This window comes from Acipenser ruthenus, chromosome 33 (assembly GCF_902713425.1).
Source record: "Acipenser ruthenus chromosome 33, fAciRut3.2 maternal haplotype, whole genome shotgun sequence".
In the NCBI taxonomy this organism is placed as follows: Eukaryota; Metazoa; Chordata; class Actinopteri; order Acipenseriformes; family Acipenseridae; genus Acipenser; species Acipenser ruthenus.
The window spans coordinates 6,493,485-6,637,663 of record NC_081221.1 but is presented as its reverse complement, the minus strand read 5'-3'; the positions used below and the strand labels follow the sequence as shown (position 1 = coordinate 6,637,663).

At 39.4% G+C, this 144,179-nt stretch overlaps 2 protein-coding genes across 2 annotated transcripts; both read right to left on the bottom strand.

Annotated features, from left to right (window-relative positions):
* Positions 1-45,985: 45,985 nt before the first annotated feature.
* LOC117433405 (sodium channel protein type 1 subunit alpha-like) lies at positions 45,986-96,134 on the bottom strand (the record flags this gene model as incomplete). The annotated part of the gene is made up of 23 exons (XM_034055636.3): positions 45,986-48,323; positions 49,013-49,283; positions 50,252-50,356; positions 50,676-50,813; positions 51,032-51,085; positions 52,943-53,227; positions 53,666-53,788; positions 53,966-54,139; positions 54,434-54,588; positions 59,088-59,208; positions 59,948-60,388; positions 68,348-68,704; positions 69,045-69,218; positions 69,583-69,821; positions 70,774-70,897; positions 86,752-86,946; positions 87,664-87,864; positions 88,297-88,438; positions 90,702-90,765; positions 91,274-91,561; positions 92,534-92,625; positions 94,509-94,637; positions 96,049-96,134. Coding segments are annotated over 23 exons (5,151 nt in total), but the record flags the coding sequence as incomplete, so codon positions are not given.
* Positions 96,135-96,765: 631 nt separating this feature from the next.
* On the bottom strand, positions 96,766-124,939 carry LOC131704946 (sodium channel protein type 4 subunit alpha B-like). Its single transcript, XM_059006584.1, has 4 exons — positions 124,855-124,939; positions 115,090-115,143; positions 97,630-97,946; positions 96,766-96,897 (listed from the first exon to the last, which is right to left on the bottom strand). Exons 3-4 carry the CDS (start codon positions 97,891-97,893, stop codon positions 96,766-96,768), a joined length of 396 nt encoding a protein of 131 aa, XP_058862567.1. The 5' UTR covers positions 97,894-97,946; positions 115,090-115,143; positions 124,855-124,939.
* Between the last annotated feature and the right edge of the window lie 19,240 nt (positions 124,940-144,179).

Sequence of the window (144,179 nt, the reverse complement as noted above, 5' to 3'; positions counted from 1 at the left end):
TGGTAGAGGGCGGTCTCTTTTAAAAGCCGGATTACAAATAATCATATAATGCGCATCATACTGAATGTTTCAGCCAATACACACACAAATGGCTGTACAGCGACCTTACCACCCATATGAAAAAAATCTATAGGAAGTACCATAGCATTTACTATAGTATGTACCTTTGGTATTTTTGTGGAATTTATAGAATTCTATAGAATTTATTACCTAAAAAATGTAGTATGTACTTGTGGCAATGTGCTCCGCCCCTGTGTGCATTTCTGTGTTATATGTTGCGTGTGGTGTGTTTATGTTGGTGTATAGATATGGCTGCACGGGATATAAATGGGTGTGTGCAGCACGAGTTATTTAAAATATATAATTGTATTTAGGCACAGGGATTGCACTTCATTTCACGTGCATTTAAAGTATTTAATATGTGAGCACAGGGTTGAACAGAATTAGTTCACGTGCTGGGATTCAAGTGAATAATTAATTAGTAATTGAATCCCGGCACAACAGTATATATAGATGCACATTTTACTCACTCAGGGTTGTGTGTTCAGTGAGTGGAGAACGGGTGTGGAGAGAAGGTAAAAGAAACTAAAATAAGTGTTTAGACTCACCGTGTTTGTTTAGTGTTAATGCGTTTTGTTTGTCCATTTATTTTGGCCTCAAGTGCCGTGTCCTGTTTTCTGTTTAAACCTTTTATTTCAGTAGTTCGGGACAAAACACCAATCACACAAATTTATTTGATTTAAACTATTTATTTAAAAGAAATGCGATGTATGCGATGGCTGTAAACAAAAACATTTCCGTAGAAAACATTAATTTGGCATCAAACCTAACTTGGATTGAGGACTCATGCCTGGCCGTGAGGACGAGGCAGAGACCCCAAAAGAACAAGCCGGTCTCAATGCCACAAGTAGGAGTATTAGCTCACTAAAGGACAAGCCCTAAAACAGGGTTACTGGTACTAAGCGCATATCTTAGAAAAAACATTTTTAAGATCTGCAATGTTTGTCTTAATGTAACCTTGATAAGCCCCAGAAGACCAGCGACCTAGCTGCTTAATAATGCAGTCTGGAACTCCGTGACGAGAAGCTGAAGAAGCTGCCCCGATCCTGAATGAATGACCAGAGAACTGTTTGGCTGAGAATCTGGCTCTGGAAAGGATCTGGTGAAGGTGGAAAATGAACCAATGCAGAGTAACAACAGCTCCGTTTTCATTAATGAACAAAGGGTCGGAAGCTGTGGCACCCTGAGAAAGGCGGAGTTGAAAAAAAAAGAGAAGGGATTCATAGGGGCTTACATGGGATTTTAATTTAAACAGATAAATTAGGGATCCCTTTCCTTCCTGATCGGTTTTACTTCTTTTGAGCAAAAAAGTAAGTGCATCGGAGGAGAGTATGGACAAGTCAGAAATGCACGGGTGGATCTGAGGGTTAAATTTATAAGAGTTTGCTGTAAACTCTGAGCACCACAGAAACCGCAAAAAAGCTAGGAGGAACAGAGCTTCAAGAGTTTTGTCTAAAAACTGAGATGAGTAACCGGAACGAATAAAGCTGATGCACTGGGAAAGTATGTCAAAAGTGACAGGTAGGCGGGTTTGGGGGGAAGGTGACTCTGACTTTTGAAGCCCTTTCAAAATTAATGAAATCTGAGAGTTACCAAGTGTCGAACTAGGGAAACCAAACATGAGTTTGTGAAAAAACTGAATACCAGCAATTGATACTTTGATAGAAGATAATCTTATAGCTCTGCTTTGAAGGGAAATAATGAAGGATGAAACTACCTGGATTGAAAAACAAGGAAAAGGAATATTAAATATAGAATGGAAATGTTTAAAACAATTCCAAGCTGACCAGTACATCTGCAGGGTGCGGGGAGCAATACCGAGAAGAGCCGTCTCTTGAGCTTGAAGGACCAGATGATAGAGAGGATGGTTCACGGGAATATCAGGTCTGAATAGGGAGAAACTGGAGTTGGCAGCAGGTCGGCTTCTGGAGCAAGCGATCTGAATTTCTGAAATTGTAAACGAGAAAGAGAGTCAGCAATTAGGTTTAGGTGGCCCGGAACATGTTGGGCTCTAAGAATGAACTGGTGGCAGACAGATAACCAGGTAATTCTTCTGAATATTTTCATTAAAGGGGAAGAAGAGGAGCGACCTTTATTTATGATTTGGACTGTAGCTAAATTATCTGAGTGTATGAGGATAGACTTTTTAGCCCAAGTGGACCCCCAAAGAAATACGGCTACGGCCACCGGATAGATTTCGTACAATGACGAGGACTGTTCAGACAAGGGAATGATGCTGAATTCTTTGGGCCATGTAGCCGAAAACCATTTCCCCTTGTAGTATCCTCCAAAGCCGAGGGAAGGAGCTGCATCTGTAAAGAGTTGAATGTCTTCGGGGAGCAGGAGACAGTCATCATAGAAAAAAGTAATTCCATTCCATTCTTTTAGCAAGAGTTCCCAAAGGCGGAGATCCTCGCGACAGAAAGAGTCTAGACATATAACATCATGGAGAGAATTGACAGATGGGATTAATTGGAGAAGATAGGAGATGAAAGCTCTTCCTTGAGGAATTATCCGCATGGCATAATTCAGATGGCCTAGTAGGGACAGAAGATCACGTTTGGTAGGAGGAGGACCTACACGGAAAGTAGAAATGATAGATATGATGCGATCTATTTTTTCCTGAGGTAGTGAAGCTGAAAAATATTGCGAGTCCAGAGTGATGCCTAAAAACTCGATGGAAGTGAGAGGACCCAAAGTTTTTTCTGATGCTAGGGGGACACCTAGATTAGAAAACACAGATCTGAGAATGGTGATGTTCTGGGCAGGAGGAGCGTGAGGAAAATCAATGAGGAGAAAGTCCAGGAGTCCAGGAGATGCAGCAGGAAGGGAATGTGGTAGTTGTTTAGAAGAATCCAGGACAGGGCTTCTGACAGAGTGTTAAAAATCTTGGGGCTGCTCCTACAGCCGAAAGTCAGACGAACCGAAAAAAAGAAATTGGAACGCCACTGTACTCCAAAGAGGTGCCATAGAGCCGGATCTATGGGCATGATTTTAAATGCATTTGAGATGTCGGCCTTGGACAACCATGCATTTCTCCCGGCAACTTTAATTAATGAAATTGCATGGTCAATTGTTGCATATTGTAGTGAAAAATCTTCATGGGGAATTAAACTGTTGATGCTTGGAGTAGAGGAGTTATGAGGAGCAGAAAGGTCAATTATCAGTCTCTTTTTGCCAGAATATTTTCTTATTGCAATGCCAAGGGGGTTGATGCGAAATACGGGAAAAGGAGGAGATTCAAAGGGCCCTATCATGAATTGATTTTCCAACTCTTTCTTTAGTAGAATGTCGACAGTGTCAGCGTCAGAAATGGCAGATTGGAGATTATTGCAATAGATGGAAGAGGTGGGAAAGGAAAAGAGACCAGTGGAAAACCCTTTAGTGAGACCGTTAATAAGATAGGAGACAAAAGATGGGTCAGGGTGCTTGATTAACTCTGTGGCCAGGGCTTGAGTGTTGACAGGTGTAGAAAGAAATTTTAGCAGTCATTTTGGAACATTGGCAAAGGAAGGTTTGGTTTTTAAAGAGGGGGCCAAGTATTTGGGTTTGCGGGGACAGACAGATCGTGAGTGTGCTTCCCCACAGTGGCTGCAGATGTGGAGGAAATTGCAGGAAGAAAAGGAGCAGGCTTCTTCATTGAAATTATTGCAAATCTGACGGCCGCCAGAAAAAGTAATACTACGGCCGCGTCCGTCCCTAGACCTGGAAGGAATGAACGAAACTGGGGAGCTCTACCTGCTGAGGGAGTGAAAGAGGAGGGTGCAGTTATGGGGGCCTGCTGGATGCCCATAACTGAGGGGAAAGAAGAGGAAAAAAGTGCTGGGCTGGCTGAGATGGAAGTGAGGAGCCTGCTGTGTGGGTTTGCTGGGAACTGGGCATAGAAAGAAGAAAAGGAGGGGCCTGTTGCAAGCCTGTGGAGGAGAAAGGGCATGCTGGGATAGAGGAAAGATTGGACAGAAAGGCGGGGGCCTGCTGGACGCCCGCAAAAGGTAAGGAAGGGGCTGTGGGGGCTTGCTGGACACCCAAAGTTGGAAAGGCAGAAGACAAGTATGTAGGGGCTTGCTGAACGCCTGCATTGGACAGAGAAGGAACCACTGTGGGGGCCTGCTGGACGCTCACAGTGGCCAGAGTGGCTGCAGGGGCCTGCTGGACACCTGACTTAGACGAGAAAGGGGCCACTGTGAGGGCCTGCTGGACACTCACAGCGGCCAGAGTGGCTGCAGGGGCCTGCTGGACACCTGAATTAGACAAAAAAGGGGCCACTGAGGGGGCCTGCTGGACATCTGAATTGGTCCTAGAAGTGACTGTCGGGGCTTGCTGGACGTCTGGACTGAGGAGAATAACCTGGGAGGTTATAGTTGAAGGCAAGGCAGGGGCCTGTAGAACACCCGCAGCAGACACTGAAAACCCGGGACGGATCGCGGGAGCAGCTGCTTCTGACTTGTAAATAGGTCTCAGTACTCACTTGCCCAGGTGCTGCTGTGTGAGACTTTGATGGACGGCTGCTGCGGTAGCTCCGCCCACTGGGTCTTCGGGAAGTGGAGGCGGTGCTTTGGGAGGCTGATTCAGAGGGAGCGGCGGAGGGAACTGGAAAGCGACTATCCGATGTTTCGTCATAACGACTGCGACGAGGGGAAACCTGAAGAGTAGATAAATACAAGTTCAATAATTGTTCCTTACGTGCTGTCGATTTGAAAGGAATATTTTTATTGCGGAGAAACTGTTGAAGCTTTGGGATTGTCCAGTTTTTTATGTCTGAAGTGGAGCCACTCTGGTATATAGGCGGGAGCTACGGCGAACAGTATATTGATCAGAATGATGTGCTGATCTAGCGCTGCGGCGGCAAACAGGTGAAGGATTCGATGAAAGAGATGCAGAAGCAGACATCTGGGCTGAAAATGCTGGTGTTGAAACAACTGCGGATCGCAGCTGCCTTTGGGTGGATACTCCTGACACGGGAGGAGCTGGTTGAACCGAAGGAAGGGATTTCTGCTCCGGGGAATAAGCAAACAATTCGTCGTCTGACGAAACGCAGTAATCCAAAATGTTGTCCGTGACTGAATGATTACAAATGAATCAAAACGCATACAATGGGTAAGTGGAAAGGGGATTTATAATGCTAGCAGGAGTTAATTGCCGACGTGTAAATTGAATGATTCAATTTGGTGATGCGGAGATTGGTGCATGCCCCTCCTCCCGAACTTTAATTATAAATTTAATTTTGTTTAATAAACGTACTGAGCACAGCCATTGCAGTTCAGTTTCAACCCCAGTACTGTCTGTCTGTGTGATTCTTTCTGGTCTGACGTCATCACTGCAGCTAGCCTGTCACAGTACTATATAGTATAAATTACAGAAAAACCTATACTGTGGTATTCTTTCAAAATCTATAGAATTCTATAGAATATTTTAGTATCTAAAAACTATAGTATATACTATAGTAAAAACTATACTATGGTATACTTTCAAAATCTATATAATTCATTGGTAACTACACTGGTATTCTTTTGGAACATATAGAATTCTGTAGTAACTAATGCAGCACCAAGAATTATGCATACTGCAGTACTATTGTGCACTGCAGTGTACATTGTGTATGCATGTGTATTGCTAATCTCATACTGTTGTATATTCTATAGTACAGTATAGTACTACAAGTACTGTATATACTATAGTACAGATTAGTGCTTTACTACAAGCAAACATAGAACAGTGTTAGTTTGTGCTGCAAGTACCAATGTATTTCATTATGTTGGGATATACTGTAACTAACAAAGGCATTTAGGAAAATATTTTAATTCAATCTCTAGATGCCAGCATTACATTTCACAATGGTTATAATTTGTCATTACCAAAACTGTAATGGCTATAAGCTGTTGTTCATGGTCAAACTGGACAATTTATGATTTTGACAGTATATAGCTCCTTACACACTGCAGATAGAGTCATGTTTACTATAGAATCTGTATAGGAAACCATGTATGCCATGTCCAAAAATGACCTTGACTTTTGACCTGTCGTGTTTTACAATGCAGACAACGTTTCTCCAGAAACTTCCATTCTAGTTATTCTTGTTTCTGACACCTTTTTCTCAACGCATCTCCTCCTACAGCTTTCAACTGATCAACTCGGCACAGCTATTGCACTATGGCTGGGACCAAATCAAAACTTTGATAACTCGCTAATTGCACTTAACAAAACTGTATTTTATAGCGTTTTCTTTTTACAAGTAGACGAAATAAGATACGTTTTTTTTTTTTTTAATCAGAGACAAGTCTCTGTTACAAACTCCTTTCTGCTATAACTAAGGCCCTGTGAAAATTATGGAGCTTTTTCTTAAATTCACGGCAGGGTCACAGGTAAAGTATCTTATTTCGCGGAATGTGCACAGAACTATTTTATAAATTATGGGTACAGATCTTGTGAAACGGTGTTGCAATTAACAGTCTGTAGGTAAAGTGGATCTGCTAGGACAACTTTCAGTTCCACGTCAGATGCATGTTCACAATTTAGGCCTTGCAAAACAAATACGTTTAACCCATACTGATCTTGGATATCAGTCGACCTGTCAGTGACCACTGACAAGCATCCAGACTGTTTTACCAATTCCATAATCTCCTGTTTGTGATATGGCTATTAGGTAAGCATTCATGTCTCAGCTGGGCTTACAAAGGAATCGCTCCACAATTTGAAGAATTTACATAACAAATCCGGAGCTGTCGCCAGGGGCCAGCACAAAGCCGGTGTTCTGAAAAACTGAGCATCCCCTCCAAATGGACTACTGCACATGCGCATTTCCATTTTTTGACATCTTATGGTGTCATATGACACACCTCCAGAATTTGAGCTACCATCAGAATTCAAGCTGCCATAGCAAGGTACAATCATTTAATTTAATTTGTGTTTTAAGCTATGTATTACAATTTAGTACCATCATTTGCAATCGGTATTGTGTACATTATATTACTTCACTTAAGAATTAAAAAAAAAAAAAAAAAAAACGCAAATGTGAACTAAACCGAGTGTCTTTGATCAGAGGTTCATTTTTTTTCATAACGTGAATAACAGACCTCTTTTCAAACTCATTTATTATAATTATCACGGACGCCCAACTGATAAACTCATTTACGAAAGTGGCTATATGTGGGGGTTCTGTTTTTTGGGTCATTTCTTATTCTTTTTTTTTAAATCGGGAAGAATTGTTTAATGGAAAAACAAAAAATCGAGCAACAATGTCTAGCTAAATATAATCAGAGTAGATTCTGAACTGTATGCAGAAAAAAACCCTGTAATTTATAGCTTTAAAATGACAAGTTACAGTGTCAACTGGGATACTTTAAATACCACTATAACACAATTTTTGTTCCTGGGTAGTAAGTGTTATTTCCTAATTGCTTATGCCTCAAAAGTATAGAAAATGGCTAATATTCCCCACAAACTTTGCTTTTGTGACCAGCACAGTGATATTTTAAAATTTACCTATTTCCAATGAGAAAACGGGTGAATTTGTGTCTTTTCGTTCACATAGTCAGAAAAAAACAACATATGAATCAAAATTAACATGTATTTATACTAAAGTAATACAAAAATGACTACAATAGATTTAGAAGTGAGTAGTTTTTCGAGATTTACAATTATACTGTAAATCACTTTCACGAATCAGCCCCCAAATGTAGTCTCCCATCATGTTCTCATTATACTGTCCTTGGTAGCGGCGTTCAAAGTCCAGTATATCCTGGTGGAAGCACTCGCCTTGCTCATCCGAGTACGCTCCCATGTTCTCCTTGAATTTATCAAGATGAGCATCAAGGATATGGACTTTGAGGGACATCCTACAGCCCATTGTGCCGTAGTTCTTCACCAGAGTCTCAACCAGCTCCACATAGTTTTCGGCCTTGTGATTGCCCAGGAAGCCCCGAACCACTGCGACAAAGCTGTTCCAAGCCACTTTCTCCTTACTAGTGAGCTTCTTGGGGAATTCATTGCACTCCAGGATCTTCTTTATCTGTGGTCCGACGAAGACACCGGCTTTGACCTTTGCCTCAGACAGCTTAGGGAAGAAGTCTTGAAGGTACTTGAAGGCTGCTGACTCCTTATCTAGAGCTCTAACAAATTGTTTCATAAGGCCCAATTTGATGTGCAGTGGTGGCATCAGCACCTTCCAGGGGTCCACCAGTGGCTCCCACTTGACGTTGTTCCTCCCCACAGAGAACTCGGTCCGCTGTGGCCAGTCCCGCCTGTGTAGTGCGCCTTGGTGTCCCTGCTGTACCAAAGGCAAAGATAGCAGGGAAACTTGGTAAAACTGCCTTGGAGACCCATCAGGAATGCCACCATTTTGAAGTCTCCTATGACCTCCCAGCCATACTCATCATACTTCAAGGCGTCCAGCAAGGTCTTGATGCTGTTGTAATCGTCTTTGAGGTGCACCGAGTGAGCCGGGGAAGAGACGGGTACTTGTTACCATTATGGAGCAGCACGGCTTTGAGGCTCCTGGATGAGCTGTCAATGAAGAGGCGCCACTCATTCTGGTTACAGGCGATTCCGATTGCCTCGACCAGACTGGTCACATTGTGGCAGAAGCAGAGCCCATCTTGACGGGTGAAGAAGCTGGAAAAAGGTTGGTGACGCTTCCTCTGATCTGCGACTTGCACACTTTCATTCAACAAGTTCCACTGCTTGAGCCTAGACGTCAAAAGCTCGGCATTGGACTTGGTGAGACCAAGATCTCTAATCAAGCCTTGAGGTCTTTTTGGTTGGGGTAGTATGGGTTTCTCTCCTCAGCTCCACCTCTGAAATTGTCATCTGGATCTATAACGTCTTCCTCGCTCTCTGACTTGCTGCTCTCTTCTAAAGACGGCTGCTCTCTCTCCGGAGGAGTGGGTAAGGGGAGCTCATGGCAGTGTGGCACTGGGGCGATGGATGAAGGAAGGTCCGGATACGTGATAGCAGGTGCATTCTTGCCAGTCTGACGTTTGGAAGGGTCCACCATGCAGAAGTAACAGTTGCTTGAGTGGTGAGTGGGTTCCCGCCAAATTCTTGGGATAGCAAACTTCATGGCTCTTTTTCCACTCTGTACCATCCTACAAAAATACATTTATTTCACCCAGCACTGAATCTATCTGGAATGTTCTGGAAAATAGGTAAATTTCAAAATATCACTGTCCTGGTCACAAAAGCAAAGTTTGTGGGGAATAATAGCCATTTTCTATACTTTTGAGGCATAAGCAATTAGGAAATAACACTTACTACCCAGGAACAAAAAAAAAAAAAAAAAAAAAAATTGTTACACAGTGTACTTAAAGAAAAATGTATTCGCTCCAATTTATTTTCAACTTTGGTGCCTTTACCAGCCCAGAGGGAGCCCGCGGACAAGGACCAGCACGGAGACCAGTGGACGAAATTGTGTTTGCATAATTCAGGCAAGTTACTGCCCTTCGAATGTAGGTTATTTAATTCTGTGTAATCAAGTAGATGTTAAGGACACTAGACTCCTGGAGTATTTCCACATCCATGGAAATATCATGGAATGCCCATGATTACCATTACAGTTTATTCTATAAAGACGTGCCTGTTGAGAAATAAATAGAGCGAGCACAGCAGCTAGCCACGATTGCGAGATGCTTTCATGTGCACAGTGTTTAAAACATTTTTACACCTCGTGAAATGTCCACCGCTATGTCCACCACTGATCTATTCAGGGGCGTAGCTTGGTTTTTATTATTAGTCGTAGTAGTATTGACGTATCTCCTTGTATTGTAATGAAGTGATTGTATTTTGTATCTTGCTCTTAATTGAACTCTAATTCTTGATGCATCTCTTTTGTACAGACTGTAGGTCGCCCTGGATAAGGGCATCTGCTAAGAAATAAATAAATAAATAAATAAATAAATAATACTATTATTTATTTATTTATTTACTTATTTATTTATTTATTACCAGACGCCCTTACCCAGGGCGACTTACATTTGTCACAAAATATACATATTTCAAAAAACAAAACAAAAAAGAATACATGCAATATACAATAGCTTCAGTCCTAATAAGAGCAAGTTTAACTGCTAACAAGTGCAAAAAATGGGCCAATTTAGATTATCACAAAGGCTCTTGACTCCTCTGGCTCTTTTGTTCACAGGCTCTTCCGTTCAGAGGTGCTTGGTGCTGTCGTATCAAGCAGCTGCTGAGGATTTCATAGTTGGCTAGGTTCTGCACCTGGGCATGATTGGCTAATTAGCGCAGTAGTAATTAGCACTATTTCAAAGCTGAGATACACTTGGAACTGGTTTAAGGAATTTAGCTTGGTTCCAAACAGTGCTTGCAATTGTAGTTAAAATTAAATTAAATAAAACCACCAGCTAGAACTAGTATAGTTAAAACATGCCACTAATAGTAATAGTGCTAAAGTAAGTTACAATAAGTTAGATTAATTCAATAATAAAAACAAGGCTATACTTAACTTACTTGATGCAGGAGGGTTTTTCTGGTATTCAGTTCAGCTGGGAACCTCGTAAAGTAGTTGGAATGGGCCCTGGTGCAGAATTCTTAGAGGGGCACCCCTTCTTTTCCCGCACACACCTAAAAATTGGTTTCTTATTCTGGTGCAGCTTGAACCACCTGCACATATGAAAGCTACGCCCATGGATTAAAGCACAGATAGCCATGGATGATCAAATGCGTGAAGTGTACAACTACCTTTCTGATAACAATTATCCACCATCCTACTCCAAGCTACAGAAGCACTTTCAGGAGATATGCTTCAAAATTTTCCATTCAAAGTAAGTACATTAAATAGTGGACTCTTACATTCAATGCTAGGTATTATACAATAAGGCACATTTTTCAGTTTCAATAACCCTTACATATTTGATTAAATGTCACTGAAATATGTGGACCCTGCAATGTGATTTAGAATACCTTAAACTCATGCTTTTCTAAATAAAGTTTCCTGGAATTTCTTGGGACAAATTGCTGATATGACCTATCCTCCAACTAAACCACTGAAATAAACATTTGTTCCACTGATTTAGATGGAGAGCTGTATTCTGCAAAGGGAACAGCAAGAAAGGTGGTGATGACATGGGAGCATGGCAGGGAACTGTTCCAAGAATTCCACTGCTCTCCCATGGGGGGGGCATAGTGGAGTTTTCAAAACAAGAAATGCCTTGTCATCCAGCTTTTACTGGCCAGGAATGATGGTTGATATTTTGAAATGGGTAAGGATATTTCTGACTATCACAGAGATCATGTTTAGTGTGAGTGCTTTGAGAAAAAGTGATTTAAAGCTTAATCTCAAATCATGTTTTTATTTTTTTATTTTAGCTAGCTGAGTGTGACAGATGTCAAAAGATTGGTAAACCACTTGTGGTCGATTCAACACTGCAGAGTATTCAGGTAACTTTTTATAGTATAAACTATAATTGTGTTCCTCAAGAAGACTAGACTTTCAGTACGATTTCAAATTCGGAATCCCGGAAATGAGTACTATATTTACTACCATTGAGCTTTCTTATTAGTATGGGTATTGGTGGGGATTGATTTAACTGGGCCATTGCCGCAGACTGCTGATGGATACCAATATATATTAACTGCTACACAAAATGGGTCGAAGCATTTCCACTAAAAACAAAGACTGCGAAGGAAGTTGCAAAGTGTCTGTGCACTATAGTATATCGACATGGCTGTATTCATTTATGGTAATTAAATGGATTATATCACTTGCTAGTGTGTGTAATGGTCTTAGCATTAGGTACTGGCTCCATGGAACAGGTTACTGCTGACAGGAGTTACTTCTCCCAATGGAACCCCCCATAATGGAACACATAAAATGTAACAAAAGTAAAATTCACATCTGTCTATTACTATAAAATGAATTTAATAACACTACTTTATTTGAAAAATAATCATTTTAAATGTTTAGGCAATTTCTTATTTGTTCTCTGCAATATTAATCACATCCTTGGATTTAACATTCTGCATCTTGCATACTGTTTAATATTCTCAGTAGTGCAACTGTGGTCTCAAAAGGCTGTTGGACAAGAAGCTGTTGTCGGTCCTTACAAGCTGTATGACACTTCATCTGAAACTCTGAAAGAATCCGCCTGGTTGTCAGATGAGGTGAGGAAATATCTAATTCAAATCATTTGAACAGCCCTTTTTCATGACATAATAATACTGATAAAATACCTTCTGCTTATACCTTTTGTGTGTGTGTGTAACATTAGGTGATTGATTCTTACCTCCATGTATTAACAAACTCACTAAAGGTAAGTATATGTTATTTACTTAAATGAATCTGAGCTTGCTTAAATTCTCAATATTTATCATAATTAGTCAGTTTTAATTTTGACATTACAATGGAATACAGATCTGCACAAATTAATTACCCATTTGTGTGAACTAAAGTATCCATACCTTTCATTGTGTATCTGCATTTATTACAAATGTTTATTCATGCTTGGCAATTTGTTCAGGTAACTTTATATTACATTAGGAGTAAAACATGTTTTCTTTGACCAGAAAAAGGTCTACTGCATGACTGCAGTTATCGCCACATCAATATTAAATGGACAATTCAGATCTGTCAGAAATGTGAGTACTAATCATGTAATATATAAGCTATTCTCAGAGAAATTAGTAAAATGTAAACGTAACATCAGGACTTACATTTTCATACATTTAACAGATCAGAATACAAGTCACTGGATTCTTGTGGTATGTTATTATATAACAGTAACAAAATTCAACAGACACATTTTCATCGTTATCTACATTTTCTGTTTTGCTTAAATTGTGTTTTGGTTACAACTAATATTTCCAAAATGTTATGTCTAGGTATTACTAAATTACTTTATCTTTTATATATTAAGTGAAGATTCAAGATAATTGTAAATAAACAATATTAAAAGAATCTACTAACTTAACAGATTTAAATTATTCTCACTCACACGGCCACAACTGCTGCTGCTACCATTATAAGATACGGTATTTTGCAGTTCGTGAAAATACTGTGGTCCTGATTGATCCACTGGGCGAGGAGGACAAGTATAGCAGATGAATTTTAAGAAACTGGAGGTTGGTATACGTGTTATACGAGTATTATATATTTTATATTTTTAAATGTATCTTAAGCAGAATAAAAATGGATTCAGTTTACTATTGTGAATTATCTCAAATGCACAGTTTACAGAAATTTGAAAAAATAACTAGTGGCTATGGTTACGATTGAACTATAACTCCTGTCAAACACTTGATTACAGCTATACATTGAATTGAATACAGGCTGTAGACCTGAGTTAGGAGTGCAAGTACACTCCGTAGAGTTGGCATTACAATGAGAATTCTAAAAAACTGTCTGTTTCCAGGAGTTTCGTGAGAGCTAATGTGGACACAGGAAACAAGACAGTTTGGAAATTGCAGACTTTCAAACACCAACTTCAGATGGATGGCAGCAGTTGTGGTGTTCTAATATTAAATGTAAAAAGCTAACAATCTTAAATCCTATCGTTTTGGTGTTTTTAATTTTTACATTACATCTGTGCTTTGTTTTTCAGTTTGCAGAACAGTACCTTGCAAGTGGATCAATTAATCAGGTGGAAACCAGCCCAGCATCTCTAAGAGCAGAAAGACTGGAGATTGCTGGCCTCCTTATGGAAAATCAGGGTAACGCATTACTGTGTGCAGGTTTAAAACAACTGGAAGACTACCATGTAATTTGAACACTTATGAATATATAGCAGATTGAATGAGCAACATGAAAGGAAAGGACACAACAGTCCAGGACTGAACAACACAGCTAAGAGAATCTATTGAGCCGTTCTGCCTCATGCTTTTTGTAAAATGTTTATTATATTTGCAATAATGAAGGGCTGATATACAATACTGTGTTGAAAGCCACAATCCATGGCATTGCGTAGAACTCATCTCTCTGTGATACCTAATATAAATACAATCCCTCATTGCCCTTGTTTGATACTGGATAGTGTGTGTTTTTTTTTTTATTAAGGACTACATCAAGAAACACTTCTTGTTCACAATATTATTCCTAAATGTAATTTCCATAGATGCTACATGTACATGTTGAACTATACTGCTTTAAAATGTGACAACTTTATATTTGAAAATATTGATCAAAATAATTAGGGTTTTAAAATACTTGTTTTAGTTTGTCTAATTTGTTTGCTTTATCACAGGTAACATAGATGAATACTGCATAATATGCAGCATGATGGACCTGCAATCCGCCAACACCACAATTAACATGGTAAATATACCTGTATTATTACACAACGTGTGTATTACTAATTATTTATTTATTCTGGTAATTATATATAGTATTTAGTTGTTTCAAAGTAAGTGTACATTTGATAAATTTAACTTGTGTTTACTGAACCAGAACAACTAATTACATCAAGACAAATAATGAATGTGATCTTCCTTGGTATTTTCTGATAATATTGTGAGTAGGTGTTGTGTGTTTTGGAATGATTGCGCTATTTCTATATAACTGGTGTCAGGGCATAATTTGCTGACACTAGATATCCCCTGGAAGATCACAGTATTCTTTATTTTTTATTGTATATCTGCCACAGAATAGACACAGTTATACATTTTAAGTGTAATAAACTATTACATAATGACGTGGTGTCATCTATAGCTGGGTAATATGTTTAGCAATCATCAAGTGGAAAATATGGATTTATTTTACTTTTTTCAGGTGTAATGTGATCACTGCAACAGACGGGCACACACTGAATGCACACTGTACTCTGCTGAAGAGTTATCGCATGATTTTTAATTTATGTGCAAATAATGTAAAGTCAATGGGTAGAAGAATGTCTTTTGCTCTGTTCTTTTTTAGTTGTTTAGTTAGGCTTTCACAGCATAGCTGGAGAAGCCGATTGTTATTGCTGGGATTTCTGTTCTTTTTTTGCCACAAAAACAGTAATTAGCTAAATAAATAATAACTTCCTCAAGATGTTGTCTATGATCTATTGTGGCAAAGTGGTAATGACGTGCAGGTGAGTGCAGTGCAGAAGAATCACACAGACAGACGTTGGTACAGGTGCAAGGGTGTTTATTTATTTTTGTAAATGTCCAGAGCCTCAAGGCAAAACCTGTAAATGATAATAGTGCTGGAAGTGATACAGCGGCGTGTATCACTTCTAATTTATAATCCCGCGGGTTTGACCCGCAACCCCAAAGTCCCGTTCCGACACCCACACTAAACACGAACACAAAAGACAGTGCGTGATTCAAGTGCTAAAAGGTGCAAACACAAAGACAGTTGGTAGTGAAAGGTGAGTGGTGAAGTCCGGGTTTTTCGCTGGCCTGCGGCTGCAGCTCCGGATCGTGCTCAGTAATCCTCTGTGACAAATAACACACAAGACACACAGTGTTAATACACAGACACAGAACACTCACGGTTTCCTCACAGTACGGGCTCCTTCTCGGTTATTTAACTTAACCATATGCAAAGGAACAGATCACTCAAGCCATGCCCCCTATTTATACCCTCGCCCATGACCCCGAGGTTAACGAGCGCATCCGCTCCTCCAGTCCTCGGATGCCACGCCGCTTACCGTCTGGGTCACTGAGCTCGGGTGCCATGGCTCCGCCCCCTTCCGAACTGACCGACTTCCATCTACCCTACGGAATAAATTGTCGTGCCATTTCATTAAGGGTACTCTGTTCCTCGTATACCGTGCTCTCACAGGTCGAGAGGGAGATCTAACACTAAGACTCATTCGATCTCTGTCACATCTATCTACCCTGCAATCTAAAGCTGCACACAGAGCCTTGTTTTCTGTCTTAGACACATCTACATTGCACTTCCAAATGCACATCACCATTATCAGTTTCATTGTGCTGCCCCTCCAAATGAGCTACCCAGGATTTAGAGGGTTAAAACCTCTACATTTCAATTCAAACACAGGGTAGCCCATTTGGTTCTCCAAATGAGCTTCCTCGCATTGTTCGCTTTAGGTAGCTCATTTGGAGGGGGATGCGCAAAAGATCAGACTAGTCTGATAATCTGTGCTATGGGATGCTCATTTGGAGGGGAATGCTCAGATGGTCAGAACACCGGATCACCACAGCACTTGTTTTCACCAATAGCACATAATATATTGTACTTCACCACAAGCACTGAGAGCACTCACTTTGGACCTGTGATCGTGTGTGTCTAATTGTGTGTGTTTTGTACCGTGTTTATTGTTTGCGGGACTGCAACCCTTTTTCATTACTGTGCAAAACACATTGCTGTGAATTGCCAGCTCATTATTGTTTTCTGGCTGGTCATCAGACAGTTGGATTTCAAAATCATTAAAACCCTCATTTCACCCAAACTTTGTCTGTTTGTTATTTGGAATTACTGCATCCGCACTGCACCTGCTATACACCTGCTACTAATTACACTAATTACAATACCCCTAGAGTCTGCGAGAGCGGGGGCGGAAGATGACTCAACGTTGGACAACACGGTTAACGACTTAGGAACGGAAACGGATATGAGTATGGAGAGTACTTCACAAAAGACTAGTTCAAGATCTGCAGTTAACAAAGACATGGAACTCCAGGTTTGTGTCTGCGGCTGGAGCAAGGCGACAACGGTCAGGGGTTTGAAGATTCATCAAGGGAGAATGAAATGCTTGAGGGAGAAGGGACAAGGGCCTCGCATTGATCAGTACTTCTTACGAAGTCAGTCAAGTCAGTCGAATGAAATCCAGCGACAGGAAGCAAACCACAGTTCGCAGGATATCAGCACCCCTGTCATAGATGTGAGGAGGACTTGCATGGACACAGTTAGTGATGAACCTAATGATCCTTGTGAACCCGGTCAGACAAACCAGCATAAGAGAGAAAAGAACCTCAACGGGCACAAGCCTGGAGTTAAATGGCCAAGAGCTTGTGAGAAAACTGCATGGGACACAGTAAACACAGATCTCTGCGTTGCATTGGAAAGATTAAGTGGAACAGTTGAAAAGAAGCTGGATAAATTTGGGGACATCATCTACGCATATGGAAGTGAGAGGTTTGGAGTTGAAAAAAGGAAGGAAAAAGTACAAACTATTCCTGGAAAGTCTAGACGGCAGCAGGAGATTGAACGCTTAGTTAGAGAAAGGAGACAGCTGAGGAACCAATGGAGAAGAGCAGAACAAAGTCAGAAGGAGGGACTCAATCTCTTACAAAAGGTCATAAAAGATAAGCTTGCAACATTGCGCAGAGCTGAGCGCCTACGGAAACGCTACAAAAAGAAGGAGCGTGCGAGAGCTAACTTTTATAAAGACCCATTCAAATTTGTAAAGAAGTTATTCACCAGTGAGAAGAATGGCACACTAAAAGCATCTAAGGTTGAGCTGGAGAGATATTTGGAGGAAACACATACAGATTCAAAAAGGCAGGAGCCTATGTCAATTCCGTCAGACATCCCACCTATCAATCCACCAGAATACCAAATGGAGGACTGTGCACCTAAGTGGAAAGAAATAGAGCAAGCTGTGAAAAAAGCAAGGGCTTCATCATCTCCAGGGCCTAATGGAGTTCCGTACAGAGTGTACAAGAGTGCTTCAGGAGTTCTACGAATTCTGTGGAAATTGATGAAAGTGGCATGGGAAAAACAGGTTGTACCAAGAGCATGGCGCCGAGCAGGTGGAGTCTTTATACCTAAAGAAAAAGAGTCTACAAGCATCAGTCAGTTTCGTCCCATTTCCCTATTAAACGTAGAAGGCAAGATTTTCTTCAGCATTATTGCTCAGAGATTGTCAGCTTACCTATTAAAGAACTGCTTCATTGACACTTCAATACAAAAAGCGGGCATTCCAGGTTTCCCAGGTTGCTTAGAACACATCAATGTGATCTGGCAACAAATTCAATCAGCTAAAAAGGAGAGGAAGGAGCTCCATGTGACATTCCTGGATTTGGCTAATGCATATGGTTCAGTGCCACATGAACTACTTTGGGCAGCATTTGATTTTTTCAGTGTACCGATGACAATAACAAATTTAGTGAAAGCCTATTTTGGAGATTTGCAATTCAGTTTTTCAACTTCAGAATTCAGCACTACATGGCAATGCCTAGAGGTTGGAATAATGGCAGGATGCACCATTTCTCCACTGGCTTTTACCATGGCAATGGAAGTAATCATTAGGGCATCAAAATGGGTAGTAGGAGGAGAGCGCTTGGCTTCTGGAATGCGACTACCACCAATTCGAGCATATATGGATGACATGACAACCATGACTACAACAGTAGCCTGCACTAATCGATTATTGGGCAAATTAACCAATAACATTGAATGGGCACGAATGCAATTCAAGCCCACTAAATCAAGGAGCATCTCTATAATTAAAGGCAAAGTAGTAGATAAAACATTCTTCATTAATGGTGAGGCAATACCAACAGTGTCTGAGAAGCCAGTGAAGAGTCTTGGGAGATGGTACGACGGGGATCTAAAGGACACAGTTCGTGTGGGAGAAGTTAGACAACAAGCAGTGGAAGGGTTGAAGAGCATAGACAGCTGCGCTCTACCAGGTAAACTAAAACTCTGGTGCTTTCAGTTTGGTCTACTGCCGAGGTTGCTGTGGCCACTGACTGTGTACGAGGTTTCTTTGACAACAGTAGAGAAGCTGGAAGCTTTAATCAGTTCATACATCAGGAAGTGGTTGGGAGTTCCACGCTGCCTCAGCAGAGTGGGACTTTATGGTAAAGGAATACTGCAGCTACCAGTCTCTGCTCTAACCGAGGAGTTTAAGTGCGCCAAGGTCAGACTGGAAATGACATTAGTAGAGTCACGCGATAAATGCGTAAGGGAGGCAGCACCTGTGTTGAAAACTGGAAGAAAGTGGGCGGCAAAGAAAGCTGTGGAAGATGCAAAGGCTGCCCTTCGAATTGGTGATATCATGGGGCAAGTTCAGCATGGAAGAGGGGGTCTTGGTTTCAGTTCAACTCCTCCTACATGGCACAAGGCGGCCCCAGCTCAAAGGAGGAAGCTGGTAGTCAACGAGGTGCAAAAGCAGGAGGAGAGGATGAGGTGTATAAAGGCCATTTCCCAGGCCAAACAGGGAGAATGGATGAGATGGGAGAGTGTGGAACAACGCAAGATTGGCTGGCAAGACCTATGGTCAATGGAACAGAGCAGGATCAGTTTCCTCATCAGGTCAACATATGATGTTCTCCCATCACCACAGAACCTAAACCTCTGGGTAGGAGAGGATCCCTCATGTCCTTTGTGTTCATCACCTGCAACATTAAGGCACATTTTGACAGGATGTAAGGTGGCTCTTAGCCAAGGACGGTTTACTTGGCGCCATGACCAGGTGCTGCGATGTTTGGCCTTAGCATTGGAAGACAAGCGTAACAAGACCAATAAGTTGCCACCTGTTCCATCAAAACATTACACACAAAAGACAACATTCCTCCGCCCAGGAGAGCAACCACCAAGAAAAGGTGTTAAAACCAATCCTCGCCCAGGACAACTGGAAGCTGCTAGAGACTGGAATATGCTGGCAGATGTTGGTCAACGGCTTATTTTTCCACCTGAGATTGCCACCACTAACCTTCGACCAGATATTGTCTTGTGGTCTGGATCAGCACGCCTTGTTCACCTGGTAGAGTTAACAGTGCCATGGGAGGATGCTGTAGATGAGGCGTATGAGAGGAAGAAACTGCGGTATGCTCAACTAGCCACTGAAGCGGAACAGCGAGGATGGAGAGTTCGGGTTTACCCAGTGGAAGTGGGTTGTCGAGGATTTGTGGCACACTCTACAACCCGGTTTCTCAGAGACGTCGGATTCAGTGGCCAAGAGTTGCGTCGCACAGTGAAGAACTTATCTGAAGCAGCAGAGAGGAGCAGCAACTGGCTGTGGTTGAGACGGAAAGATTCTGGCTGGGGACAGGTAAGTAAGCTGGGCTGAGTTGAGTGGGGGACGGAGGGGGGTGATGCTGGGACGCCAGAATCACCGTCGAGCCCTCTTGAGGTGTCGTGGGCTAGTCGACGAAACACTGAGGATGGAAGGTGCCCACTTGAAAACCCCAGAGATGTACCCTACTTAGCTCAATCCAGACGGTTGTCATGCTGATGCGCTGGGGAGGCCGCACTTTGGTTGATCCCCGGAGCCAGCATCGCAGCCGTTGTGTGTGCTGATGCGCCAGGGAGGCAAAATAAGCTGATCCCTGGAGCCAGCATTACACTTCAGCCATTAACACCAGACAGAAGGATATCTACATCATCATATGGAAGGAAACGTAAATGGATGGAGACACATATGGATCACATTAGTTTACTGTAAAGCTACGTCTTAGTTGGTGCTTATCTTGGCGAGAGCCGAGTTCAAATCAGCATGAAGTTTTAACATCTACTCTCGTGTAATGGAAATCATGTAACACAATTTTTGTTCCTGGGTAGTAAGTGTTATTTCCTAATTGCTTATGCCTCAAAAGTATAGAAAATGGCTATTATTCCCCACAAACTTTGCTTTTGTGACCAGGACAGTGATATTTTGAAATTTACCTATTTCCAATGAGAAAACGGGCGAATTTGTGTCTTTTCGTTCACATAAAGTCAGAAAAAAACAACATATGAATCCAAATTAACATGTATTTATACTAAAGTAATACAAGAATGACTACAAAAGATTAAGAAGTGCGGAGTTTTTCGAGATTTATGATTATACTGTAAATCACTTTCACGAATCAGCCCCCAAATGTAGTCTCCCATCATGTTCTCGTTATACTGTCCTTGGTAGCGGCGTTCAAAGTCCAGTATATCCTGGTGGAAGCGCTCGTCTTGCTCCTCCGAGTACACTCCCATGTTCTCCTTGAATTTATCAAGATGAGCATCAAGGATATGGACTATGAGGGACATCCTACAGCCCATTGTGCCGTAGTTCTTCACCAGAGTCTCAACCAGCTCCACATAATTTTCGGCCTTGTGATTGCCCAGGAAGCCCCGAACCACTGCGACAAAGCTGTTCCAAGCCGCTTTCTCCTTACTAGTTAGCTTCTTGGGGAATTCATTGCACTCCAGGATCTTCTTTATCTGTGGTCCGACGAAGACACCGGCTTTGACCTTTGCCTCAGACAGCTTAGGGAAGATGTCTCTCTCCGTCCCCTCCTACCCACAAAGCTGGCCGTCAACTGGACCTCACCTTCTCCAGGGCCTGCTGCCCCTCCACCCTCTCTGTCACCCCCCTGGACCTCTCTGATCACTATTTCATCTCTTTTTCTCTGTCTCTCCCCCCTCTCCCTGCTCCTCCTACCCCCAACTGTCACCTCTCGCCGTAACCTCCGCTCTCTCTCCCCCTCTGTCCTTGCCTCCACTGCTCTCTCTCACCTCCCTCCTATCGACTCCTTTTCACAACTCTCCGTAGACTCTGTTACCTCCACCCTCTTCTCCTCACTCACCTCCTCCCTCGACTCCCTCTGTCCCCTCACCTCCCGACCTGCTCGCCCCTCCCCTCCCCTCTGTGCTCCGCTCGGCAAGAATCACACTGCGATCTGCTGAAAAGAAATGGAAGAGAACCAAACTCCCTGCTGCCCTAGACCTTTACCGCACTCTCCTCTCCTCCTTCTCCTCTACTCTCTCCTCTGCTAAATGTGCTTATTTCCAATCTGTAATCCAAGCCTCCACTAACAACCCACGTAAACTATTCTCTACCTTCTCCTCCCTCCTAAACCCTCCCCCCCTCCTCCTCCCTCCTCTATCTCCCCTGATGACTTTGCCTCCTTCTTCTCTTCTAAAATCTCAGATATCCGCAAACTCTTTAACACCTCTCCCTCCCCCGCACCCCCTCCTGCTCCAACCCCTACACCCACTACATCCCCTACTTACTCGCCCTCCTTCTCCACCTTCTTGCCCCTCTCAGACTCTGACCTCTCCTCCCTGCTCCAGGGTCACAAACCTACGACGTGTGCCTTGGACCCCCTCCCCACTCACCTCTTTCAAGCTGCTGCTCCTGCTCTACTCCCCTTCATCTCCTCCCTCCTCAACACCTCTCTACTTTCTGGTATCTTTCCCTCTGCCTTCAAAAAAGCCTCTATCACTCCCCTCCTCAAAAAACCTACCCTCGACCCCATCTCCCTCCAGAGCTACCGTCCTGTCTCCCTCCTACCCTTCCTCTCCAAAACCCTCGAGCGGACTGTACACCGCCAGCTCTCTGCTTTCCTGTCCAACCACTCTCTGCTTGACCCTCTCCAATCTGGCTTCCGCTCTACTCACTCCACTGAAACCGCCCTCCTGTCTGTCACCAACTCACTTAAGTGTGCCCGAGCTGCCTCTCTCTCCTCTGTCCTAATCCTCCTCGACCTCTCTGCTGCCTTTGACACTGTTGATCACTCTATTCTACTATCATCTCTTGCTGACCTGGGGATCTCTGGCACTGCTCTGGCCTGGTTCTCCTCCTACCTCTCCAACCGCACTTACCAGGTAACCTGGCGTGGAGCAACCTCCACACCTCGCCCTCTCTTAACTGGAGTCCCCCAAGGGTCAGTCTTGGGTCCTCTCCTGTTCTCTCTCTACACCCGCTCCCTGGGCCCCCTCATCGCATCCTATGGTTTCTCATACCATTTCTATGCTGATGATGCCCAGATTTTCCTCTCCTTCCCCACCTCTGACTCCACCATCTCCTCCCGTATCTCTACCTGTCTGTCTGCAATTTCCCCCTGGATGCACTCGCATCACCTCAAACTCAACCTCTCTAAATCTGACCTCCTTTTCTTTCCCTCCTCCTCCCCCTCCTCTGATCTCTCTATCTCTGTTCCTCTGGAATCTACCACACTCTCTCCCTCTTCCTCAGCTAAGAACCTTGGAGTCACCCTGGACCCCTGCCTCTCTTATTCCCAGCACATCTCCACTCTGGCACGCACTTGCCGATTCTTCCGGAGCAACATCCGAAGAATCCGACCCTTCCTCACCAACTATGCTACCCAGCTCCTGGTCCAGGCCCTGGTACTCTCCCGCCTAGACTACTGCAACTCCCTCCTGGCTGGCCTCCCTGCGTCCGCCACCCGTCCGCTCCAGCTCATCCAGAACTCTGCTGCCCGCCTGGTGTTCTCTCTGCCTCGCTTCGCCCACGCTACTCCACTACTCCGCTCGCTCCACTGGCTCCCGATCACCACTCGCATCCAGTTCAAGACTCTTGTACTAGCCTACAGATGCCTTGACCAGACTGCACCCAGCTACCTCCAGACCCTCATCTCTCCCTACACCCCTACTCGACCTCTCCGCTCCACCTGCACTAGAAGACTAGCTCTACCTCCTCTACGCTCCCCTGCCTCCAGAGCCCGCTCCTTCTCCACCCTTGCTCCGCAGTGGTGGAATGACCTTCCTACAGATGTCAGGACTGCCCAGTCCCTGACCACATTCTGGCGCCTCCTTAAGACTCACCTCTTCAAACAGCACCTGTAGAACTCCTCTGTTTGTATCCTGGGACACTATCACCCTTCATGTAAATGTGCTTTATTTTGCTCTTATCTGCCCCCTATTTTACTGCATTTAATCCTGTACTTCAGAATACTGTAATCTGCCAAGTGTTTAACCTGTAGTACTTTGTATTTAATCACATCCTGATGTCACTATCACTATTTAATCATATCCTGATGTAACCATCACTATTATCTGCTGTATTATTGAATTGTGGTTTGTCACTCTTGTACTTTGCTTGAACAAAAGTTATTGTATTTCTTGCTCTTATTGTATTACTTGTATTGTAACACTTGAAATGTATTTGCTTATGATTGTAAGTCGCCCTGGATAAGGGCGTCTGCTAAGAAATAAATAATAATAATAATAATAATAATAATAATACTTGAAGGCTGCCGACTCCTTATCTAGAGCTCTGACAAATTGTTTCATAAGGCCCAATTTGATGTGCAGTGTTGGCATCAGCACCTTCCAGGGGTACACCAGTGGCTCCAACTTGACGTTGTTCCTCCCCACAGAGAACTCGGTCCGCTGTGGCCAGTCCCGCCTGTGGTAGTGCGCCTAGGTGTCCCTGCTGTCCCAAAGGCAAAGATAGCAGGGAAACTTGGTAAAACTGCCTTGGAGACCCATCAGGAATGCCACCATTTTGAAGTCTCCTATGACCTTGATGCCATCTCAGAAAAATGCAGATATGTATCCACTTAGGCAGCTGGAACTAAACTGAACTGGTGGGCTTAAGGCCCCTGTATTTATACTACTATTTATATTACTGGAAAGTTCTAGAAAGTTCTAGAAGTTACTCCAAGTTTACGCAGCACTGAATCTATCTGGAATGTTCTGGAAAATAGGTAAATTTCAAAATATCACTGTCCTGGTCACAAAAGCAGTCTGTAGGGAATAATAGCCATTTTCTATACTTTTGAGGCATAAGCAATTAGGAAATAACACTTACTACCCAGGAACCAAAAAAAAAAAAATTTGTTACACGGTGTTACCACTTTGCCACAGCATGCCAAAAAACGAGTGTCTTCAAAAACGTAGTGTGCATCTTTTAAAATGCATTCCAAGAAAAATGTGTGCCGCAAATAAGACTTTTAAAATGGACGTGACACAGTCTCTTCAACCAAAATCGTGTCATGGTCAAAAACAAGTTGTCAGTAGCAAATTCAGGTTTAAGTTTGATGGAGCATTTTATTTTGAAAATTAGTACTTTCAGTTAAACCCAGCACCTTAATAGTCCTTCTAAAAGCGCGTAGCTGTGCTTTGTTCCATACATGTTTTGACAAGAATACCATGGGGGAAAAAACACACTACGTTTTTTTGGACACACACTACTTTTAGAAAAATGCACACAACTTTTAGAAGATACTTTTTTTGGCATACTTTCTTTTTGTTTTTGTTTTGCACTTAACGGCCACCGTAGATTGCACGTGACATTATTATTTATTTCTTAGGAGACGCCCTTATCCAAGGCGACTTACAATTGTTACAAGATATCATTATTTTTACTTACAATTATATTATTTTTTACATACAATTATCTATACAGTTGGGTTTTTACTGGAGCAATCTAGGTAAAGTACCTTGCTCAAGGATACAGCAGCAGTGTTCCCCACCTGGGATTGAACCCACGACCCTCTGGTCAAGTCCAGAGCCCTAACCACTACTCCACACTGCTGCTCCACACTCACTGCACGGCGAATAATACACGCAGGCACACAGCAGAGTTGTACAGTTTCATTAATGTGATTTTTTTGTATGAAATACAAATAATAATTATGAAATAATTATTATTAAATAAGAATATTGAAAAAATCACGAATTCCCAGCAGACCGTGAAATTAATAATAACAATAATAATAAAGACAGAGCTTTAGCTATAACCACACACAATGCAGTACTAGCAATGGCAGATGACGTATTCTGATCCCTGGTATTAATTGAACTCAAACCCTCCCGCCCTCTGCTGAAGTACTGCTTTACTGATACACTTAGGGCCGTGTTAAGCCAATGGGCTACATGGGCTGAAGCCCAGGGCACCGCCTCCTAGGGGGGCCCCGTCGTCCCTGTAAAGTCAAACTGATAACGGTTGGCTAATAAAAAAGCATGGACTAAACTAAACAATTTGCCCTTTTTTAAAAACATTTTGTGTCCTTTTGGCATGCCGTAGTTATTTGACGCAATACAAAAATCTTATGCTAGCTCTACCCACTGGCATTCAACTAAAATAAGCTAAGCTGAGTAGCTAGCGGCAAACATGTCACGGAAATACGAGAGCGGTGTGAAAAAAAGAAAAATCACTAAACTCAAACTAGCTAAAGCCGAGGAGGTTATAAATAGTACCCCAAAACTAACTACATTCTTTAAAAGTCAGTGTCAGAAGAATGAAAGTGAGGAAGAGGAGCAAGCAGAGAGCGGTGAGTCGGTTAGCGCTGAGTGCACTGCCACTACAGCAGAGGAGAAAAATGAGAGCGAGCCATTGAACTGCGAACTTAAGGCGGGAGAAACTTACGAAACAGATAATGCTGTTGCTAGCTCCGATACGGCATGTTGGGGTCCGATAACTGAGGAGGTGAGATCACACTGGGTGAGCAAGGGCCCCCTTATTTGCCAGAATAAAGACAGTAATCTTTCCGCCTCAGAGAGAATTTACAAAACTCAACGCAGATGCCTCTCAAAAACTTTATTCACATGAACCCTCAAAAACGGGGAGTGCGTGCCACGAGAGTGGCTCCTTTACTCACCATCCACCGGCAATGTGTATTGTTTCATTTATCGTCTATTTCAAGAGGGGACATGTTCATCAGCATTTATCGATTCGGGGTTCAGTGACTGGAAACATGCAAACGCTCGTGTAGAGGAGCATGAGGCTAGTAGCTCCCACCGAAATGCAATGCTAACGTGGATTGCAAGTACTCTGATCAATGGTATAGATGCTGCGCTTAAAACACAGTGTGAAGAGGAACAGGCATACTGGAGTGAGGTACTCAGGCGGGTTGTTTCTGCGATCAAGTTTCTGGCAGAGTGCGTCCTCGCCTTTAGAGGAGACAATGAACTCTTCGGTTACCCCAATAATGGTAATTATCTTGGAATTCTGGAATTACTTAGTCAGTTCGATCCTTTTCTCGCTGAACACATGAGGAAGTATGGGAATAAGGGAAGGGGGACTCCCTCATATTTGTCATCCACTATCTATGAGGAATTCGTTGCTTTAATGGGACAAAGGGTACTAGCTAAAATAATACTTCAGGTGAAAAAGGCGAAGTATTTTTCTATCGTAGTTGATTCTACTCCCGACGTTTCACACATTGACCAGTTGATGTTTGTTATTCGCTACGTGTCACAGGAGGGCCAGATTTACGAATGTTTCCTGAAATTTCTACCAATCCTTAGCCACATGGGTGAATCACTTTTTCAGTCAGTCACAAATGTTTTAGAGAGCATGAACATTGATCTTCAGAACTGTAGAGACAGTGTTTTGACAATGCCAGTAACATGTCCGGAACGTATAAGGGATTGAGATCGCACATACAAGAGGTGAATCCTCTAGCAGACTGGGTTCCCTGTGCAGCTCACTTTCTTAATTTAGTTGGAATGAGCAGCGTGGATTGCTGCACGGAGGCAAACAATTTTTTCTGCGTTATTCAGTCACTCTTCAACTTCTGCTCTGCGTCACCCCGCCGCTGGAAATTGATCAAAGATGGACTTGACCCAAACGAAAACAAGCGTGTGGAGACACTTAAAGACCTGTCTGACACACAATGGTCAGCTCATGCACAGGCCACCAAAGCCCTTTTCCTGAATTATGCAAATATTCAGGAGTCCTTGAAAAACCTTTCAGAGGATACAACACAGAATTCTAGCACACGCGCTGATTCGCAGTCCCTTTTCAATAAAATGACAAAGCTAGAAATGGCCTTTCTATGCATATTTTGGAATACAGTACTTCAGCGCTTTCAGTCCACTAGCGTTGCCCTCCAAGCTGTAGATCTAGACCCAGTAACAGCAGTGAACTTAGTAAGCTCCCTCATTGATTTTGTTGAGGACCTGCGTATGCAGTTTGACACATTTGAGGAAAAAGCAAAGGACATGTCAGATAACATGTCACAAGAGTTCAAGGGCGAGAAGAGTCGACATATAAAGAGAAAACGTCAATCAGATGAGTCAGTGGAGCCAGACCACATTTTGTCAGGATGAGACAAATTTCGTGTTGAGGTGTTTATTGCAATGATTGACAAATTGAACACCAAGTTAAAACACAGGCACGACGCATACAAAGAAACATGCGCCCACTTCAGTTTTTTGACAAATCTAATGTCTCTGTCTAACGATGAACTAGGCTCGGCTGCCCGCAAATTACAAGTGAGGTATCACAATGATCTACAGGAGGACTTTGTTGATGAATTGATACAGTTCATTCATTTCTCAAAGGACACAAGTGACACATCTCCTAGGAACTTGCTCCAAATGCTGCGGAAGAAACAGCTGCAATTTGTATTTCCAAATGTGGATATTGCACTGAGGATTTTCCTCACCTTACCGGTCACAAGCGCGGGGGGTGAGCGGTCGTTTTCAAAGTTGGCACTGATTAAGCACCGGCTTAGGTCCACTACGGGGCAACAGAGACTCAATCATTTAAGTCTCATGTCGATTGAACATGACCTGCTTCGCCAACTGGACTTCACAGACATTATTAAGGAATTCTTAAGTTTGATGGCAAGAAAGCATAAAATCTAGCAATGGTAAGTCAAATGTGTCTTTATACTTTGTAATGTTAGACTTGAGAGTAGCGCCAACTACTTGCCTACTGTAGGCCACACGATTAGTGTAGCGTCGACTACACTATGTTTTTGTCTAATGTCACATCATGCTGCGCTGCCTGATAACATGGTCCCACCGACTACAACTAGCCTTGATTTAATTCGAAACGATGCGGTCGGTAATGAGAGCTAGTGGTAGTGCCGTCTAACATACTATTTTGCATGCCATAGCTACTGTGATGTGAGTGGTAATGCTGTCCACTGCCTATTCGAATGACATGATTGATGATTGTGTTGGTATTGTATGAGATTGTGCATGAGTGCAGAGCATGGAAAATCAGCTGATTGTACAGTATTATGGGAGGGGGGGGGTCTCCAAGGGGGCCCCTGAAATGTCAGTAGCCCTAGGCCTCCAAATACCTTAATACGGGCCTGGATAAACTGAAAGTAGGTTTTGAACAGAAAAAAAAAGAAATCCATCATAATGGTAGGAAAATTAAAAAAAACATCTGGGACGGTAGACAACAGTAAACTGCGTCACTGCTCAATAGCGTGGAAAATCCATTGACTGTTTAGTCCCATTAAACCAAAGTTAAATGTGAAGGCTACGTTGACATTCCATGACCTATTAATTTCCATGACCATTTTACCCATCAAGGGACATATTTCACATGACTTAAACAGGGTTGAGTGACAAGATTTGGCCAGGATCATCGTGCTTCATGTATTTAGGCAACGCAGCGTTTAATTGTTCTAGGCATATTCAAAATAAAATATGTTGCGAGAAAAAAATAATAAAAAAAAAAACAGTAAATAAAATGTTACCTTAGATCAATGTATTGCCATCCTTGCTTTAATAGACATGCAGTTGTCCTCATTTCTAAATAAAACACTGGAACAATTATTGCAACAAGCTACCGTCTCCCTTTCGTTTCTCATATTTTCTTCCTGTTCTTCGTGACTTGTGTCACCTTGCGTCATTTTTATTCTCTTAATTAGCGTCATCAGACATCCACTGCAGCTATAATTTACTGCTTTCTTAATTATCCTTCAAAAGCTTGTTTACAAACGAATGTCAAGACCGGAAAAAAGAAAAAAAAGACTGCAGGCTCTAAAACAGGGCAACTACTTCTCAGGCTTGTTTGTTATCATAGCACCTGCAAACTGGCACCTGTTACAAAACATCTAAAGCAAATTTATTTTATTGTACCACGACAAAAATAAAGCTACACTGACACATTTTCTGAAGTTACTATCTACACTATTTAAACTTAACCCTATAAGAGGCTGTGTGGTCCAGTGGTTAAAGAAAAGGGCTTGTAACCAGGAGGTCCCCGGTTCAAATCCCACCTCAGCCACTGACTCATTGTGTGACCCTGAGCAAGTCACTTAACCTCCTTGTGCTCCGTCTTTCGGGTGAGACATAGTTGTAAGTGACTCTGCAGCTGATGCATAGTTCACACACCCTAGTCTCTGTAAGTCGCGTTTGGATAAAGGCATCTGCTAAAAAATATAAATAATAATAATAATAATAATAATAATAATAATAATAATAATAATAATAATAATAATAATAATATAGGGCAGCAGTGTGGAGTAGTGGTTAGGGCTCTGGACTCTTGACTGGAGGAGGGTTGTTTGTTCAATCCCAGGTGGGGGACACTGCTGCTGTACCCTTGAGCAAGGTACTTTACCTAGATTGCTCCAGTAAAAACCCAACTGTATAAATGGGTAACTGTATGTAAAAATAATGTGATATCTTGTAACAATTGTAAGTTGTAAGGGCGTCTGCTACGAAATAAATAATAATAATAAATAATACATATACACACACACAGTCGCAGACAAAAGTATTTTGAAAGTAAAAAAAGAGAAAAACCACAAAGAAAGTGATTTCTATAATTTCTAATTGTTCTAATGCAAGATATAAATTAAAGTAGAGATTCAGCTTTATAATAAAACAACAAATTATTACACAACATGCATAAAATTAAAAATAACATGCAAAAACTAATTTCATACTTTGACAAAAGTATTTGGGCAATCAGCATATTTCTTATGAAACCATTTGTTGCTAATTATTGACAATTATCATGATTGACAACCAACACCTAATGATAATTATAGAATAAATAAATACTTAATCATCAAGTGCTGAAAAATAAATTTGAAATTTGTGATTAAAAAACGCAACAAAAATGAGTACAGCAACAATCTGAAAATGGCAGTGATACAACTAAACAAAAAAGGAGAAACTACCAGAAAAATAGCAGAAAGACTTGGTTTACCCAAAAAGCACTGTGTGGGCTATTATTGACAAACACAGATAAACAGGAACTACTGCAACTAGCTCCAGGTGTGGAAGACTGTGACAGAGAGCGAATGAATCTGAATGAACAATCTCCCTCTCGACCTGTGAGAGCACTGTACAGCAGGAATTGCGTGCCCCATACTGAATGTTTCTGCAGTTCATTCCGGGGGCAGTCGGAAGCCGGCCCTTCAGTAAAGGGATGGCGTCACGGTACCAGGAGTCATCGCCCTAGTACGGTAAGCAAAGTTTTATTCAAGAATTGGAGGAGACGTAATTGAACTAGCTATCGGAGGGGGCGGGGCTGAGGGTACTTTAGGGGGACGTGACACCGTAATCGGTTCCTTTGTTGTGGTTGATGGGAGGAAAAGAGGACTTTTCGGAGCGAGAGTTGAGTGGTTTGGTTTGTTTTGCAACCGTGTGTGTTTTGTCATTGCCAGACTAATTAAGCACGGATCTGAGAGCTGCAGCCTGAGACCAGCAATTCACCCGGACTTCACCGCACCTGCACTTAACCAGCATCACTGTTTCCAGCACCGCACCTGCACTAAGAGCAAGCACTATCTGGAGACGTGTCTGTGTTTGTGTTGTGTCTGTGGTTTTGTAATTATTATTTCTGCAATCCCTTGTTTTGGCACTGGCAATACCCATTGCTGGGTAGAGCCAGCTTTATTATTTAAACTTGGTCAAGGAAAATAAAGAACTTGAACCGTGAACTCTGTGTTTGTCCTTGTGTGGAGCACCTGCATCACCCTTTCACTACACACTGCAATGCACACGTTCACAAAGACCAAGAAAGATTTCTGCAAAATCTAGAAGAATACTGCAAAAGATTTTACACAGGAATTGAGAGAAGATGGTCAAGAAATTTACGAGCGAACAATTCAATTATACCTTAACAAGAAGAATGTCCATGGGCGAAAACCAAGATTCAAACCTTTGTTAAAAACAATACACAAACAAAAGAGATGGGAGTTTTCCATTGAATACTTGAAGAAGCCTGATGATTTCTTCAGCCAAATTTTATACTGCAACTCCCTCCTGGTTGGCCTCCCTGCGTCCGCCACCCGTCCGCTCCAGCTCATCCAGAACTCCGCTGCCCGCCTGGTGTTCTCTCTGCCTCGCTTCTCCCACGCAACTCCACTACTCCGCTCACTCCACTGGCTCCCGATCACCGCTCGCATCCAGTTCAAGACTCTTGTACTAGCCTACAGATGCCTTGACCAGACTGCACCCAGCTACCTCCAGACCCTCATCTCTCCTTACACCCCCACTCGACCTCTCCGCTCTGCCTGCACTAGAAGACTGGCTCTACCTCCTCTACGCTCCCCTGCCTCCAGAGCCCGGTCCTTCTCCACCCTCGCTCCGCAGTGGTGGAATGACCTTCCTACAGATGTCAGGACTGCCAAGTCCCTGACCACATTCCGGCGCCTCCTTAAGACTCACCTCTTCAGACAGCACCTGTAGAACTCCTCTGTTTTTCCCCTGGGACACTTATCACCCTTCCTTAAATGTGCTTTACTTGCTCTTATCTGCCCCCTATTTTACTGCATTTAATCCTGTACTTCAGAGTACTGTAATCTGCCTAGTGTTTAATCTGTAGTATTTTGCATTTAATCATATCCTGATGTATCTATCACTGACACTGTTATCTGCTGTATTACTGAATTGTATTTTGTCACACTTGTACTTGCTTGAACCAAAGTCATTGTATTTATCTTGCTCTTAATTGTATTATTACTTGTACTGTGATACTTGAAATGTATTTGCTTACGATTGTAAGTCGTCCTGGATAAGGGCATCTGCTAAGAAATAAATAATAATAATAATAATAATAATAATAATAATAATAATAATAATATGGCCAAACTAATCTAAAATATAACTTTTATCACCAAGAAAGCAACACTATGTTTGGAGGAATGTAAACATTTTACACTCTCATTTATTACCCAGTGCTAGAAGGCTTATTGGACAGAAGTTTGTATTCCAGCAGGATAATAACCCTAAGCATTCTGCAAACTACAAAGGAATTTCTGAAAAAAGGAAGATTACAGGTATAGATTGGCCATTTCAGTCCCCAGACTTGAATACCATTGAGAAGGCTGCTGTAGCAAAAAAGAAACCAAAGATGATTGCAGAACTCAAAGCTATGTGTTGAAGAATGGGCAAAAATATCTCTGGAAAGATGCCAGGAACTGGTTTCAAAATACAAAAAAAGACTGCAAGCTGTAAAGGAAGAAAAGGGTGGGCACAGAAAATACTTTTATCAAAGTATGAAATTAGTTTTTGCGTGTTATTTTTCATTTTATGCATGATATGTAATAATTATAGAACATTATATTAATAATGTTCTATTAATTTCTCATAGAACAATCAGAAATTATAGAAATCACTTTATTTGTGGTTTTTCTCATTTTTTTAACTGCCCAAATACTTTTGTCTGTGACTATATGATATTATAATGCTACATATATTATTATGTAACATTATAATATAATAGTGTTCAATAAAACAAAAACGTATTGTCTAAAATGCAACAAAAAATGTCATTTTAACCTAAACCTTAGATTCAACATTCTTACTGTAACAGCAGTTCTGGCTCCTCAGAGGAGGCAAGGCTCCATTATAAATGCCTACCTGCTATTAACCACAGTACTAGCAGTAGCAGATCATGTGATCTGACCACAGGTTTTAATTGGAGGGGTTCAGAGAGTTCTAGCAATGACAGATGACGTAGTCTGATCTCTGGTTTTAAGTGGAGGAGCAACTCAAACACTCCCGGCCCCCGCTGAAGCACTGCTTTACTGTGTATGCATGATTATGAGTGAAGTGGAAGGAGTTTGACCAGAAAAAAAAGAAATCCATCATAACGGTAGGAAAATTAAAAAAACACCTGGGACGGTAGACAAGAAATAAACTGTCGCCAAAGTCACTTACCGATCAATCCTTAGTTGAGGGGACGGCCTCTGAGGCAGCCCTCAACACCCTTGATCCAAACACAGGACATACTGGATCCACGATGTTCATCCTGTAGAACCTCGTGAACGTGTGTAGGGTCACCCACACCGCTGCATTGCATATGTCCATGACAGATGCACCCTGGAACATCGCCCAAGAAGTGGCCTGCCCTCAAGTGGAATGGCCAGTGATCTTCTCCGGCGGGGGCAACTTCGCAAGTTGATACGCCATCTTCACAGTCTCCGTTAGCCACCTAGACAGGCGCTGTTTAGACAGAGCCTGGCCTTAGGACTGAGAACCGTAACAACTCCGACTGGCGCCAACCTTTTGTCCTCTCCACATAGTACGCCAGCGCTCTGAGAGGGCATAGCGTGTGGAGCATTCTGTCTCTGTCAGACTGGAAAGGAGGAGGGTGAAAAGTCTTCAACTCCACCGACTGATTGATATGGAAAGCCGAAATATTCTTCTGCAAAAACGCAGGGTTGGTCCTGAGTGTCACTTGTGACCGCCCCTTCGCAAAATATAAACAGGCTTTGGCGACAGTTTACTCGCTTAGCAGAAGTGACTGCCAACAAAAAAGCTGTCTTAAAAGACAAAACCTTTAGCTCTGCAGAATGCATGGGCTCAAAAGGTGGTTTCGTCAGTGCATTCAGCACGACATTCAACCGCCAGTGAGTCTCTTAGCTCCCTTCAAAAACTGTCCCGCCAGGAAATGTGCTCCTGGGGAGACTGAATCTATCTTCACATGGCAAGCTGAAATAGCTGCCAGGTAGACTTTCAGAGTAGAAGGAGTCTTCCCATCATCCAGCACGTCTTGCAAAAACTGGAAGATCACTGCCATCGGGCATGTTGTGGAATCCTCTCCCTTCGACAGACACCATGTCTGAAAAACGCCCCACTTGTAGCCATACCAGGAACGAGTGGAGGCAGCCCTAGCGTTCTGTAAGGTGTCAATCACCCTATTAGACAAACCAGGCCGGCTCAAATGGAGCCGCTCAGGGGCCAAACCCAGAGCTGTAGGCATGATGGGTCGTGATGCCACAGACCGCCCTGCTCCTGGCTGAGCAGGTCGTGGCGACTGGGCAACTGTCAAGGCTGTCCACACAGGAGCTGTATCAGTGAGGCAAACCAGGCTCTCTTGGGCCAGTGAGGTGCTACTAGTATGACTGTGGCCCTGTCCTGTCTAATCTTCTCCAGACACAGAGGTAGCAAGGCTACCGGCAGAAATGCATATAGTGGACGCTTTGGCCACTGGTGAGCCAATGCGTCGACCCCTAGACACCCTTTGTCTTATGGAGAACCACAGGGTGCAATGTGTCGACTCCCGGGAGGCAAAGAGGTCGATCTCTGCTCTCCCAAACCGTTCCCATATGAGGCTCACAACCTCGGGATGGAGTCTCCAATCTGAGCCGTCCAGAACCTGCCTCGAGAGGAGGTCCGCGGCAATGTTCACCAGTCCGGGTAGGTGTACCGCTCGGAGTGAGAGATGCTGGGTGTGAGCCCAGATCAGAAGCCTGGTGACCACCCTGTTCAGACTGGGTGATCTTGAACCACCCTGGTGGTTGATGTAAGCCACCACTGTCGTGTTGTCCGTCCTGACAAGCACGTGTCTCTGCCTGATCTCCTCTAGAAAGAACTGAAGGGTGAGAAACACTGCTTGCAGTTCTAGAAGATTTATGTGTTGGCCCCGCCATGGAGGCCACCAAACCCCTTGTGCACCTCGACCGTTCCACACTCCGCCCCAACCGTGGTTGGAGGCGTCGGTGGTAACGACTTCTCTTCTCGTGACCGCTCCCAGTCTGACGCCTAGGGAGTCCGGAGACAATATCTGGACACTGTCACCAAACGGTTGTGATTCAGCATTGGGTGAGGGACCATCCCGTTGAACCAGACCTGGAGGGGCCGCATATGCAGGAGGCCCAGGGGAAGGGATTGAGAGGCTGCTGCCATCAGACCCAGAAGCTTGTGGAATGTCACCACTGGTAAAGCTCTGCCTAACTGGAATAGGTCTAGGCAGGCTGATATGCTTGACACCCTGTCGTCCGACAGTGCTGCTGTCATGGACTGGGAGTCCAGACACAGACCCAAGTAGAGCTGACGTCAGTTGACTTTTCGCATGAATCACCTTCAGACCTAGTCTGGATAGGTGATCGGTGACAAGTTCCGTGTGTTGCAGCGCCTGACCTGGCGACTCTGCACAAACGAGCCAGTCGTCCAGGTAGTTCAGAACTCTGATACCCTTCAGTTTCAGAGTAGCCAGGATAGCGTCCATGCATTTCGTGAAAACATGTGGCGCTAGGGATAGGCCGAATGGCAGTACACGGAACTCATAGCCCTTCCTTTGAAAGGCGAACCGAAGATGCTTCGGTTTAGGCGCCTACGGTTTCTTATCAGGCACATTGCGCTGGAACCACCTTTGCCTACCGCGCCCTCGGCCCGACCTACCAAGGTCACTGAACGCCTTTGTTGCCTCCCTTGCCGCTTTGGACCGAAGCAACAAGTTGTCCACTGCAGGGCCGAATGTATGCCCTGGTGTGATGGGCGCATCCAGCACAACAGCTTTGTTACTCTCCGTCAGCCTGGCTTGAGAAAGCCACAGCTGACGGTGCGCAGGCACCAATGCTGCCATACTCCACCCTGTTGTTTGGCTCAGAAGCTTAGCTACCCGTAGCAACATTCGGGAGATCAGCCGCAGCTCCTCTGTCTGATCGAGGGTAAGTCCCCCCTCAGCAGCGGAGCTCCAACTGTAGCTCTGGTAAGCCACCAAACATGTATTGTAGTTGCCCAACCGGGCAACGAAGGCATCAGCGGAGTAAGCCTTCTTCAGAAGGACTTCCGTAACATGACATTGCTTGTTCGGACAAGCAGCATCTTTGGACAGCAGCACAAGGTTCGCTGGCTGTGCCAAGGCTGGAATAGTTGACCCAACAGAGGGAAACTGGACCAAACCTATTTTATCCCCCTCGTGAACCCTATAGGTCATACCCGACCAAGGGACTGCAGGGGCTGTGGCCGGGTGTTGCCACGATGAGGTCAGTTCCTGCCAAAAATCCGGGTAGATGAGCGGGCCTCAGAGGGTATCTCCTTACGTTCGTCATAAACAGAGCACCTTTCAAATGTCGCGCTCGGCCATGGCATCCTAAGTGCGTCATTGGCTCGGCGTATCAGGGGTATGAGCTCCCTAGGCAAGGGAATCAGAGGCAGCGAGTCCAACGCTGGATCCTCTGAGAAAAACTCCTCGTGCTCCTCAGCTCCTGAAGCGAGGACAGAGAGCATCCTCCATTCCCCCCCCCCCCCCCCCAACTCAACCTCTGCCAGTTCTGGCGGCAGAGGGGGGAGAGAGAAGCCACTCGTGAAGGTAAAGCAGCAGGTGTTCGCATCACAACAGGTGCTTGCACCACAGCAGGTGCCTGCTGAAGGAGAAGAAGCAGGAGAGGAAGAGGATGAGGAGGAAGGAGAAGGACTCCTCCTCCTGTGCTTCCTGGAGGCGGACTCTTTGGAGCCACGTGCCCTGACACCGCACTCAGCTGAGCGAGGTCTCTGGCTAAGCTCCCTAGAATGACTGGAATGGCGCTCCCTGGAGCAGCACTCTCCAGAACTGCTCTCCCTAGATCGCCCCCTACTGCTACCAGCTGCCTCCATAGGAGGTAACTGTGCCGGGGTGATCGCTTGCTGAAAACAGCGCACTGTGCACAAAAGGCAGGGTCCGCCAGAGCTCGCTCTGCATGTTCCTGACCTAAGCAGCGCACACATCTTTCATGGCCATCAGCTGCTGGCAGCTTGGCGCCACAGTCAATGCAACTGTGAAACATATTATTGTAGGTACCGAGATGTTGGTATCAACAGACTAGTAAAAACTAGTCTGGGTACCCAATGTAAAGTATTACCTACAGTTAGCTTGGTACTGAACCTGGTACGTCAACTCTGGTACCAAGGTACAAAGAAGAAAAAATACAAACCTTGCGCGAATGCGCAACAGCAGCAGCCAGCAATCCCACAAAAAGCAGGAGATCTCACGAAGAGATGCACGCCGACTAACTGTGTAACAGTACTACACTTTCAAAGGTTGCGTCAGCTCTGGTACCGATGTAAAAGAAAAAAAAACGCTAACCTTGTGCTAATGCAAAACAGCAGCCAGCAATCCCACAAAAAAGAAGGAGATCTCATGAAGAGATGCACGCTAGCTAGCTGTACAGCCAAGAAGACTGTGTAACTGTGGAATGAGCAGCACGAATACTACACTCAGTAGATCCACAGTTACAGGTTATCCTCAAGTCTAAAGATAACCTCTGTACTACAGCCGTAATACAGTGTCCTGTGAGCCCACAGAACTCGATCCCATTTTCTTTAAGATAAAGAAAAACAAGGGAAAGGGTATACAGTAATGTAAAACAACACTGAATACACAAAAAATAATATACAACAACAAAACTATCTCAACAGGGGTAGAACATTTTGTTTTTTTTGTTTTTTTACTGGAACAGAGCCCTGTCCAGAGGAGAGTTATCTGCCATAATGGTGAACTAGACCCGGGGGAGGGCAAACGCAAGTCGCAGGCTCCTGCTGGCTCACTGCCAGTTTGGGCTGACTAGATCAAAAACTCTGCAATAAATAATAATTATTTTAAACAATGGGCAATACTACTAAGTAATACTTAGCTCAGATGCTTTCACTCTTAGTGAAAAAGGAAAAAGAGAATTTGCAAATGGCTGCAATGTGCTTTTGTCGGGGCATCTCACATTGCGTCATGCACTCTCGCGAAAGTTTGTTGGCATAATGCTTTTCAGTTCTTTGGTTCTTAAAGGGGAATAACCCATTAGTGATGCTTAATATTTCGTACTTGAAAGAGAACAATTACATCCCAAAAGTAGACAAATCTAAATCTAAAACAAAATGGCCAAAATGGTTAAATAGATCAATTAAAAATAATATTCAGCGAAAAAAGGCACTTTACAGAGCATTTAAAAGGGACCAAAAACAAAGTACAGAGAAAGAGTACTAGGAACTGAAAACACAAGTCAAAAAGGAAGTTAGAAAAGCCAAGAGAGAGATAGAAATCAATATTGCTAAGGGGGCTAAAACCAATTCCAAAATGTTTTTCCAATATTGTAACAGCAAATATATAGCAAATAGCAAATATATTAAATGATTACTTTTCACAGGTTTTTACAAAGGAGGACACGGACAACATGTCCCACATGTCGACCTGTTCCTATCCAGTTTTAAATAACTTTAGCATAACAGAGGCAGAAGTGTTAAAGGGACTAGGAGCTCTTAAAATAAACAAATCCCCAGGGGCCGGATGAGATCCTCCCAATAGTACTCAAAGAAATGAAAGAAGTTATTTACAAACCGCTAACCAAGATCATGCAACAGTCTCTTGACACAGGGGTTGTACCGACAGACTGGAAAATTACAAACGTAATACCGATCCACAAAAAGGGAGACAAAACCGAACCAGCTAACTACAGACCAATAAGCCTGACTTCTATTATATGTAAACTTATGTAAACTATAATAAAATCAAAAATGGAAAATTACCTATATGGTAACAATATCCTGAGAGACAGTCAGCATGGTTTTAGGAAAGGGAGATCGTGTCTAACTAACCTGCTTGATTTTTTTGAGGATGCAACATCGACAATGGATAATTGCAAAGCATACATAAGAACATTAGAAAGTTTACAAACGAGGGGCCATTCAGCCCATCTTGCTCGTTTGGTTGTTAGTAGCTTATTGATCCCAGCTTATTAAGCAGCTTCTTGAATGATCCCAGGGTGTCGGCTTCAACAACATTACTGGGGAGTTGGTTCCAGACCCTCACAATTCTCTGTGTAAAAAAGTGCCTCCTATTTTCTGTTCTGAATGCCCCTTCATCTAATCTCCATTTGTGACCCCTGGTCCTTGTTTCTTTTTTCAGGTCAAAAAAAGTCCTCCTCTCGTTTGTAAACTGTCGTATGTTCTTATGTTCTTAACTGTGGTCTAACCAAAGCATTTGTTTTCTGATGGTACTAAAGCTAACCTTCCATCAGTTGCTGTGGCATTCATTAAGCATACAATATAAATAGTAATTTAAAAAAAAAATGAGTATGATAGATAACAAGATAGAGCTCTACGTTAGGGCTATATTTGAAAAGAAAAGAAAAAAAAAACAAAGTGATCATGTTCTATAACACTGTTCAGCAGTTTAACTATTTCCTATGGTAATGGCAATACCAGCATGCCTTTTTATCCCATACAATAATTAATGATGCACTTTGGCCATTGAACACACACATATTCTAAATGCACTCTATGAGTAACAGGTGGATATTAAATGCTTCCAGCCCCCACCAATACTAGTGTTATACAAAGCCCCTCCTAGTTATTTATCTAAGTTGATGGGAATCTGGGTCCTCTGAGTTAGATGGGAAGTAGATGTATAGTCTCTTTTAGACATGTCTGCTCGGCTATTTTGGACTCCTATCATATCACCTATTAACATTTGAAACTGTCACTTCCTGCTCTTGCTGGAATTTTCATAGGATCCTTTACCTAACATCTGAATATATAATGTGCAGTGCATGGGCGTTAACCCATTAGGGAGATTAGTTGTAATTAAAACCCAGGATCAGAGTTTCTCTCTGACGTGCATGTATGCATGATCTGTATCCTATATTAACACATGCTCCCCTGAGAAAGGGACAAAAAAGAAGGCTCTTTAGAAGAGACATGTATTACTAGAATTATTATTATTATTATTATTATTATTATTATTATTATTATTATTATTATACTTTTGTTTGCTTCTTCAACATAAAATAATATATTTATTAATAAAAAAAATCATGTACATCTACATAAAAAAAGCAGACAATACATTCATGGAGTCCAATGTGTTTAAATGTTTTCTGTGAAAAAATCTTAAACAATTAATTTCAAAATTCAACCTTTCAAATTTAAAGTTACAGTATAATTTATAGCTCCATATTGTTACAAAGCTCCTACACCAGGTGCACACCGCTGTTCCTTGCAACAACAGTTTTTCCTAGTACATGTACATAAAAATGCTGCAAACGTAGCACTAGGGTAGTAATAAGTCATAAGTAATAAGTAATAAGTCATAATATTTTTTAATTGATTCGTTTTTTTCCTGGTATAATAAACCCCCTAATACCTTATGTTTTTATGTTCTTATCATAAAGTGTCAGAAATCAGCCATGCTAACAATGCATTAGCTAGAGTTGTACTGTATTAGAAACACCATTCCTGATGGTAGGGGACACATAATTGGAAATAATTCTAACACTAAGTGTTTATATACATTATGTAATAATGTAAAACATTCTAATAACATGATGTAGCAAAAACTGATTTCAAAAGTACATTTGCTTTCAGTGTTATTATTTAAAATACTAACTGTGATAGCATTATTAATAACATGGTCTGTGTTAACTGATCGCTAATGACCCAAATCCAAGGTAAAAGGGTTAATGATAGAGTACATTATTTTGTGACATTGGCCAGATCAAGACCTTGTGGCCCTGGGACACCGGAACAAACCCTTGTGACAGGGCTTGGCCTCTGAGTGCAGTCGATCTGGGACGGGTGCAGACTTCAGTATGACCTAAAACCCTATGTCCTCCCTCCTGTCTCTCGCCAATCAAAACAGTTGTGCCCTCTCATGTTGCTACCCATAAGCAGCTGCTGTGGAGCAGGCTGTGCTGACGAATCACTGCCAGCATTTCTCACTACTGATGAAAGCAGTTTAGTCTGCTGGTTTAGCCTGTGACTCCAAAACAGCTTATTTAATAAACATTAGTAGGATCTGGATTTCAAACCACGTTGAAGCATTACTGAGCAAAACATTGCATCTTAAGCACATTTATTTTTTACCATTGAGTTACCGACGCTGCATTTTAAAAGCAAGGGTTTTTCATACCTTTGCACTCGCTTAAAATAGGGCTGTTATTATATTTCATTGTAAAGTGCTAAGATTCTTAACTTACTGCAACTTATTATCTGGGCTTAAAGAAAGCTTGCTAACTTTAATGTCTGGGTTAAAAATAGAATGTGTGATCTGGAAAGAATGTGGAGCTGGTGGAGGGTGCTGTTCCTGAGATTAGCCAGCAGAGGGAGCCCTGGTTTTGAGAAAGCACCTGTATGGGTCAGTGTCCTGGTCTGGAGCTTACATTCAGCTCTGGTGATCGCTGCATCTCAGTCTCGGGTTACCTTTTAGCTGGGGGAAAACCAAACATTTGGACTTATTATGATTCGATAGCATGCTATTGATAGCAGGGATGAGGAAATCAGCCTGCCCTACTCTCAACACTACCTTTGTTAAAATGTGCTACAGAAATCTGAGCAATCAGACCTTGCTAAAGTTGCTGTAAACAGATCTGACTCATTGCCTGAATTATCCAGCCAAAATTATCTGTGTCTTACCATTCCTGATGGTAGGAGGACACATCTATTCCAGAGGTAAAAGGGTGATACATAATTATGTGACCTAAAAACATTCAATGATAGCCTGGAGGTTTGTAATACCTTACCTGCTGGAAGACTACCCAATTGTATTGTTAATTATCTCAAATATAATTTTATGAGATATAAACATCATTGTAAGCGCCTTCTCAAAGAAGTGCTAGCCCAGGGTTTAAAATCATATTAGCAGCACTACCGATATTATTGCAGGTCCAGGCTTTTCTTCTGTTCATGGGCTTCTTGTTCTCATAGTTTTATATTTCAGTTTAGAATATGTGGAGGATAGGGGTTGGTCTTTCTTATTCCTTGCAATGACTTTTTTTACCAGATCCGAACATAGACAATGTTTCGTTCAGTGGTTTGTACTCACATTGCCAGCTGTAACCACCTCAGCAGAGGCTGTCCTGTACTGTACGCAAGGCATGCTCATGTGACCACACTATAAAACCTGATAGCCTGTGTAACAGCACTCTGGCTTCGATGTGCCTTTTGGTATGAGGCACAAAAAATAGCCCTGGATAGAGCGACCACTGCACAAAGAGTTAAGGTTAATTCATTTTTCAAACATATTTTAAAGTACATTTGATCATACATTTGACCTTTGAAATCTGTAAAGCACATGAATGTATCGCTTTTATTTGATCATTTACAGTGGTTTATTCTAACAATTGTACAAAGTAAAACACTTTATATAGATAATACAAAGGAATAAGTCTTAAAAAGCACTTCCAGAACTGAGCAAAAAGTATGTACAGGCAACAGTGATAGTAGGCAACCAGCTCCTGGCATTGGAACTTACTTTCCATACATGTAAACAATAATATATAAATTTCCAGTCGCCACAAGTAGCAAATTGGCAAAAGCATTCTTCGTATTAATATTAAAGCAATATAATATTATTTAAAATAACTAAAATCATGTTTTTTTTTTCTTTTGCTTGACAAACTGCAAACGGTCATTACAGGAAGCATGAAAAAATCAGCAGATTCCTCAAAAATGTTTTAATATGATACAAACAAAGTTTAGACAAAATGCTGTGCGCCAATGTTCGTTATTTTTTTCTATCGACTTGTGTAACTTGATATGTTAAGGGGGAGTGACATCAGCAGTGAGTACAGTGCTTTTTATTAATTTTTTTATTTTATGTTCACAGATTCACTGCAGTAATGGCTTCAATAACAAGAGTTCATGGAGACGCAGGTTGGCTGTAAACGCTGCATAGGACAGTGTAAACGCTGCAGTTTTTGATAAATTCACACAGGATGCTGTAAGAGTTGATGTATTTAACCTAAGCCATAGCTAGATTTTTTTTTGTTTTACAGCAGAGAGGAATCGGCATCAACCACCTATCCTGGTTGTCATCGGACCACCACTAACAATAAGTGGTCAGTTTAGTCCAGGTGGATTCCTTGGTACTGTACATGCAGCTGTGACACATCCTTGTGTAGTATAGGTTGATCAAATCAATTCTTTATTTTAAGGTCCATTAATACTTACATACTGTAAAATAAATATAACTTTTTAAAAATACATACCAATCAATAATACATTAATATTAGCGACCCTATGTCTGTTTATGGTAATGAATAAGTGTGGAAGGGACCGTTACTAATGTTTACTTTACTGAGTTACTGGAGTCTACTCACAAAGCTTAAACTCATGAGTCATTAAAAGGAATACTTTTTACCCTCTAAATGACCTTAATATTTAAATTGCTTATTGTGGCAGAGCGAAAGCCTTAAATGTTAAATGTGTGTGGGTGTGGGTTTGGCAGGGATGGGGTTAATTTGTATCTCTGCCAGCAATCACAGGTGTGGCCATTCTCCAGTTACTGCTACATGTGCTAATTGGGGAGTGGCCACCTGTATAAAAAAGCAACCAGAAATCCTTTGTCTGGAGGAGGAAGTAGGTGGGTGTGGGTGTGGGTGTGGGTGTGGGTGTGGGTGTGGGTGTGGGTGTGGGTGTGGGTGTGGGTGTGGGTGTTGGGGTCGGGGTCGGGGTGGGTCTGTCTGTCTGTCTGTCTGTGCTTGTGCTTGTGTTTGTTTTACAAAGTTCAGTGAAGGTGCTGCCCAGCCTCGACAGTTTTTGTTGTGTTTTGTTTGAACTTTTTTTTTTGGCCCTTGTGTCTATTTTGTTATTTGTGTTTGTTATTAAAAGTGCACAATAGCGCTAAACTGCAGCTCCAAGGCTCTGAGTCTCATTACTGATGCTACCCTGCTACATGTATCTCTTATTGTCTCATGCTAGAAGTTATTAATCATGTATTACGGATTCTAGCATATTCTACCTGGGGTAAACTTTACCTTCTGCACTGGCTTACTTGCACAATGTCTAGCCTTGTTGTGCCTGCTGGGACTTTGTTAGACCTGGAAAAGGAGTGCACAAACAGTAATAAATAATGAATAAGAACACATCTGGGGTTAATAAATACATATTATGCCAATTTAGAATGTTTTGCATCTATGAAATAGACAAAGTTTGATATTTGTGAAACTATAATTGACTGTTGCTTTCAGTAATGCATACAGAATTTTATAAAACTGAATCAATACAGACTGAAAAAAAAGAATAAATAACTTGTTGTGAAGTGGGTACTATCATGTTATGAATGAAACTCAAAATAAAGAACTAGCTAATTGTTGATCACTGATGGCAATGGAGTCTATTCAGTTGATCTAATCTTTGTCAGATCTTAATACAGCCAGCTTTTCACAAAGGAAAATATTACCTTCCCTGGCGTTTTTACATGTTTACACCCTAAAGCACATGTACTGTTAGACATGTTATTTTTCATAACCCTGGTACACAAAGGGCCCTTGAAGTGTGGCAGTATTTAGATAACTTAGTAGACCCCAGTGCCAATGTCAATATAACCACACTCCCCATACCATTACTGACTGAATCGGAAACAGCAAATGATGGAAGAGATCTGTAGCATCAACAATGCCACCAGATGCAAGGTTGCACAACGTTACAGCACAAAGCGATGTGAAAATATTCAGCAACAGGGCAGTGATCTTTTCATTTTCAAAGTTTGAGCAGTGAGCACATAAAAATGTAACCTCAAATGCAAAACATTATGTTGTATATAGTATTACATTTTGTTTAAGGGGGAAAAAAAAAACACAACCTAATTAATTCCTGGAGTATCAATCGACAAGTTGCATGCAGGAAGAATGGTTTATTATTATTATTATTATAGTTATTTTTAACATTAAAAAGTGCCTGCATAAATTTATTTTTTTAAATTAAGACTGTTGTTTTAAGACTGAATATGTTTGGAGAATTAACAAATTCTTTAAAACTCTGAAGGAGAACTGAATTCCCTTTAGTACCTCTGCATAACAAATTGTCTTAAAGTGTCTTCATTCACAGGAATCTTTGACGCTGTAGCTCTGAGGCGGCTGCACGGTGAGTTTGCAGTGTGTAAAGAAGCGGGCGGCTGACGGCACACGCTTCGGAGGACAGCGTGTGTTGAGTGAGCTGAGCATAATAAAAAATAATTGGGCATTTCAAATTGGGGAGAAAATAATAAAAACTAATTGGCAACGACTAAAAATGTATTAAAAAAAAAAAGAATTAATAAACAACATTGATACAGGGAAAATGTTGGATCATAAATTGTACTTTGACATTATAGAAATCTAAGCTTAAATAAGTTAAATAGTTGCAGTTAGTGCCACAGTCACAATTTCAGCATCTCACTATGTCTCAATATTCTCATGATGTAAACTTTAGAATTTGTTTGCTATTAACCTATAAAACATGTTTGCACATTTTTTTCATAATCAACACAGAATGAGTCCCTTAAACTATATACTGACTTTCTAATAAGACACAAAACTGCTGGATAATAAACAATTATTTGTATACAAAAACATCCTACTTGCACACCACATGTCACCCCCTTTAAAAATGGCAATAGAAAAAAATGGCATTCAATAATTGAATACACTTAGTAACAAGATCTTTCATTCCAACCCCTACCCCCTACCCCCAACCCCCTACCCCCTCTACTGCATTTACATTTACCACACAAAACATTCAGGGCTACATTCGCAAAGCTATTTACTCCAAATTCACCCTTAGCATTAATTACAATTCTAAGATGACTCACAAGCCCCAGCCTCACATGTCTGAGTTGCTTATTTCTGGTTTGGTAACTTCATTGGGTGTGTTATTACTCTGCAAAATTAGCATGCAAAATTACAATTAGGAGTAAATAGCTTGGATACTCTAGCTCTCTGTTTTGCTTTTATGGGAAGTTTTGATAAAGCATTGTATGTTTGATTAAGGCATATTTAGTGCATATTTCTATCAAACTACCCATATTCCTGTTCGTTGCATTGTTAATGTGAATTGTGTATTGTCAGTGGCACATCACACATATTTGGATGTGCAAAAAACAACAAGAATTTATTATTTTCTGTATATGTTTTCACTAAGATCTTCCCTAAACTTTAACCAAGGAATCATTATTCCAGCTTGGTTTCCGGAAACAGTGAACAATGGTTCTTTGATGAATACATTAATTTTGCACAAAGTGCATCCCATTAATGTTATAACTGCAACAATGACCCTGAAATCCAAATGTTATGCACATCCCTGCTCTTTACACAGAAACATTTATTTAAATGCATTGCTTTGCTTACACAGACAAATATAGCTATTACTAGATACTAGTTTTTTAAATGTATTTACTGTAAAATAATTTCTATATAATACTACTTTCACTTTTTAGTAGACCTCCCTCTTTTGGATATCTTCCACAACTAGGGGAGCTCTACTGTTTTAGAAACAGTAAGACAGCATTTTACGACCACACAATCCTGATGGTGTCTGGTGAATTGGAGTGGGGAATCCATAATAACGTGGTACTCTTATGCCCTCTAATGGATAGTAAAAACATTACATACTTACAGCTTCAAATTAAGCATCTCAACATTCTACTCTTTGCCCCAAAAGATTTTGTTCTATGTGCAACATGCCCTACCCAAGTTCAATTTTTTTTTTTTTTAAAGTGGCGAGCTCCTGGGTTTCTTCCAGACTAATTTACTAGCACTGCAGGCACAAAGTTCTCCGCTGTGAGGAACCAGCAGTTTTAGCAGGATGGCATTCTACACAGATACTACATGAAGATGAAGGTGTTTCTGCTCTGTACATTATACAATAGATTCCTTTATGTTTCCTCCTGAAGTAGTGGGGGAAGCAGTGGTCTGTGGGTCACGAAGTGGAACGACTTCATCTGTGACCTCAACTACCACCTTCGGAACACTGGCCTCTGCTTTCTCACAATTTTCACACATCTGCTCTGCAATCAAACCCCCCTTTTCTGGAGCCTCCCTCTCCTCCTCCTTTTTGTCATCCTTGCTGTTTTGCCGATGTATGTAAGGCACTTGCTTCACAGAACGCTTTAGCATGTGCCTCCTGTAGGCTCGCTGTATGACAATTGCGGCAATTTCCTCATGCTTTCTCTTAAGGGTTGTGGTGATAGGCTCATAGGAGACCTTGGATGGGTTGGCAGCCATGAATTTCTCCTCCATGGATTCCTTCAGAGCATCCATGTCTCCTGAGTCTCCGAGCACCTCTTTAGTTAGAGCAAACAGGATATCCAGGCAGTGAATTTTGTCCCCAGTTACCATGGGTAGGTCCATGGAAATGAGTTTGATTTTGTTTGGCTGTGGTATCTTGAGCGGATCTAGCAGCGTGTCGCAGAAGTCTGAGAGCCTGCTATATTCGATGAACTGGGTGGCGTCGGGGTCGAATTTCTCCCACGTCTCATAAAACATCTCAAAGTCGTCCTCACATAGAGGCTCACCGCTTTCCTCTGTGGCCACGTTGAAGTTTTCCAGGATGATGGCAATGTACATGTTGACAACAACCAAGAAGGTAACGATGATATAGCTGGTGAAGAACATCATGCCCATGCCTGGATTGCCACAGTTCCCCTTTACATCGGACCCAGGGTGGTCAATAGTGGGATCACAGTCTGGAGGGCCGCTGTTTAAGATAGGGTTGAGGAGACCGTCCCAGCCGGCTGAAGTAGTGATTTGGAACAAACAAATTATACTGTTTCCAAATGTCTCAAAGTTAAATATGTCATCGATGCCCGACTCATGTTTTACGTAAGCGAAGTTTGACATTGCGAATATAGAATATATGAACATAACCAGGAAGAGAAGCAGCCCAATATTGAACAAAGCAGGAAGTGACATCATCAAGGCAAACAGCAGCGTTCGGATTCCCTTGGCCCCCCGAATGAGACGCAAAACGCGACCAATTCTTGCCAGTCTGATAACTCTGAAAAGAGTTGGTGAGACAAAGTACTTTTCTATTATGTCTGCCAGCATAATACCTGGAAGATAAAATAACATCTATTAAAACCTTTTCTGTTCAGTTTAGTAAAGGCAAAGGGTTATATTTAAAACGCACACACAAAGCTTGCGGAGAGGTTTAGGAAGGTGTTGAAGACGGTGCTGAAGACGGGGACAGATAACTGCTAATAACTGCTTGGTTTGATTTCAAATGCTTAGTTTTCTGTATATCTTTATAGTTTGCTTCAAACCAATAGAAACATTAAGAAAATAAAAAAATCTAACCCACATCAAACAATATTAATGTGATAACGTGTAATGTGATACTTTGTACTGTGATATTTTGTAAAAATTGTAAGTCGCCCTGGATAAGGGTGTGTGCTAAGAAATTAATAATAATAATAATAATAATAATAATAATAATAATAATAATAATAATAATTATCTTGGTTTGATTTTTGTTATTTTTTTTTTAATTTAATAAAATAATATTTAAGAACACAGGGAAATGACACAACATACAATTGGCACATTTGTCACTGGCCAAATAGAAGACTAAACTGCTTCTAAAAGTGTGGATGTTCAAATTCAGAAGGCTACTTATGCTATTCATGATCTATAGTCAACAAGATTACTTCTTCAGTCTCCAGCACTGCCAATCCAGCACCAAAGTTTATGAAATTAACTCTATGTAATTATTACACTTGCATTGTCTACTTGTCGAACTTACCAACAACAGAAAGAATGACCACAACAAAATCAAAGATATTCCATCCCATAGTGAAAAAGTAATGCCTGAGTGCAAACATTTTGAGGACACACTCTGTAGTGAAAACCACAATGAAGACCAGGTTGATATAATAGAGGATTTCTTCTTTCTCTGTACTCTGGTCATCCGTTTCAACCATCATGGTCACCATGTTGAGGCAAATAAGGACCATGATGAAGATGTCAAATGCTTGTCTGGAGATGAAATCAAACACCAATCCTTGGACTTTATTCTGTGTTTGTTTTGAGTAGGCCGGACATACACAAAAAAACACAAAACAAAAAGAGGGATTATTCAATGTAATGTTCAGTTACAATTTATATAAAGTAACTAAGAAACGGTGTGCAAAGGTATCTGGTGAATAAAATACTCAGTTGGAGATGTTGAGTTAACTATGACAATTGAACTCGCCACATCAAGAAGTGAAGCATAAGAACATGCATGTAACCCCTTTAATCAACTCAGAACTTCACACAATCGCTGAGTAATAAACCACTGATTATTGAAGCAAAATGTTGTAAAATACTAGCTTTGCATTCTTAGATCATTGGATCAAAATTGAAATCAGTGCAAATTATTAATAAAATACCATGATCTGTAATCTGTGTTTCATTATTATTATTATTATTATTATTATTATTATTATTATTATTATTATTATTATTATTATTATTATGCCATTTTCAATGACACAGCAACACTCTAGCCAAGCTGTGGTGTAATAAACATGCTGTCTGGAGATACTTTAAAACAATAGATTCCAATTCATTTAAAATTCTGAAGCTCCATCTCAGATCGGAGATGCTAAACTTTAGCATGGGGCTCACCAGTTTTCACCTCCAGTCCATGCTCTCTATACAAATTGCTATCCTGTGTCTGTGGGTCTCCCCATTGATCAGCACTGCTCAGAGCACACTGTTGTGGGGGTGGCAGCTCCCAGAAGGAAGTGCAATCTCGTTTGTACCTTTTTTGCTGTTGCAAACTATTAGTCATGTTAATAATTTATGAAAAAATTTTTTCATGGTAACTACGCTGTATTTCATGTTGGAAATGTTGATGTTACAATTTTGGAATCGATATCTGACAATTATTCATATGGAATATCGATAATCGGAATCGTCCCAAAAAATAACCGGTGCATCTCTAATTCTTAGTCAAATCCGCCCCTAGCTGTGATACAGTAGGCTGTATTGTCCGTACCTGTGGTCTTGGAATAGGCTTTTGTGGTTTTTTCGAGCCAAGCTTTTTCATGGCATTGTAGTACTTCTTCTGCTCTTCTGTCATGAAGATGTCCTTCCCTCCAAAGTATAGTAAAACAAAACACAAATTATTATGACTGCATACATTATAATGTGATGCAGAAACCTGCTAATAAAGACCAATACATTGACAAGCTAGCCTGTATCTATTGGTGATTAAACCTGAGAACTATATATGGATCAACAGGTTACATTTCATTGAACTACTGTATACAAGCACGGATATTATAATAATCAATTATATTCCTACACGGATATAAAATGGGGCCAATAAGCATGAGTTTTGAGACCTGTTTGTATTTTCAAAACTTTTATCTACTTTGAAATACCAGCAGCAGTTCATTGTGAGTTGTGCTGATACTTATCTTTTTCTTTTGCTGATTGAAGTTGTCAATGATGACACCAATAAAGAGGTTGAGAGTAAAGAAGGCTCCAAAAATGATGAAAATAACAAAGTAGATGTACATGTAGAGGTTAATTTCATACGATGGTTGTTCCTCAATCTAGAGAGAAAAAAAGACGGTATATGCTTTTCCACATTGTAACAATTCTATATTAGCATTGCCATGTCTTCTGTAAATTGCCACAAACTATCTCTTAATTTGCTGCGTGCAGCTATGCGTAGCACATAAATAATTTCAACATTACACTCTATATATATCAAGGAGTCCCTTGATATATTTCAATAAATAATCCCTGTAAAAGGTTTTCTCTCATTTACCCTCCGGGAGTCGACTGCAGCATACATGATGTCCATCCAGCCCTTGAAGGTTGCCTAAAAAAAAATTAGAAGAGGTGATATGAGCGCTAGTGGTCTACATTGCAGTGGGGGGTTGATGCATTAGAAGACAGTGGCCTAATTATAGGGCTTCTGGTTTTCCGGTTTGTATTTATACGATTACCCGATAAATCAGCAGTTCTCAATCTGTTGTCCGCCTCAGTGGCGTAACTATTGAACTACGTGGGACAATAATCTATATCCGTCATGTGCAAAAATCTCGATCCATCACCAGATACAGCCTCCGTGCTGGTCTCAATCACTCTGTAAACAGAGCTGACATAACCCGCAATGTTAGCCTTGTTAGTGACCAAGCATTTAAAAATGCCAATCGGGTATTTTTGTTGATAATTAAAAGATATAGAAAAGGAGGCAAGGACAGATTTCACTATCCACGCATTACTACCACTGACCTGGAGAAGGTAATACAAAATACATTATTGGCATCATTGCGGTTTATATCAGCACTGTTTACGGAGCGATTTAGACAAGCACGGAGGCTAACATAACAAAGCTCAGGGTTTTCCTCAGGTCTTTTCAGTCGGGCGGGATGCCTGGCTAATTGCCTGTTGGCACCTAGCTGAAAAATCCCAAGCAGCCTGTCTTGCAGGTGCCTTTAACAATAAGGATTGATTGCGCTACTAGCAGACTAGATCACTTGCACGCGCTGGGAGAAAAAAAATCTTGAACCACATGACAGCTGTGTTGCTGTTACGTCTTGACACTATATTTAACCAATTAGAGAGATAAAGGGGAGTGTTTCCTGTTTTAAGTACTTCAAGAGGCTGAAACGTTAAAATGACTGCTAAAAAAATAACTGATTATTTTCAAAGAAAAGATAGTGGCAATGAATGTGGAAATTACCAAACTGAAATGGATGAAAATGAAAATGTAGCAAATGAACAAGAGTAACCCGATACAATCAACTTAGAGCAACTTGTAGAAAGTGAATTGGAAGAACAGCAAGAGGGGCAGTGATACTGGGTATGATGTTATGTGAGAAAAAAACATCATTACCATTTATTTATGTTTCATCCAATCAATAAAAACACCAGCTGCCGAAGCATTTTTGTTTTCTTCAGTTTCATTAAGTTGTTGACTTGTTAGATCTTTGTGTCTCTTGCTTTTTTTTCAACGGAGGTTTTGCTTCTTGTAATTTTAGCCACTTGTCTACTGTCATGCCTCCAAAAAGATCAAATGTGACGAAAGGAATGTAACTCATTTTTAAAAACATTAAAATAACTCTCACAACAATATGTATATTTATTGCGAGTTTAATATGTTGTGTATTGATAATTTATTAATCGAACTGTGCTTCGGCAAAAATAGGTTCCACAGTACATTGTACTATTTAACTGCACTGTAAAAATTCTCAACAGCCAATCAGCGTGCAACATCCAAACATTCTGTTTTATAAATAAAGGTTATAGCTGGAGATTTGTAGCCCCGACTGTGCTGGGACCTCGGGATGTAACTTCACAGATTACAAATTCACACAAATCAATTTCTGCTGTAATTATCAATTTAAAAATAAAACTTTTTTTTTTACCTCTTGGTAAATTTGTGTTAATGAGAAGTAAACTAGAACCGTTCTTAAAAACTCCAATCTTAAAATAACTTTGCTCACAAATACAGGCCCACCCATCGCATTAAAACAAAGAAAGGTAAGTCTACGGTTATTCTTAATATTATAATGATTTGTATGTGCTTATTTTTCAGTAAACTATATTGTTTATTGTGTGGTCCGCTGAGAAAAAAAAATAAAAATCAGGTGGTCCCCGAACAAATACACAATCAACAAAAACAAAAAACACACTAATTTTTTTAAACCAGCTATCATTCCTCATTACTTACCACTTGCAGTAATGAAAGGTATCCCATCCCCACATTGTCAAAGTTAACCTTCACATTCATCCAGCGAACTTCAGTGAAATTTTGTTCTATTAACTCCAGACACTGAGTCTTGTTGTTGATAACTGAAGTATCGAACATTTCTCCCGAGGTGACATTAACGCATTTGAAGAACTTCCCCGCAAACATGTTGACTCCCATGATACTGAAGATGAGCCAGAAGATGAGACAAACCAGCAGGACGTTCATGATTGATGGGATGGCACCAAGCAGGGCGTTCACCACAACCTGCACGCAGTTAGAAGATTCAGTAAATCAGGAATCAAAATAATATCATTTTTGTTTAAGAACCTGAAGGGTTCAGTTCCATTAATTTAATGGAAACAAGAGAGACAAAACACAGTATCGATTTCAAAATCTTAATTATAAATACCACGCTTCCAGTGTTACAGCTATCAGCAAGAAACAATTAAGGTGCATGTCGGAGTACTTAAATATACTTCTTAATATGGGAACCTTTGTAATAGCAATGCATAGTTAGTGGTTGGATGAATATGCAATTTTTCTGTTGACAGCGATTTAATTCCCAAACTCTTTGTAAAATGGCAAGAGAGACTGGCATAGTGAATATTATAGAATAACTGGCAAATCAAGCATTATGCAATACTCATGACCACCACTGTTTGTTACTACTGTATATTTCAGTTAATTGATGGTGTTATTTACCCTCATCCCCTCAAACCGTGACAATGCTCTCAAGGGTCTCAAAGCTCTCAGTGTCCGTAGGGATTTAATGGGTCCCAGTTCAGAATATCCCAGTAAGTTCGCTGCTAAACTGATCAAAGAAACCTGTAAGGAAGAGTGATGCTGGTATTACATTCATACACAAAATGAGCAACATTTTGGAGTAAGAAATGTCAGCTTTACAATATTTTAAATTAATGCTGGTTTTATTGGCATCTCTGGTTTAGGTTTGCGATTAAAAGTCTGCCACACTTTAATTGTAAGCAAGTTAAAAATACTTACATCCACAATGAGAAAATCGAGCCAGCACCAAGCGTTCGTGAAGTATGTCTTGTAACCATAGGCAGTCCACTTTAAAAGCATTTCAATAACAAATACATAGGTGAACACTTTATCTGCAAATTCCAACAGGGTTTTTATCACTTTTCGTTGTTCAATATATACATCTTCAAATGCCTGGTAATGAAAAAGAGGAAGCGGAAATGTACAAGGAATGGACAACATTTTTAAAACATGCAATATTTAGCACACCCTTTTAATCATATGGGTTGTCCCTCAGATCACTGATTAATACATATTCATGTATTCTATAAAAGCTAAATGTGTATTTCGGTCTTGATGGTAAGACAGCAGATATAAAATGAATTGAAAAAATAATGTTGACATATTTAACAGTGGGACACATGAGCTTTAAATGTGTGTGTGACCAGTATGTCAGATTGATGACCCTTAGAGACAAATAAATCATACCAGCGCACCGCTACTCAGCAAAATCATAAAGACGATGAAGGTTTCAAACCAGTCGTGCTCCACAATTGCAAAGCAGGCCCTTCTTAATGTCCACCAAGTCTTTCCTTTGCCTTGTGTGATGTCAACCGTCAGACACGGCCATCGCCGGATGCAGCCTACACAATGGAAACACAGAACCTTCGTTATTATAAACATTTCTAAGGACCATAATAGTCCACAGCATGTGCAGAAATGCAAACCTGATTACTGGTGGATTCCTAGCAAAAACACTGCACTTAAAGAGTGAGTAGCGGGGTTCTGAAAAAATATAGCATTACACATCCCCACGTGTTGCTACAGCTGTTTAAGTAGTGTACCTGTAATTTTTATTTTCATTGTTAACATCCAGACAACTTCTTACACATATAATTTTAAAGTCTGTTTCAATAGTTCCGCTTTAGTGCACTGGGGTTTGAGATCTGTCCTCTAAATCAGTGATTCTCAAACTGGAGGGTGCGGACTGTATCCTGGGGGGCTGTTAGAAGGTTCAGGATTTTTTTTAATTTTAATTACAGCACACATCTTAACCTATACTATATAACGGACAGAGAATGTATTTTGGCTTTATTGGCAGTTTTGATTGGATCATTCCGCTGTGTTATATTGTGAACTATAACTAAGTTTTAAAACTGAGAGATACCAAATACTTATCATAAATGTTTACCGGTACCTTAAAATTGAGGGCCATATAAGAACGATAAATACTGTATCAGATTTTTAGAAGGCCTTCTTTGTTGTTCTCCAAGTTGCTGCAGTGATATTTTAGGTGCTATAACGAGTTACTGTAAATGAGATACTGTTTTAGCAGACATATTTAATTAAGTAAACATTTATTTGAATGTTTTTGGAATAAAAATATAAATGCAAAACTGTGTGGCATTTTTCTTTGTGAACATGCTAAATGTTAACTTTAAAGTGGGGTTCAGGGGTGGGAGCTGGAGCTGCTCTCCTCCTATTTTTCTCCTGCCTATCAAAGTTCCTTCTCTTGCATTTGCTTTTTTGCATACGTTGCAGGAAACCTCCCTGCCAGATTCTCCTCAAAATATCTCATTCATTTCTCCAATGGACCGTCTACTTCTAATGCAAACCTCTACCCAGCAACCAGACCTGCTGCCCCGACACTATGGAGATGAAAACGCCCCGCCAGCAGGCTCAACCTCCGGAGCAGCTATATTATAAGGATCGGCCACTCGCCGATAACCTTGCACGACAACAATATCAACATCCTGGCTGGAAGCGAGCTAATGGCGTTGCTCCAAAATAATTATACCTTTATATCTGCTACATCCACCTTGCCTCCTTCTCACGAGCACGCTTCTGCAAACTCAGAGTGCTCTCAGCAGCGCAGCAACCAGGAGACGCACCCGAACTCATCCTACAGCTTCATAACAACGTTTTCGAGGACATGAAGTCCCTTATTCACCCCTTCGCCATCTCAATTGCCTCAATTAATACACGATATGGACAAGCGGGTTGTTCCTCCATTACTTGTGTATTTGTGCAACATTGAAGTCTAGATTCTCAAAGCTATTTTCCAAGCTCATTTCATTTTATTTTCTGAAAGGGAACATTTCAAGTACAGTTCTAATTTAGACTGTTTGCAAATACTAAGAAATGGCTGAGTTGTTGTTTCTGTCAAGTTTAATTTTGGAAACAGGCTTCACACTACTATTTTACTGGACTTTCCCACCGTGTACACTTCCAGTTTTCACTGCTACTGAACTAAAGATATTTTCATAATTTCAATTTTATCCCGGCAAAGCTGAATTTTTCACTCGTGCCCGCCCCAGCCTCTCATGTGCCAATCTCTGCCCCTCTTTCATTACATCTTCTGTTTCAGCAGCTCTATTGCTCACCCCAGCCCAGGCAGCTCTGACCCCGCCCCAATCTATCAGCGTTCCAGAGTACAACCTGGTTAAAGCGTCTGCTTCAGCAGCCACCATCCGACGTCACGCCCTCTCCCCGTTGATCCAAAGGCAAGTAATAGAAGAAAGACACACATACGCTCAGCATCACCCCGAGGTCACAGATACACACATACGCTCTGCACCGCCCCGCAGTCACAGATACACACATACGCTCTGCACCGCCCCGCAGTGACATTCATATGCAAAAATCTTCGCTCTGCTTCCACCAAACCCAGAATCACTGAGTCTCTAATCCAAGTCGAGATGGACAAACAATTCATTGCCGGCTCCTTCCCAGCTCAGAATCTCACCTTTTCGCTCTCGCCTCAACTGCAAAAACCTGGATTCTCACATAAAAATATCTTTCAAAAGCATGAACCCCTCCTCCAGAGCTTCTAACACTCCAGCTTTCCTCCAATACTTGGATCCTGGCAGCCATTTCCGCAGTCAAGGCTAATGCTAATCCCCACCTAATATTTCCACTCATTCTCTCAAATACTACAAACATTAATACATGGTAAGAGATGTGGTATGAGACTGGAGATGTGGAGACTGTCTTGATAATGAGTTAAGGAGGTCCACTATTAGGAGAATAACTGGAGTTGTGAAACCCAAATCTCTGAATGTGAGTTCATCTTTTCCATTCCAAGCAGACATGATAGTAGCAAACCGCTGATCACTCCTGTATTAACTAGCACATAAGATGGTCGGCATCTCATCTCTCTAGACATCAAAAGGTTCCCCAGTTCCACCATCTCATATTCAATGAAACCAATCACTCTCCAATCTACTCTCATCTTCATGAGAATACATGTCATCAGCCCTCTCTCCATCTGCCAGGTCCTCCTACTCTACAGGTTGGTCGCCATTCTCTTCATTCTGTGCCCAGAACTGAATATCCCCTACCCCATTAATGGAAATTGGATTGTAGCATTCATCATCCATGCTCGAGGCATTCTTCATCTTTCGCCAGCGTCTATAAAATCCTTCATCTCAGGTATCCAATTTCATTATCGTAGCTTATCTATCCCCTCGCCAACACTTCTTTCCATCCCCTTTCCATCTCCATCTAGACTACCCATATCTACAGACGTCCTTTCCCAATTAATTTCAATTTTGAGCTCAGGATGTTTCAACCCATTTGACGATGGAAGCTACGTGCTTGTCAGCTTTCTTCTGATTTCTAGAAGGGCAGAATTCACAGTACCATCACTATCCATTTCCCTAGATCCCCTGTTTATTGATTGTTCCCATAATGTCATTACAAGACTGGTTCACAACTCACCTTTCTTCTCTTATCTCCAGAGCAGGTCTATCTCCCCAGTTCTATACCCCGCACTCATTCAGGATCGGCGCAGCCTCATCAGCAGCAAAAGCCAATGTTAGTCATTACCTTATAAAAACTATGGGTCACTGGTCATCAGCAGCAGTCCACTCCTACATTTGTTCTCTTCCTACAGACATCTCAGTAGCTCACCAATCAATTGCTAGTATGCCCAGAGTGGGGGCACCCTTCCTGCCAGAGGTTTCTTCCTAACAGAGGGTTTTTTTCCTCTCCACCGAGTGGAGGGGTTGCACATAGCCTGTCTTACTAACCATCTCTCTCTTAGTCCTTGTTTGTCCTTCTTCCCTGTTTTTTGTTGCGCATTGGCACGCAGTATTTTATTTGTCTTCACAGGTACAGTCCTTGCGGGGAGCCGATGGTCCATCCTTTTGGAGGGTTAGTGAGTTTCACTTCCCCGGCCTCGAGTCAGCCGCAGCTACTCATGCCTTCGTTAAAAAGGGGGGTCCTCGCCGCAGCGAGTCAGAGGGGACTACTGGCCACATTCATTGTTCTTTCACAGCTCATGCGCTATTTCTTGTCTTACCCAGAGACTATTGTTTCTCTCTCACTGTACCAGTAGGAGTGGTGGTCTTCTACAGTTCTTAAATACTAAAACCAAATACTAACAAAACTCTATCTTTCAGATACCCCTGTAGGCGCACTCCAGTGCCTGGCCTTGGAGGACTTGCCTCACCTTTCTGAGGGTGGCTCCTGGAGACAGGGATTCTCTTTCCTTCCTTTCCAGGTTATAAACCTTTCCGTCCTCTGGGGCATCCACAGAGTCAGAGGATTTCTATATTTTCAGGGGGTCCCGGGGGCCCATGGGGCCGACCTCCGCAGTACGAGGTTCTTGCGGTATAAAGTCCGGACCCCAGCCTTTGTCCTGGCCCGCAGGCCACTAACAGTTCAAAAGAATCAAACAATTTGCAGTGTTGTTTGCTCTTATTACGATGGATTGGTGGCTGGTTCGTGCAGAAGAAAAATAAAAACACAACAGCAGTGACATACAGAGAAGCCAGAGGCATGTTGGTTTTTTTTTTTTACCGGTATAAGTACACGTGTGTGTGTGTGTGTGTGTGTGTGTGTGTGTGTGTGTGTGGAGGGGGGGAGGGGGGGCGTCAAGTAACACAGACAAGAGTAAGGGGACGAGGTTCAAAAAAATCACTACTATAAATCACTGCAGGAAGCTTTAAAAAAAAAAAATACAACAAGTGATCTTGCTTTTCTCTTTCATACCACATCATGGATCATTATTGCTGTGTTACCTGTTTGACAATGTGGGCTATACACTATCAGTGCACGAGAGCAGACATTTTGAAAAGAGCTTTGAAACAGACTTTAGTGCCTGTTGCAGCAGGGTCCATCTCTGAAGATGGCACCGTACCTTCTGTGAAACATGCTTCTGGTTGATCAGCCTCAGGGGTGTCCTCCATAACTACCTTCTCTTCAGCGTCAAAAGGTTTGTAATCCAATGTACTGCAGGAGTCTGCAGCCCCGCTCTTCTGCTGTAAGGGAACAGCATTTCATATGATGAATTTTGGAAGGCATCACCCTAAAAACCAGCATTCAGCAGTAATGTCATCTTTCATCCATAAGAGCACCATTATTCTATATATACTGTACAGCCCTAAAACTAAAAAAAATCATGATTAGAGCTAACAGTATCATGAAAAAGTACCTGAAATAAAATATATGTGACATATATAAATCCAGACGGATGGGAGCATCCATATATCCCCAGATTGCTTTTGTCCTTGCCCAGGTTTCATCACAATTAGATCACAAATTCCTGGGATATATTTAGTTTATTGTTAGTGCTTATAATAGGTGAGAGAGAATGGCTCAGATGCTGTTTTCTCTTCTGCATTACATATTGAATTATGGATTTAGACACACATACACATGATTTCTCAGGATGGTTTGTGGTTCATTTGATACCGACAGCTTTCATTTGAATTTGATTCTAACAGCTCAACTCAAAGTAGTATTCTATTTGGGATATATTCAACGGCCAGATGTTCCACCTTAAGATGGGGTGGGGATTGGACTGGCAATCCCGGGGTTGAAAAAATAAAAGTATTGTATTGTATATAAAAGTCCCTTATAATAATTTGTCATTTTATCGTTTTCTTTAATTTTTAATAAAATTATATAATACTACTTACAGACTTCACTCAAAAAGTCTGGCATTCATAAGGGTCTTTAAGTCACAGGGATTGTAAATAATATTAGGAATATTCTTACTTGTTTTGTTTCTTCAATCTCATAGTCTGAGTTAACATCGTCTTCATCTTGATTTTCAAAATCAGATTCTCCAAGAGCGATTGGGACACTAATGGTCAAGTCAGGATTAACCAGAAATCCTGTGTGGTCTACTTCTTCCACTACCTGCGTGTCATTCCCGGACACGGCATCCACACACTTCAAATCTGACTTGGGGTCTTCTTCCGAGTCCATGTGGTTGAGCACAAAGTTTTCCTTCTTCAGATCGTCCTCTTTCTCCTTTGGTTTCTTGCCCAGCACTCCCTGAATGAGCCCTAGAGCTGTGCTTTTCACAAAGTCGATACCCCTGGTAATCCTGCCAATGGCAATCTGCAGGTTATTCATTTCACCATCATCGTCGCTGCTGGCGAGGTTGTCGCCACTGAACGAGCTAAGCAGCAAGGCTAAAAAGAGGTTCAGCACCTGCAAACAAGATCATACAGGTATGTTTTACAAAGCAATGCAACTTATGAACCTCCATTTCTGTAACAAAAGCTTTTAAATAGTTTACAAAAAAACTACAGTATTTTCTACAAACACTGGGAAAACACTGGGTGTGCTTTGTAAGAATTCTACTTTTTTAATAGTGATTGCTGGAAAATGTGGGACAATAATACTCAAAGGGACATTGTTTTACATATATCATCAATATCACACGAATGGCCAGCCCAAGATTTTCGTGGTGATTGATCAATCCCAGTAGATAATAGAAGTTAATCCTTTATTTGTTATTAATAACTTATTGAATGGAACAAACATTATGCAATGGCCCATTTACACACATTACAAAGCTGTGTTTGTCATAGACCCTTATTACAAAAACATGTATTGTTAATTGAAAATCCCAATACATCTTGTCACATTGAAGCCAACATTGTAGTATTTTTGCTTAAGTTGCTACAGGATAACTCATAGCAAATAATGCAATGCAAACAATACATATCCTCATACTGTAGTTGCATTGCAGTTGACTTACTCTTTGTATTGCATGGTTCTAAATCAAAGTCAAATATTCCTATCTCATGTGATGCAATACAGGGGTGCTGGTACAGGAGATGAGGCAGAGGACATTGAAATAAACTGTAGACAAGGCAGGGGGTTCAATTTAAAATAGTACATAAGATAATGTATGACTAGTCAACACATTTCTTCTCAAGCAGTTTACCATAAAATGCATGAGTGTGGGACTTCGTAGAGAAGACCATGATGTGTGGATGAGCTTAGCTAAATATGATTATACTTGATAAATGTTGCTCATTAAACTTACATGATACATATTGATTACTGCCGTCTGTGTGGAGACAGCTATCTTCAGCTTAAAACTATATTAATATTAGTTTACTGTTTCCTATTTCCCACATTTAGACAGGGATCATGGTTACAGGTTCCGAGTATGCTGACTTTTTTCATTCCAAGTCGGGTGTTATGATTCAGCGGAGGCCCTAAATAAGGGTCTGCAAAGCCGCAGAAAAAGCTTGTCTGTGAGATCTCACACTCAGAAAGTCAATGACAAATAATTCTAAAGCTGAGGGACCACAAAGCTACTTTTTCAGGAACAGTGGCTTAAAACCTAGTTCCCAGAGACTGGGAGACCTAGTTTAAGGCAACTTTGCGGTATCAAACCCCAAGTCTCTCCTGGTGTGCCATGCAGTGCCCTGAAACCTAGTCTCCTGAAACCAAGTTCCAAGCCACAAAGTAGCTTTGTGTGCCCTCGGCTTAAATGTTTAAACCATAACAGAATCTACATAAGCAGATTAAGTATGTTTATATCAGCCTTATGTTTGCTTTTTATTTAGATTTAATAACTTATGTTTATAACAGTTCAGTAGCTACGTCTAATCAATTTGCACTCGTTATATGGTACACCTGCCGCTTCGCTCACAGAACTGACACAGAGTTCACGAGAAATACTCTCAGCTCTTGGCTTGATTAGAGGTAGCCACTAAACACTTTGAAACATACAGTGGGCCTCATTTATGAAACAGCACTACATTTGGAGTTAGCGCACGCGTAAAGTAGTGAGCCTATAAATCTAAATGTTCTGCCCCATTTACTAACATAGAACGCATTAATTTACATGCAGAGTATTTGGCTAATTTACATACCATACTGTGCATGCTACATGTATTGTGAACAATAATTTAATGTGCACAATAATGTCAGCGACTTACCCGTGACCACCATGATATCAAAAGCCCCAGCAGTCCTGGCATATCTTTTGGTCAGTAGCTTATTGTGAAGGCAACGTGAAGTGAAACTGCACTGCTTACCTTTTAATTTTAACATGTATTCCTTGTATGATGTAAAAAAATTTATTTAAAAAAAGCCTTTTTCCTATCTCCTCTAATGCATATGGCCCACTCATTAGTTTCTAAAATTGCATTGTACTGTATCGTTTTGTAATTCTTCTTTAAAACAAACCGCCTCTTTAATATAACACACATATTCAACATGTGCAGTCTGCATTGTATGAGTGACATTCCTATTAAGCCAATCACAGCTCACAGAGGTAGTAAAATTCTGTTTCCTCACGCACACAGCACACATAATTTTGATTAGGATAGCGAAGCGAAGGCTTGTTTAAACTATTTATTTTGTTTTGAGTAAAATTAAAATCAGTAGCAAAAAAAGTACAGTAGTTGGAGATGTCATGGAAGCAAAAGGTGGAGGCGGAACACAGAAGATTTCAAAATTTTGATGGCAAGGCAATATTTCTGATTTGCAGTGCAACAGTTGCAGTTAAGAAAGATTATAACATACAACGTCACTATGACACGCTGCACAAAGCAACGAATTTTGAGTGTATATGAAAGTTATGGGGTCTCAACGAAAGGTTTTTCTGAAAAGTGCTGTGAATGCCATGAACAACATAACCACAGGAAAGGACTTTTTTAAACTTCTGGAAGCCATAGAAAGCACAGAATAACATTGGAAGAAAGTAACCGTGATTACAACAGAGGGTGCACATATGACGGGACAAAAAAGTGAACTGGCTAGCTGGAAAAAAGTAAAGAAAAAAATGTGGACGTACCAATTTTCTTACACTGGATTCTGCATCAACAGGCATTATGTGGAAAAGTTGCAGAATTAGAACACGTAATGAGCATTGTTATCAAGTGTGCCAGAAAAGAAGCCAAGTGTCTGGACAGAAGTCACAAAAAGGTACATTTCATAGTGGTACTTTTTACTATTTTGCATTTTCATTTTCATATATAAATTGTATGTAGGCCAATATAGTCAAATATACTACTTTACACAAAACATATTAACTAGAAGCAGCTTTCCTAGAACACTGACAAACTCAATATCACAAATGTAATATAACGGAGAAATTGGAGTAGTTTACTTTCAATGGAAATCTCAAAACACACACACACAAAAAAAAGATGTCAGTATAGTCTCAATATTTAACTTGTATTCCAAAATATAACTTTTTTAATAGCACCGGGGGAAAAAAAAGATATTGACAAGCTGTGCAAAACAGTAAACAGTACACTTTGAAATGTACTTTTTTATGACTTCTGTCAGGACACTTTGGCTTCTTTTCTCGCACACTAGATAGCAATGCTAATTACGTGTTCTAATTCTGCATCTTTTCCACATAATGCCTGTTGATGCAGAATCCAGTGTAAGAAAATTGGTACTACTGCATTTCTTAATTTTTTGCCAGCACTCAGCTACAAGCCAATCCACTCTTTTGCTCAGTCATATATGGTGCACCCTCTGTTGTAATCCCACCAGTTAGTTTCTTCTAAGGCAATTCTGCACTTTCCATGGCTTCTTGAAGTTAAAAAGTCCTTCCCCTTCATTGAGACTCCATAGCTTCTTTAATTTCCAGTAAACAAAAAATACATTGCTTTGTGCAGCGTATCATAGTGACATTGGTAACATTTTTGGTAACATTTTTCATAACTGCAGCCGTTGCACTGCAAATCAAATATGCTGCCTTGTCGTCAAAATTATTTAGTGAAAAAATAATCATCTGGGTAACGATTTTGGAATCTTCTGCGCCTCCATCTTTCACTTCCGTGACATCTCCAATTACTTTTTCGCTACTGATTTTAAATTTTACACAAAGTAAAATAAATAGTTTAAACAAGCCTTCACTTCGCTATCCTTATTAAAATTATGTGCGTGAGGAAATGGGTCCTGTGTGCTATTTGATTGGCTATTTTACTACCTCTGTGAGCTGTGATTGGCTTAATGGGGATGTCACTCATACAATGCAGAATGCACATGTTATATTAAAGATGCAGAATAAAACGATACAATACATAAATGCAATTTTATAAAGTAATGGGTGGGCCACCAAATTTGACACCCCTGCTTTAGAGTATTAACTGTTTATTTTAAACGATGTCATTCAGCTTTAACTGCAACCTATTTAATAAACTGTGATTTAGACAAGAAAAAGCCCTGCTAAAGCTCACAGGGAATTATATTACATTTCCCACAGAGGACAGGTTTACAGGACGTGTGCTACTGATTGTACTCACATAGCACTGTCACCCCGATCCATGGAGCCTGCTCTGCAGGGTGGCAATGCCAACAAGGAAGAGAACTGAGGCTACATCTCATCAATCAATATTTCTCGAGTAAGCAGAACAAAAAGAAAAATATGCGATTGCACAACACAACTTTTATTGTATATGCATTTTTTCTTTACATCAGACAAGGAATACATGTTAAAAATAAAAGGTAAGCAGTGCAGTTTCACTTTACATTGCCTCTGGCTTTCGCGCTGTTGAGTGTTGTGTCTGTTGATCATTCATTTTCACCTTCACAATAAGCTACTGACCAAAAAGCTGGGGCTTTTGCTATCACGATGGTCACGGGTAAGTCTCTGACATTATCATGCACATTAAATTATCACTCACAATACATGTAGCATGCACGGTATGGTATGTGAATTAGCCAAATACTGTGCATGTAAATGAATGCGTTCTCTGTTAGTAAATGGGACAGTATATTTAGATTTATCGCGCATGTTAGGCTAATTACTTTACATTCGCGCTAACTCCAAATGTAGTGCCCTTTCGTAAATGAGGCCCTTAGAGTTAATTTGCTGTTTTATAAATATTTAATTAACTTTCAATGACACAAGGCTCTACTAGAGTATACTTTTATTACATGTGCTTGACCATCATTCTCCATCCTGTACTATGCATTTAAAAGCAAGATCGAAGTAACCTTGTTCACCCTTGAATATATACTACTTGTACTGTATACTTTAATTATATCCACACAAAAATCAACTTTATCTTTAAAAGTAATTATTACCTCTGACTGACATTCCCAGTTTTTGGGCTACAGCCGCTGCTATATATGTTGTTTTGCAAGTGACTTGATAGCACTAGTATGTAGATGATCTCACCTTTCTGTTGCAATGAACTTGATTGCTGTGTGAATATATTCACGTATGCATGTAGTTCTATTCACAATCCATACGACAGTTTTGTTTTTCGAAGCAAGTAGCATGTAAAGACACATGTCCTTGAAGCCAGACTTATAACTCATCCAGATCACTGTTTAATCATGTACATGTTATAAAACTATAGTAGGAACTAAATATGCTAAAACTAATACAAATACTAATTGCTATCAACTGGGATGTAAATACAAAACAGCACACAAGCCTAAGGAAAGTGAAAGTGAAAGTGGTATGTGCTGTCCCTTAATTAACAATGAGGTAAAACTAAAGAATCTCATTCACATTTGCTTTCTGTGATTTCAATTTGTATATTTTTCTGGAGTATAATTCTTATATCCTCTATTCTTTATACATACAGCTGTTGGTGTTTGTCCCTTGGTTCCAGGAGATGTGAATTAACACATACCCAAGGTCAGAGCTGCTTTTACTGGCTCATGTCATTTGACTTATAAAAAATCCTTTGAATAAATAGCATAACCCCTATCCGTTAATGTTTGTGTTCAGTACTGGGACTAGCCAATGGGATTGGGTAAGAAGCCCTGTTGGTTTTGGCACAGGATTTCCAGAGGGACTTTGTTACTTCATAGAGAGGGTTATTTCCTCTTCTCTCTATGTATAACCCAACAGGAAATACACTCTGTGTCATTAATAGTAAAGAACCATTTGGTTATCTCCATGAATATGAAGCTGTATTATCCTCCAACAGCTAGCTTGCATACACATCCTCTTTTGAAATACTAGGAGCAATGTCAGCCTGATATATGTGTTTTCAGTTATTTTCATCCCCTTGCATGTACTCTATTTCCCATGCTTGTTAACTAGTAGCCAGTTTGACCGACCACAGAATTGTGTATTATTTGTTCAAAAATTCAAGACAGGCTGTCAAAGGGATTATTTTAGGGTAATCGCAGGATACCCTTGGAAAGGTCATTGCTGTGATCCAGGTGTATTGCCCTGTGCTGTAAAATTCTCTAAAGTAAACTGATCTTCCAAAGTATCCTCAAACCTACAGGTGTCTGCGAGAAGTAGAAAAGGAAACTTGGATTTTTTTATTTTCTTTTTAGCACTGACAGTCTACACTAGCTGTACAAACCAACTTACATAGCTGCTCAGTCAATTCAGTGGTTATCAATCATAATCATTTTCTTCAAAACAGCAGCCAAGGCACAATTCCCTAACACCATATAAGGCACTTAAATTATACTGATGTACTGGTGATGAAAACAATTTTCCTGGCAAGTTTGGAGCAAAATTTCAAACAATGTCCTCTCTTCAGCTGTTGCATTTTATAAAAAGGGAACTGATTTCTGACGCCTTCTTGGACCTACTGAACCAGATGATCCTCAAGGCCTACAACATTTCAAACGCTGATAGGGCTGAACCCAGTGACTGAGTTGTTATTATTATTATTATTATTATTATTATTATTATTATTATTATTATTATTATTATTATTATTAATTAGCATACGCCCTTATCCAGGGCGACTTACAATTGTTACAAAATATCACATTATAAAATATCACATTACAGAGTATCACTTTACAGATAGGAGCAGTTATAAAGCACGAAAAATCAGTAGCAGATAAGTCAAATAAACTGACCTTCCTACAATCTGCCGCCAGTATGACCTGTTCAAAAACAGTTTAAACCACCCAGAGACAAGACACCTTGACTGCTCAATTATTCTATTTTCATTGAATCCAAACCTTCAAACACTCAATCATAAATCCTAAGGTAAAACTAAGTAGACAAACATTTTGTTTACCCCTTGAAGAGTGTTACTGTATGATGGCATTAAAAGGCACAAGCTGAAACATTTGTGTGCTTGACTTAGGGTTGATTTGATCAAGATATATCATGTCTGTATTAGCCACAGCTATTTTTGATGAATTGCAGGTGGACTCCCTGTTTCTGTAAAATGGTATTGTAACAGAGATGGCTTCGTGGTGAGTTAACGGCGCTGATGCACATGTTTAATAATAAATGAAAGGTTTGAACATAAAACAAAACACTTTTGAAAACACAGTGGCCAAAACAGACAGACAAAACAAACATTGGATAAACACTAAATAAAACAAGCATAGCACTGGTATAAATCCAGCACGAATAGCAATTGTTATTATTTTTATAAAATGTACTCCTGACTCTCTCCCGTTCTCTCCACACTGAACACCCAACTCCGAGTGAGACATTCGTGTTGCTTTTAAGCAGCTGTGCCGAGACTTGATTGCTAATCATTCAATCTGGCCACGACAGTCTGTATGTGAAGTAATTGTGCAATCCCCGTGCCCACATACCAACATACATAACCCAAACTATACAAAACAACCCGAACACAACCCGAAAACACCCAGGGGTGGGGGTTACCCCATCAAATATGTGACTAAACAGTTTACGTGCACAGGTATACAGAAAACCAACTTTGGTTTATGCCAGGCAAAGTATGGATTGATGAAACCAACCCCCTAATTACTTAAATAGAGCACTTCTAGTATATATCACTTGCAAATATTTTTTATGGGATAAATTCTTTCTGATACAGAATGCAAAAAAAAAAAGAAGAAAACTCATCCCTGTACAGCAGTGGTACTCAACTCTGACCCTCGAGATCTAATCCAGTCCAGGTTTTTACTCCAAGCGGATTCTAATTTAGTTAATTGAAGCTGCTAAGAGCAATTAACTTATTTAGGACCTGGCTGGAATAAAGACCAGGACTGATATAGATCTCGAGGGACAGAGTTGAGTACCACTGCTGTACAGTATCATTAAATACACAGAGTAGTAGTCGTCGGCCTCTTGTCCACTCAAAGTGTGGTTTTACTATAGGCTATACCTCAGAGATAACTGTACATATTCACTGTATGTACTAAAATAATAAATAAGCAACAAAGCAATGAACAATGACAAGGTATGGAAATGGGAAATATGATATCAGACAGGGTACTTACCACCAAGTTCCCAATCACCATGACCATCATGAAGACTACCAGGCAGATTCCCTGTCCTGCCACCTCCATGCAGTCCCACATGGTCTCAATCCACTCCCCGCACAGGATTCGAAATATAATCAAGAAGGCATGAAAAAAATCATGCATGTGCCAACGAGGCAGTTCACAATCTAGGTTGATCTTGCAGACACATTCTTTGTAGGATTTTCCAAAAAGCTGCATTCCTACCACAGCGAAGATGAAAACGATAATCGCCAAAACCAAGGTCAGGTTGCCCAGAGCCCCCACGGAGTTGCCAATGATCTTAATGAGCATGTTCAGGGTGGGCCAGGATTTTGCAAGCTTGAAAACACGAAGCTGTGTGGGACAGAAAGGGACAGAGTTAGTGCCTGTTTCAAGTAAAATTATTAAGTAAAACATGACACCATTAATAGAAAGCGATTAGGTTCATGTTATTTTCATGTTTCATAACTACCAAAACTTCATTTAATTCTTCACAACTGGGACAGATCTTTTACACTTTATTTAATTTTTTTTTAAAGTTGCAAATATGTGACTAGGCAGTTTTCGTGCACAAAGCTTGTGGATTTTGTCAGTTTCAACATATACAATTTTTGTCAGCTATTTTTTTGTATTGTAAATAGAATACCACAGATAAGTTCACTTGCGCTGTTACAGTTGTTGCTTTTGAACTTACTAAACGGAATGACCGCAGCACTGAGAGACCCTCAACATTTGCAAGTCCCAACTCTACCAAGCTCAAAGTGACGATGATACTGTCAAAGATGTTCCAACCAGTCTGAAAGTAATAGTAGGGATCCAGGGCAATGAGTTTGAACACCATTTCAGCAGCGAAGATTCCAGTAAATACCTAGAAAACAAGTAATGCAGTGTACAGTATAGTACATATGACAAGGCAAGAGTGAGATTGTATTCCAGAATTACAATATAAGCTTTTTATTATTATGTATATACTGTATATGAGAATCATTAATTCAATTTTGATGAGCCATGGTAAAGATGTTCTTTAGCACAAGTAACAGTATTGTGGAATATCAGAAGACTAGTCTGTTTGTCTTAACAGAAGCCTGCACTGTATGTCAATCTTAGCAAGAAAACAGTGTATTTAATAAAAACAAAAAGCATTAAAGAGCTTAACCATTTAACAACATTATTAACTACAGTTCTAGTGCTACAAACATTAATAAAATACTATCTACTAAACATTTTCTTACCAGGTTTCCCACGGCAAGCACCTCCTCAAAATCAGGACTCATGGGGTAGTGCTCCATAGCCATGAAAAGAGTGTTGAGCACAATACAGATTGTGATACCGAGATCAACAAAGGGGTCCATCACCACAAACTTCACCAATTCCTTGAATCTGATCCACAGGGGGCAGCAATCCCAAATCAGGAATGTATTGGCAAATTTGTACCACCAGGGGGGACACTTCTGCTGAGCATCTTCTATCTCTGTAAATACATTTAGTTTAACACTTTATTCATTGAAAGAACACATTTACCATTTATTTTAATTTTGTAGAAAAACAAAACAGGAAATATGTTGCTTAGATTAATTTTATACATTTACAGAAAAGTGACCTGATAAAGAAAACAAGGTTATCAAATGTCTTTGTATTAGCACTAATTCTCAAATGGTGTCTTATCAAATAGTGTGCAGTAAGCCTGGTTGCTGTTAAACCATTGCAGTAAATCAGGATGTGATCAGGTACCAGGAAGAAACACCAAGTGTTACTCTAAAAGAACCAATCGATCTTCATCAGAGGTAAAGGGGTGCTCTTTGACAATGTTGCTAAAAAAAACCAATCCCTCACAATAATAGGAAACAAGGTGTACAGTTTCACTACAATATTTTAATTTGTTTGAATATAGTTGCTTACGTTCAGATTCAATGTAGAACACTTTTGGCATACTGTATACATTTTGAATTACACCTCACTATACACAATTTACTGGAAATATCATATTAAAACAATTAAGCACTAAGGAGATAAACAGTACAGATAAGAAATGTAAGGATTAATGCGGATGTCTGCTTGTGAGAGAAGCAATAAGAAATGTGAACCGCACAACCCCCACCTCGACCCAAGAAGGCTGGATACAAAGCAGTAATGCTCCTGGCTTAACACCCTATGCTATTGCAAGTATGAGTGATAATATTCTATGCAATGTCATCTATGTCACACAGTCTAGTATTTTCCAAACAATGTAGCCAGAACTGTTCTTAAATCAGCCTTATGTCATGAATAACTAACTTCAAGTTCTCCAAAGTTTTCTACTAGAAGTAATTTCAAGCCACCATTTGCTGTGTAAAAACAGGCAATAACAATGAAAAGGTGTTAATATATTGGAACACATGAAGAGCAAAATGGAGAAGATTATATATATATATATACTGAAGTACCTTCCAAAACATTGGTGAGGACACTTAAAGCACTGGCTGTTCTTTTTTGAAGACCCGGCTCATCTAAATAGGCCATATTCTGTTGGGATCCTGACTTCTTGCTCCCTTCATCTTCAGCAAAAGACTAGGAAAACAAACAGTACAAAATGAGAGAAGCAGAAGGATTTCATTAATAACTTGTATTGAATAATCCAGTGTGGTTATTTTTTATTCTGTGTAACAGAAATGTTTGTGTAAATGGACTGTCCTTGAAATTACTGATCTGAAACCTAGGCAATGGATATTACCAAGCTTCTGGAGGGGATGCCCAATCCGGAGAGTTTCAACCTGGACTAATTCAGCACCTGGCCAGTAGTGGTCACTAAAGCATTATTAGGCAAACTAGCCTTAGATGACTTTCCTTCCCAACACTGTGAGAGTCGTGATCACTGCTAGACTTTTATAAAACAACATAGAAACAAATGCTCTACAAGGGGATATGATCGCTATGTGCTGTATTTTTACTAATGTATAACAAGCAATTAACATTTTACAGTGTCCAGTGCTTTATTATTGGGTTATAGGAATACAGAAGTGTGTATGAGGGGAATATCATCATGAGCAGAAGTGAACAGACACAGAGTGAAAGCTACTTGCTTATTTGTTTTCTTCTATTCATGTCCAACCTTCTATCTGTGATGTGTTGTGGAACACAGCAGGCGAAATGTGCGTTCTAATTGGCTGAAAGATCCTCACAGTCAAGAATATTTCATCATCCATACTTCAAAACAGCTGATTTTCAGTGCATGACATAATGCATTTTTAAAGGAAATAAAGAAAGTGCCTAATCAAATGTGTTTTTACATCCATTTCCAAGATTTCACTGACTTTTGTTCAAATTCACAATTTTCATGATTTCCGTGACCTCCGTGACAAAATCGTAGTCTTCGTCCTTATCAAACAATACTGGCACGGGGCAAGGGAAAGATGGGTACGCTTGAACTTCTTCCTCAAAGTTTAAGAGTGTGGTCCCCCTATGGCAAGCCAAATTATTATTTATAGATATCTCAAACTGCATTTTAAGATAACTTGAAATATTTAGAGATATCTGTAAATCATTTGCAGATATCTTTAAGTTAATATATCTGTAAATAAACCTGTTTCCCGAGTCGCCAGGGGGTTGAAGCGGTGAACCGGGATACAAATAACAATTGGGCATTCCAAATTGGGGAGAAAAAAAACATTGGCGATGACTAAATTAATAATTTTTTTTTTTTTTTAAATTACAGAATCATTGGAAGAACTCACTTCTACTATCCTGAACCTAAAGAAAAGAGAAACTCGACTTGATTTGCATGGATAGACTTTAAGTGAATACTATCATAATCAAAGAATTCCAAGAGGTTTATGTATTCAGAAATAATCCAGTATTTCTGCCAAAGATGGTGTGACATTTTAAATTGCTGTTGACTTGATTTGATCATTCTAATCATTGACTTTACATCTAAAGAACTCACCATGGTGAGAGAGGATATTTCCAATTGCTACAAAGTGATAGAGGAAAAACATGAATCAAATGCATCCCTTGTGCTGAATGAAAAGATCAAAGATCAATTGGATGCATTTAGAAGTGAACTGAGAAGTGAGATCCTTTGGATTACGACATCAAAAGGACACCTCAGCCAGCGACATTTCAACTTCTTTGGATTCTGATAATTCCCCTACTTTTTTAGGGGACCGAAGGGGAGTGAAAAAGTCTCCCCAACAAACAAGACAGGTCCAAGACCAGAAGAGGAAAGAGAAGGGGTAAAAACAAGAAAGCAGAGTTAAACTCCTCATCAGAAAATGGGATATATAATTTGTCAAGTAAGTCTCTTTTAAACAATCAAACATCAATACTGAAAAGGGGACTTTCATTTGTACCTACTGTGACTGTGGATCCTTTTGTATAAAATAAAACTGAGATGTTTCTATTCAACAAATACAACAAATAGTACAGCAGCTATTGATAACAAAAGTCATGGTTTCAAAGTGAAAAGTACATTTATGCCACAAGTTATGAATTCCTCTGTTAACACATATTGCAGACTTGTAGAAAGAGATGTTATCCTAGAAGTTATCTTAAAATCAAAGTTAAAAAATCCACGGAGTTATAAGATACATAGAAACTTGAATATTGAAGAATAATGGGTGTTAAAAGATTTGATGAGTCAAAACAGCATTGTTATTAAACCTGCTGACAAGGCAGAGATGCAACATCGACAATGGATAATTGCAAAGCATATGACATGGTTTATTTAGATTTCCAGAAAGCTTTTGACAAAGTCCCGCATAAAAGATTAATTCCAAAATGAACGCAGTAGGGATTCAAGGAAATGCATGCACATGGATTAGGGAGTGGTTAACATGTAGAAAACAGAAAGTAATGACCAGAGGAGAAACCTCAAAATGGAGCGACGTAACCAGTGGTGTACCACAGGGATCAGTACTAGGTCCTCTGCTATTCCTAATCTACATTAATGATTTAGATTCTGGTATAGTAAGCAAACTTGTTAAATTTGCAGATGACACAAAAATAGGAGGAGTGGCAAACACTGTTGCAGCAGCAAAGGTCATTCAAAATTATCTAGACAGCATTCAGAACTGGGCAGACACATGGCAAATGACATTTAATAGAGAAAAGTGTAAAGTACTGCACGCAGGCAATAAAAATGTGCATTAGAAATATCACATCGGAGATACTGAAATTGAAGAAGGAATCTATGAAAACGACCTAGGAGTTTATGTTGACTCAGAAATGTCTTCATTTAGACAATGTGGGGAAGCTATAAAAAAAGCCAACAAGATGCTCGGATATATTGTGAGAAGTGTTGAATTTAAATCAAGGGAAGTAATGTTAAAACTTTACAATGCATTAGTAAGACCTCACCTAGAATATTGTGTTCAGTTCTGGTCACCTCGTTACAAAAAGGATATTGCTGCTCTAGAAAGAGTGCAAAGAAGAGCAACCAGAATTATCCCGGGTTTAAAAGGCATGTCGTATGCAGACAGGCTAAAAGAATTGAATCTATTCAGTCTTGAAAAAAGAAGACTATGCGGTGACCTGATTTAAGCATTCAGAATCCTAAAAGGTATAGACAATGTCGACCCAGGGGACTTTTTTGACCTGAAAAAAGAAACAAGGACCAGGGGTCACAAATGGAGATTAGATAAAGGGGCATTCAGAACAGAATATATGAGGCACTTTTTTACATAGAGAATTGTGAGGGTCTGGAACCAAAAATGTTGTTGAAGCTGAAACCCTTGGATCCTTCAATAAGCTGCTTGATGAGATTCTGGGATCAATAAGCCACTAACAACCTGTGGCGGAGTGTCCCGCCCCTATGTATTATTATTTGTATTTTTGTTTGCGGCGTGGGTAAAAGCGCAGCGTCTTTTATTATATTTAAAAACCCCGTGAGGATGCATGGCTGATCAGCTACTGATTATTTAACTAGCTGACAGTCATGCATCCTTACCAAACGCGTGCAGACTCTGGCCGAGGGATAGTAAGATAATTAACAACTAGTTAATCCCTCGGCCAGAATATATAAACCTGCAGCGCTCTGCACTCGGGGTGGAGTGTACAGAGGAGAGTACGGGGAGCGGAGAGAGCGAGCAACATTTAAAAACAATTGCTAAAACGTGCAGGATTATCCAGCACGACACTTACTTGTTTGTTTGTTTATTCGTTTGGCCCTCGTGCCCTTTTGTTTTGTGTTTGGTTAAAATCATTTGTTTGTTTATTAAATATGCTGAATGCAATTGCATTCAGCTTCACCCGCCTATCCACTGTTTTGGTGTCAGTTACTTCCTGGTCCGTGACGTCATCAACCTCACCACTGCGAGCCAGCCTGTCACACAACCAAACGAGCAAGATGGGCTGAATGGCCTCCTCTCGTTTGTAAACTTTCTTATGTTCTTCTTATGTTTTTATAACGTTAAAACTTTACAAAATATCTTACGTTATTAAAAAGTGTTTGCATAAACAAGCAACAAAGGTATCTAATTATAGGCAAAATATTGTATAAAATATATAAAATATAAATACATTTTTCTGATCTTAAAGCTCTGCTGCAATCATACACAATTTTGCACTCTATATAATTTCCTTGATGCCTATTAAATACATTATTCCATAATGAGTCTTGTTGTCCCAGTAATGTTTTGTTTTTTTTGCACAGTAATGTTCTAGTTTACTAAGCTACTAACAACCAAACGAGCAAGATGGGCTGAATAGCCTCCTCTCGTTTGTGAACTTTCTTATGTTCTTATGTTCTTATGTTCTTATTACAAGATACTGAGGTATATAGGAGAGACATTTTGAGACATTTTGGGTTTAGCAAATGATTTGTGATGGACAAGGAGCAATATATGATCATCCTATTCAACCTGTTATCTATACTTTACCAAAAATTCACAAATCTCTTGAAAATCCTCCAGGGCGACCAATTGTAGCGGGTATTGGATCACTGACTGATCCAATATTGGATCTCTTTTGTAGATATTATAGGTTTTATGTAGATTACCACATAAAACCATTTGTTGAACAACTTCCCTCTCATATAAAGGACCCATCTGATGTTTTAAATAAATTGAGAGATATATCTTCTTTAGATACAGAAGATTTGTTATGTTGGATGTCTCAAGCTTATATACAAATATTCCAAATGAGCTTGGTATTGAAGCATTACAATATTTTTTATCTAAGAGAGAGAGGGTTGATCCACCAAATGATTTGATACAATGTGCCAAACTGATACTATGAACAAATTATTTTCTATTTGAAGAGGATTACTATCTAAAAGTCAAGGTACAGCTATGGAGTCAACTATGGCACCTAATTATGCAAAGTTGTTAATGGGCAAGTTTGAAAATGACTATGCATGGAACAACAATCCTTTTAAACATTCAGTATTACTTTGGGGACGCTATATAGATGGCATTTTCCTCATTTGGCGTAGCACAGGAACAAATTTGGATTATTTTGTGGATTTTCTTAATAGTTGTATTGAGAGTTTAAAATTTACTTTAACAAAGAGTAAGACAACTGTTTATATTTTGGATGTAACTTTATTTAAAGAGGATGGTAAAATACGTACTACCTTATTCAAGAAACCTACAGATAGAAATACATTACTGCTTGCTAACAGCTGTCATCCTGTTCCACTCAAAAGAGGCTTGCCTTTAAGTCAATTATACCGGGAGCGGAGAATTTGTGACACGGAAGAGGATTTTGAAAGGAATGCCAATGAGATGATACAAAGATTTCGTGATCATGGTTATCTGGAAAATGGTTACAATCAGCTTTACTGAAAGTAAAAAAGAGGACAGAAATAATCTTTTAAAACCAAAAACAATAAAAGAGAAAACATTTTCTGTGGGTTTTTTTTGTATACATTTGGTCTACTTAGTAGAGATATACGCTCTATTGTTAGCAAACATTGGCATATTTTGGAATCGGATAACTCTTTGGCAGCTTCCTTTTGAAATCCCCCCCTTTTTTTCTTATAAAAGAGGCACAACTTGAGAGACTCTTTGGTATGAGCAGATGATTTTACTCCTCCAGATCAATTATTTCCCATTCCCCCTGGCAGTTTTCTATTGCAATGTGCTTCGTGCAGTAATATATTGAAAACAACAACATTTGCACATCCAACTTGTGGAAAAAGATTTTCAGTTAAGAATCATATCACATGTAACGGCACATGTGTTGTTTACTTATTATCATGTCTGTGTGGTAACGGGTGTGCTGGTAAAACGTCTCACCAATTGAAAGTTCATCTTGGCGAGCACAAAAGCTCAATACGACATAAGAATAAAAAATCTCAGGTTGCTAAACATTTTGATGACTTTAAACACAATATACATTCCTTAAGATGTGTGGGTATGAAAAAGTATTAGTAGGTAGATGAGGTGGTGTTATTAATAAGAAACTCTTTACAATGACACCTAATGGTATGAATGAAGAATTTGATTGACCTTCCTTTTTGGGTTAATGTGAAAGATATAATTCGCTGATGTTTTAAACCAATGTTGTGATGAATTATGTTTTTCCCTGAAATGATTTGATTGTTAATTGGACACACCAGTATCCAATCATGTAGACAACTATATTAAAGAGTTGTGATTTATTTTAAACACAGAGGTCGGCTTTTTGTGAGTTGAAACATGTCTGTTATTTTTGTTCTCTGTTTTTAACTAATAAATATGAATTAACTAGAACAATGTAACATTGCATGTCTTTGTGTGCCGATCAGTACTTTTGTATCACCAGACTGTTTTGTGGATTTACGCACCAAACACATTGAAGAGTTTAAACAAACAGCGTGAGGTAACTTTTTGGATATCTCAAAATGAAACAAAGATATCCAGATTGATTTACAGATATCTTTAAATAATGTTTTGCTAGCATGGTACGCCAAACTGTCATTTAGAGATATCTCAAAATAACTTCCAGTTCATTTAGAGATACAGTCGTCACCACTTAGGCAGCACAGGGTTATTCTGGGCAGCCGTTTACATCGGACAAATAGTGTTTGCTGTTTGCCATTCCCATTGATTTCAATAACAAAGGCATTGTTTATACCGTGTTAAGCACATCGGATATTTCGGGCAAACTCAGCAGTTTGGATCTAGTTATGTGCCATTCACATAGATTTAAATAACAAACGCACTGTTTATACTGTAGTAATTGCTCTTATTAATTCGCAAATTAGCTGTTTTCACCTTGTTACCTTGCCATTCACGTAGATTTAATAAAAAAGGGAGCACTTTACTGTAGTAAAAGCTTGACAGATCGATCTATCAGCTGTTTGCACCTCATTACTGAGCGGCTACCCCTGTACAGTACCTTGGCTATTTAATCCCTGTACGCAGTGTCAGGTTTACAGTTTGAAAAAACAGCACTGACTGCAACAGCAAGCAAGCACGGCTGGAAAGAGAAAAGGAAATCATTTCAGTGCTGCTTTGCTGTAATATGGATGGCAGTGATTGACAAATTGAAAACCCCACGTTGTTTTAGAGGAATTCACCACCTGCCTGTGGTTTACCAGCAAGCAGAACCGCCTGGATGACTGGGGAATTTTTGGGCAACGTATGTTCGTGCTGCGCTTTTAACACTGCGGCATGCTATGGCGCGGTATCTGAATATAGAGATGAATTGTAATGTTTTAGAAAATACTGACAAAGTTTGCCATCCATACTTGCATAAAAAGACTGTCCAGATGTGTATATCACAGAGTTCTTTGGCAGGAACAATTTGCAGTAATGCAGCCTACCTGCACTTGCATTACTTTTTTGCCCTTACTTTTTATTACATTCATAGGTTTTAATAAAAACATTTATTTGTGTAATGCGTGTCTTAATAAAGATTTTTAACCACATACATGCTGTGGCAGACCTTAGGGCTGTCTATGCCTTTAAGGGTTTATTGCTTAAGTTGCACACTTGTTTTAAAAACACAGGGTGTACCCATAGTTGGTCATCATCTGTTGGATAACACCGTGGAGACCGCTGAATTCAAACCAAAAGCCAAGAACAAACTGAAAAAGTTACCTGCATGGGGTCTGAACAAACAAAAAGAAAGAGGAGCAGCACTTTAACGCAAACAAGACAACCTTTGCAGATAAGTGACGCTGTTAATTGTTTTGTTTCACCTGGTCAATGGTGCAACTTGATATTTTGTTTTGTTTAGTTAGGAACTGTGGAGCTAGCTTGTTTGCGTTTGGTGATTTTAAGAATTATATCGGTTTTGATATTATTGTTATTATTTGAAGTAAATTCAAATGAAAAGAAATGAGGAGTTATGATGAACTATGTTTAACTAACTATTAACAAAGTGAGTTATCATTTGGGTTCTGATAACCACCCGCTTTCAATAAGCTGAGATATATCTATTTTGGGTTTTTTTAGTTTTTTCTGTATATGTGTGCACGGGGCTGGGTGGCTATTTTCCTGGGATTAGGACTGTTCTGTAGAAACCGCCCGACCGTCACAAGGTGTGTTTGTTTTGTTTACTGTACTGGTGATTAGGGGACATGTTGAATGGTTATGGTTTGGGAGTTTATACCGTCCATCACTTTCTGCGGGCGAATCACATAACACAAACGCGCCCATTCTAAGCGGTGGTGACTGTATCTCAAAATCATTTTAAGATATCTTGAAATAACTTCCTGTTGATTTAGAGATATCTCTAAATAATTTAGAGATATCTCAAAATGAACAGTAAGTCATTTCAAGATATGTCTAAATGACTTCCTGTGAAAATGCTTAATGTTTTGAACTGACTTCCTGTCCATTTAGAGATCTCGAAATGAATAGGAGGTTATTTAGAGTTATCGCTAAATGAACAGGAAGTTATTTAGAGATATCTTAAAATGATTTAGAGATATCTCTAAATGAATGCAAATATATCTGAAAATCACTTAAAGATATCTGAAAATGCAAAAAAAAACCTTTAAAGATATCTTAAAATGATTTAAAGATATCTGAAAATGCATTTTAGATATCTAATTTAAAGCTCCAATTAAAGATATCTGGAAATAATTTTGAGATACAGTGCTCCCTCGCTATAAGACTCTCGATTATAACGTGCCTCGGATATAACACTCCTACAGCATGTCCCCCAATTCCCTACAATAGTGATTCATGTAATATTTATACAGTACCAGTGTTCAAACTGTAAACAACTTCTCAGTCTAACTTCCATTTCTGTCTCTCCCTTTTGATATAGTATTTGAACTGAAGAAAAGCTGCGCTGGCATTTTATAACACAGACATTATTCAGCATTCTTTTTATAACTAAATAAATATTAGGCCTATTATGTGGTTATCTTTCCTAGTGTGTTTACTTTTTTGCTGCGAGAGGAGCTGCAGCTTTCTCATGAGAGACGAGACTCTTCAGCACCGCTTCAGCAGCCGAACCTGGGGCGAGCCCATTCCCTCTACCCCTCGCCCGACCCGCTCTCCTTCTCGCACTTGGTTTGCTTGTCTGTCGCTTTATTTTTGAAAATGATTACTTGGCTTGCCATAGACCCTCCAGAGTACAGTTTGATATGTATGAAAGCTCACATTGTTACCACAGGGATGGAAATACTGTAAGAATTCCATGCGGTGCTCCCTGTGGGTTTCTTACCAAGATCGTCAATATAGCTCAAGTGGCTCACCCTGCACTACAAATGGTTGCCTTTTATCATGATCTCCAGGGTAAGTCCCATAATAATACGCATGGGAGTAACACGTGATCGAAGAACCTTCTGCTGGTCAGAACTTAACCCTAGTGAGGGTCCCCAAGAGGTTTAATAAATGCTCGTGCTTGTTTTTGTAAGTGAGACTGTGGCTTTCCAGGTTGAAAGCCACAGTGTAAGACAAGTTATTCCACTCATGAGCAACGTGGATGCTTAAGGATTATTCCACTGACCTCTATCAGCTTGGCAGCACAAATATCTATTTATAGTTAGCCCTTTAAGGACCAGGATCATGTTAACACGATCATACTGATGTGGGCTTCTAGGACCATGATCATGTAAACACGACAAAAAAAGCACTTCGTTTTGATGACATACAGGGCCACCGTACTTTGCAGTACATGCTTCAAACACATATCATTGGATAGGGGAGGGACTGAGAGGGGCACTCAGTGTCTAAAGGGCGGAGAAAGTTTTGGCAGCGCAGAGAGAAACCTGAAAGAAAGACATGGAAAAACGTTGTAAATCCGATGTATTTGACAAAGTTATATTAGAACATTTATTTTGTCTAATGTGTTTTAATATATATATATATATATATATATATATATATATATATATATATATATATATATATATATATAAATGTGTATATGTTTTACACATTTATAAATATCAAGAAACGAGTGGATATAAGCAGATACCATTTCATGAACTATAGATTTTTCCCTTATTACTGATAATAATGGAATGAATAACTTTATAAATATTTATTCTAAGAAAGTAATCGAGAGTAGTGTCCATTATTGTTATAAAGACTCAGAGAATAAACGTGTGTTATGTCATTACAATTACTCAGGTGAAACAATGTCTTGTAATTTGTCCAAACATCAATATTTTTTAACAAAACTACAGGAAGTATTGTAAGGTATATGTATCTCTAAGCAGAATACATATAACATACATAAAATACATTAAAAAATTGTAATTTATAATGTTCTCTAGAGTGTTCTGAAAAATAGGACACCATTTCCAAGATGCTACTGTAAAAAAAAAAAAAAGTGAATCTTTAAAGGAAGAGAGTCAAATGCAGCCAAAAAACTCCTGGTCCTAGGGGAGCATCCCACTGAAAAATGCTTGGTCCTGAAAGAGTTAAACAACAAACTATAAATATCTGGTACATCATCAAAATATCATTGTACTGTAAATTAATATATAGTATAAAAATATTTTTTTGCAGTAAAGGCACATTTTTAGCATATGCCTTTGGTTGCAGCCTTAAATAAGAACATAAGAACAAAAGAAAGTTTACAAACGAGAGGAGGCCATTCAGCCCATCTTGCTCGTTTGGTTGTTAGTAGCTTATTGATCCCAGAATCTCATCAAGCAGCTTCTTGAAGGATCCCAGGGTGTCAGCTTCAACAACATTTCTGGGGAGTTGGTTCCAGACCCTCACATTCTCTGTGTAAAAAAGTGCCTCATGTTTTCTGTTCTGAATGCCCCTTTATCTAATCTCCATTTGTGACCCCTGGTCCTTGTTTCTTTTTTCAGGTCAAAAAAGTCCCCTGGGTCGACATTGTCTATACCTTTTAGGATTTTGAATATTTGAATCAGATCAGTGCGTAGTCTTCTTTGTTCAAGGCTGAATAGATTCAGTTCTTTTAGCCTGTCTGCATACGACATGCCTTTTAAACCCGGGATAATTCTGGTTGCTCTTCTTTGCACTCTTTCTAGAGCAGCAATATCCTTTTTGTAACGAGGTGACCAGAACTGAACACAATATTCTAGGTGAGGTCTTACTAATGCATTGTAAAGTTTTAACCCTTTGCGGTCCATTGTCGGACTGGGTCCGACATTGCAATTATTCCTCACAGGTCCTTTGTCGGACTGGGTCCGACATCATTATAGCAACGCAATAAACGGGTGTTTAGTCGTTTTTTCTCCGGAAAAAGTCGAGAAAACCATTCAATTGCCGAGTGGGAGCGACAGGAGCCGAGACAAGTCGGAAAAAAATAAAAAAATAAAAAAAGGCGTATTTCATGAATAGTCATACATGGTATCAGGTATCAGATAATGGGGCGTTCATAGTAAACAAGCTGGCTGAGTGTGTCAGCGCACTGAGACTATCATGGACATTTGCAGAGCTTTTTTCAGATGTTATAGTAATAAAATAATGACTTGGATCGCATTATTGAGGAGTTTGGTGATAAAACGAGTGATCCGGAGATGATCGATCGGTATGTACGACTATTATTATTATTATTATTATTATTTATTTCTTACATAGCTGAACGCTATAGCAAACGAAAGGGTGGGGCGGGGCTGGAGATGCCTAGTGTGTGCTTTGTTGATATGCAGGGCCATTTAAAAACGTTTGACTGTGAAAAAAAATACTTTTAAACAGCGCGTCTAAAATTAACTGCGCATGTGAAAATTAATTAGACCTGGCGTGCCTGACGCGCGATTAATAAATGGACCGCAAAGGGTTAACATTACTTCCCTTGATTTAAATTCAACGCTTCTCACAATATATCCGAGCATCTTGTTGGCCTTTTTATAGCTTCCCCACATTGTCTAGATGAAGACATTTCTGAGTCAACATAAACTCCTAGGTCGTTTTCATAGATTCCTTCTTCAATTTCAGTATCTCCGATGTGATATTTCTAATGCACATTTGTATTGCCTGCGTGCAGTACTTTACACTTTTCTCTATTAAATGTCATGTGCCATGTGTCTGCCCAGTTCTGAATGCTCTCTAGATCATTTTGAATGACCTTTGCTGCTGCAACAGTGTTTGCCACTCCTCCTATTTTTGTGTCGTCTGCAAATTTAACAAGTTTGCTTACTATACCAGAATCTAAATCATTAATATAGATTAGGAATAGCAGAGGACCTAATACTGATCCCTGTGGTACACCACTGGTTACCTCACTCCATTTTGAGGTTTCTCCTCTAATCAGTACTTTCTGTTTTCTACATGTTAACCACTCCCTAATCCATGTACATGCATTTCTTTGAATCCCTACTGCGTTCAGTTTGAGAATTAATCTTTTATGCAGGACTTTGTCAAAAGCTTTCTGGAAATCTAAATAAACCATGTCGTATGCTTTGCAATTATCCATTGTCGATGTTGCATCCCCCAAAAAATCAAGCAGGTAAGTTAGACACGATCTCCCTTTCCTAAAACCATGCTGACTGTCTCCCAGGATATTGTTACCACATAGGTAATTTTCCATTTTGGATCTTATTATAGTTGCCATAAGTTTACCTATAATAGAAGTCAGGCTTGTTGGTCTGTAGTTACCTGATTCGGTTTTGTCAACCCTTTTTGTTAATCGATATTACATTTGCAATTTTCCAGTCTGTCGGTACAACTCCTGTGTCGAGAGACTGTTGTATGATCTTGGTTAGTGGTTTGTAAATAACTTCCTTAATTTCTTTGAGTACTATTGGGAGGATCTGATCCAGCCCAGGGGATTTGTTTATTTTAAGAGCTCCTAGTCCCTTTAACACTTCTGTCTCTGTTATGCTAAAGTTATTTAAAACTGGATAGGAACCGGTCGACATGTGGGGCATGTTGTCTGTGTCCTCCTTTGTAAAAACCTGTGAAAAGTAATCATTTAATATATTTGATTTTTTTTTTTCTTCGTCTATTTTGCCATTTGTGTCTCTTAGACATTTAACCTCTTTGAATGTTCTCTTGCTGTTATAATATTGGAAAAACATTTTGGAATTGGTTTTAGCCCCCTTAGCAATATTGATTTCTATCTCTCTCTTGGCTTTTCTAACTAACTTTTTGACTTGTGTTTGCAATTCCAAGTACTTTTTCTGTGAACTTTGTTTTTGGTCCCTTTTAAACGCTCTGTAGATTTGTCTACCTTTGGGATGTAATTGTTTTGCGCCTCTAGTACTACATTTTTAAAAAAACAGCCATCCTTTTTCTGTGGATGTTTTCTCTATTTTACTCCAATCTACTTCTGTTAGTCTCTGTTTCATACCTTCATAGTTTGCTTTTCTAAAATTGTAAACCTTAGCTTTAGTCATTACTTTTTGGGTTTTAAAAAACACTTCAAATGAGACCATGTTGTGGTCTGAGTTTGCCAGTGGCTCTCTGACCTCTGTTTTAGTTATTCTGTCTTCGTTATTTGAAAAGACTAAATCAAGGCATCCCTCCCCTCTAGTCGGTGCCTTGACAAATTGCATTAGGAAGCAGTCATTTGAATGACAGGTGCAATAATGTTCACCTGTCATACAATATAGGCCTATGCATAAGAGTGCATGTTATATACAGGACATTACAGTAATATTCAGAGTTGATAAATAAGAGCTAGGATGTTGTAAGGCGGCACCGATTTTGATTGATGATATTGTAGTGGCGGGGCAACCGCAATTAACAATATATCTCCTATGGACTGTGTTATGGACTGGGTAAGGGGTTGGGACTTTGTACTGTACCCATAATGTTAATGGTGTTGCCTGTTTTATACGCTGCTGCGTGTCAGTGAGTGAGTGTGAGTCTGTTTCGTCGGCTAATGCCGACCTCTCTTACCCTCTGGACTTGAGCAGCCTGCCTGTCAGTTGTGTGTGTGGTGAAACCTGACACGCCTTCTTAGGACTCGCCTCCTACTACTGCCACTTCGTCCAATAATTTGCCAGCATTGCCGCTCCCCTCCACCAGCTGTTCCACAAACCCCAGCTGTTCATGTGGACAGAGCCCTGCGAGAACGCCTTCAGCTCACTGAAGGATGTGCTGACTCGAGCCCCCATCAGTGACCAGGGTCTAGGCGCCATGCTGTCCCAGTAGATGGCCGGAGGAGAGAGGGTTATAGCCTACTTCAGCTGCACCTTCAGCATACCGGAGCACAGGTACTGCGTAACTCGCCGGGAGCTGCTCGTTGTTTTAGCTGCCCTTAAGCCGTTTCGGCCGTACCTGTGCTGAAGGCGCTTCATGCTGTGGACTGACCATGCTTTCATCCAGTGGCTAGTTAGTTTTAAGGAGCCTGAAGGTCAATTCGCCCGCTGGTTGGAGCAGCTGCAGGAGTATGACTTCGCCATCCAACACAGAGCAGGCAACCACCACACAAACATGGATATGCTGTCCCCCCACCCCGTCTATTCGAAGACTTTTGCCACAGTGAGAGGAGGGAGCAGCAAGAGAGAGATGCCGGAGGAGGGTACCTGGAAGTAGAGCAGGCAAAGAGCCAGGACGAGACAAGAGACTTTGTCCAGAGTGAGAGGTGCGGGGAGATCTCCACGGTTCCAGCCAGAGAATGGAGGGCGCAACAGGAACAGGACCCCGATCTACAGCCTGTCTTCCAGTGGCTGACGGAAGGTACTTGTACACACACACACCACCCAGGGACACATGGTGTCAGTGTGGGATGATAGCTCTAGCATCACCTCCTCGCAGGAGGCCAGATTTTACCCCACCTTTTTACTGTCACCCTGCCACAGGCACCCATGGAGAGAGTCGGGGTGGATGTTCTTGGCCCCTTCCCTGTGTCAGACAGCGGCCACCGCTTTGTACTGGTGGTGAGGGACTACTTCTCTAAGTGGCCTGATGCTTACGCTCTGCCAAATCAGGATGCGGGCACCGTGGCGGACACCCCAATCGAAGGCTTCTTCTGCCGCCTGGGGGTCCCCTAGGAGCTGCACTCCTACCAGGGGAGGAACTTCAAGTCCCAGGTACTTGCTGATGAGTGTCACCACCTGGGGATTAAGAAGACCCACACCCTCCCCTTTATCCCCAAAGACAGCTTCATTGAGTGATTTAATCGCACGCTTTCCACCCAACTGGCCATTGCCACAAGCCACCACCAGCGAGGCTGGGACCTTCAGCTGCCCCTTATCCTCCTGGTATACAGGACAACTGTGCAGTCCATGACCTGACCAGGGCCGCTCCCTCGCCCTCCCCCAAGTACCAGCATAGGAGATGGTGCCGCCGTCACTTGGACCCCCTGTCAACCCCTGCGCCACCCCCCATCTCCAGTCCCAGCAACACCCTCCCCAAGCAGCAGATCCCCCTGGGAGAAACCCCCCCTGGCCTTCACGACCGACACACTGGGTTGAGACCCCAGCACCAGATCTGGTTGCACCTTCACTTCCGTCAGTTCTTCCCAGGCCGGGAAGTGTTTGAGGGGGGCAATGTAGCAGAGGGGCAACCGCAACGAACAATATACCTTCTTATGGACTATGTTATGGACAGGGGAAGGGGTTGCTACTTTGTACTGTATACATAATGTTAACGGTTTTGCCTGTTTTATGTGCTGCTGCGTGTGAGTGAATGTGCCGGCTTCTCTCTCCCTCTTTCCTTAAGCAGCCTACCTGCCTGTCAATTCTGTGTGTGTGTGTGTGTGTGTGTGTGTGTGTGTGTGTGTGTGTGTGTGTGTGTGTGTGTGTGTGTGTGTGTGAATGCGAGTGGATCCAGATGGGTCAATCGGCGATGAGTGGGCATAGTCAGCGTCTATAAAAAAGAGAGCTGCGTGCCAATTGAGAGAGTTGAGTTGGGAGTATTGAATAAGAGAGATTAGAGAGAGAAAGTCCCATGTGAAAACAGCATGAAATCCATTGAAAAGGAAAAAAGGATCTACAAATAAAACTGCAGTTTTCACAGCTTTACCTGCACACTGTTGTCTGCCTCTTCATTAACTGCCACATAGCTGGCCACTACGATATATTGTGCTTTGCATGGAGTTGCAGATTAATAGTAGTTGAAAGTTCACAACTACTTACTAACACAGACTGCGGTATTCAAGGGCAAGAAGAATCTTACTTCTTCATCTGTAGAGACCCTGTCAATGACGATTCTGGGCATGACTCTTCCATTGCAGTCTTTGATCTTGTCTCCATCGTCTCCAAGGCTGTGTTCATCGTCAGCGAATTCATGCTCTGAACCTCCACCTTTTTTCCTAACTTTATTACTGGCAAGTGTTTCTTGACTGTCATGTGCATCTGCTGGACCATGCATCTGAAGAAAAAAAGGTTTAATTGATTAAACTTAATACCAGAAATACTAGTTGAGGCAGATGAGATTGCACTGGTCAAACCACATGGATTTATACAGTGACAATCAGAGAGTTCCCCTAATTTTATAGTTGTATGCCGTATATAATACCATAGTTCAACATTAAAACAAATCTCTCTGAAGTTTACATTGATAATGATTTGTAAAAGCAGAGCAAAGTGTAGTAAATCATATGTCCTATTCAGGCTACCTGACACATGATCAGCACAAGTTATCCTATTAACACGTATTGGTTTTTTTTGGCAGTGGCAATGTGCTAAAGCACAGATGAGTTTGGCAAAGCGTAATAAATGCAAAATAGAAGCATAGTAAAAACATACAGAAAAATGAGAACACACACAGAAATTGACTTTTTGATTCAGTGCTTTATTGTCAGAGGTTTCAGTTGCTGTGTTTGACGTATATGATTATATTCTTACTAGTCTCATGTCAAGGAAATAAAGCATTAGCAAGGTTTTGATCTCTCAGCCAGCAACAATTGTAATGGAAGCAAACTGAAAAGAGCAGTTGCAGTAAATGACTATACATCAACATTTCAGTGAAGTCAAGATCATTAAAAACATTGATAAAGAAACCTCATTGGAATTGTTTATTTTAGTATTGCTAAGGATCTTATGATAGAGGGTTTAAAGTTATGGATACACAATAAAACCAGCCAACCTGTGCCTCCTGCTTTTTCAGCTGTTCTAAGATCTGCTGAAACTCCTCTTCTTTCTCCTGTGCCTCTGCTAGCGTGGCTTCATTCTGCTCTGCGTAGGCCATGGCAACCACAGCCAGGATCAGATTGATGAGGTAGAACGAACCCATGAAGATGATCACCACAAAGAATAGCATGTAGGTTTTACCAGCTGCACGTAGTGTCTGAACAATGAAACACAATTCATGTTACCTTTAAACAGCTAATAATGGCAATCAGAAAAACCCTGCAATAAAACTAAACGTAAGCAATGCAAAGATCCATACCAATAGCAATGCATCAGTCATTAGGGAATGCTAGATGATCCATTAGCAGGCCATTACCAGCAATGACAATAGATTTTCAAACTGAGATCAGTGGTACTAACTACAATGATTTATACAGGTGCGATAACATTGGTATGTCAAAATATAAAAATGTGGTACTGTTCTAAAACGGCCCCTTATCTCAGAAGCTTTACATTGCCTTTGTAGTGCAATAAAGATTACCATTATCATTAACATTAAAGACAATTCCATGTGAATTATTTGTTTTAGTGAATGCTGATGGCATTTTTGGGCTTTGAGCTTAAAATGGGTTAATTTAAGAATCAATACCAGTTGAAAGAGGTTCTCCCAATAGTCCTGAGTCATGAGACGGAATAAGGCGAGGAAAGCCCAGCCAAAACTATCATAGCTGGTATAGCCATAGTTTGGATTCCTTCCAGCCTTCAAGCAGAGGAATCCTTCCGGGCACTTTCTGTCAAACAACAGTGATAAAGAATCACTGTCTGAACAGCAGTAATAGAGAAATGCAGCTAACACAGCTTTGAAAGAGTACACCAGATTAGTTTACCTTCCAAATTCTACTTCTATTGAGATCTACAGCTATGGCCAAAAGTTTTGCATCACCCTATAGAATTAATTGAATAATGTTATGTTAATATATTGAATTACATACTGTTATGTAGTTTTTCATATACCGTAATTAACGAAAAACTGACAAAAATGGAAAAATGTGACATTTCGAAATACTGTACTGCTATTATGGCTTCCGGCAGACACTTGTAATATGATTTTGCAGTTTCTTTGATTACATGATGTTAAGTAAAAGATCTTAAATATGTTCATATCTGTTGTTTTGTTTTTTTTTAAATGATGTCTCAATCCCAAAAATTCAAAACGTTTGGTCATAGCTGTAAATAAAAACTTTTGGTCATAGCTGCATTTTGCTTTAGAAATATGATATTGTAGCGTGCATGGGGGAAGGCAGCAGCAGGGCTGGTAGGTGACGTAATCACACACAGAGACATAAGCCTGATATACGCTCCTTGCAAAGGAGCCGGCTCTTTTGTACAGCGGTATCGGCGCTATGCTTTAGTGCGAGAGGTCCCGGGTTCGCGCCCGCCCTCCGCCTGTGTGTGGATTGCCTCGCCCTGTGTGATGCGCCTGCCTGCGGGAACCAGGATCGCTACAATATGTTACATACTAATACATTTTACAGGTCACAAGTGGCATCAGTTTGGTGGTCTCAGCCTTGCCTGCAGTGGACATTAGTTCATATCACTGAACAAAATGTGGCACTTGTTAAAACAGCTGGTTAGAGGCGCAGAGCTGGGGGTGTTCAGGGTCAGTATGCAATGTGCTTGTTGCAGAGCTCTGAGGGACTTATGACATTATAGCTGGCGTAGCCAGCACCATGCTCGACTGTAGCGATTGCCATTGTTCCTCACCTTCAAGAAGCATAGTCACTATAAACCTCTATCTCTCAACTGTGGTGAAACAGCTAACATCTCTCCCGAGCAAAACAACTATTTGTTTGCTAGCATCCAAGGGACTGTGCATGTATTCCATTGCCTCTGCCAGATGATATCTGTCTGAGGTTCATGAAAGGAATGCATTGAATTTCCACTACTCAGTGTGTTAGAGCTATCTAGAACTGAACAGGACTGTGGCAGGGTGAAAGCCCTATGGTATTTATTATTATTATTATTATTATTATTATTATTATTATTATTATTATTATTATTTATTTCTTAGCAGACGCCCTTATCCAGGGCGACTTACAATTGTTACAAGATATCACATTATTTTTACATACAATTACCCATTTATACAGTTGGGTTTTTACTGGAGCAATCTAGGTAAAGTACCTTGCTCAAGGGTACAGCAGCAGTGTCACCCACATAGGATTGAACCCACAACCCTCCGGTCAAAAGTCCAGAGCCCTAACTACTACTCCACACTGCTGCCCATTTTGGGAGGTTTGTGTTGAGGGAGTTAGGCAAGTGTAACCTGTGTGTAAAACTGTTTTGTTTGTAACTGTTCCATAAAGGCGAAGGCCCAGCCTGACAGCTGACAGTTTTGTTTGTTCCTGTTCCATAAAGGCGAAGGCCCAGCCTGACAGCTGACAGTTTTGTTTGTTCCTGTATTTCTTTTTGTCTATTAACCCCTTCAGTGCTAGGGAGCGTACAGCATACGTACATAAATCTCAATGTAGCGCCGGCTGTGAGCATCCGATCATTTCCATTTTTTTTTACAGAGTGTGTACTGGGGATCGAAAAACCCTTAGCAGCGAAGGTGTGCACCAGCGGTTTAAACTGCATTTCTGACGCTATTCTGTTACAGGGACGAATTCTGTTTGTTAATTGTCCATCATGTTTTACAGTGGTAAATTAGTGGTCCATTTTTAGAGTCCCTTTATGTGAGAACTAGGGCATCTAAAACCACACACAACACAAAATGTTGTTATCTGTTGAGACATGGATAAATAATCAGTCAATATCGTATGTCCTCCTTGTTGAAGAAGCAAAATATAGTAAAGGCAGATGGATCTTCCTGAATTTCAGCATGCTTCTATAGACTGAGATGAGCTAGTGAACGAGAGCCAGTAGAGTGGGAGAGCACTTATGGACAACAGACATGCTGCCAATCAACCCAATGCTTACTTTCTACTGCTAATTTTTTGGAATACTGTGTTCAACTGCAAATTATTTACATGTAGCAGTATTATTATGACCTACCCAGCATCTGAGCTGTTTCCACAGAGAAGTGCGTCAAGAGATCCCTCAAGAAAATAGAAGTTCTCTTAGAGATCAGAACAAACAAAAAGAATAATGAGATTAGAACACAATCCTTAAACCAATACTGGAAATACATAGGGGTGGGCGATGAATCCTGGAATAGCATACTAGTCTGGTATCAATCCTGGAATAGCATACTAGTCTGGTATCAATCCTGGAATAAGATTTCCAATTGAATTAGCCAAGTTTTAAGAACAAAGCTATAGTACAAAAATGGCCTGCACAACAAACATTCAATAATTATTTTCAATGAAGGCCAGTTTTCTAGATTTATTTTTTTTACTTATAAACCTGATTTTCAGAAGACTGCATTTCACTGTCTTGTTATTGTATGTAGTAAGTGGATGAATACAGTATATTGATAAGGCCCCAAGCATTTACAAGTGTGCTTTATAGATACAACCATTTTAGACTGTTGCATGTTATAGTTAAGTGACAGATTTATTCTCTAGGCATCATAGTGAAATGCATTTTTTTGATACACCCTGCCAAAATACTATCCTATCATTTACCGTTATTGTTGATGTATTCATTCCAGTCGAAGTCACTAACAGGACTATTATCTGTGTTATTGTAACTCGCGGCTAAAGTTCCAAAGGAATCATTTCCTACAATGTAGCTGTCGTCAACCCAGGTATCGTTGATAGGTGGGGGCCATTTGACACACTTTTGTCTTAGGTTACCCATGAACAACTGAAGACCAATGAGAGCAAAAACACTGAGACAGAACACAGTGAGAATCATCACATCTGCAAGCTTCTTCACTGACTGAATCAGAGCACCCACAATGGTTTTCAAACCTGTTGAATGAGAAGAAACTCAATTAATCAAATCCAGAGATTTTACCTAAAATGAATTTGTACTGGGTAAAATAGCACAGGGGAAAGTGAAATGGCGTGACGGCGAAGTGTCTTTATTTAGAGCAGGTCTTTATAGTTTGTTGGAAAGGAGTTTTATTTCTGCATTTATTAAAATCTGTACCAAAACATATATCATAAAGTGTTTTTTTTTGGCATAATTATTTTAAAGATAAACTGCTCTTCTCTCTCTCTCCTGCCACCAGGCTATAGATTCACGTCCTGCACTGAATTACCTGGGTGCTTGCTCAACCTTTTCACCGCAAACTACCTCTCCAGTTAGTGTACAGAACAGTGTTGTATGGTGCATTTACACATTCTGTTCTGTGTCAGTGAGATAACGTTAGAAGCTTTATAACCACAGGTTAGCTTAGCTTTAGACGTCAGTTTGCACACAGTCTATTTCACTGGTGCTGTGACTGCAGTCGATCACTGTACTAAAGGGGAGGATTGTAAGGATGAGATGGACTACCTTAATGGATTGTAACCCTTGTCTATTCAATGAAGTTAACTATAACCATCCCTGCAGTGGTTAAGACCACTATGCAAAAGGACAGGCTCATGGTGTGCCTGGTTTCTGGTTTGTCACACTGCTAAATTAGCCTGTTACAAAAGTTTTAAACGTTTGCATAATCAAATACAGCCTGTGTATTAGGACTCTTCCTGAACTTCACACTCACTTTGCAGCATGGGTGTATTCTAATACCAGGAAGTGAATCTACAGTGAGGTGGCAGTCTGGAACCAAAAATAAATAGGGGGAACTTGCGAAAAAGATGCTGGACTAATAGATGAAGACAGCAGGAAACTTGTTACGGAGGCAAGGAAAATGCATTTCTACACCTCAATGACTACAGTGCATCCATCACTTTACATTGAAATATACCTGGATATGTACTTATTTAAATGTCACCTACCAGGAATAACAGTGATTGTTTTAAGTGCTCGTAGTACACGGAAAGTCCTGAGTGCAGAAATATTGCCCAAATCAACAAACTCAGTGAGATACCTGGAAATAAAAAAGCAAAGTGATTTACAGACAATGAAGATTTATATAAGTGGTTTACAAAAAAAAGCGTCAAAGTAATACTACTGAATTAAGAATTAAGTCATTACTTCCGTATATGTTTTCAATACATTATACAAAATTAAATTTATAATTATAATTAAATACTGAAGATATAGTTTAACACAGACTAAACAGAATAAATGGGAGAAGAAATGAACCCGCCAGCCACCTAGTGTGAAAAAAGTGATAGCTGTATACTAAATAGTGTATATCTAAATGTCACATTACATAACTGTTTTAATGTTTTACATTAATTTTAATGTAAAACTGTTCAAGAATGTGGAACACTGCAACTTTAAATTCTTGACAGGTGATGAAGTCATTTCTCAGGCATGCAAATCAGTTCCAGATTCCTTTTGCCCCCTTCTACACTCTTGGTCATACAGCAAGGATAGGGGAATTTGTGTATCAGGTTACATCACAGAGTAGAGCTGTGAGGCTCTGCGTGTTTAACAGCCTGGTGAGCCCTTAATAAAAAGGTAAAGGGTGCCGTGTATTTAGACAGAACTGGAATTTACACATCTTCCTTTGAAATGAAATATGAAGAATATCAGTTGGTTGATTTACCATACTTTTAATACATATGTTAAGTACCTATGTTATGAAATTATATTCATTCATGTATATGTGGGAAATGTGTAGTTATGCGTAGTGAAGCGTAATACATTTTAATAAGGCATCTAGAAGTATTTTATAACCCAGATAGGATTAAACAACATGGCAAACCACAGTAAACTATTGTAAATACAACTGCAACATTTCCATGCTGATTTTCTGTGGTAAACTTCTATAAGGGCTTTGATGAGTAAATTCTTCTACCTACAATGATTTCTAAATATGTTCATTTCTTAACACAGTTATGTTGCCATTTAAAATACCTATTTATCTTTAACATAAGAACATGTGGGGAAAATATATATCTGGGGCATCCTGCTGTATTATTTATATTCTGTATTTAAAAATAGCACAGAGCTAAATCTTACATACAGTACAGATATGGTCAAAAGTTTTGCATCACCTACAATTTTATGATTGAGACATAATTTAAAAAAAAAAACCTATATGAACGTAATTTATTTAACATCATGTACCGGAAATCAAATAAACTACAAAATGATATTGCAAATATCTTAAAAAGCCAGTCACTCTTTGTTTCTCAGGCACTTTTTAAAATTAATTTGAACCACAACGCAGCACTGGGAGGTCACTGGGGAGGACTCCAATTGCACACAAACCTCAGAGCTCCAGACTCAGAATGGCACTGAAGAAATACAGGCTGGTGTCTGTAAATTGAGAGTGCCGCCATAATCCTGGACGCTCAGTCAGGTTTTCTGTTTGGTTGCTGGTACAGTAGTAACCCTACACCAAGTATAATCAATAAGCTGGACTCTTTACCACAAGGGGGATCAGCACTGCACAATACAGTCAAACCCAGTGCTGTTAATGGCTCTATCTGCTTACTGCCCCGCATTGAAATGTACCAAACATAATATAATAGATGTCAAATAGGGACAAGTGCCTGGTAATACTCATTTTTATTGCACTCTCATATCGCTCACATTTAATAGTTATGAAACTTATTGCCAGCCAACTTGATATCACTTGTGAAAGAGATTAGAAGCTTTACATGTACAGCAAGTAAGTTACTGTGCAGTACTGGAATGAGTTCCATGGCAAAACAGGCATATTGTTTGTAGTCTTAACACTTTCTTTATGTTTTTAATGTTTATTGTGCCAGGCTATTGCTCAACTCCTGAGTCAGCTTCACTTATAGTCACCATTATAATACATCCTATATGTCACAGTGTACAAAATCTACTTACGCCATACTAATAACACAGAAATCAAGCCAGTTCCATGGATCTTGTAGGAATGTAAAATTACCAATACAGAACCCTCTTGCTAAAATCTTGACGAGTGCTTCAAAGGTATAAATGCCTGTAAAAACATACCTGAAAACGAGACATTAGAAAAGCAATAAGAAACAAACACACATACATACATACACATAAACACACAAAGTACCTGGTTTCAAAAGTAGATTATACTGTAAGTTGCTTATTATTAAATAAAATCTAAAATACATGATTATGCAAAACACATTAAGCAAATATTAACATGTAAGTAGATTCCAAAAAGAAATCCGGTAAACGAAAACGTTATTCAATGCAAGAACTCAACACTTGTATAATAATTCATAATTCTACAGCTGTTTAGCTCAGCACACCCATGTGGAAAGAAAATATATTTTAAATATATATTTTTATGAATGGGAAACATGTTAAATATATAAATAATATATTTCTAACCTTACCATATATTTTCAACATATAAAATAAATATATGGCTCACAGATTAAATTATATTTAAAATATACTCAGGGCAGTAGTGTGGAGTAGTGGTTTGGGCTCTGGACTCTTGACCAGAGGGTCGTGGGTTCAATCCCAGGTGGGGGACGCTGCTGCTGTACCCTTGAGCAAGGTACTTAAGAATATAAGAACATAAGAAAGTTTACAAACGAGAGGAGACCATTCATATATATATATTACTGTTTTTGTGATAATTGTTCAAGTTATTGTTTTACATGTTTATTGTTCATTTGGGAGTAGTTCTGTGATTTGTTATTACTCTGTGAAAATCACCCTGAGAGGTGTGTGCAACCGTAAGAGTGGGGAGCTGCCTGTGCGCATGTGTTTGTGTTAGTGATAGATGAGTCACTGATCTTGGCAAATAAACACCTCTGTTTTAAAAAGAGCTGTGTTGCTTCTTTTATTAAGCCATAAAGGTGATTTTAAGTATCCTGCTTGTCTACAATATTGTTTGTTTTTAAGTATGTGCCATATACAAATACATATATTAAATTAAATATTATAAATGTATACATGTATTTTCTCATATGAATCTTATATTTCTCAATATATTTACTTTATTTTAAAAATAAATATATTTACTATATATCTCATATTTTTCATATCTAGAAAAGGGGCCAATTTTGGTGTATGTATACAATATCTTGATGATAATATATTTAATATATTCTATTTAATTCAAGAATGACGTTGGGAAAATATAAGATTCATACATTTCTTATTATATATTAAAAATATATTTTTGTTCCGTATGGGTAGAGTTGCTATCTAAACAAATCTAAATATGTCAATTAAAAAAAACTAGGCAATACAAATCTTAAAACTTACATTTTCAATCATGAAATGATAATCAAGACTTTATTTTGATTCATTTTTAATTAATTTATACCCGTGTTTTACAACCCCATTTAAAATGCCTGATTCAAATGGTGCCTCCCCACTGCAAACCACAGAGGACAATAAAAATAACAGGAAATATAATTTTATAACTTACTCTACATTTTTACTCCAGGAGGGAGGGTCACTCATTGCCATGAACACACAGTTTGTTAAAATGGTTACCATGATGATCAAACTGAACAATGTAAAATAGAGTCAAGGAAAGAACCCAAAAAGGGAAAGCAATCACCTCACTATTATACTTATGTGTAACATTAAGCACTGCAACATTGAGCTGAAAAAAATGGATAGATGTGTTCTATGCAATTGTTAAAAAGCATTGTTTTTCAAACCAAACTTTTAAAATTGTTAAAAATGATATACCCTAACCATAATTTTATAGATACATGTGTCCTGATTCAGAAGATTTAAAACATGATTTCAAATAAACACAATTCAATGAAACATGTTTACTGTACTAAATCTACTTTTCCAATAGGAAAATAAATACAAAATGTTTTGTTATTTTAAAAAGCACAACCGAGATTTGTGAATCAATAATAAGTTGAAACTATGGTATACGTATCACATTCACTATCTGTGACTGTTGTGCTTTGTTCTTTCAGTATTCCAAGAAACAGAAGTGAGTGGAAAAATTGGAAATCTATCCTATTTATGTTACTACCAAATATTGTAATGGTACATACACTGTAAAACTACTTTTAAAATTTAAATGATTAGAGAATGACTACACTAAAAGCTGTATGGTCTTAAGTAATACAGTACCGTTGCATGCTTTAATACGCCAATTCTAATAGATCCAATACAGATATCAAAAAGGATATGAATGTATAAGAATTTTGATGGCTCCTCTCCGGATTGGATTGAAAGGGCTCAGCAGGTAACAGGCGGACTCAGCATTAAACCTGTAGATTGTCTTCCCTTTACTAATGACTATGAAAGTCTGCAAAACACAAAACACCATTTACACATTACAAATATTGGCAACATTACTGCTGTGGCTACTGTTGTCCCATAAGTAAATACATGTTGTGTGGGATGTAAGCTTCCCAATAAAGATCCTCTCATTCCTACAATTCAGTCCCAGACTACAGGTAGTCAGTTTGCATAATGTATCCTAGTGTATTGTTATGTGGATGAGAGGCTGAATTTGAGATCAAACTGAAAAGTGGACTAAATGCATCTTTACAATTTTTGAGATGCATGCATGTTTGCACTGTAGCACATATCTGGTGGCAAAACAAAAACGGGCTAAGCTGGAATTTATTGAAACCCAAGTTTAATAGGCAATAGTTGTTTTATCATTATGGAATTTGCTTGCAATTAGCTTGCAATAATGTGAGGGAATTACAAATCTGGAACTTACACTGTTATGGCCAATATTCATTACTGCCAAAAAAATGTGATTCTCTGTCTGTCAGTATTAATTCTTAAAGTAAAATGTAATTTGAATTGTAGAAACCAATTGTGTCAATTAGTAGTTCTGACGAAAGTGTGTTCCATAAGTATGTGAATGGTAATTTAGTACAGTACCATAAAACTAAATGCATGATTTGTAAAGCACTTTTGACTGGGAGAATGTAGTGACTGCCACTTTCTGTAACTGGGACAATTGCATTTAATTATATTTTTATGCAACAGTAACAACAAAAAAAAATGTTTCATGTTCACCAACTTTTTTTGCGCTGTAAAAGGGATCCAAGTCCTCTATTGGATCTGCAATAATTTCTGGAGGTGGATCACCATATATGAAGGGCAGGGGTTTGCCGGCTTCAAGGTTGCCGCTCGGCTTGGCTTCCTCCTCTTCCACGGCCTCTACATGTGATTTCCTTTCCTTTTCAGCTTTCTCTTTAATGATCTGCTTCTCGATCTCGGCAAGAGACTCTGGAGTGAAGCGTCGGAAGGCATCAGGGCCTGTTGGAGGGAGCAGGCATGCCATCTTCTCATTCTGCACTAAGGGGGATCCCTCTCTCTGCCTGCTTCTCAGCAAGTCTGAAATGAATGAATTGAAGTCATCAAGTGCATGTTATCTCACTTTGTATTGTCTTGTATAAGACTAGAGTCCATGTGTCATTCTATCAAACCCTAGAGCAAGAACCTGTTATTACAATACAGTAGAACCTCAAAGTTATGGACACATACTGTAGAGAATAAAGGATGCTCATAAGAAAGAGTGCAAAGAAGAGCAACCAGAATTATCCCGGGTTTAAAAGGCATGCCGTATGCAGACAGGCTAAAAGAATTGAATCTATTCAGTCTTGAACAAAGAAGACTACGCGGCGATCTGATTCAAACATTCTAAATCCTAAAAGGTATAGACAATGTCGACCCAGGGGACTTTTTTGACCTGAAAAAAGAAAGAAGGACCAGGGGTCACAAATGGAGATTAGATAAAGGGGCATTCAGAACAGAAAATAGGAGGCACTTTTTTACACAGAGAATTGTGAGGGTCTGGAACCAACTCCCCAGTAATGTTGTTGAAGCTGACACCCTGGGTGCCTTCAAGAAGCTGCTTGATGAGATTCTGGGATCAATAAGCTACTAACAACCAAACGAGCAAGATGGGCTGAATGGCCTCCTCTCGTTTGTAAACTTTCTCATGTTCTTAAGACTGAAGTGTATGTAACACTCAGAAACTTAATAGGTCAACATCTTTAACATGAGGAATAACAATACAGAAGTAAATACAAAATTGAGTACATTATGTAATGCTGTATTATATAGCTTTTAGTGCAGATAAATGTGCACAAAAACCATTCTCACCCATTGAACTGATTTTCAAATATCTGATTATAAATTAGAAGAATCTCCAATTCCCTTTTTATCCCTGAAGAAATTACCAATGTGGTCTTGAAGCTTTACTTTCAACCTCAGTTTGTCCAATAAAAGGAATCAATTTCAACATTCAACAGCTCTTTCTTTTATGGTATAAATGACTTTATACCATAAAAGAAAGAAAGTCCAAGACAGAACAACATTTTTTTTTCTTAAGGTGACATTATAAAAGTATGTAGTGTAATGATGGTCAAAAAAATATATATATTTTAAAATTACACCTGACCTTATGTCTTGTTCTTATTCCCTGTTATAACTCTTAGACAAATGTACCGCAGTAAAAGCATAACAAACATTGTGAAAGAAAGTAAAGCATAGGTAATGTAGTGTAACGTATGGTCAAATAATTGAAGGGAAGTATGTGGGACTGTGGCAATGTGCTCCACCCCTGTGTGCATTTGTGTGTTGCGTGTTGGATGTGTAAATGTTGGTGTATAGTCATTGGTACACGGGATATAAACGGGTCTGTGTTTCACGTGTGAGTTAAAATTGTATAATTATATTTAGGCACGGGATTGCACTATCACTTCACGTGCATTTAAAGTATGTAATAATATGTGAGCACGGGGTTGCACAGAATTAATTCACGTGCTGGGATTCAAGTGAATAATTAATTAGTAATTGAATCCCAGCACAACAGTATATATAGATGCACGTTTCTTTCACTCGGGGTTGGGTGTTCGGTGAGTGGAGAACGGGATTGGAGACGGAGGTAAAGAGAATCATAGTAATAATCGTTAAAAGAAGCTCACCGTGTTTTGTGTGTTTGGTCCGTTTTTGTTTGTCTTTTTATTTTGGCGTATAGTGCCGTGTCCTGTTTTGTGTTCCAACCTTTTATTTTCTGTTCTGTTTATTAAATGCTGAGCGAAAGCATTCGCTCAGCTTCACCAAACCACACCTCTGTCTGTTTATTTCCTGCTTCTGGTCTGACGCCACCCACTCCGGCCGTCTTTGTGACAGGGACCCAGAATTATGCGCAGTTTGTACCCAATGTAGTTCTCATAGGTACCAGAGGGGGAAAATAAACAACATTTCCCTGTAGCTTTAGTGCACACGATGACAGTCCAACAAGAGGCCAACCGGGTGCAGCAGGAGCAAACAAATAAAATGCTGGCCGTGCAGCAAGAAATCAACCAGCTCCTCTTTGCCCAAGCCAAATAAATTAAACTTGAATTCCGGGAACTTGGGAAGAGGCTGTAATCTCCGGCCGTCGACAGGCCAGCTCCTTGACAGGTACAAGCCAGCAACTACCTTCAGAACATGACAGCTGAAGACGATGTGGAGGCGTATCGAACGATCCAGCAAAAGAGTAGGCTGGCTGCCAGACTAGTGGGCGGGGCTGATTGTTCCATTTTTAAGTGGGGAAGCCCAAAAAGCATACTTTGATCTGGAAGCAAGCCATGCTGCATATTACAGCCAGCTAAAAACTAAAATTTTAGCTCACTATGGAGTAATCACAGAGCTCTGCACACAAAGATTTCACAATTGGATATATACAACCAGTCAGCAGTGCTGAGAGTATTCCAACTGGGGGACAGGGTTCTGGTTTTAGTATCCACCATCGAGAGCAAGCTCTTGGCATCCTGGCAAGGACCATATGCAATAATTGAAAAAGTTGGGGAGGTTAATTATGAGGTGTATCAACCAGGTAAAAGGAAGCCTGAACAAATAAACCACGTTAACTTACTCAAGGTTTGGAATGACAGCGAGATGTTGGTAGGACCAAGGCGGTTCAGAGAAAAAAGGGGCGGGCCCATTAACCTGATGGAAGTCTCAGGTTTTGCAATGATTGTAGAAAACTGAACGCTATTTCAAAGTTTGTCGCCTATCCTATGCCAAGGTGTGACAGAGAACGAATTAATCCTAGTCATGTGAAGCAGGAACAGTGTGCCCCGGACCGGATGGTTTGGCAGTTCATTCCAGGGTTAGTCCGAAGCTGGCCATCCAGGAAGGGGGCGGAGTCACAATGCCAGAAGTCATCGCCCTAATGCGGTACACAAAGTGTCAGTCATGGATTGGAGGAGACGTGATTGAAGTAGCTATCGCAGGGGCTTGACTGAAGGTATAATAGCGGATGTGACAATGTAATCTGTTCCTTTGATGTGATTACCGAAAGGACCCGTATAGTAGTATTTCGTGTTTTGTTTGTTTTGTTGTTCTAACTGTTTTGTCATTTCATTGTTAGACAGCTAAACCCTAACCAAGAGCTGTCAATACAAGCCAGCACCAAACCCGGACTACACTACTGAGCACTACTGTTTCACGAACTGTTGTCTTTCACCACACCTGCACAAGAGCACTCACTATCTGGAGAAGTGACCGTGTCTGTGTTGTGTGTTAGTTATTAGTGTCTTATTGTTTCGGGACTGAAACCCTGGTTTTGCACGGAACGATACACATTGCTGTGTAGCTCCCATGCTTATTATTAAAGTGTTGTTGACACGCAACCCAGCCAAATAAAGGAGCTGTTTTATTGAACTTTCCTGTATGTGTTATTCGTGAGCACTGCACCAACTACAACTGCACACTGCAAGCCACCTGTCACACAAGGGTAGACAAACTTATTGATAGATTGGGAACCGCTCGATACCTGGCTGCCCTAGACCTAACAAGAGAGTTGACAGGTACCGTTAAGCAAGCAAGGGAATAAACTGCCTTTTCTACCCCAGATGGGTTATTTCAATATACAGTGTAACCTTTTGGTCTCCATGGTGCACCAGCCACCTTCCAGCGCATGATGGACCGGATACTGCGAACCCATCGGAGTCTGCAGCGGCCTTCCTGGATGACGTGATCATCCATAGCAGGGACTGGACATCCCATCTAAACAGGGTACAGCAGTCCTAGACTCCATTAGAGCAGCGGGTCTGACAGCAAACTCCAGTAAGTGTGCCATTGGCCTGGAGGAAGCCAAATACCTGGGGTATTCGTTTGGGAGGGGTTTGGTGAAACGCCAAGTCACAAAAGTAGAGGCTATCCAGGATTGGCCACGACCAATCATTAAAAAAAACTAGGTTAAAGCGTTTGTCGGATTAGCCGGGTATTACCACAGGTTTATACCGAACTTTGCGACAGTAGCGACCCCTTTGACGGACTAGGGGACAAGTAATGGTGAAATGGACAAAGGAAGAAGAATTAGTCCCTAAAGGAGGTATTGTGTAATAACCCGATTTCTCTAGGACGTTTGTTTTACAAACTGACGTATGTGAGATGGGGTTAGGAGCAGTACTCTCGCAGGAATACGGAGGAGAGGAACACCCGCTACTATATATTGGGCAGAAATGAAACCCCCAAGAAACAAAATATGCAATGGTTGAAAAGGAGTGCCTACTAGTAAAATGGGCGCTGGAGGCACTCAAGTATTATTTACTGGGGAGAAGATTTAAGTTGGTTACAGATCATGCACCTCTGACTTGGGAGCAACAGAACAAGGACAGGTATGCACGGGTCACAAATGGTTCTTGAGTTTACAACCTTTCAATTTTGCAATTGGCACAGGGCCGGGACAAAGCAGGGAAATGCTCCGATGGGTCTGAGCTGGGGGGGAGGATGTTTTTTTTTTTTTCCTTCTGGACACTTATCACTCTTCCTTAAATGTGCTTTACTTGCTCTTATCTGCCCCCTATTTTACTGCATTTAATCCTGTACTTTAGAGTACTGTAATCTGTCACAAGTGTTATTTAATCTGTAGTATTTTGTATTTAATTATATCCTGATGTAACTATCACTGACACTGTTATCTGCTCCGTTATTGAATGGTATTTAGTTATTACGAGAGTAGATGTTAAAACTTCATGCTGATTTGAACTCGGCTCTCGCCAAGATAAGCACCAACTAAGATGCAGCTTTACAGTAAACAAATGTGATCCATTTGTGTCTGCATCCATTTGCGCTTCCTTCCATATGATGATGTAGATATCCTTCTGTCTGGTGTTGATGGCTGAAGTGTAATGCAGGCTCCAGGGATCAGCTTATTGCCTCCCTAACGCATCAGCACACACAGCGGCTGCGATGAAGGCTCCGGGGATCAACCACAGTGTGGTCTCCCCAGCGCATCAGCAAGACAACTGTCTGGATTGAGCTAAGTACATCTCTGGGGTCTTCAAGTGGGCACCTTTCATCCTCGGTGTTTCATCGACTAGCCCACGACACCTCAAGAGGGCTCGACGGTGATTCTGGCGTCCCAGCATCACCCCCCTCCATCCCCAACTCAACTCAGCCCAGCTTACTTACCCGTACATCAGCATTTCTTTCTTTTTATTGTGCTTGAGATCCCCAGCCAGAATCTTTCCATCTCAACCACAGCCAGTTGCTGCTCCTCTCTGCTACTTCAGATAAGTTCTTCACTCTGCGACGCAACTCTTGGCCACTGAATCCAACATCTCTGAGAAACCGGGTTGTAGAGTGTGCCACAAATCCTCGACAACCCACCTCCACTGGGTAAACCCGGACTCTCCATCCTCGCTGTTCCGCTTCAGTGGCTAGTTGAGCATACCGCAGTTTCTTCCTCTCATACGGCTCATCTACAGCATCCTCCCATGGCACTGTTAACTCTACCAGGTGAACAAGGCGTGCTGATCCAGACCACAAGACAATATCTGGTCGAAGGTTAGTGGTGGCAATCTCAGGTGGAAAAATTAGCCGTTGACCAACATCTGCCAGCATTTTCCAGTCTCTAGCAGCTTCCAGTTGTCATGGGCGAGGATTGGTTTTAACACCTTTTCTTGGTGGTTGCTCTCCTTGGCGAAGGAATGTTGTCTTTTGTGTGTAATGTTTTGATGGAACAGGTGGCAACTTATTGGTCATGTTACACTTGTCTTCCAATGCTAAGTCCAAACATCGCAGCACCTGGTCATGGCGCCAAGTAAACCGTCCTTGGCCACCTTACATCCTGTCAAAATGTGCCTTAATGTTGCAGGTGATGAACACAAAGGACATGAGGGATCCTCTCCTACCCAGAGGTTTAGGTTCTGTGGTGATGGGAGAATATCATATGTTGACCTGATGAGGAAACTGATCCTGCTCTGTTCCATTGTCCATAGGTCTTGCCAGCCAATCTTGCGTTGTTCCACACTCTCCCATCTCATCCATTCTCCCTGCTTGGCCTGGGAAATGGCCTTTATGCACCTCATCCTCTCCTCCTGCTTTTGCACCTCGTTGACTACCAGCTTCCTCCGTTGAGCTGGGGCTGCCTTGTGCCATGTAGGAGGAGCTGAACTGAGACCAAGACCCCCTCTTCCATGCTGAACTTGCCCCATGATATTACCAATTCGAAGGGCAGCCTTTGCATCCTCCACAGCTTTCTTTGCCACCCACTTTCTTCCAGTTTTCTGCTGCCTCCCTTACGCATTTGTCGCGTGACTCTACTAATGTCATTTCCAGTCTGACCTTGGCGCACTTAAACTCCTCAGTTAGAGTGGAGACTGGTAGCTGCAGTATTCCTTTACCATAAAGTTCCACTCTGCTGAGGCAGCGTTGAACTCCCAACCATTTCCTGATGTATGAACTGATTAAAGCTTCCAGCTTCTCTACTGCTATCAAAGAAACCTCATATACAGTCAGTGGCCACAGCAACCTCGGCAGTAGACCAAACTGAAAGCACCAGAGTTTTAGTTTGCCTGGTAGAGCACTGCTGTCTATGCTCTTCAACCCTTCCACTGCTTGTTGTCTAACTTCTCCCACACGAACTGTGTCCTTTAGATCCCCGTTGTACCATCTCCCAAGACTCTTTACTGGCTTTTCAGACACTGTTGGTATTGCCTCACCATTAATAAAGAACGTTTTATCTACTATTTTACCTTTAATTATAGAGATGCTCCTTGATTTAGTGGACTTGAATTGCATTCGTGCCCATTCAATGTTATTGGTTAATTTGCCCAATAACCGATTAGTGCAGGCTACTGTTGTAGTCATGGTTGTCATGTCATCAATGTATGCTCGAATTGGTGGTAGTCGCATTCCAGAAGCCAAGTGCTCTCCTCCCACTACCCATTTTGATGCCCTAATGATTACTTCCATTGCCATGGTAAAAGCCAGTGGAGAAATGGTGCATCTTGCCATTATTCCAACTTCTAGGCATTGTCATGTAGTGCTGAATTCTGAAGTTGAAAAACTAAACTGCAAATCTCCAAAGTAGGCTTTCACTAAATTTGTTATTGTCATCGGTACACTGAAAAAATCAAATGCTGCCCAAAGAAGTTCATGTGGCACTGAACCTTATGCAAATCCAGGAATGTCACATGGAGCTCCTTTCTCTCCTTTTTAGCTGATTGAATTTGTTGCCAGATCACATTGATGTGTTCTAAGCATCCTGGGAAACCTGGAATGCCCGCTTTTTGTATTGAAGCGTCAATGAAGCAGTTCTTTAATAGGTAAGTTGACAATCTCTGAGCAATAAGGCTGAAGAAAATCTTGCCTTCTACGTTTAATAGGGAAACAGGGCAAAACTGACTTAGGTATAATGACTCCACCTGCTCGGTGCCATGCTCTTGGTACAACCTGTTTTTCCCATGCCACTTTCATCAATTTCCACTCTTGTACAGAACTCCATTAGGCCCTGGAGATGATGAAGCCCTTGCTTTTTTCACAGCTTGCTCTACTTCTTTCCACTTAGGTGCACAGTCCTCCATTTGTTATTCTGGTGGATTGATAGGTGGGATGTCTGAAGGACTTGACATAGGCTCCTGCCTCTTTGAATCTGTATGTGTTTCCTCCAAATATCTCTCCAGCTCAAACTTAGATGCTTTTAGTGTGCCATTCTTCTCACCGGTGAATAACTTCTTTACAAATTTGAATGGGTCTTTATAAAAGTTAATTCTCGCACGCTCCTTCTTTTTGTAGTGTTTCCGTAGGTGCTCAGCTCTGCACAATGTTGCAAACTTCACTTTTATGACTCTTTGTAAGAGATTGAGTCCCTCCTTCTGACTTTGTTCTGCTCTTCTCCACTGCTTCCTCAGCTGTCTCCTTTCTCTAACTAAGCGTTCAATCTCCTGCTGCCGTCTAGACTTTCCAGGAATAGTTTGTACTTTTTCCTTCCTTTTTTCAACTCCTCTCACTTCCATATGCGTAGATGATGTCCCCAAATTTATCCAGCTTCTTTTCAACTGTTCCACTTAACCTTTCCAATGCAAAGCAGAGATCTGTGTTTACTGTGTCCCATACAGTTTTCTCACAAGCTCTTGGCCATTTAACTCCAGGCTTGTGCCCGTTGAGGTTCTTTTCTCTCTTTTGCTGGTTTGTCTGACCGGGTTCACAAGGATCATTAGGTTCATCACTAACTGTGTCCATGCAAGTCCTCCTCCCGTCTATGACAGGGGTGCTGATATCCTGCGAACTGTGGTTTGCTTCCTGTCGCTCGATTTCATTCGACTGACTTAACTGACTTCGTAAGAAGTACTGATCAATGCAAGGCCCTTGTCCCTTCCCTTATACTTGTACTTGCTAGGACCAAAGTCATTGTATTTTTATCTTGCTCCTAATTGTATTATTACTTGTACTGTGATTCTTGAAATGTATTTTTGTTTATGACAGTAAGTAGCCCTGGATAAGGGTGTCTGCTAAGAAATAAATAATAAATAAATAATAAATAATAGTGTAATGTATGGTCAAATAATTGAAGGGAAGTATGTGGGACCCAGAATTATGCAGTTTGAACCAAATTACCTGTGTTGATAATTGATTTTACACTGGAAAACAGCAGACAACGATCCTGGAAGAGTGCAAAAGGCAAGTAAAAAACATGCACTTGCTACAGTAAGTAGCGAGGTACGATAAAGCATATTATTAAGCATGGAAAATCAGGGTAAACTATGGCAAATGCATTGTATAGCCATAGGAAAAGCATGGTAAAACTGCAAAAATACAGTGGTAAACTTTTATAAGTGAACCCAGACATGGTCAACTCCTAGGGAAGTTTTTACCAATCTTCAGTGGCTCCCATTGAAATTCAGAATTCACACTGCTCTTTAAATCACATCATAATACCTAGTTGTTTTATTAAGCTTTTAATAATTTAGTTCAAATTACAGTAAATGGTTGCTTTGAGACAGCAATGCTGTGAATGTGGCAAAGTGGTTAACAGTGTGCAGGTAGAGGTGATCAATAAATCAGACAAACAATAATAATCCAGGTGCAATGAAGGTTTAATTGTATAATCCAATGCCTGATGGCTAACAGCAGTAAGCAATAACAATGTTAATGAAGCAATACAGCGGTGTGTATTTCTTATTTATAATCCGCGGGTTTGCGGCAAAATAATAAGTCAAGTTTCAGTTCACCCACACGTAACACATACACAAACACAAACACCAGTTCACAGTGCGTGCTTTAGTGCTCATGGTGAATACAGTTCTTTAGTGTCAAGAAAAGTGCAGTGTTGTTGATACGGGTTTAGTGCTGGCCTTTGGCAACAGCTCCGGATCATGTTAGCCGTCCAAATAATTACAAACAGTATTATTAACGACAAACAAAAACAAACAAAACTCTCATGTTTCACAGCACAGGTTCTCCTTCAGGTTATTTAACGTAGCCATTCACAAAGGAACAGATCATATCACTACATCCCCTTTTTATAATGTTACGCATGACCCCTTGGTCAACAAGTGCATCCGCTCCTCCAATCCGCAGATGCCACACCATTTCCCGTCCGGGTCATTGAGTTTGTATACCGTAGCTTTGCCCCCTTTCTAGATGGCCGACTTCCACCTAACCCTGGGAATAAACTGTTGTGCCATTTAGTGCAGGGTATTCTGTTCCCTTTATGCAGCTGCCTCGCAGGTCGGGAGGGAGATCTAACACCACGAATCATTCGATCTCTGTCAAGGTCACAAACACACCTTTCTAATATCTTGTACTGTATGTAACCACAAGCATAAAAATACAGTCGGTGCCGCTTTATCGGGACCCCTCAGGAGAAGGAAAAATATCCCAAATAAGCAGCTGTTCCAATTAAACGAGAGGCAGTTGAGACGATCTTTGTCACACTTTTTTGTTTCTTAATGAAAATGAATGAAATCACATCACATTATGGTTAAATGTTAAAGTCATTTTTTTTTTTATTCCTAAACAAAATCAAGTCGCTGTTTTTTATTTCTACATGAAATGAAAAAGAATGAAATCACATCTTATCATAAGGCGAGACACCTGCGATGTTGACATGGCAACTTCCTTTGCAGCAGCAGCCTGAGAAACCACAGGAGAGTCCTCCTTCTTCAAGAGTTCAGTGTGGTTTACGTAATTTACACAAGTCACATTGTAATCACATTCTCACTGCACTGTGCTACATGACCTGTCTTGCTCTGAGAAGCTTTTGAAAATACTGTATCACAATTAAACTAAGTGATGTCCCAATTAAACGACATAAATAGCATTGAGAAGAACCGTCTCCCAGAGTTGTATCCCATTTAAACTGAAATCCCGAATTATTCCGATTAGGCAATGACAACTGGACCATCATTATGATTATATCAGTGGCATATTATCTTTATATAACACATGCCCTGCAGCTGACATAAGGAAAACTAACTTTATGAATCTATTATGTCTTGGTCTCTTTGTCATCTCTTAGTACATATCACATAAGATGCCAAGAAATAATTTCCATACAGTGGCACCAAATATATTAGTTCTGCCTTTTACATGAATTAGGGTGCTTTAAAAAAAAAGCAACACACCAATGCTGTTCACATAAGTCTGTTATATACTGGGGATTGTGTTCAGTTGTTCACACTGTGTTAATCAGTTTATGCAATTTACAACTAGTCTCAAATGGCCGCCAGTACAGGGAATTACAAAGAAACCCTGCACTTGTTGGATGGGCTGCTGTACTGTACCAGTTTCTTCTTACCACATATTGGCAGGTATGCTTCTCTACAGTAACCTCTTAATCCCTTTTTTTCTCTGAGTGACCTTAGCAAATGCAAATCTGTTATCCTAAATTGGATGTCATCTTGTATGAAAACAAGCTTCAGAATCAACACAAACTGAAGAAATATAGTATATAAAACCTGTTGGGCATCAACCAAGAGCAATACAGAGAAAGCTTTAATAGGCTATTCCTCCAGAAACACGCTTCTTCACTTTGTCAATTTCCCTTCACCTTTTTAGTTGTTATGTACTCTCAATCCTCATTAGCTACACAGTTGCAATTCTACAACAATTAAAAAACAACATAATCCTATTCATAGCACAAGTCACAAATAAAACATCAGAGTTTTTATTTCTCATTTGGGAGCACTTTTCCTGTTGGAAAAGACAATCCTAAATAATAATGAAATAAAATGTCATTTTGCACACTCATTTAATACTTTTCATAATGCAGGGTTGGATGAACAATTAGTCTAAACAAATCAACTGCATCAGTGTAGGCTATTATTTAGAATATTATTCAGATTTAAAACTTGCCCCAGGGCTTCCTTGAGACTAACATTACACAAAAATACATCTCTGAACATGATCCGGCATTTGAAAGCAACTACTTGTCCTTCACTGGCACAGTAGAGTTTAATTTCCATAGTAGCTGAAGTTTTAAAATAATAAGAAAAACTTATCAGCAAACTAGCTCCTTGCATATCTTGCATTAATACAACATTATGTTGCATACAGCCTCAACCACATTTTCAGCCACATAACTATAATTCCCACTTATAAAATGACAAGAATTCATGGTAAAGCTAAGGTGAGCAAGGTAAAACACAAATACCCTTTGCAAAGCATTGTAAAAATCACGGTTAACCAAAGTAAAGCATTATAAATATATAAATATGCATAGGTATGCATATGAAAAGAAAGGTAATCTGCAATAGACACATTTACTGGGGTAAAGGTTTGCACATACAATATGACATTCAGGTTATTGAGTTATGGGGAGGGGCAGTACGAATAACCTTAGTAGCTATTTTTACTGAGTAGCAAAAGGAAAACAAAACAAAAAAAAACTTTAAAACTGCTGGATTTCATTTAATTGTACTTGTACTCCTATTATTCATCAGTATTTTTAGCCTTATCAGCCTGCTATGTTTCTATATTTTAGTCTTGTTTCAGTTTTGCCGTTGTCTTCACCCGGTAGGTTCTGTTCTTTTCCCAGAGACCCATTAGAAACCTGCTTGACATCTTGCTAGGATTCATTGTATTGATGGTTCTACACCTCTCAAAATCAAAAGTATTCCGTTTCTCAAATTACTTACATTTAAATGTTTGTTTTCCCAGCTAACATTACCATTCACCGCATTATGCAATCGTGTTCCCTCCCCCCTGGACTGAGAACAAAGCACCTGAGATGCATTCTAACTGCCTGTTATGCCCTCTCTTTTTGTCTGCAATATGAACAAAAGTTCAGTATTAGCTGTTGATGACATTTTTTCCATTTACCAGCTGTATTACTATAATTAAAAAAAAACCCTCAAGTATCTATTGTTCAGTTTTTTTTATATAGAGCACCCATTTATCAGTCTGTTTTGTTTTTTCGACTGCATTTCCTTACAATACTACAAATATTCCTAGTTAACATCTTGAATAACTGCTTACCTCTAATCCGAATAATGCTGTGGATGCATCTTACATTTGAACATATGAATAAAGGAAACTCCCAATGTGTACTTTGATTATGCGCAAGCCTTGCAGATATCAGCAAGCCTGTCGGAGCCCTGGTTAATATCTGATGCAACAGTTCATTTCCCACCCTAGGTACCTGAACCAGGTATCATTTCCTTCTTTCTATTGTCTGTTGTCTGTGATACTGGGCTAAAGCTTGGGGTTTCCCGACCCAAACTGCAAGTAATCTTATGTGACGTGAGAGACGTGACAGAGGAAATGTGGTTGTTTTACCTGTTTTACAACCGATTTTCTAATGTTGAATTCAGATAAAACAGAGATTATGCTAGTGATATCACAGAACCAACTAAAAGGAAATGTGGGATTACATGATCTTGACCCTTGCAGTCTCTCACCAAAACTTAAACTAGAAATTAAGAGTTTGGGGGTCATCTTTGATCCTGAGCTATCATTTGCAACTCATATTAGGGAATTTACTAAAGTATATTTTTACCATTTGAGAAAGATAGCCAAACTTAGACCAATTTTTTCTGCATCTGATGCAGAGAGACTAATGCATGACTTTGTTTTATCTAGAATTGTTGTAATTGTACTGCACTTATTTTCTGGCCACTAGAATTTGGACTCTTTACACTGGCTCCCTGTGCAGTATAGAATTGATTTTAAGATTTAAGAAGGCCCTGAATAGATTAGCACCAATGGATAAGATTATTGTGGTTTGTTCTTTTTTTCTGCTGTGTACTATACAGTGCTTTGCGATACTTTTGTATTATTTATTTCTTAGCAGACGGCCTTATCCAGGGCGATTTACAATTGTTACAAGATATCACATTATTTTTACATACAAGTAACCATTTATACAGTTGGGTTTTTACTGGAGCAGTCTAGGTAAAGTACCTTGCTCAAGGGTACAACAGCAGTGTCCCTCACTGGGGATTGAACCCACAACCCTCCGGTCAAGAGTCCAGAGCCCTAACCACTACTCCACACTGCTGCCCAAAAAATATAAATGCAATCAATAAATAAATATGAAACAATGTAAGACTATAAGATTATGCTAGGTAGAAATAAATACTTTTACAGGATTGCTTCTGAAAAGATGACTCCTTCTGATTTTCTAAAGTGGGATGGATAAGTTTATCAAGGGTGCACAGGCTGCAACATCACTTTAAAAAATCCAAAGTAGGACTTTTCAGAAGCATTTTTTATTATTATTATTTTTTAAATAGTTAGTAAGCATGGAAAATAATAATCTAAGCAAAAACATAAATGTACAACTATTAGAGGAAATAGACATGTACAGTAAAGATAATAGACATATATACTTACTGTATGCATCAATAACAAATACACACACACACACACATATACTGTAACCCTAGTTAAAGCATAGCAAAGTGTAATAATGTGAAAACATGGTAATGTACAGTGTAGGTAAACATTATAAATCCCAAAGAGGTATAAATCTCAGTCCTGCAGTACATCAGTAAAAATGTCAGTGCACATGAGGGGAAAATTAGCGTCCAATCCGCTTTTAAAACCCTCAATGCGGAAGTCAATTGCCAATGATTGGTACGCAATTGTAAAGGTGAGAGAAGGCAGCTTTTCTTGTTTTGAAATTAAAACATTAATTAATTAATGAATTTAATACCTGCCAATAAATACTTCTTAACAGCAATTATGAGTAGAAGTATGAATATCAGCACAGCCCTAATATCCATGCTAATGGATGCTTCAAGAGGAGAAGGCCTGCAAGTAACTGATTTAACTGGGCTTGACTGGCTTTTTTTACAGTATGCACAGACTCATTAAGTCCTAAGCACCCAGGGACTTGCCTCAGTATGCATGTCACGATAACATAATTAACTGAACAGCCTGCCTTTACTTAGATCACATAACAAATAAATATATTACTAGGCAGGCAAACACATAGCAGCTGAAGAGCTACTGAATGCCTGGCTTTAAACAGGGCACCGAATCAGGGCCTTGCAGTGCACGTGTTATTGCTTTAATTAAATATCTTTACACATGTAGGCACGGAACATGTACTATTCACTTTATGTTGCAACTACCCTGTTTGTGCTAAATCTAGCTGGTTATGGAGACTTCCTGGTGGACTTCTAATACCAGTTATATTTTATTCATCTTTGTGATTGATATAGTTTGGCTGGTCTGACATCTTTATCTTCTAAGGATTGAAACACTGGTACATAATTCTTTGCTATCCTTGTAAAAATCCCAAATTGCCGTAATAAATTGTTAATTACTGCTTTAGTACTTATAATCTTAAATCTCAGGCTCTTCTAAGTTTCACAGTTCCTAAAGTTCATACAGAATTTGGTTCAGTTTTTGTGCTCTGTTGTTTTGGAATAAACTTCAGGAAGAACTGATTTGATATCTCTAAAGGAGTTTAAACCAAGAAAATGACGTCTGTGTAGCTAGAGATATTTTTGTTTTGTCCGGTGCTCCTAAATAGTTTTTGTAATTTGATTAACCTGTTTGTATTAGTTGTGTTCCTTTGAATTTGTGTGTGCTTTTTTGTATTATATGCCATCTTCTTGACCAGGTCCCCATTTTAATCTCAAAGGGACTTCCTTGGTTATAACTGGATATTAGGATTTTTGTGAACAAAACAAAGCATTGTCTGTCTTATGTAACTGTTACTTCAGAATACGAGCACAAATATGCAGACATACAGCACATACACACATCTACCTACAGTATATACAAACATATACATGGAATATATTTATCAAAGTTTAATCTTTATATATGAAACTATTTCTATGACAACTAAGTCATATAATAAGCTCCCTAAAGTTGTTTGTTTTACAGTGTTACCAGTGATAAAATGTATCGACCATTTGGTTGTACAGTATATCAAGCTTGAAGCCAGATCGGAATCTGACAAAGTAATGCAATCTCTATCATTCTGTAGTATTTTTAAATATAAAGTAGTGTATATGGTAGTTTTCAAACTAAATTACACACCTTGCCAATAACCTCATGAAGATTAAGATGAAGATTTGTAAATGTGGTCTTTGTGTTTTATATATCAAATCCTTTTTTTTGTTTTTGACAAAGGAACAAGGTATAAACAAAATGATGCTTTATACACAGACCGGATTATAGTTTGTAAATTGTGTGAATTGTTATAGCTGTGTTCTTGTTTTCCCTTCATCTCTTTTAATATTATTTTTTTCCTCCAACCCATATTTGTGTCATGTTAAGAGTCATGACTTGGGACTCATTTACCATGATTAACTATTGCCAGATTATGGTTGCCATGTGGCAAGCTTTAGACGTGGGTCATACCAAAACCAGACACAATTGTGATCAGCAATGGTAGAATGGTTTACTGTCTGGGAGGAAGTATCATGATCATGCTAACAATTACATTTTTGTCACGAACATCGATATATCCAAACAAGTCAGTATAATGCTTGGTTTCAGTCAAAATGATACCAATACATCATGATGAGTTTGGAAATGGTAAAATGACCAAATTAAAAAAAAAATACTTTGACTTTTTTGTTCTGTTTGTTTGTTTTTACCTAATATAGACATGGATAGTCAGTGGATTCTGGAATATTAAATTAATTGTATTACTTTCTAAACACACATTTACACCACCTGCAAAGTAATACTTAGCGCGTACAGTATTTTGCGGTTAACAATTTAATTAGCTTAACCCAAATTACTATAATGTATCATTTCACCAACAGTTGTTTTTCCAAATAAACCTTCCTTCGGCTAACAAGACATTTATTTCAAACAGATGTCTTAAGAAATAAGTTACTAGTACAGGTTTGTACAACAAACTATATAATGCATTTATTATTAATATTAAAGTTTATATTAATATTATAGTTGATAAAAAAATATATATGGCTGTAATTGATTTGGTGAATTTCTAAATTTGCTTTAAAAGACAGCAGTGCTGGAAAGTTGTGTGTGGGGGTGATATGATGGTTCTTCAGCTGCTGCAGACGATCAGCGACGGCATCGGGTTTCTGCTCTGAGATGACTCGGCTCATTCCTGCAGCACTGAAACCTCGATCTCTCACATCACACCGATAAACAGCTCAAATACCAACTCAGCTTACCAGCTCCCACTCTTCAACTTTCTATTTTACTCATGCAAAAATCCCCTCGCTTCCGCCCTCTCCTATATCCAATATGCAGGTTAAAGTTACGCTTTCATTCTTTCTGCCAGAGAAGGCTGGTAAGCACGGTTTTCCAACAACAAGTCGCCATTCTCTCCACCTATTAGAAGCCTTCTGCTGTGCACAGAAAAGCTTTTTTTTAAGACTCTGAACCACTTGGGTTGCTCGTTTGTTTTCATACTATTTTTGTACAAATAGCATGGGATTTTGCATTTCCAGCTTTCAGCTGCGGTAGAGGTCAGAGGCCATAATTGCCAATCCCTAACTTGAAGTTTGAAGTTAATTTATGAAATTTATGAGTCCCCCCCCCCCCCCCCCACAGGAAAAAGCTGCTTGTTAGCCACTGCTGACAGAGATATTTTGGTATTGTACTATTTAGAACGATGTAATTACATAACAACTACTTAGTATATAATTTACATATCTGAATAAAAGTACAGTAAAACAAAGAGCAAATGGATTATCAGCATTGGTAATATTGCTTACAGTTTATTGAAACATAAAACGGATATATTGTGAGAAGTGTTGAATTTAAATCAAGGGAAGTAATGTTAAAACTTTACAATGCATTAGTAAGACCTCACCTAGAATATTGTGTTCAGTTCTGGTCACCTCGTTACAAAAAGGATATCGCTGCTCTAGAAAGAGTGCAAAGAAGAGAGAGAATAATTATCCTGGGTTTAAAAGGCATGTCGTATGCAGACAGGCTAAAATAATTGAATCTATTCAGTCTTGAACAAAGAAGACTACGCAGTGATCTGACCCAGGGGACTTTTTTTACCTGAAAAAAGAAACAAGGACCAGGGGTCACGAATGGAGATTAGATAAAGGGGCATTCAGAACAGAAAATAGGAGGCACTTTTTTACACAGAGAATTGTGAGGGTCTGGAACCAACTCCCCAGTAATGTTGTTGAAGCTGACACCCTGGGATCCTTCAAGAAGCTGCTTGATGAGATTCTGGGATCAATAAGCTACTAACAACCAAACGAGCAAGATGGGCCGAATGGCCTCCTCTCGTTTGTAAACTTTCTTATGTTCTTACACAAAACAATGTGTAGAATAAACAAAAAAGGAGTGATGTATGCCACTGAAAGATTGCCAAGCAGATAATATTAGTGAAAGGAGAAAAAAGGAACTGAAAGTTATCATCAGCCAATTTATCAAATTAAATGTAACAAACATAACCATACTACGTTATTAAACAATTGTCAAACAGTGACTGGTGCAGCCCGGTAGTAATGGTTCCAAAACTGACAGAACGGTACGATTTTGCATAGATTTTCAGAAAGTAAACGAAATATCAACATTTGATGCATATCCAAAGCCAAGAGTAGATGAATTGTTGGTGAAATTGAGCAAGGCTAAATTTATAACTACTTTGGACCTAACCAAGGGTTATTGGCAGGTCCCTTTGTCACTGTACTCGGCATTCTCAACCCCTACAGGATTATACCAGTTTAAGTAACTAAATATTTGGGCATTTCATTGAGCCAGGGCTTAATAAAACCCAACATAAATACGATTAAGGCAATCATGCTATGCAAACCCCCAGTTACTAAAAAACAAGTTAGGGCCTTTTAAGGATTAATCTGTTATTACCGCAGATCTATTAAAGATTTTGCAACACAAGCAGTTTCTCTAACAGAACTCACCCGCAGGTCCGCTTCAAATGCAGTGCTATGGACAGCAGAAGCTAAAAATGCATTTCAGGATTTAAAGTTAGTAATTTGTTCAGAGCCTGTTTTAATAGGTTTCGATTTTGGAAAAAAGTTTTTGTTACAGACAGATGCCTCAGAAGTAGGTTTGGGGGCCATGCTGTCACAACTTTGAGATGGGGAGGCACATCCGGTTTTATATTTAGACAGAAAGTTGTTGCCAAGGGAAAGAAACTATGCAACCATTGTCTTGCAGTGAAATGGGCGACAGAGGCTCTAAGATATTACTTATGGGGAAGGAAATTTACCCTAAGAACAGATGATGCACCTTTGCAATGGATGCATAGACAAAAAGATAAAGACTGCGAGAGTACTCGATGGTTTCTAGCCCTGCAATCTTTTACTGCTTCGATGTAAAATATGGAAGGGGTAAAGAACATGTAAATGCACATTTTCTGTCCAGGTTCCCTGAAACGGTGGAAAATGTGTATGCCCGACCCCACGGGATCATGCAAAGGTGGAGGGTATGTGACAGAGTTTATGTGTCAAACAAGAGTTTACAGGCTTTATGACCCTCGATTTGTGGACTACAATGGGTAGACACTGTTAAAGTGGTCAATTAAAGGGTTAATGACCAGGATGGAGTGGTTATTTGTGTAAATGATTGTGGAAATGATTGTGTAGAAAATTGAGTGTTCCTTAAAAGGGCTGTTAATACCAACGGGCAGGTTGGGAGAAAAGGAATAAAAAATGTGTTAGAGAGAAGATTGAAATAGAACAACATTTGAAACCCAAACTATATGTAAGGTATTTGGACAACAAGTGTGGACTGTGACTCGGTTTTGGTAACAGGGGGGACAGGCTTACCCTGCCCTGCAATTAGATAATAGAACAAAATAAGTGTTTAGTTCAGGACCCGAGACAGGTTAGGTAAACCATTGAACTTTCTGGTCGGCTGCTTTATTATCAAAGAAGAATGTCTTCTTCGGATGTAATGGGAGTAAACACACTGCGATAAACACAAGTTGTTACAATATACTGTATATATATATATATATAGATACATAGATAAACTGTTTCTTCTTTAATGTATTCACTTCCCGCACAGTAGTTCACATGAACCACTGGAGCAGCACCAGTTTTTAATTCTGTAGCATTGTCCTTAAAATATCTGCATTTCTCAAAATGAATTAGAAAAAAAGGAACTAACCAAAATGTCTTCAACAGACCTGTGATAACACTGCCAGTGCTACTAAAATGTAAGAATATATATTTTATACCATTGATTAGCACTCCTTTAACAGCGTAACCACACTCTGCTGTGGGAATCAAGTTGTTGTACTTTTCACTTCAGGGCCCATATCCCCTTCAGTCACTGCATTTATAATTGTACCATGTAAAATGTTCTTATCTATTTAAAGTATCTATTTTATAATGCATAATGTGTTTTGTTTGTTTTGACAGGGCAACTTCTCTAACTCCATATTTTAAATATTTAACTGTTTAAATATTTCTAAAAAATAAAAAATAAATCATGACCAAAGGTGATCTAGTAACATTCGGTTAGTCAGGCATTTATCATTACCCTAGTTCCACTTTTCACTCTTTTGAGGTAGTTTGTCAGTCATGCAAATGTATATCTATGAACAGTTAATATCATATTTTACTAGCAGATTCTCAAGTCACTTTGTAACTAAGGCCCTAGTCTTTACGCAGAAATGTAAAAGAAAAAAGAAAAATATACACACATACCTCAGGGAATCCCCTTAATGTCCCTTCTGATTAGTTGGTTGTTACTAGTTTTGTGATTGATTCCCCAAAAATGGTTAAAATAATCCTCAGTTCAAATGGTGCTGGAGTGTGCAATATTACACATTTGCACTATCAGAAGCAACATTTTTCTTTTTAAAGACTTATTATTCTCACCTCCACAGCTATGTGTTATATAAAGAAAGGCTAACACTACTATCTTGTGTTAATAATTTGTAATTCAGATTCTTAATTTTTAAGTTTCATAGAATTTGTCAAATTACTTAAGCAACTCAGCTGGCTAGTCTGATTTCACTTTTGTTTTTTATCAGCAACGGCATCACTGGGCAAAAGATAGTTATGCAAATCATGATAATATGCCCCAGCCCACACTAGCAGACAGTTCCACTGTGGCTGGTGTCATATTGGGTGGCTTTTCAAACTTCTATTCTGTTACCTAGCTGCACAAACCAGCGCACTGTGTATATTTCTATAAAAGTAGGTGTAAGTGTATACAACATCCCTGAAGGTCTGAATGAAGCCATCCGCTATAAATATCCCAAGCACACAGGGGCTGCTGTGGGTCAAGTGAGAATGTTGCTATCACAGTGACAGGTGCAGCTTTCTTAACCCCTACACTTAACGTTTCCCCCAAAACCCTGAGCGCACAAGTAAACCTTTATACATTATTCATGAAAACTACAGTGTGCGGTTCATTTTAGCAACTCTTATGAAAATATAGCTCTCAAGTACTGGCTAAAATACATAAAACTATGAACTAAAGGCAAACAAAGTACGGCAAAGTCAGTTTGGGTAGCGAGGGTAGAATGATTGACAAGATGAACATTCCTGGTCTACCCCCAAAGAAACACTGCCCCCCCTTAAGTGTTTCTTGGTTGTAGCTGAAAGCTGTTGAGGAGAATAATAGCTCAAGAACTATGGCAAGCCAAATTATCATTTAGAGATATCTCAAATTAATTTATAGATATCTCTAAATATTTGAAGATATCGCTAAATATTTGAAGATATCTTCAAATATTTAAAGATATCTCTAAATAATTTTAAGATATCTAAAATACTTTTAGAGATATCTCAAAATGATTTACAGATATCTTTAAGTTGAGCTTTAAATGAGATATCTAAAATGCATTTTTAGATATCTTTAAATCATTTTAAGATATCTCTAAATGTTTTTTAGATATATTGAAATACTTTTCAGATATCTCTAAATCATTTAGAGATATCTCTAAATAACGTACTGTTCATTTAAATATATCTCAAAATCATTTTAAGATATCTTCAAATAACTTCCTGTTCATTTAGAGATATCTCTAAATCATTTGAAGATATCTTCAAATAACTTTGTGTTCATTTAGAGATATCTCTAAATCATTTGAAGATATCGTCAAATGAACAGGAAGCTATTTCGAGATATCTATAAATGATTTAGAGATATCTTTAAATGAACAGGACGTTATCTGAAGATATCTGCAAATGATTTAAAGATATCTTTAAATGAACAGGAAGTTATTTAGAGATATCTTTAAATGATTTAGAGATATCTTTAAAACCCTAATTTTAAGATATCTCTAAATGACAGTTTGGCGTGCCATGCTAGCACAATCCATATGGTTTCTATAGTATTTAAAGATATCTGTAAATCAATTTGAGATATCTTTATTTCATTTTTAGATATCTCAAATTGATTTACAGATATCTTTAAATTAATTTTAGATATCTTAAAAACGGCACAATTAAAGATATCTGGAATTCAATGTGAGATCTGGAAATGTTTTACAGATATCTCTAAATATTTCAAGATATCTTAAAATGCAATTTGAGATATCTCTAAATGGTAATTTGGCTTGCCATACAAGAACACTTAAAAAAGCAAAAACAATTCACTCAGAGAAACTGGTTAAATCCATTAAATTCCTTTAGATACATTACAAATGCAAAATATTATTTATATACACTGATACTACTAATGCCTAAAGCAGAGTATACAAGCACACTGATCATTGATGTGTTATGTGAAGGGTCATAAACAATTGGCAGCTTTTAAAAGCAATCCTGCAAGACAATATGGAAAAACATGACATTATTTAACCAGAGGAATTGATTTAACTGAGAACATGTTAAAAATAATACTGTAAAGCCTTATTATCAGGTGTTGACAGGGAGGCTGGATTATAAATACAATAACTGAATTGTTAAAAGCCATCAACAGTTTCACGACAAGTACTATGCAATATTGAAAAAAGTCAGTGTCAGTCACAATAGGCAGACAGCAGGTCACTAAAGGTCTGACAGTAGATGCCACATTGTCAGCTGTTCCATGTTCAAGACTGCATGGTTTACTGAAGGAATTAAACAGTAATCAGAGGTTTTTTTTTTTTTTTACTGTTCGTTTACTTTTTTGATGTATGGTTCTTATTACAGTTACTCAGACACTGTGTTGTGTTAATGTAACTATGAGTTCAGGAGCTACTTCTCAGCGCTAGTGGCCTGCCATAGAGATCTGTAATGTAGGCGAGATCAGCCAAATTGTCTTTTTGTTAGTTAGCTCCATCACCATCTAGTGCAGACAAGTGGACTGACAGCAAAACAAGTAACTGATCTAGACTATATCTCTTATGTCTATGGCATGCAACTAAAACTGGAGAGTAGCGCTGTAACACAGCCTTATAAAACAATTAGAACTGTTCTTCTAAATGTATTTAGAACAACTACAGCCCCTTTCACACTGGCAGTACTACCCGGGTCTGCACCCGGGTCACAATCCTGCGCAGTGTGAAACCACGTACCTGGGTCGTACCCAGGTTTACCTGGGTCCCAGCAACCCATGTCAGTTCGTGAGCCAACGCAATAACAAACAGCCACGCCTGCAAGGAAAGTTTTTTGTTTATTCTGTTATTCTGTTTATTCTGTACATATTTTTGTCGCTTGAGACACACCATGAGCCAGATTGCAGCAGGGATGAAGAAACATTCCAGAGAATGTCGGTTGTAAGCATCCGTAACAAGCTGCTTCCAGGCACTGATAAACACATTGTTTACTTCCGTCTGTCACCCAGGTCAACCCTGCTTTATCAAAAGCAGTGTGAAATCATGTACCTGACCCGCATGACACCGGGTAGGTTACGACCCAGGTAGAGCATGCCAGTGTGAAAGGGGCTTAAGCACATAGGGGCCTCACCAATCGTACATACCAAAACTCAATTCATTTTATGCATTGATCAACTTCAATTAAGTAGCAGTTATACATTAAACACTCATATAAACAAACATATCATCAACCATAACTACTTATTCTTTAATCCAGTTGAAGATCTTCAAAATTGTATATATTTTCAATCCTCAATTGGTGATGACAGGGTATATCCATTAGATATACTGTAAGAATTGAGATCCAGGGTTTCATTTAACCCATGTGGTTCTGTTGTTTTTAAGGTAAATATCCAAAAAAAACTCTCTTTTCAAAAGATGTTTAGAGCCATGATTCTGTTTTTTTATAATGTCGAGCTATGTTATTGTGTTGAATTGCAGCTTTATGTTCCCCAATGCATATTTATTTTTGTTTGTCCTATATAGGCCAATCAGCAGGGGCATTTAAGCATTTTAAAAGAATGTACGATTACTGATAGTGTGAATTGTTCATTTATTTGGTGACCTTTTGCTAATGTCAGTATTCCGTTTTTACATTGATGGTTGTAGGCCACACATGATTGATGTGCCTGTACAAATGACAAGTTATCTTTTGAAGTTTGGGATAATGAACAGGCTAATATCAAGTTTGTGTAATCAAATAATAGTACTCTTCATAAAGGGTTATTTAATTGCTTATGAAATAACTAAATTAACTAATACACATGAGATAATTGATTGTTTGCCTAATTGATCGGTATACTTGTAAAATCTGTGTAATTGCTTAAATTATTAAAGATGGCTTGTCATTTGATTGTTCAAGTGCAATTAACTCGTCAATATTGAAATTGCTGACTGATGTTTTAGATTTTCTTATACAATGATTATTCAATGTTTTATTGACTAAATAAATTATCTAATTGAGACGCACATAAGATATTTAACTAATTGTTAAAGTGACTGGTATAAATGCAAAGCCAACCTCTAATTCACAATTAATGTGAATCTGATGAAGGCACGTAAGGTATCGAAACACGTTGTTTGTCTGTTTTACGACCATGTTTTTAAAATAAATATAGAGATTTTTTGGATGAATACAAATGAGCAGGAGTTAAGTATTGAATAGTTCTGAAGAAGAAAAATGATGAGAGTGCGACTATGAATGTCCCTACGGAAAGTCTTTTGGTAATCCACTATATATATATATATATATATATATATATATATATATATATATATATATATATATATATATATATATCAAGAGATTTAAAACATTAATTGTGATTAATCTCACAATTACACTTTTTTCTTAGTTAATCTTGGTATTAATCACATATTTAATTGATACAATTACTGCATTATTATTATTATTATTATTATTATTATTATTATTATTATTATTATTATTATTATTATTATTATCATCCAAAAAACAACCCAGCATAAAAAAAAAACTGTTGTCTTATTTCTGGATTAATATTGTTGCCCCTTCTTTATAGATTTATATTTATTTACACAGAAAACAAACTCCAGCATTTGCTGTTAAATTGTTTGAACCAACTGCTAATCATAATAAATTATTTAATGAATTGTTTAATTGTAAAATTGAAACTGATAATTGTTGGGGGCTTTGAAAGAGGCGCGGTGCTCGATAATTAGGGAAGAGAGATGGAGAAAGCGAGTCAGTGTGTAAGGAACAGTATTTTATCTGTTTAGTTTAGGGAACAAAGAAGGGCTAGGTTTTGTTTTGTTTATTGATTTCTTGTAAACAATAAACATATCAGTGTTTTTTGACATTTTGGTGTCTTGAAAACATAATTTGAAGAAGCACAACATCTATGACGGTAGCTGTACTAACAAGGGTTGGCTTTGTTACTATATATATATATATAATTATTAAGGTATGCTTATAAAATTGGTCTACTGTAAAAATTCCATCTTTGTCTAACCCATCACAGGTCTGTTGAAGACATTTTGGTTAGTTCCTTTTTTTCTAATTCATTTTGAGAAATGCAGAGATTTTAAGGACAATGCTACAGAATTAAAAACTGGTGCTGCTCCAGTGGTTCATGTGAACTACTGTGCGGGAAGTGAATACATTGTCCAAAGTAAATTCAAATGGTCTTTCTCTCCTTTCCACAGCAACCAACACATTTAACTTATCTGAATAAACCTGAGTCCCTTAACCTAATGAGCAATTTATTCTTTCAAAAAAGTCAACTATTATGTGCAATCAATATTCAAAGTAATTAGTGGGGTCTTTAAAAAGATGCATATACAGGCCTGAAAAAAACAGGCCAGTTTCTATAAAAGGATCACATTTAAGGCCATGATGTGTATGGCCTATTTTTGTGTCCGTACCATGCACAAATGATTTTAACTCAAAGCGAAATGAAATGCCCCTCAGAAGGGGGTATGATGTACTGTTTGGTCCTATATAATTTTTTTCACAGCTAAGGAAATTTATGTGACTTTACCTAATGAACAACTAATAGGGTTAACTAAAATTGTAAACATATACGATTGTGTGGGTGAACTACAGTTTGTCCTGTTCGTAGTGATTTGGGCAGTAATCAGTCACAGCACTGACAGAGTACCATTTTCTGGTGTTACACAGGTCAAGTTTTGGTACCAGTACCATATTCTGATGATGTACGTACCACTTTCTGGCCCTACACCGATAAATAAAGACCAAAGAAAAACTAGCCGCTATGACAACTGTCCAGTTCTGGATATCAAGACTTGATGTCCTTGGTGAAGAAGTATACAGTTCACCCCGATTTTAATATTTCAGTGTGACTCTCAAATGCTGCAGTATGTTACAGTGACAGACAGTTCTGTTAGGTAAGCAAGTTAAACAATACAAAATATAAGAAGTGTAAAGATATTGTATTGGCTTCACAATGGGGTTATTGCAGGGGTATGATCTAAATACCACTACAGATGATCAGTTTAACTATTGAGCTTTGCAAGATATACGCGGTAATAGTTTCAGAATCGCATTCAACCCAACACGTTTTGGAATTAAACCTTGGTTTGCTACATACTTGTATTCATTCTCTCATCATCCCTGTTGTTGACTTATGGCCAATCAAATATCAATGAATGCACATAATCCCAACAGTACTGCTGATACAGATTGTAAACAGGCAACCTTATAATATCATAGCAAAAACAAAATAGAAAACATAGCATTATTCAATAAGGAACACTATCACATTTTTTTAAATAAACAGTTTGTTTTTAAATTATTGTGATAAACAAACCCAGCTGGTTGATATACTGGCCAGTATACCCCAATATAAGTTTCAGAAAACGTAGTAAATACAAGTCTGGTTCCTTGTCTGTGCCATGCATTACTCCACTAGGAAGACATTCAAGCGTTTCAAAGACACTGCAAAGCGGGCACATATGACTCGTATCAAATGTCTGTCAATTAAGTGTCATTTCAGTTTTAGAACAGTACACAAATCCAACGCATCAATCCCAACACAGAAGCGAGTCGAGAACGCAAGACTTCAGTTAGCATTTTGGTGAAAAAAACCCCCACCAAAAAACAAATGTATGCCATTGATAACTAGCTTTAAAATATGTATGTATGTATATATATATATATATATATATATATATATATATATATATATATATATATATATATATATACCAACAATATTAACCGCAGATTTTTATACCAGTAAAACGTTTCAGTCTTTAAAGTTAACAATAACATTTCAAAACACAAGCATTAACACGCACCATTCCACACAAAGAAAAAAAACTATGTATTTTTTTTACCTTGCACAAATAAACTTTAAATTTCCACACAACCAAGTTATAGTCTGATACTGTCACTCTTCCTTCAAGTCTTTTACTAAGGAGAGTTTATCGGAGCAGTCCCCGCCAGTCCCTTCTCCAGGGCAGCTGTTGCTGACGCAAGGGTGTTTGAGTGAAACCTGAGAATTACTTCAGGTAGAATCATCACTTCGCTCAAACTTTCGGACACTACAATCTGCACAGCTCGAGCGCAACAAGGTAGCAGAGACCGTTTTAAGATATTAGGATTTGCCAGCTAGGATAGCACAGGAGATATCGTGATGAGGTCGTTTGATTTAATGTGACGTTACATCAATATATGTATTACTTTAAGTAAAAGCAGAAGGCGGCTGGGCTGCCCCTATGAAAAAATACTATGCTCCACATTTGGACGGTAGTACATTATTTTGTACTTAAGGACTTTGCATTATAAATGTAAAAACTACTGCATTATACTGCAACTTATAGTTGTAATACAGCAGTATGTAATTTTGTATGTGTTTATTTTAGACGCAACTTATTCTTTTTTTTTCTTTCTTTTTTTTTAATAATTAAGATTATTTCATGAAATTGGTGAGTTTCCACATCCTAACAAAAAAGTACATCAGATTGTCTATGACGTCTTAAAGCAGTCATTTCTTGAGGTCTGTGATACGTTATTCTTATGCTCGCTAAAACGAGTTCTACTGGAATTGTGCTCCTGAAGTCGCAATGCATGAGACCCGTGCTTCGGCATGGTTTTTCGTGTGATTTGATGTTGAAGGAAGCCTTCCCATTTTGGCGGTTGAGCTAAATCAATTCTTAATGCACAGCCACTGCCACTGCCTTAAAGACATAACCTGTTGTGATATTTAGTCAAATACGTTTACCTTTGGAATTAAATTCAAAAGCTGACAAATAGATTACCTGTGGAAAATATGTTTTGTGAAAAACACATCCAGTTCAGTTACCAGAGTGAAATAGTCCTTAACCATGTGCAGTTGTGTCTATAGGGAAGGCAGTTCCTGGCAGTTTGCTGCTGCACATGCAACTGCAAACAGGTGTCATTGCAATGAGGGAGTCTCCTTTTTCTTTTAAGAGCTTCAGAGTGGTATATGGGGTACAAAAATAATGTATTATGAAACAGCTGTAACATTTCATTTGAATAGGACACTACATAGCATTTATATAAGGATAGTGTAAATATGAGCAAAATCGTTCTAATCACTTTGAAAACCTGCATACCATTTATATAAGTATTAGTAACATGATGTCATAACATGTATAACTGCAATGCTGTGAAAATGATGTTGTTTAATATATGTCAATAAGGTACAGTTAATAGCTATGAGTCACACTTGGTGTACTTGAAATGCTGAATTTTGCTTTATAACCAATGCTATTACAATATTGCTATTGTTGGTTTTTAAAGGTAACATGCAGTTATACAGTGTTATGTCACTTTTAGGAAGGTGTTATTGCATAATAGCACTTCAAATAATATCCTTCCTCAGTCAAGGGCTGTCAGATCTGTTATCTTTACCATTGTGAGAAACTGACTTACAAAAGGGAGATGCAACTTGAATATATTACAGAAAGGTATTGGGTAGTTTACTGGCCATGCTCCCTCGCTTGCTGCAGCGGTGGACAACATGATTAGTGTTCTTAATTAAGCTCCCTTCTCTCGGTAAGCAGTTTTCACAAAGCAGTTGCCTTTAGCGTATATTGCCTTTGCTTTCTGGATCAGCAGGGCATGCATAGGTCATTAACCTTCATTTGCCCTTATTTGTTCATTCCATGATTGGTACAGTATGTAAAAGTCATATAGGAAGCACTGTAATACCATTTTACCAATTGCTCATAAACCATTGTAGCTGCCATTACCTTGTACAGGACCATTGTATTGCCATCGTGAATTATCTGTCTCTCAGTAGTATTTTAATAAAAACACAAATATTTTCTCATTGAGGGTTTTTTTTTCTATTACAATAATTAAAAATGTGAAAAAATATCTTACAAATCCAAGTTCACCAAAAAAATAAAAAAATACAGAACCCATTCCACAGTGAGCGTCTCATTGGCTCGGTAGGGCTCTTGGCTTGCCACAGTGCCCCCCACTGGTCAGAGCTCAAGCAGACATATGCAGGGCTGGCCTTTATCCTCCAGGGGCTGGTTTTAGAGGACACCCACCGACCTTTTGTTCTTCAGAACTGTTGTGGGGAGTTATGGTAAGGGAGAAAAAAAGGGCCAAACCTGTGGGAGAACGCGTCTGTGGGTGATGAGGACAACGTACACAAACTGGACATCCAAACAGGAAATTTGCAAGTTTAAGCAGCGTTTATTAATTCTTGGTCTGTGACCACTTAAACAAAGGTCTTGACAGGGGAGGGCCCAAAATAAAAATAAAACAACACAAGTTTACTTCTTTCTTTCTCTTTTATACTGCTGCTCTTGTAATCCTTTTCCTTGCAAAGGCAGCCAGGCACCGGTAGCCTCCCTCTTGCTATGTTCTCCAAGATCACTTGGCAGGTTCCGGAACAGTCCCGAATCTGCTCCCCCTTCCGCAGCTGTCAGTTTGGCACTATTGTGTAATCGGCACAGATTATTATTTCCTAACAGAATACAACATATATGGACTCCAGGCCCCTCTCTTTTCCTGACCTCCTCAGCAAGATTCTCCTCCTCAACCGCACATTCCCCTTATATACCATCAAACCCCACCCGTGGAATCAGTCCTGCATCTATCTCTAAGGAACAGGTGTAGCTAATAAAACAATGATTCCTCACCTTGCTGTTTGAGGCACATGTGCAGTTTTACCCCTCCCAAGATAGCTGCCCCAACCGGGCAGTAGACTTAAGGTCCACGCCATCTTGAAGAGGGTGGAGTTCGCACACATCGCGACGCCCCTGGTCGAGAGGCCACCCTTTACCCCTGAACAAGGGAGAATACATTTTCCTGCCACAGATCCATACAGAACTTATATATTAATGCATTGGTGTTCTTTGACTTCAATTTAATTGACAAGCCCCATATACAGAACCGGAAACTAGTCATAAAGAGGCTTTTTATTGATTCTACCCCTAAGTGTAGAAAATATCATTAATTGATAATTACAGAATTAAAACTTAATATGAAACCATATGTTAGCTCTACAGTACTGTATGTAATTGCTGTAATATGTGTGATTTGTATTGTATTTGGTTCATAAGATGGTATCACTAAGATATTAAAACCTGTTAAAAATAAATAAATATAAAACACAATAGTAGATTTTGGTACAATATAATGGTACAAATGAATAGAGGGGTTTTCAGTGTCAATGTTGGATGTGTATCTGTTATTCAATATCATTTCTATATCTATTGCATACATGGTAAACCTCAACAGTGCTAATGATAAAACATAGGAAAAATGAGACAGCTAATCATTTCACTCACTTACCTCACAACACAGTGGTGTTATAATTCACTTCAGTTTCAATTCATTTTGTTCACTCCACGCCACTGAACAAACTAAACGTAGGACTAGATGCTAATTTATTTGGCATGCACTTTCTCACAATTAAACTGACGATTTGAAGGTCAGTTGATACATTATCAATGGGACACTAATCTGATCTAATAAGTATGTTAAGCCATTGCTGACAAAACTGACATACCAAAAGAAAATGTAAAAAATGTTTCATAAAAATATTATGATAAATATTATTGAAACGTGTGCTGCTATGTAACAAGAATACAACGTATAAACAAGACTGATGCATCTGATTCTATTATGAATAGTGTAAAATTTCTGAGTGATTCTTATTGTAAGAACTGAGTTATTGTGTTTTTTTTTTATCTACAGGTCTCATCTAAAGATGCTTGTACGTGGGTTGCTCTTCAGTTTTGTACGTGGGTTGCTCTTGAGTTCTAATTGTCTGCCATAGGCATACATTATGCAATGTAGAATAGATCAGCTTTATATTAGTAAGCACCTCTAATGCACAGCAGTGTATTGCAAGGATGCTGGTATCCAAATTAGCTGTCATATAAATTCAATACAAGGGAATTGCATGATAGCTCATTTATAATTCCATGAATGACAGTATAAAGTGTTGTGTGTGCCCACTTCGCTTTTGGCAATGAAGCTGCCCTTTAATTTCTTTTGTATATTTTTGAGAGGCTGATTTGTTACAAAGAATACTTTATACAATATGTCATTACGACACCCCTGAAATTTTGAACCCTGGGTTAATGAATAAGACAGATGGTTGTAATAGTGGTTTATTTATTTCTTGCACAGCAATATAGTCATTTGATTAGCTGTGCTCTGGTCCATTTTAATAACTTGAGACAAACACACATCCTAGGGCAACTTAATGAAAGCAATACACTAAGATCCCTGTTGCTGCCTTGGAATTGGGAATAGTATGAGTTTGCAAGTGAGTGAATATCTTCTCAGAAAACATACATGCATTATTCATGGAAATTTGAGTGAAGTGGCACCTAAGTCTGCTCGGCAGAAGGAGCAAGTAAGAGAATATACGTCATGGATATACCACTAGCACCCTCTAGTGTTAATGTGGAAATATTCAGTATATATACAATGCATTGTACGTGACATACCCAGTAATGTACAGGACTGTCAATCATTTGGCTAGGGGTACATCCACACATACTGGGGCTTAGGTAGAGTGCTATATGTTGGAATTAAACAACTGGAATTACAATAAAGGACAAATGGCCATAAAAAGTGCTGTTGATGCACATATATGCATGTCACCTGATCAATATACTTTGGGCAGCTCTAAAGCTGTGTGTTTGAGGCCACGGCTGATTCATTCAGTCTGTGAAGTTCAGCTTGACAGGTTCTGCATGGTCCCATCTGGGGGTTTACCAGTAGGGGTCGCTGTGACATGGTAAGGCAAACCATCCCCAGAGGATTTCCCTACCCTGTGGGTCTCCCTGCCATGATCGACAACTCAGAGCGACTGGGATTTGAGCCTGCAAACTCCCGCAGAGTTGTGGATTCATTAGTCATTCTATTCATTATTACAAACATATTATCAATGATATTGTAAGAAAGGATGTGTAGCACCTTTATTTAGACTCTTAGCAGCGCAATTAACATTTATAAAACAGTGTATTTTTTATTATTATTTATTTCTTAGCAGACGCCCTTATCCAGGGCAACTTACAGTTGTTACAAAATATCGCAGTACGAAGTATCACATTACAAATTATTACATTACAAATTATATCCTAGCAAATGATCACATTATAGAATATCACATTACAGATAAGAGCAGTTGTAAAGTACAATAAGATCAAATTCAAGTAAGAGCAAAATAAAGAATACAATAAATAATTATATTTAAGAGTGAGTGTGAATAAGAGCAGTTAACTTATAGTAAAATATATCTGCTTATATGAGTAACGCCCAGAAAGAGCATGTGGTAAGTATGATAAATGGATGAGAAGGATTTCAATAAGAGCAATAACAAAAAATGTGAATACGGATACCTATAGGAGTGAAATCAAATACAAGATACAGGAAGTAGCTATAATTAAGAGCAGTAGTAGAATGCGGCAAGGTATGGAGCAGTTCAGTGCAAGTACAAGCTGATGCAAGTACTGGTACAACTGGGTGCCATATAGTCCAGTATAGTCGAGAGTTGTGAGGTTTACAGATGCTGTCTGAACAGGTGTGTCTTGAGGAGGTGCCGGAAGGTGGTCAGGGACTGAGCAGTCCTGATATCCGTGGGTAGGTCGTTCCACCACTGAGGGGCAAGGGTGGTGAAGGAGTGGGCTCTGGAAGTGTGTGGAGGGATACAGCTAATCTGCCAGTGGTGCAGGAGCGGAGGGAGCAAGAGAGGGTGTGGGGTGTGGAGATAGGAGGGAGCAGAAAGGTCAAGACACCGATAGGCGAGTGCAGAGAGCAGAGCAGCGTGCCATGTGAGAACCGAAAATGGGAAAAGACCAGGCGAGCAGAGGTTCTTGGTGGATGAGGAGGGAGAGAGGGGGGTGGATTCAAGAGGAACAGAGATGGAGAGATCGGTGGTGGGGGAGGAAGAGGGGGAAGAAAGGGAGGTCTGAGATGAGTAGTTTCAGTGGAGTGGGCCAGGCAAAAACCAGATTGGAGGGGGTCGAGCAGAGAATGTGTTGACATGTGTGACGGGGTACACCTCGCTCCTGTATTATTATTTGTATATTTGTATTTATGACGGCGAAAAGCTGTGCATTGTTTTGTTTATTTAAAAACCTCGTGCAGACGGTGACCATCTCCTGAGTTAATTCATTGATTAATTGTTGCTAATCGGGAGATGGTCACCTGTATAAAAATCAGCAGCTTTCTGCGCTCGGAGGAGAGAGTCGGGAAGAGAGTGTCAGAGGCGAGACGTGAGTCTGTAAAATTAAGAATCAGAAATAACAATTGCTAGACGTGCTGGTTTATTAACTTGTGATACTTGTTTAGTGTTACGGTTTGTTTGTTTTTGGCCAACGTGCCCTTTTGTTTCTGTCTTTTGTTTCTTGTTTAAATTTTTTGTTTCGCTCGGTGAGGAAGTGTTTGTTTTGTTTAAACCTTTTTGTTCTTTTTGAAAATAAAGACGGCGCAAACCCTACCTGCAGTATCTGTTTCAGTTCCTGCTTCTGGCCTGATGTCACCACACACGCCATCCTGTCACACATGAAAGCAGAGAGCTGGCGGTGTACCGCTCGCTTGAGAGTTTTAGAGAGGAATGGGAGTAAAGAGACAGGACAGTATTTCTGGAGGGATGAGGGATGAGGGATCACGGGAGTTTTCTTAAATGGGGGTGATGCAGACCTGTTTGAAGAAACAGCCAGAGAGAAGGAGGAAAAGGAGGGTAGATTAGTAGGAGTTACAGAGAGTGAGTGAGCAGAGGACAGGGGGTGAGTGGGGAAGGAGGCGAGGTATTGGAGAGTTTGCAGATGTCGGTGATTATGGAGGAGAAGAAGGAGACAAAGTCATCAGCCGAGATAGAGGAAGGTGGAGGAGGGGGGAAGGGCTAGGAGGGAGGAGAAGGTGGAGAAAAGTTTATAGGGATTGTTAGTAGAAGACTGGGTGATACAGTGGAAGTAGGAGCATTTGGCAGAGGTGAGTGAAGAGGAGAAGGAAGAGAGGAGAGAGCGATAAAGTTCCAAGGCAGCAGGGAGATTGGTTTTCTTCAATTTCTTTTCAACTGAACACAGTTCGGTATGAGCCGAGCAAAGCATGGAAGAGCCAGGGCTGGGGCAGGGAGGGGCGGGCAGGTCGAGGGGTGAGGGGGCAAAGTGAGTCGAGACAGGAGGTGAGGGAGGAGAAGAGGGTGGAGGTAGCCGGGTCTACAGAGAGTTGGGAGAAGGAGTGATAGAGGGGAGGTGCGAGAGAGCAGCAGAGGAGAAGACACAGGGGGAGAGGGAGCAGAAGTTTTGATGGAGGGTGACATCGACAGAGAGAAGGTGATAAAGTAGTGATCAGAGATATTGATGTTCATAATGTTTATGTAATTATATACTGTACTTTGTAACTGCTTTGGCAATACCGCTAATGTTGTCATGCCAATAAAGCACCTTTGAATTTGAATTAGAATTTGAATTTGAAAGGGGGAGAGACAGGGAGATCAGGTTAGAGGAGTTAGATTTGTAGCGGCAGGGAGAAGCCAGAGGACAGGAACGAGAGGAGAGTATTATGGGGATATTAAAGTTAGTCATGATAGGGCAGCAGTGTGGCTCTGAACTCTTGACCGGAGGGTCGTGGGTTCAGTCCCAGGTGGGAGACACTGATGCTGTACCCTTGAGCAAGGTACTTTACCTAGATTGCTCCAGTAATAACCAAACTGTATAAATGGGTAATTGTATGTAAAAATAATGTGTAAAAAATAATGTAATTGTATGTAAAAATAATGTGATATGTTGTAACAATTGTAGGTCGCCCTGGATAAGGGCGTCTGCTAAGAAATGAATAATAATAATAATAATACCGGGGGGTTTGTTCGAGATCTTAACATGTAAATTAAGCAAAGGTGTTTTATGAACCTGCTTTACAAAGACAGGAAACGTCCTCAATAGTTCAAAGCGGTGTCGGCACCCCTATTCAGCTGTTCTGGACTTGTTTTGAGGCTGCCTGACCCGCAGTTATGCTGACGCTACAGATGTGTCAAACATAAACAGAAGAGCCAATACAAGGAATCTATTAACCCTAAAATAAAGTACATGTGTATATGGATACTGCTTCTTTGTATGCTTGTCGCCTGGCTTCTAAATATATTATTCTTTGGGGGTTGTATTCTGTAAGAATGTGAAACAGCTAGTTTAGAGATATGCTGATTGTGGTGTTACGTTTAACAGGAAGCTTTCTGTTTTAAAACAGCTAGTTTAGAGATATGCTGATTTTCTTTATAGATACCGTGATGTAGGTTGAAATGATTTCCTTAGTAAAGGGTATTTTATATCCTCTGTATGCAATATGCTTTGTTGTTCTCATTCATACTGTTTGTAAATGCCCAGTCATTCTACAGGGTAATGTATGCTTGGTTTAATCTTTCTTTTTTTATAACATATCTATTATAATTTGACAGCAAGAAATCTTAATCTGACAGAAAATAAACAATTCCAAAATAAATGAGGCCCAAATAACTTCTCTAGAGAATTATTTTTCTATCCACATGTATGAAATATACCACAAAGGTGTTTGATAAGATTTTCAGGTATTTTTAGTATGTCATTTTGTTTCAAGATCTAAAATTAATATGTTAAAATAATGCAAATACTTAGTTAAATACAGTAAAATCTTGAACATTATAACATACAGGCAATATCATGTTAAGTTAGATCATATAAAGTGTATCATAAAAAGACAACCATGTCACATTTGTAGCTGCCTATTCCCCAGTAAAATCAGAAATACTGTACTAAAAACATGTTTTTTTTACATAATGTCTGACTATTTGTGATTGTAAAACAATTTTTGACCTCAATTCAATCAATTCAAAGATAATCGTCCATAGTTTCTCGCTGCTTACATCTGAACTAAAATATTTGTAACAAACTCTTGAACACTGTCTACAATTATAGACTATAATTGAACAGCAAACATGTAGCTATTTATTTGTGTATTTATTCATTTCATCGCTTTGTAAGTGTTTTCATCTTAACTAAAATAAGCGTAATTATATATTAAAGAATTGAATTTACACACAAACAAACAGCAGACATTGAAAGTTTTTTATTTATTTATTTTTTGTTTTAGACTTTAATTTGAAAATACTTAGAGAACCTGTATACAGTAGATAGAAAGATCTTGTATTCAAATATCAGCCAACAGCATTGTGGGAACAGTACATGCATTACCCTTGAGCAAGGTACTTTACTTAGATTGCTCCAGTAAAAACCCAACTGTATAAATGGGGAATTGTATGTAAAAATAATGTGATATCTTGTAACAATTGGAAGCCCTGGATAAGTGCGTCTGCTAAGAAATAAATAATAAAAAAATAATAATTACACAGTGAACAGCCCACCTCAAGTCTACCTCCCTGAAAAAAGAACAGGCTCAATAGACTTTTCACAGTTAGATAAAGTTCTTTTTCAGTGTAATAGTGTAAAATATTACATATTGATTAAAAAAACCTTTATGTAAGATGTATTCTTTGGAAGGATTGTAGTTAAAGCTATTATTTAAGAAGAATCTCTTATTAAGTCAAAAAAGTGTTTTTTTTTTACCTTTTCTTCTCCATGGTTGCTTTTCTCCCCTTGGTCAAAAGACAGATTCTTTTCACCGGGTTCTCCATAACCCCGCTGCTTGGGTAAAAAAAAAATAGACTCCCTTTCTTTCTCTATAATTTCTTATTAGTCCTGTGAAACCCACCAGCATTTAACCACAAAATGTATGCAGTGTTAACAGAAAAAGAGGACCCTTACGTCTAATACGTCTTATTTGGTCTTAAAATAGTCGTATTAATCCAAAGAATGTAGTGATAACATTCATTAACGTCTAAAATGACTTTAAATAGGTTTTTAGACTATATTTTGAAACCAGTTAGAGACCGCTGCAATATTAAAAATCAAACACCAGATAGCAGTATGGGGGAACAGTTTATCCTATATGTTAACTACTAAAATACATTCAGTTTTAACATAGAAAGATTATCCTTATTCCTAATTACGTTTTATATGGTCTTAAAATAATCCTATTAATCCAAAGAATGTAGTGGCAACATTTTTTAGCTTCTAAAATAATATTAAATAGGTTTTTAGATTGTATTTTGAAACCAGTTAGAGACTGCTGCAATATTAAAAATCAAACACCAGATGGCAGTATGGGGAACGGTTTATCCTATATGTTAACTACTAAAATACATTCAGTTCTAACATAAAAAGATAACCCTTATTCCTAATTACGTCTCATTTGGTCTTAAAATAATCCAATGAGTCCAAAGAATGTAGTGCTAACATGTTTTAGCTTCTAAAATAACATTAAATAGGTTTTTAGAGTTCTCTGTAATAGCATCCATTATGCAGAACCATGTGTATTATGGAAAGACACCGATACCTACCACGACCTGGGAACCAGGTAAATGTAGGGGCCCAGTACATTTTTCATCATAACATCATGGGTTAATTTTCAGTGTAATATATGCTGATGATGAAAATCTTTCATATGTTTAGGGATGCTCTGTTTGTCAGTAAGCACGGTTGTTGTTATGGAGGATCTTGAACATGGTCAAAAAAAAAATGCACACACATGCAACTTTCTTTTTCTTTTTTCTTTTTGTTTTTGTCTTTTTATGTAATAGTCTATAAACTAGGGCACAACAGATACCGTTTTAGGGGTGGGCTATTTTTGACAGATATCCGGTTAATGTCAGAAAAAAGGGGCAGGTCATAAATCACCCAAAAGTGTGGGGAAAAGGGGGTGGGGCTTAAGGGCCATAAATTACTCAAAAGTGTGGCAAAAGGGGGTGGGGGCTTAAGAGCCATAAATCACTCAAAAGTGTGGGAAAAAGGGGCAGGGCTTAAGGGCCATAAATCACTCAAAGCGTGGGGGGAAAGGGGCAGGGCTTAAGGGTCATAAATCACTCGGAGGTGTGGGGAAAAGGGGCGGGACTTATGGTCATAAATCACTCAGAGGCGTGGAAAGGGGCAGGGCTCAATGTCATAAATCAGCCAATATGGGCGGGGCTTATGGTCATAAACCAATCAAAATGTATGAAAAGGGCGGGGCTTGTGGTCATAAATCGGTCACAAGGGGCGGGGCTTAGAAAAAGTGACATTCGCTGTCATGCCTTTACTACTAGCAAACTTGTTAAATTTGCAGACGACACAAAAATAGGAGGAGTGGCAAACACTGTTGCAGCAGCAAAGGTCATTCAAAATGATCTAGACAGCATTCACAAATGGGTAGACACATGACAAATGACATTTAATAGAGACAAGTGTAAGGTACTGCACTCAGGCAATAAAAATGTCCATTACAAATACCATATGGGAGACACTGAAATTGAAGAAGGAATCAATGAAAAAGATCTAGGCGTTTATGTCTTCATCTAGACAATGTGGGGAAGCTATAAAAAAGGCCAACAAAATGCTTGGATATATAGTGAAAAGTGTTGAATTTAAATCAAGGAAAGTAATGTTAAAACACAATGCATTAGTAAGACCTCATCTCAAATACTGTGTTCAGTTCTGGTCACCTCGCTACTAAAAGGATATTGCTACTATAGAAAGAGTGCAAAGAAGAGTGACCAGAATTATTCCTGGTTTAAAAGGCATGTCAGGCTAAAAGAATTGAATCTATTCAGTCTTGAACAAAGAAGACTATGCGGCGATCTGATTCAAACATTCAAAATCCTAAAAGGTATTGGCAATGTTGACCCAGGGGACTTTTTCAACATGAAAAAAGAAACAAGGACCAGGGGTTACAAATGGAGATTAAATAAAGGGGCATTCAGAACAGAAAATGGGAGGCACTTTTTTACACAGAGAATTGTGAGGGTCTGGAACCAACTCCCCAGTAATGTTGATGAAGCTGACACCCTGGGATCCTTCAAGAAGCTGCTTGATGAGATTCTGGGATCAATAAGCTACTAACAACCAAACAAGCAAGATGGGCCGAATGGCCTCCTCTTGACAAAGACTGGTGTTAGTTTGAATTTGTAGTCAGGTGTGGTCTAGGTTATCTTGTGTTTTTTAATAAATATATATTTGCTCACTTTGTGTTTTATAATTTCACTATATATTTAAAGAGCATATATTAAGGTTTCTATCAAAAATTAGATTAGTAATACTTATAAATGCTTATAACAAGAGAAACAAAATGTTTTTTTAAATGGTGAAAAAAATATTTTAAAACAACTGAGATATTATGGATTTCGTAAGGCATGTGTTCACGCTTCCTGAAAAAATGTGATTAGACTGGAAGTGACGTATTGGTGGGCCAACATTGCTGTACACAGTCATGGCGAGGACTCAAGAGAGCTTGGATTTTAACAGACAGTCTGATGAGTTGCCACATTTTGGCAATGATTTTGGGCCACAGGGGCCCCATCCTTACAGCCTGGAACTTCCTGTGAGACATATGGATTGTCGAGGTGAGAGAACAGCTAGGTAAACGGCGATCGGCAGGGGATTAAGCTCTGGACCTGGCAAAACGCATGGAGGAGTGGGCACACAGCATGGGAGGTTTGATTCCATTTCTGTGGTGAGATTCACATCTTTCAATGTAACCATCGTTCATGTAATGTTATATGTTGTCATAGACAATTGAATATTGTTCATAATATACATAACATACCTTATTTACTGGGCCTGGGGATGTAGCGTTAGGTAGTGGTCAGCCAAAATATTAATAATAAGCAATGAAAAAGGAGCCACACTCATTATTATATTTTATTGTTTCACATGTTAAAGTGATAATCTCAAGAGAAAAAGAAAAAAAACTGACGTTTTGGTCCTAAACGGGACCTTCCTCAGAGAAAAAGCACTGTAAGCAGGACTTTAGACCTCAAGTAGGCTGAGGACTCCACCACGAGCTGAGACTGAGAGCTTTGAGGAAGCTGAGCTTGTAAAACGTCTTCACAAGGAACTGAAGTGTGATTTCATACTGCACTGTCGGGGCATTCAATAAGTGTGTACAGTCTTTGTGTGTGTGCAGTTTAGGTATACATATACAAATACAGTTGTTGTCATTCTGCAAAAATACACATTTCCATACATTGGGGTATGTAAATTTTGATGACAACTGTACACACACACACATCTGTAGCCACTGTCCCTCACTTTTTCTTTTGTTTTTAACATGTGAAACAATAAAGTATATTTTAGCTTTTAATAATGAGCGTGGCACCTTTTTCATTGCTAAGTATCATGATTATGTTACATTGCGAGTGTCTTGCATGCATGGACTTGGCCGAGAAATCCTGCCATTTTACTTGCACAAACTGCACCCACAAGAGAAACACAGGACTCTTCTTGTTGGGAAACTTGTTTATAGCTTTATATTCATTTTCTAGTGCTTGCTTGTTTATTTGGTAATATGCTACTGCTCTTATGTTTGGTGTGTACAGGGGCTGCACTGCAGTGTTGTTGATTGATTGATTGACAAATTGATTCTTTCATTTGATAGTTTAAAATGGCTTTAACCACCCAACTGCTAATTTATTTTGTCAATAGCCATGTCAATTTTTTTTTTTACAGATTTCAATGGCATGATTAGATAAGTATAAATACATTTTTACAATTGCAGCATTATAACAACAGTGTAACAAATAGTCATATCACTTTTAGAAATTATTTTTTGTGTTATAGATTTCAAAGCAGACGACCTTCAAACTCTCATCAATGCTAACGTCTTTATCTAGTACATATATACAGAGCATCAAAAGAAACTTATCACTATTACAACACATTTATTTTCGAAAAAAAATAAGGTATATAAATGATGGACATTGACGAAATGTTTTTGGTTTCTTTTTAATCACTCGATTATTCATCCTATACCATGATACACTTGAGTGACTATGACTGAAGCATATACACTTAATCACCTAATCAGTGAGACAGTTGATTGGACACTGGGTATGGAGTGATTTCAGCTGTTGTATTGCAAGCTTGCATAAAAGCAATAAAGAAAATCACAGAAAAAAACAATATGCCACGTCTGTCAAGAGAGCAGCACCTTCATGCAATCGGCATGTTGGAGGCTGGACTAGGGCAGCGTACTGTGGCTCGCCGTCTTGGGTGATCACAGCCAGCAATTTCAAACCTGGCGAGACGGTATAACTAGACACACTCTGTCAATGACAGGCCACAAACTGGGAGACCAAGAGTCACAACACCTGCCCAAGATCGACAGATCATTTTGCAGCATCTTCATGATGTCAATTGTTAATCAGCACAATAAAAAGTCACTGCACCAGCTCTAAAACAGAGTTTGTCATTTTTCGATCACATCTAGTGAATTTTATCCAAATATAAGTGATTCTTTCTTTTAATGCTCAAATATAAGTGATATGTTTCTTTTGATGCTTAAATATAAGTGATAAGTTTCTTTTGATGGTCAGTATACTTTTTTGATGATCAGAAAACTTTTCATTCACGTCAGACAGGGTGATTGATGTGGTAAACTTATTTCATATCTTCCAGTGCTTTGTGTACTGGTTTGTATCGCTGTTATATGCATTATTATCTGTGAAATGTACTTCATCAACAGAATAAATTGGTTCCTTACTGTAACATCAACAAATAAATAAATACTGTACCCTCACCTCATTCTCTGTAGCTAGCTGGCATCCATTTTTATTCACAGCTGTGCTATGTATGGATGGGCCAGTCTGTCAAGCACATTTCTTAGGGACTGCTGCCATCTGCAGTGAAAAACAAAACTGCAGACCACTACACAATATAGTTTTCTTATGTATTTACTGGAGCACTTCGAAAAGGCATGTTAAACTTTGCAGATGCACATATAACCCCATTAACGCTAAACCGGAAGGAGACCCGTATTGTAATCGTGAGTGTTTTGTTTGTTTTGTTGTGTCTAACAACTGTTTGTTTGTTGTCATTAGGTGGCTAACACAATCCGAAGCTGTCGCTAAAGGCCAGCACCAAACCCGGACAACACTGAACTTGTATCACGATTAACTGTATTTGCACCACGAGCACTACAGCACTCACTGTAATCTTGTTTGTGTTATTTGTGGGTGTTTAAATACCGGAACTATTATTTCGGGACTGAACCTGTGGAAACTGAGCAATACGCAACACTGTGTATTGCCTGTTATCATTATTGTTTACTGTTGTCATTAGACTTTGGATTACAAAATAAACCATCATTTCACCAGTACTTTGTTGTTTGTCCTTGTCTTGAGCACTGAATCACCCCGACACTTGCGCACTGCAAACTACTTTGCCACACGTGGTGTCAGCAGTGGGATGGATCACGCTTTACTGTCGGCACTGGATAGCAGATGGGAGATTGAGGAGAGACGGAGAGAGAAGAGGTATATGGCGCTCTTTGAGAGGGTCGGTCTTGCAATAACGCCCAATGTACCAATAGGACCCATGAAGATGGCCTCAAAAGCACGGGCGCAGACAGGGCCGGCCTTAAGCCTATACAGTCTATGCAGGGTCGCATAGGGCCCTGCAGCTGAAGGGGCCCCGCGGCTGAAAAGTCTTTCCCTCACGATTTTGAATTTAAATGCTAGTTCTACATACTGGTATGCTACAGCTTTAAAATACAGTAGTGTATATTGATTGCTACAGACAGTACTTCCCATACCCCACTCACCCCCTCTTACCCATTTCTGTGTAAAGCTATACACAGGTAAGTAAGCGATACATCATGTGTAAATTAATTTTCCATAAAATAGTTTATTTGTCACCTTGTTACGAGTTGTCAGTTGGTGCAATTCGATTATAAATAAACTAATAGGTTTGCAATTTAGCTGCCATTAACGTCATAAAAAATGTTTTCTTTCAATGCACGGTATATTGAGAATTATTCATTCAATTAAGTATGTTTCTGCCATTATGTTCATGGTATAAAGGTGCACTGTACTGTACATTGCTATTACGGTGCAGTCTAGATGTTACTATGTCGTTGCTGCTGCAGTATATTACCCAGTTTAAGCGACCGAAAATGCTAACTAAAATAAAACTACTTAAAATACAGCAGCTAGTGTGTGTGAGTCTTGTGTCAGTAAAGACGCGAGTGATTAGATGTCCGAAAGAGGTATGAGCAGTTTCAGACTGTAAGTGAAATTCAAATAATGAAAATTTGAGCGATGCAGCATCAAGACATCCTGCTACACCATTGAAAATAATATTGCATTGAAAATGTCTGAACTGCATATTTTAACACTGTTGAAAGGAGGGAGGACCGTGGGCAGTTGCGTTTTTGCTGCATTGTTTAAAATGATTTTAAATTAGTGGCAACCCTAACTGATATCTACTTTAATTTAATTTTGCATGCTTCCAGTTTATTTACTGACTTTTTATTGTGAATTATTACAAATATTACTCAGTCAATACTTTGGACGAAGGCTTGCATTTTTGTTAGGAATTCCGTGCATTTCCTGTGTTGTTTGGGAGGCAGGGATTGTTCATTGTTTTATTATCTGCATGTTAGATGCCGCAATCTTTTTTCATAATGGACATTACGTTTTTAAATGAGTGCTTCTTCACTTAGCCGTTATGTTCATAATTTGGAATGTGTATGTTTTTTTTTCCTACTCCTCTATCAGTTTATCAAGGTATATATTCACCAGACAAACACAAGTGCAAACTAAATCTGTGGTGCATTAATACAGAAACTTACCAAATACTGCCATGAATTGATAGAATTAACATTACCATATTTAATGTGTTTCAAAATAAGTTTTAAAATTTCAACATTAATATAAATATAAAATTACAAAAAATGATTTTATATTTATAATAATGTTGAAAATAAAATAAATAATATTTGTATTAATTTTATTTTAATTGACAGGGAATCACCACAATAATTATGAGTGCAGCCGGTAGTAGCAGAAACAGGGACAAGGGGTGTAAATACCCATCTGGAGCTCAGAAGAGAAAGGTGAAAGCAGACCGTCATGAAATGTTGTTGAAGCTGACACCCTGGGATCCTTCAAGGAGCTGCTTGATGAGATTCTGGGATCAATAAGCTGCTAACAACCAAACGAGCAAGATGGGCTGAATGGCCTCCTCTCGTTTGTAAACTTTCTAATGTTCTTATGAAATGCAGAAAAGCCAGGAAAATGCAATGTTAAAGTTTATTACTTCTTCTGAAAGTATAAAGCTTAATATAAGTTGCCCTAATGATGATACAGAAACTCCAAATCTACTTTGTGGCATTAATTTGGCAAATGAAGAGGCAGTTAAAGATACCCATGTTGCTGTTGAATCTGAGCATTCCTGCGTGACTGATTTAGATGATTAGGGATGTTGAATCTGAGTATTCCTGCATGACTGATTTGAATGATTAGGGATGTTGAATCTGAGTATTGCTGCGTGACTGATTTGGATGATTAGGGATGTTGAATCTGAGCATTCCTGCGTGACTGATTTAGATGATTAGGGATGTTGAATCTGAGCATTCCTGCGTGACTGATTTAGATGATTAGGGATGTTGAATCTGAGTATTGCTGCGTGACTGATTTGAATGATTAGGGATGTTGAATCTGAGTATTGCTGCGTGACTGATTTGGATGATTAGGGATGTTGAATCTGAGTATTCCTGCGTGACTGATTTGAATGATTAGGGATGTTGAATCTGAGTATTCCTGCATGACTGATTTGAATGATTAGGGATGTTGAATCTGAGTATTGCTGCGTGACTGATTTGGATGATTAGGGATGTTGAATCTGAGCATTCCTGCATGACTGATTTGAATGATTAGGGATGTTGAATCTGAGTATTGCTGCGTGACTGATTTGGATGATTAGGGATGTTGAATCTGAGCATTCCTGCGTGACTGATTTGAATGATTAGGGATGTTGAATCTGAGTATTCCTGCGTGACTGATTTAGATGATTAGGGATGTTGAATCTGAGCATTCCTGCGTGACTGATTTAGATGATTAGGGATGTTGAATCTGAGTATTGCTGCGTGACTGATTTGAATGATTAGGGATGTTGAATCTGAGTATTGCTGCGTGACTGATTTGGATGATTAGGGATGTTGAATCTGAGTATTGCTGCGTGACTGATTTGGATGATTAGGGATGTTGAATCTGAGTATTCCTGCGTGACTGATTTGAATGATTAGGGATGTTGAATCTGAGTATTCCTGCATGACTGATTTGAATGATTAGGGATGTTGAATCTGAGTATTGCTGCGTGACTGATTTGGATGATTAGGGATGTTGAATCTGAGCATTCCTGCGTGACTGATTTAGATGATTAGGGATGTTGAATCTGAGTATTGCTGCGTGACTGATTTGAATGATTAGGGATGTTGAATCTGAGTATTGCTGTGTGACTGATTTGGATGATTAGGGATGTTGAATCTGAGTATTGCTGCGTGACTGATTTGGATGATTAGGGATGTTGAATCTGAGTATTCCTGCATGACTGATTTGAATGATTAGGGATGTTGAATCTGAGTATTGCTGCGTGACTGATTTGGATGATTAGGGATGTTGAATCTGAGTATTCCTGCGTGACTGATTTGAATGATTAGGGATGTTGAATCTGAGTATTGCTGCGTGACTGATTTGGATGATTAGGGATGTTGAATCTGAGCATTCCTGCGTGACTGATTTGAATGATCCTGGAATGTGGCCAAATGTTATTACTCAGCGATTAAAAGACTTGTTAGTGGAAAAGGGTCCAGTGCAGCTGAAAAACTACTGTTTCCCTAAAGATGACTCAAATAGGAGTTTTTCTGTTCAAAACTACAGACGCAAGCTTCCAAATGGAGAGATTGTAGACAGGAGATGGCTAGTATATTCAAAGAGTAAAGATGTACTGTTTTTGCTGTAAATTGTTTAGAAGAGCATCAATTCAGCTAACCACATCTGGTTACAGAAACTGGCAGAATATGCCAGTACAGCTAAAAGAGCATGATCCTTCCCATAGCCATTGTAATAGCATGCACGCATGGTTGGAAGCAGAGTCACAGATTAGAACATGCACAACCATTGATCAGCAACATTAGTAGAGGCTTCAGCTTGAGAAACAGCACTGGAGGAATGTTATAGAGCGACTGTTAGCAATCACACAGTATTTAGGAGAGCATAACTTAGCAATTTGTGTTAGTGTTGACAGACTTGGTGTTCAAAATAATGGCAACTTTTTGGGACTGATTAAACTGCTTGGAAGGTTTGACCCTGTGATGCTGG

What these genes read in the sequence shown, in the direction of transcription:
- LOC131704946 (XM_059006584.1), bottom strand. Translation starts at nt 97,893, where the DNA reads ATGGCATGCCTGCTCCCTCCAACAGGCCCTGATGCCTTCCGACGCTTC. An exon ending in CCTTTTACAGCGCAAAAAAA is followed by an intron (nt 96,898 to 97,629) that starts GTTGGTGAACAT and finishes TGTGTTTTGCAG; the next exon opens with ACTTTCATAGTCATTAGTAA.